Genomic DNA, 107361 nt, shown 5'->3' on the forward strand with positions numbered 1-107361 from the left:
TTCACATATGAAAACCAACATGTGTCCAAAAAACACATGTGCTTTGAATTCACATGTGGATTTTTTGAGAGGATTATTAAAGTGGTTTCATCATTATAAACATGTGTCATGAAAGGGTCAGAAATCTCCAGTAGGATTTATTGTTAATTTATTACATTTTAAATATATATCCACTTCCAATAAGCACATAGTGTGACAGCATATATTACCCAAAACAGAGGCTTTATTCCCTGTATGGAGAACTTAGCACAGTCCCTCTTCTTTTTTATATGTGGGTTCAGGAAGCAGAAAGACAATAGGCAGAGAGGCTGTTGGGTAATTGGGAGACCTCAGCTCCAGGTGCCATAAAAAATGCAGAGGACCTATTAGGGATCCCTGAGTCACTCCTTAACGTCTGCTGTTTACACTGCTCACAAGCAGCCGCCCTCTTTACCATGACACTCATTTATATAGGCTATATTTTGATAATTCCAAGCTCACAATGTAAAAAATTGATTACTGATATTTATTGGTCAATTTTCCCCAAAATCCAGGTGACTGCATCCTTAGAAATGTCACTTTTTTGGAAGAAAAAGGTAGAAGACATTAAGTTCCACACAGAAATGCCAGGTATCATTTTGAAAAACTAGAGGACAGTTTTGTTTTTTCATGTGGTGGAAATCTAGATTTTCTTTGGGACAGAAACTCTTCAAATGTCAGCTTTTAGCCTAAATTTTCTTCTTTTCTTTCACTGTAGCTTTGTCCTTCCCTTTGTCTTCCTGTTTTTTCCCCTATTCTCTATACATTATCATTTCTTTACATCTCTCTCTCTCTGCCTCTCTGCCTCTCTGTCTCTCTCTCTCTCTCTCTCTCCCTCTCTCTCTCTCCCATTCATTACAGACCCAGTAACACCAGTGACTCCACCCCCTCCTCCAAATTTCACTGTAGAAACACTCACTTAGATCTGCATTGTTTTCTTACTGGGAGCCAAGCGTCTCTCTCTCTCTGTGATCTCTGTCTCTCTCTCTCTCTCTATGCCACCCCTCTCCCCAAGTCTCTCTCTGTCTCCCCCTCTCTTTAAGTATCTACCTCTCTCTCTCTCTCTCCCCGTAATCTCTGTCTCCCTCTATGCCTCCCTCTCTCCAAATCTCTCTCTCTCTTTCTCTCTCCCCCTCTCTTTAAGTATCTCTCTCTCTCTCTCTCTCTCTCTCCCTCTCTACCTGTAATCTCTGTCTCCCTCTATGCCTCCCTCCCTCCAAGTCTCTCTCTCTCTCTCTCTCTCTCTCCCTCCCTCTCTTTTTCTAAGTCTCTCTCCCTCTCATTGTCTCCCCCTCTCTTCAAGTCCCTCTTTCTTTCTCTCTTTCTCTCTCTCTCTCTCTCTCTCTGTCATATCAGTTGATGTGTTTTTTTTCCAATAAGCAGTTTAATACATCATCTTGTCTGTAGACCCAACAGTGAAATAATTGCGCTGAATAATAAAACAACGATGTAATAGATCTCACAGCAGGTCGATAGTAGCTATCTGCAATGCCATAGGAATTCTATAAGAAATATAAATAGCATAAAGTACCATGAAGTCACTATAAACTCGTTATTGAGCAGCCTGTAAGTCTCTATAGGAATATTCTAGTGATTTATTTTTTTTTAGGGAGAAAACATTTTGCTTTACCTATGCTTTTACTTAGCGACTTATCCGACAATCCTGCTACAATTAGTGGGAATCTTTAGGTTTAGGTTAATAAGGTCCGTATCTCTCTATCCTTAGCTTACATACAGTGTAATCTGAGTTCCCATTCAATGTAAACTTGTTTGGCAGATAAGACGCACTGTTGATCCGCGCCACCAACTGCGAAAATCAACAGATCTTTGACAATGCAGGCTGACCGAGAGGCTCCTGAACGCCGCACCAAGATAATCTCAGTGCTACAATGATGCACACTAGCAAATAACCCATCATAATATAACTGAAGCAGCAGAAAGTAGACTGTTTCACTCCCATTCGCTCCCACTCTTACTTCAGACTTTGCTACAGTCGCAGTAGCCCCGTGTTTCGTATGGAGAGAAAGAGTCGCCGAACTCCGTTTCAAAAAAGAGCAGTTTCATGTTCCCTTGTTACTGACAAACAGACACATAAGATAAAACCTAACTTAAGACCTCATACGAATCATTTGTATCCACTCTTCAATTCGGCGTACATCCAATACACATTATAAGCACTTTAAATAAAATATCAACTTTTAGAATCGGCTCGCCTGTCATTCCCACAATTTTCTTCCACCTAAATATGCACCGTGGTGGGCAGGAGCGCGCAGTGTGAACCAAGTGTAAAAGTTGAGATTGTGTTTAAATAAAATGCTGCTTGGTGGATCTCTTGCATGCCGAAATAACCAGAAGACCCTACAGATTCGTGTAAAGTCTTAAGTCAGTTTCTAGGAGGTGTGTATGTTTGCCTATGAGCAAAAAACATTAAATTGACAGATTTTTAACAGAGCGTGGGTACATCTCTTTCCATTACGAGAGCGAACGGAACGGGGCTACTTGGCGACACATGCAAGTTGATATTAAGCATATGGAGTAGGCTACTGCATTAGCCTACTTTTACGGAATTAAAAGACTTACTGGCAAAAAAAGACTTTATCCTGCGTTTTATTCCTCTGCTCCGCAAAAACACAAAGTCTCCTGGAGAAGAACTGGCTGTAAGTCCCGCTTATCCCAGGGTGAGTGTGGAGAGAGAAAGAAGGAGAGAGAGTGAGGCTGTGCTGCTCTGACTGTGAGGCTGGAGTCCCGCTGCACTTGCTGTTATAGGAGGAGAGAGAAACGCCTACCGACGCAGCTCGGAAAAGTGATTTATTGTGGTTTCTGCTTTTGGACAATGGCTGCTGAAGGATGTGCGAAACGTCGGATTTCCATTCCCCCGGACAATATGCATGCAGACAATAGTCTCAATGATGTTTGACGTCCAATTCCACCGATGGATGTGCGTAAAATGGACTGGACACATAAAGAAAGCTTTGTTGCTGTTTAGTGATGCGGCATGCAGATCCAGGTCTGGGCTTTTATAAAGTTATTTATAGCCACATTTAGTTTGGAGAAGAGCAAAACAGGCCTGGAAAATTTATGTTAGGTTTTGGGGATTTTGCTTTTTGTTCTTAACCAAATATAAACATAAAGAAGCCTCTTTATTATCATCATAAAAGATACATTTTATTAGTTTTGGAGTGAAACGTGCGCACAGGCTAATAAATCGTATACTAGCCTGTAGACTCCATCACATTACATTTTACACTGATGGTTTTTGAAAATTTTAACATAAAACTGAAGACACGTTGCTACTAAGGTTTTGTTTTCTTTTTTTTTTGGGGGGGGGGGGGGTATTTTTAGCACACAATTACATCTGACTTAGGCCAAGCTTATTGGACCTAATGATAACTGTTTGCCCCCCAAAAAGCGCTTACTTTTATTATACTGTAGCCTATTTTATAAAGCTTTGGCAGCATTGTTAATTTTGACATTCATGCCAATAAAGCATAGGCAAGATTTAGGAAAAAATCCCATTCATTGACTATAAGTGCAAATAGCTGAATGCGTTAAAATAAGAGGTAGCCTACATTTAAAAGGGTGTAGCCTATAGGCTTAATAGCCAAAAGTGTCAGTTGTTTGGATCAATCTGAACTGTAACATTAGAAAGTGGGATGAGTTTCCGCCAAAATAATTTTAGCTGTGATAATCTTTGCTCGACACTGTAACAAACATGACAGCAAATGATGGTTTTAGGGGAAATAACTTCATTATCCAGTGCGCCAGTGTTCTGTCTCCATGCAGTGACAGACTGAATTTATATTAGACCTATTTGAATCATTTGATGTTCATCCGCCTCAGATGGTACAAATAAGATTATCTCAAGCCTCCAATCATCAGCTCCTCAATTTCTTCTTCTCCTTCAACAATGGAAAGTTTATTTCAGAAAGCGCCTCTGTAATTGCCTTTCACCTACGCAGGTATTCTCAATGAAGAAAAGCCCGTCAGGCGAGCATGACGGATCATATGACATTCATAATAATACAGCATTGTGTAGCAGGACCACCGGGGGAAAGGCCTGCACCGGGCCGCACCGGGCCGCAACGGGCCGCCTTTTGCGCATAATGATGCGCTTTGTGTGCACAGGTTGTTTTTTTTTCCTACCGCAAATAAAGCCGCGGGATAATGCTGCAATTTCCTCAACTATTGCATAACCTGCTGACATGAGGATGATTATTAAATTAGAGATGACAGGCCGCAGCGCCCACAGTAGTTTCACTGAAAAGCCCTGGCATAAATCCTGGCTCACAAGTCGCAGTGCGCAGGCGCGGCGTGCCGTTGCTAGACGCTCCGCTGCACACACAGCAGAGGCGAAGAAGCCAAAACACTGGAAACGACGCGAGGAGTAAAGTTTCTGTCAAGCCTTCACATGGAGCGAGCGCGTTAAGACATACCTGATGTCACCGCAGATGCTTTATTCAAATGATGAGTCATGCGCACGTGCCGCAGCGCTGCTTTTGGATTACAGCCGAAATGCAATGCTGAAGTTTTGATATTTTCTAATTTTCTTCCATCAGTGTTGTAGACTATTGTGAGCCGCGCGCGACTGATGCGCCACAGGAGGCTGCAGCAGCATCACCGGCTCGGTGTGATACTCCCTCCGGACAGAGATGTCTCACAGGTAAACATTGATTTGCACAGATCCGGTGTGTGTCCGCATGGAAATCAACACGAAGTTCCTCCTCAGCTGCTGAAATAAAAGCCTCACTGCATGTCTTCCAAAGGGTCTGAACTCTCTATATGTTTTTTCCTCTTGCAAATTATCAACATATTAACCTTTTCTTGTGAATATTTTCTGGAATATCTTGTTAGTTTAAAGGAGGAAGGGAACAAAATGTGAGCTTCTGTGTCTCAATAGTAATCCAAATCCAACAGAGAGAGAGAGAGAGAGAGAGAGGAAGTCCACATTGTGTTGCTGTTCCCATAACAACAGACAGGCATGGCTTTATAACCCGGCTTCATGGAAAAGCATTTAGATCCAGCAGAGAACACACACACACACATATATATAACAATATTCCTCATAGCTTCTCTACAGCTGCAGCTTTACTGTTGACTTTACTGCCTGAATTCACTCAGGAGTTGAATTCTGTCTGAATTTACAGAGTTTCATACAGCCAACTGTCTGTTTTTTGTTTTCTGTCTCTTTGCTCAGTGTGAGGCCCAGCTGGTCCTCAACTGTGTCAGTGTGAGGGTTGGAGTGAATTTGTGAATGAACTCATTGGAATTTGAAAAATAAAACCTACAGGAAACACATTTGGAACTGAGCTGGAATTTCAGGAAGTTTCATTTAGTTCAACGAAATGTTTTGTTTCTTCTCACCACATATCTGAGATTCCACATAGTGTTATATATGATCAATACTGAATATCATAACATGTTAAAGGTTCCTTTCAGCTGGTATTTGATGCAGAACATGTCATGGTAACCCATACATTATGACTGAATGTGTTTGATTTAGGCTATAATGTTTAGTGAGTCGAGACAAACTCTCTCAGAAGTGGAATTCCATGGGATTCAATTTAGTTTCCTGTCATTCCAATTCAATTCTCATTCTGTTTCCTTGCAGCTGGGAGACTTTCACTTTCACACTGACACTGCAGGAGCTCAACTGGAGTTTACCATGAGCTCTCAGTTCAGTACATGAATGGAGCCAACTGGTTTCAACAGGTTTTCTAAGACAAATTAAAGACAAATTACTGTACATTTATTGTACTTGGCCATTTAATTGATTGCGATTCTGATTTGGATATTCAGAATCAGAATCAGAATCAGAATCAGAATCAGAATACTTTATTGATCCCCGAGGGGAAATTGGGTTACATTGCAGCTGCTCACATTGTAGAAGTGAATATATACAAGCGTAGAGAAATTATAAGAAATTATAAGAAAAATAGAAATACGAAAGTAAGAAATATGTAAAATATGTGCATTATACTACAATATATAACAATGAGAATAAAAATAATAATAATAATATAGAAATAAGAGAAATAAGAATTCTGTACAATATGCATCATACTCCAATATATACATACACCAGTGTAAATAATTAAATAATTAATAAGTATTGCACAGTTGAATTATTGCAGTTGAATTATTGCACACAAAAAAAAAAAAAAAAAAAAAAAAAGTAAGGATCAACCACTATGGTTTTTTGAAGGCTGATACTGATATTTTGTGCTGATATTCAGTATCTTAAAAGGAAAACTCCATCCTAAAACTCTTTAACACTAAAAAAAACACCTATTTGTAATGTAGGCTACCTTACATTTCAGGGTCCCTTTTTTATTGTTTTTCTTCTTCCAGCAGCTACAATGGAGTTTGATATGAGAAAATGTTTCGGGACGTAAAACCTCAGCGGTAAACATCAGGTTTTGGTGTCAGTCCCTCAGAATCAAAGAGCGAGGGCTTCTTTCTAGAGCCGCCATTTTGCACCAAGAGACGTTCAACAATCATACAGGGAGAAATCCATCATAGAAGAGGAGAGAGACCAATTTCTCTACCCACAGGAGCAGGAGAGAGACCAGAATGCAATGCAGCAGAGAGACAGGCTGGGTTTTGGGTTAAAAAATCCTATACAATACATCACCAATAGCTGTTTTTAACAGTGTTAAGAGTTTTATGGTGGATTGTTTTCTTTAATCACTAACTAAACACCAGGGGTTTCATCTTGGTGACATTTCTGACAACATATTAACAGCTTGCAGAGTTTTTCAGCACATGCTACTGACACATATGGCTCACTGGCACCTGTTCATATTACCCAGCAGCCTTCATTTCCTGTCAGGTGCAGCCGTTGTGATTCGTCGACGTTGCGTTTCTTTTGGGTTTCGCCTCGCAGGATTCTTTGACTCGGGACTTTGTTGCCGGGCGCCAGTCGGGTATCTGGTTAAATCCCACTCACGCCCTCCTCCTTTTTTGTTGTAAATGTCGTCCCTCTCAGCCTCCTCACTGCTCCGCCCCCTTACTCCCCCCCCCATCCCCCCCAACCCCCCCTCCTTTGATTCAGCCCCCAGCCTCTGAACAAACTGCTCCAGGGAGGCGATGGAAATTCGCCTCGAGGGTTTCTGTATAAGAGACTCATCAGAATATGAAAGGAGAAGAGTTTACCGCTCCTGCATCAACTCCTGTTGAGTTTTCTGTGACTTCATGATAAGCTGAACAGGATGTTGCTGTTATCACGCAGGGGAAAACCTCCCAGCTCTAGTTTTAGTTTTGATTTTCAGTGTTTTTAATGGAATTGAAGGATTACCTGGGCCTCTAGACCAGTGATTCTTAACCTTTTTCATATCATGGACCCCTAATTTAGTCCACATTAGGGCCATGGACCCCCATTTGATTCGATTTTTTCTCTCTGACCCAAATCTGAGAATATTTTTTATTGTTAGATACAATTTTGTCCAGAATTCCATGACTATCTGTATTGTAGACAGATTGTAGTGAAGGAAAAGTATTGTTGCTCATAATGTTGACAATTTAAGAATTTAAGTTTACTCCATGTTTTTTCTCATTATTTTCTATTGGTTGTAATTATGGGCTGTCAGAGTCACATTTTCAAACGTCACCACTATTGCAAAGTTAATATACCCATCTACATCAAACTTCAGCAATATATTAAGACTTATTTTAGAGCTGCATTATATGAGTAAATTATTTTGGATTAAAATGTCAACTGGAACCTTCAGATTCCAAGGTCACAATGTGACTCCAGGATGAAATACATGTAGAGTAACATGGAAGCTCCACTTCCATTTCTGAGTTTGATCGTTTAGGAGAGAGAGAAGAGCAGGTCCTGTTTTTAACAGCATTTAAATAGAGAAAACACACAAACAATTGATAGTCTAGTTACGCATACACTACTGACTGTAGTGGAACTTACAAATCTCTACAGAAATACAACTATACAGGCAGCACATTTTTTGAGATATCATTTGTGATATCGTTTATTAAATGCAATTTGGGGGATGTACAGGGGTGGGGGGGTGGTGGTGTGGTGGGTTGGAAAAGGATGTGTGTGTATGTGTGCACAGGTGTCAATGTGCTCACACTGAAGAAGACTCCATCTTGTCCCCCTTGTTCTTCTTCTTTTTCTCCTTGCGTTTCGGAGTCAGGGCCTCAACGAGTCTACGCAGCAAGCTACGCTTCTTCTGCTTCTTCTTCTTCTTCTCCAAAAGCTCATTGATGTCCCTCTCCAGAACAGTAATCTTATCCAGCATGAAGCTTTTTCTCTTTGCCCACTCTTGCTCTTTCTCCTCCTGCGTCTGCTTGTTGTCAATTTTGGCCTTGAGGAGACCGGTTTTCTCCTCCTGCTGCTGAAGGAGGTGGCTCTCCTGGGCCTGGACTTGGGCCTGTTGCTGGGCCTGTTCCTTGGCCTGGACTTGGGCCTGTTCATGGGCATGGTCATGGACCTGGGCCTGGACCTGGACCTGTGCCTTTTCATGGGCCTGTTCCTGGGCCTGTTCATGGGCATAGACCTGGGCCTGGACCTGGACCTGTGCCTTTTCCTGTGCCTGTTCCTGGGCCTACGTCTGGGCTTGGGCCTGTTCCTGGTCCCTGGCCTTTTCATGGGCATGGACCTGGGCCTGGACCTGGACCTGTGCCTTTTCATGGGCCTGTTCCTGGGCCTGTTCATGGGCATAGACCTGGGCCTGGACCTGGACCTGTGCCTTTTCTTGGGCCTGTTCACGAGCGTGTTTCTGGGCCTGGACCTGTTCCTGGTACTGGGCCTTTTCCTGGGCCCGTTGATGGGCCTGTTCCTTGGCCTTTTCCTGGGCCTGTTCATGGGCATGGGCCTGGGCCTGGACCTGGATCTGTGCCTTTTTGTGGGCCTGTTCCTGGGCCTGTTTCTAGGCTTGGGCCTGGGCCTTTTCCTGAGCCTGTTCCTTGGCCTGGACTTGGGCCTTTATATTTATTATATAATTGATCAACACTACACTGGTTATCTATGGGAAAATAACCAGTATTCCACTCAAGTGTGCATGAATATGTTTATTATTATTATTAACTGGGTTTCAGTGGAGAGTTTTAGTGTCCCATGATGGTCTAAATGCTGTTTCAGAGGCTTTTCCACCCTGACAAGAAGAAAATTCTGGAGGAAAATACTGAATCCATGTAATTTTGGGGATTTGTTTTGCATGAAAATGGTCAAATTCAAAGAAATTTCAAATCGGTACAAAATATCAGCTGTCGGCTATCATGTCGGCCTTCAAAAACCCATATTGGGTCAAACCCTATCCATGACCCTTGACCTAATAAAACTCTTTCAATTGTATATCTGAAAGAAGGAACATGTTTGAGAGAATCAGAGCAATTTTATTCCCCATCTACTTATAGATGCACAGGAATTTCTTCATTCTTTGGCCATAGTGGGGAAAAAGTTTCAGAAGTCACCAGTCTCTGCTTCCTGAGTCATGTGACCGTCCAATCGATACCGAGCAGACTGTCTCTGCTTCGCCCTGCATGGGAAGCCAGCGTTTTTTTTTACGCCTCCCTGCTAATTGTCACCTGTAAAGCGCCGGGCGGTGCTGCCTCTGCAGGTGTGTTAGTCAGCTGGTGTGAAGACTGTTTGAAGGTTCGGAGAGTCCACCAGACCACCTGCCTGTTGCTGCATGACAAAGACACCGCTGACTGTCCTGCTTCAACCTATCAGCGTTTCTGTTTAACCTTTATTTATCCAAGCAGGGAAAGTTTGTATGTAAACAAAGGCAATAAACCGGAAAAGAGGAAATGGAGGTGCAACACAACAAGTCATGTGACATTTTAGACCAATAGCAGACGATCACACAGGGAGCTGGTGTGTGACCGTCTGCTGAACCTGCCGAAGTTCGTTTCTGCAGCAAATATATCATGGTCTCTACTCATTCACTTTCTCTATCTATGTTTTGGATTCAAACTGGCAATCTTGCGGTCACAAGCCTGCTTCTGGAAACTACAACAACAGCCCTTTAACACGCTTGTCTCTATGGCTCTGTAGGGTATGATAATATTAACAAAGTGAGATGTAAAAATGGAAGGAGTATGGAAAGTCAAGGAAAGCAATATTTACAAATATATGGTTAGGTGTGCTACATTATACCATGTTCATTGTTTGTTGTATGTTTGTCTGCATCTTTTCTCTTTGTCATGATGCTGTTTTCTTGGTCAGGTCCCTTTGGAAAGAGAGATTCTTGCTCTCATTGGTCCTACCTGGATAAATAAAGGTTGAGCAGCACAACTAAACTAAACTGAAATGGAATGAAATCTTAATCTTAATCTTAATCATCTTCACCTCTGCTAACCTCTGCTGGGTTTTTTTTCACTTGTCTGTCTGTTCAATGTCTGTTCAAAAAATCTTGAAACGTTTTGAATGGATGCAAATTTGGTGGACAGATCACTCTTGGCCCAAAGATCAGTTGATTCGATTTTGGTGATGATCTGGACCTGGGATTTCTGCCAAAACTATTATGCTGCGTTCATGTGCTGATGGGAAAGTTTGACTTCCGAGACTTCCAAGTCAGCTGCTAACAGCGTTGCTTTCACATGCTATTTTGCTAGAAAATCAAACCCTGAATACATAAACCGTTACAGAGGCTGCAGCTTTGCAAGGCGGAGAATTATTCAGCGTTGGTGAAGGTTTGCGCCCCATGATTTCTAGTCTTATCTGACCCCTCTCCTCCTCAGCTCCTATGCCAGGATGTGGGCAGCGGCTCACGGCGCTCTGCAGGACCTTCTGCTGGACGAGTTCCCCCCCGAGGCTCCCCGCCCGCAGAGGGACCGCCTGCAGGTCTTCCAGGGCCTGGCCGCCTTCTACCTCAAGTACCTGCAGATCTTCCGCAGCCTGGAGGCCGTGTACGACCAGCTGGTCCACCCGCAGAAGAGGCGCGCGGTGCGGCACGTGCTGGACGGGGTGATGGGCCGGCTGCTGGAGCTCAGGAACCAGATGGTGGAGCTGGAGTTCTCCGAGTTTCACTACTTTGACGACGTGCTGCTGGACCTCAAGATGACGCCTGTGAGTATACAGTTATAATTACACAGTGTATGATAATAACTATAAAGCACTTTCTATTAGAATGTCCAAAATACACGAAAAATATGCTTCCCAAAATTTGAAAGTGCATTTCTTAATTTCCCTATTCCCTCCCAAACCCACTCAAACTCCCAGTGGTTCTTTGGGAGGAGAAAACAATGAGACTTGCTTCACTGTGTTATAATCTCAGGGAATGATAATTAGTGAAATTGTCTTGGACGCATTGTATATGAGTATTGTCCATTTTTAAAATAGAGTTCTTATAATTAGGAATTCTATATTTTTATTTTTATTTTGTATTCATATATTGCCTATAATTTTATCTATATTGTACCTTACTACATTAATATGCTTTGGCAATAATTGATTCCTGTCAATAAAGCTTTTTCTGAATCTGAATCTAAAGTTTTTGAACACCTGAATGTTCCAAAGACAGGTGTGAAGGAGCGGACTCAAATTCGGCACTCTTGGCCTGAAATCGAGCAGAAAACACTCCAACGCCAGGGGAAACATAGTTTAGAGTTAGAAGGGAAAAACTTCCAGCACTCTGTCCACTTCACTTGCAAAACAATTAAATTAATTTTATTAGGAGCAACGTTGCGGTACAAAGACTTTCCTCAGGTTTCAATAGTGTATGATGTTGCAGTTGAGTTCTGTAAATTCCAAACAAAAAACCTTCACTTTTACTTATATTACTAGTACTAGTATTTTTGAGCATGGTAAAAGATGAGTATAGTTGCTGTGTAATCATCATATTAATGTAAATTCTGCTTCTATTCAGTTGTTAACTGTGAGCATGAATACTAATAAACTCAAACTCAAACTCAAACTCAAACTCATCTAGTTCTCTGAAGTCTGCGTCTTGTGCAGTCTTTGTGAGAGATGGATAACACTTCAATCAATCCACTCAGTTCAAAATGTAAACTGAAACTGTTTCCAGTGTTTGAAATTAGAAGAGGATCCATTGCATTTGACTGAAACTGTGCTGACTCCAACTCTGGAAAGAGGGAAGTTATGATTTTGTGTGTTTCTCATTGCAGGAGGACCTTGAGATTCCCATCCCACGGTATTTTGTGAGAGAGAAGATGCAAGTGCTGAAAGACAGAGAGAGGATGCTCGCTCACATCCTGGCTAAAGGCGGACTCATTGAGCAAGAGCCGGTTAGAGAGATTACACTTTAACATGCTCCCTTTTATTATTACCAAATAAAATAATTGTATGCTAGTTTCTCTAGTCCACAAACTCAGTAGTTTGTCCAGATTCTTGCAGGGAGATATACTGGCAATTTTATAGTACGTTTTGCTTCATAGTACATCCACAGCACACTGCACATCCACTCCACACCTCATTTTTCTGTTATTATATTATAATTACAGTCAAATGCATTTTAACTGTTCATTTAGCAGCTTTCCGCTTTTAGTTGTTTTGTCAGTAATTAGGTTTTCAGCACATTTCCAGTATCTAATATATATTCTAGTATCAGTGTTGATGAACATGCATTAGTCTGATAATTGCAGGAGGACACTGCTATGCAAGAAGCAATTTTAGTTTTTGTTTTTTTTACATCCATATACACTATCATTGTCAAATTAATTGTGTTAGTTTGGTATAATGACTGTAAACAAATGAGAGCATGGTCAAGGTGATTGGCAGCCTCTATTTAACACCTTTAAAGAGAAGATTTATTGGATATTAGTCCAAAAGTTAGATAGCTCTAGTTTGTTCTACTTGTTCACACTAATTTCTTATTCCAATTAAACATGATTAAACTCTTACATACAGTTTTAAATAGTTAATTCAAGTTCTTGCCATGAGAAAAGAATTGCCCCAAGGTTACATGTATTTCAGTATATATACTGTATGTAATGAGCATTTTCTCCGTCCTCAGGCGCTGTCCGTCCAGACGATGTGTGTGGAGGAGGCGGTGCGGGTCCTGCAGGTGTGTGAGCGGGCGCGGCAGGGACGCCTCAGGGCCCAGTTCATGAAGGAGATCCGGCAGGCGGAGCGGGACGGCCTGGGCAAGAGCCGGACCCCCAGCACCCTGAGCCCCGACCGGGCCGCCACCCGCATCCAGAAGGTACCGAGTCCGTGATGGATTATAATTGAATTTAGCTTGTGTCAGATCAGAACCAATATGGAGTGCAGTGGGAGCCTTATGGTTAAAGAGACGAGATTGTGAGTTTAAGGTTACGAGTTCAAATTCTCCACAGAGTGACACAGCGCTGAGCCACTTAATAGCAACACATTATATTGAAAAATCCCAAATCCAACAAATCCGCAAACCCAGTCACAAAAATAGGTCTGGAAAAGTATTTTGAAATGGGAAAATGTGCAGGAATGTATGAGTAAGACCTTCAAGAATTCAACATTTAAGTATTATCATCCAAGTTTAGATGATTCACCCGATTCCTAACTCCTAATGAATAGACTCATGTTGCGGTTTGACAGATATGGGTTTTTAAAGGTCGGTACAGATGCTAACATTTTCAGACTGAAGTTGCTGTTAGCTGATATTTTTTTGCCAAGTTTGATCATTTTCCTGCCAAAAATTGCAACAAGTCATTGTTTTCCCCAGAATTGCATTCTTGTCAGGGTGGAAGCATTTAGACCATCATGGGACGCTAAATCTCTCCACTGAAATCCAGAAAAAAAAATACAATTTCACTGCAGGTTTTCCAGCCTGTTTTTCTGTAGCTGTGGTCAGAAAGGAGCCTCCTTCTGATATGTGTCTCTGTTTTCTGCACTGTATTATGGAAAATCCCAATAAAACTAAAAAAAAAGAAAGGAGCCTCCATCATGTCAAAAGTGGACGATATGACTGGCTGGACAACATGGCCGATATCTGCCTGACGTATCGGTCTAGTTCATACCGTTTTACCCACACCATCAGGATCTGACCTCCTGACTGTGAACCTACAAACTGGTTCACAGGTCGCTGCCACCATGAACCAGCTTATCGCCAGCCGCCGCCGCTCGCACCCACCTTTCTCCAGCGATAACAACCCGTCATACGATCCAAAAAAACCCAATCCATAAAACCCATCGACCAATCATCTTTCCTCGCTGACAGCCGCGCGGCGTCGGCCTCTGCTCGTCCGAGGCCCGACCCGCCCGGGTAGAGGAGAAAGTGAGTCGGGATTTCAGGTGTCGGGTTTTCGTGACCTCGCTAATCTGGTAATGCGATCGCTGGCACTTTGATGCGCGTACGGGGGGGGGGGGGGGGGGGGGGGGATGAATGAGTTGTGGTTATGGACCGCATCCCTGTTGCATCTCTGTGTACCGACCTCAGGCGAGCAGAGATGGCACCGAGATAGCGCCGCCGACTCGAACATCGCGTGCTTTTTTTCTCAGGGCTTAAACTGGTGTCTGGACACGCAGCAGAGAGCAGCCTTGGATTCGGTCCAGATATACACAGCTTGAAGACAAATGTTGCTCCGTTATCTGGCTGTGTAATTCATCGATGGGCTTTTTCGGTGTTTAGGTGGACTCTCCCAGCTTCTGCATCCATGATAAAACCATGAATCCTGAACTTTTAGGGCTACTTTAATGGTTAGACAGTGATTTTGCTGGTTCAGTCTCAAATGGACCAGTTATTAGTGTCAGACAAACTGCCGTACATGCACTTTACTTCAATGCAATGCTGCCTGAAAAAGAAATCTAGCAATGAACTGTACAACTTTAATAGATTCATATGAAAATGTGTCGCTTGAGAAAAAAATACAGGGAAAAACACACAAGCATGGTACATATTTGTCCCATGTTTCTAGATTCCCTTCCAAACAATATATCTTTTTGATTTTTTCGGCAAACCAAATCATCTATTCTGTATTTTTGTTAGTCTGCCATGTTGTTTTCCATGCTAACTTTCACATATCTGTCTGTCTCTGCTCAACAGACTATAAAATAGTAAGAATTCATAACTTTCTATCACTAATTGTCCTAAATGGAGACTGCTTGCATCACTAGTGAGTTCGCTGCACCTTGCTAGTACAGTTGATTTATAAGGCCAGTGATGTAATGGCAATTAAAAAGGAGGATGACTTATGACCTCCAGTCGGTAAACATCGTAAGGCTAACAAGTACCAATAGAAACAAAAATCAATTATATGTTCAGAAAAGCACTGATTTATGCTTTTTTTTCCTTAATAAACCTTCTTTATAGAAGTTGCATCAGTTTGATACTACTTACTATGATGAATACTTATGTACTTACGTACTTGTGAAACTATGATGAATACTTTATACTTTATTTATGTCTTGAAGATTTATATCAGTCTAAAAAAAGAGGGTAAACTGGGTTTAGGTGGGTGGACAACAAAGACAGACAATAAAAGACAATGAATTAAAGACAATCAATAAAGGTCAAATGAACAATCTATATTAACGTCTCTCTTTTCCTCACACTCTCTCTCTCTCTCTCTCTCTCTCTCTCTCTCTCTGTCATACACACACACACTGTTGTGTTGTAGGTGTGGCGAGGCTACAGCCAGAGGAAGAAGACCAATAGAGAGCGTATTGAGGAAATGATATTCCTGGGCATGGTAAGGTAGTCTCATTCACTATGCTAGTGTGTGTGTGTGTGAGTGTGTGTGTGTGTGTGTGTGTGAGTGTGCAGCGTTGAAATAAAAGGTGAGTATACTGTAATCACAATGATGCGAACAACATAAAATAAAAACATAAGAATAATGTTGCATTTCTCAAATTTCCTCAAAGTGAATTCATTCTGATAGTACTTACTATAATGTATACAATGAGTTGTTTACATACATTTACATACATACATTACTTACAAAGGTAGTTACATAAAATTTTATAAATAAATAAGATAGATAAAAAGTGAGTTTAGATTGTGTAAGATAGTATTTTTTTTATTCTTCCTGACTCATAAATACATAATAGCAGGTTCATACAGCCAGAGCCAAATTCAGGTAGGAGACAATATTTGTTTCCCTGTTATCAGTGTCATGGTGACACTTCCTCAACACAGATTCATTTCCCAAGTGTGTGTATGTGTGTGTGTCTGTGTGTGTGTGTGTGTGTGTGTGTGTGTGTGTGTGTGTGTGTGTGTGTGTGATAAACACATAATACACCCTCATTTTGCCCTGCCATTGGCTGCATATGAATAATGCAATGAATGTAACCAAACCGAGAAAAAACGCCAACCTTAAAACTCATCTCTTACGAAACAAACAGTACATGCATTCCACTGGAAGTGAGTGTGAGGGGTTTGTGGTGAAGGAGGGATTTTGTTTTTTCCACTTACACCCAAACTCCCCCAGGAGCCTCATTTAGATATTCTTACATTTTTTTCTAAGAATCCAAAGCAGGGTCATGTCAAAGAATGCGATTATATAAAACAATTAAAATGAAATACAGAGCATTTATACCTTGGATTTTCTGAGAAATTGGTTCAAGCTTCATAGAAAATTGTTGTTACCAAATCTGCCGAGGGCCTGTCTAAACAGACACAACTATCATGTAATTTAACGTAGTAAGCAGCATAGTAAGAAGAACCTTTTTTTATAAAGAGAGCACAAACCTCCGCCAACGCAGAACAATTCTCTGACTTGCTGTTACACCCAAACACAACATTCCTATCACTTCAATTTTAAGTTAAATTTATGTCTTGACCGTGTAACCATGTCTCTAAGATTTGGAATCAAGTCTCTATCTCTGTTAGTTTAATAGTTTAATGGTTACAAATCAATAATCATCTAATGGTGGAAATGGTGGAAATCCCAGATCTGGATCACCACCAAAATCTAATCATTTGTTCCTTGGCCCAAAGCCGATCTGTCCACCAAACTTCTTGGAAATCCGTCCATATGTTTTTGAGAAATCCTGCTGATGGACAGACAAACAAACCAACCTAACAGCAGCAGTACAAATGCCTCTGGTTCCTCTGGTCCTCTGATTCCTCGGATTCCTCTGGTTCCTCTGGTTTCTCTGGTTTCTCTGATTCCTCTGGTTACTCTGGTTCCTCTGGTCCCTCTGGTTCCTCTGATTCCTCTGGTCCTCTGCTTCATCTGGTTCCTCTGATTCCTCTGGTCCTCTGCTTCATCTGGTTCCTCTGATTCCTCTGATCCCTCTGGTTCCTCTGGTCCTCTGGTTCCTCTGGTTCCTCTGGTTCCTCTGGTTCCTCTGATTCCTCTGGTTCCTCTGGTCCTCTGTTTCACCTGGTTCCTCTGATTCCTCTGGTCCCTCTGGTTCCTCTGGTCCTCTGGTTCCTCTGGTTTCTCTGGTCCCTCTGATTTGTGTGGTTCCTCTGGTTCCTTTGGTTCCTCTTGTTCCTCTGGTTCCTCTGGTCCTCTGGTTCCTCTGGTTCCTCTGGTCCTCTGGTTCATCTGGTCCTCTGGTTCATCTGGTCCTCTGGTTCCTCTGGTCCTCTGGTTTCTTCCTTTGATCCCACTGGTTCCTCTGATCCCTCTGGTTCCTCTGATTCCTCTGGTTCCTCTGGTTCCTCTGGTTCCTCTGGTTCATCTGGTCCTCTGGTTCCTCTGGTCCTCTGGTTCCTTTGGTTCCTTTGGTTCCTCTGGTTCCTCTGGCCCTCTGGTTTCTCTGATTTGTGTGGTTCCTCTGATTCCTCTGGTTCATCTGGTCCCCTGGTTCATCTGGCCCTCTGGTTCCTCTGGTTCATCTGGTCATCTGGTTCCTCTAGTCCTCTGGTTCCTTTGGTTCCTCTGGTCCTCTGGTTTCTTCCTCTGATCCCACTGGTTCCTCTAGTTCATCTGATTCCTCTGGTCCCTCTGATTCATTCCTCTTGTTCCTCTGATTCTTCTGGTTTCTTCCTCTGATTCTTCTGCTTCCTCTGATTCCTCTGGTTCTTCTAATTCCTCTGGTTCCTCTGGTTCCCCAGTTACCGGCGGAGCCGTCCGGCCCCAGCGCGGCCCAGCTCCGGGCCCGGCAGGTGGAAACGGGTCGGCGGCTGGTCCAGGAGCAGAACGAGGCGGAGTACCAGAGGGCGCTGCTCAACATCAAGCAGTCAGTCCGGGCGGTGGAGGGTCCGGACATGAGGGAGACGCTGCAGGAACAGATCCGACAGTGGTTCATCGAATGCAGGTGAGGCCGCAGAACCGAGGCCCCTAATTGGCTCTGGGGTCTGCACAGTGTATCTTGTCTGGATATCTCGTTGCCTCAGGAAGCGAGCTAATTGATTGGTCATGTCGTTTGGCCTGGCCTCTGTTTTCCCATGAGTATGTCAGTCCAGATAAGAGGCACTGCTGTTTGAAATTTTGGGAAATAAGCGTGATGTCTAAAAGGAGAATATTAGTGGTATTTAGAGTTTCAATGTGTTTACTATTGTCTAGGTCTAGTTTACATTTCCCCCAATCATTTTGCAATGCATGTCATATGTAAGTAGATTTTTAAATATTTACTTGTTTTTTGATGTTTTCAAACTCAGTGTTGGAGGTAAAGCGTTGTAAAGTAATGTGTTACTGTAATCACATTACTTTTTCCAGTAATGGAGTAAAGTAAGGCATTACTGTTCTAGTTTCAGTAATCACATTACATTACACATTACACATAACATTATAATCGTTTTAGGGTGTAAATCAAGTGTAGTGTAACTAATTACTTTTCTTGGGGAGTAAACTAATTTATTACTTTTAAGAAAAAACAATGTTTATTTTTTTCCAATAACAAACTTCATGTCCTTTATCAATGAATTCTCTTTTTTTTTTATTCAGCCCATTGATGGTTTCAGAACATTCATGGCCGATGTTCAATCACAAACAGGCTGGGTTTCTCTGCTTTGTTTCTTTATTTTGGTTTTTTAAATTGGTCCAATTACACGTAGCAGTAAAACAGTCTTAAATAGTCTTAAATGTGGCTTTCTGAAACCTCTAGAAACCCTGAAGAGAGAAAGTCACAGTTCTCTGTGGGAGGGCCAGTCTGTGCAGCGGTCAGTTCAGGAAACCGCTGCAGCAGAAGTGGCCTTTTAGCAGCATTCCTGACTGATTTATGGCTGGCTAGCGGAGGGTGCTGCCCAGTAGAGAATGAGGGGTGTGTGTGCGTGTGTGTGTGTGTGTGAGTGTGTGTGTGTGTGTGGTGGGGAGGGTGTCACAGCGGTCGCAGGCAGGCCAAGAAAATAACCTTTTTGTCTACAGGCTGCAGTAGGCTAGCTGGTAAATCCCCAAACTGCCCTTTCACTTTCACTGCAGCCAAATATTTCTTTTATAATAACATACAACCTCCAACTGATAGTTGGTTACTCTTCAATAGTTTTGTAATGATTAGGTTTAGATAGATATATTGGTTTGCCAGGCATCCTGACCGCAGCTACAGGAAAACAGTCTGGAAAACCTGCAGTGACATTTGATTCGTTTCATTTAATTGTTTTATGATGTATTTTGTAAATGAATTCATCATTTAAAGGCAGTAATGTCTCCCAGAGTTTCTCTACCATTGAATGTGAGTCTCCCTGCCTTAAAGAATTTCATCAGTCTTGGTTTCAGTGGAGAGTTTTATCGTCCCATGATGTCTAAATGTTATTTCAGGGCTTTCCCACCCTGACAAGAAGAAAATTCTTGCAGAAACAGTGAAAAGTTGTTTTTTTGCAAATAAAATGGTCAAATTCAAAGATATTGAATAATGGCACAAATATCAGTTATCAGCAACTTCAGTCTAAAATCAACAGTATCATTATCGCCCTTCAAAAACCCATAGTGGTCGATCCCTAGTCATGTTACTAACTTTAATATCTAAAATTCAATACCAAGAATAATCATCAGTGTGTCTCCACATTGACCTGAACAGCTTTGTAGAAACTTTGATGTCGGTTGAGTGTCTTTGTCGTCTCGCTAAGCAAAATCGTTCCATATTTTGGCTCCTGGCACCAGTCTAAGTGAACTGGGATCCAGTTCAAGACGTGTTGAACTGTTTGAAACTGTTGAATGTTTTCTGCTATTTGTCTCCGAGCCTCAATCTATTACAATCCTTCCTCTTCTTCTTCTTCTAACTATTCCAATCTGCACGTTTATGTTCTCAGGATGTATCAGAATTATAAGTTGGAGAGCACATTTCATGAAAGTATTGAATGTTTGTAAAATTGAATATTGAAATCAGGCTTTTGTAACAGCAGTAAGTGGCTGGTAGAGCAGACTGACTTACCAGCCACAGCACAAATCCAGCAGCATGTGACTGATGGCCGGCGGGTCTGTCCCTCCCGGGTCGTAAGTCATGCAGACCGGGCGCCTGGGGAGAGGCGGGTCACCCATGGGGAGACAACAATGGCCCCCGGCCCCCATGTCCAGCCCCCCTCCCAGTGTGTCGGCCCTGCCCTCCCCTCTGACCCCCCTGATGAGGCTATAAGCACCGTGACGGACAAGAGGTCGCGGCCCGGAGGGGTTTTTAATCGCTCTGACGGAGCTTCCATCGTCCCGACGAGAATCCAAGTGTTCCGGACCGGAGGGGGGGAATCCACAGATTAGGAGAGGGTTCAGACTCTTACGGGGTTTGGCCTGAAGACGATAATGAGAGAGAGTGGGGGGGGGGTTGTTTCTCAGCAGCAAGATAAACACTTGTGGGTAGCCGCTAATTAGCAGACGTATCAGAGCTGCAGCGTTTTCTTAACTAATTATGAAGTCTTTCTACACCACCAGTCCACAGTCTGGACCCACCTGACTGAATGTTCTCTGTTCTTCATTCTCTTAAAGCCATTTTGATCTAAAGGCTTCTGCTTAAACGCTTGAAATGTGTTTCTTAGACAAATATAAATAGTGAAGTTGATCCTATGTATGAATTTCTTTCCAAAGCCTTTGCCTTTCTATCAAGGCAAAGGGCAGCTACTTTAAAGAATCTAAAATATAAGATAGCTTGGACTTTTTTGGCACTGAATATTTCCATTTGTGTTATTTCAGAGTTTTGATGTCTTTACTGTTATTCTAAACTGTGCAAAAGAGTAAAAATAAAGAAAAATGTGGTGTGTCCAAACTTTTGACTGGTAGTGTATATGTGGCTTGTATTTGAATGCTCAGCTCAGAATTAAATATATAATGTAGAAGTAAATCTTGTATCTTTCACCTGAGATAACTGTGATATTTTTTCACTTACTGTTAGAATGGAGGAGACACAACAATGGGAAGAAAACCCTAACCCTAACAGCCAACTTGTTTCTCATTTAGTGAGACGCCAATTCAGTTAAAACTCAAAGGCACATACCGTAACCCAAATGTGTTCGAATTATGTTTTGCCTATTTTAGACATCCGAAAAATGGAGAAAAGGAACAAACAGTACTGCCATTTCATGAGAACCACATAGTGTGGCAGTTAGAATATATACCAAACTCTGTGCAACCATTTTGGTATAAACATTATTTTCTGAAGCTCAGCATTTGATGCCTGTGTAGAGAATCTGTCTGTAAAGGGATTTTGTCAACCAATAACTTCAGTTCCTCTCTAGCCTTTAAAAAGCACCATAACTGTTTAGAATCATTTTGTAAGAGATAGTGTTGCCTTTTTCTAATGGTGGCTATCTCATACTATTCCCATGTGTGCTGTTTTTTTGAGAATAATCTGACTGTATGAGGACAAGACACGTTTTGTCTCCAGGGACGCCACCGGGAAGTTCCCGGACTTTCCAGACGCGGAGGACGGAGGATCAGCTTCCATATTTGCTGAGAAGACACCTGAGCAGGTGCGTTATCTACCTTTATATCATATACTGTACTGTATGGCTGTCACACTGTCAGCTGTCACATTGTTAGCTGTAGACTCTGCCCCGTCTTGTTCTGTTTAAACTGTGTTTTTTGTCTTGTGTCTAGTATATAGATCCAGTTGTTTCCGGTTAATTGCCTGTCTGGGATAAATAAAGTTCTATTTAATTTAATTTAAGCAAAGTGAAATTTTTAATGCTTCAATCTTATGGCAGGTGGCAGCCGAGCTCGCCGCAAAGGAAGAGGAGAAGGAGAAGAAGAGGAAAAGCAAAGGGAAGAAGGAGAAGAAAGGCGGGAAGGACAAGAAAAAAGACAAAAAGGGGAGAAGCAAAGGAAAGAAGGGGAAGGAGGAGCCGGAGGTAAAGTCAGGAAGTCAGAATCCAGTGTGCTTTCAAAGAGAGAGACAAAGAAAGACAGAGAGAAGAGCGCCACCTACAGAAACTCAAACCCAAAAATCCAAGCTCCGCCCCCACACTGTTTGATTGACAGGTGATCTCTGGGAAGTGCAGTGCAGAAACACCACAGCAATGAGGCTGAGAGACAAAGATGGAGACTAAATAATAAAAAAAAAAACCCACAGATTTCATAGTTTACCACTTTAACTGTTGGTCATAAAAATATCTTCTTGCAACATTTAATTTTCCAGCTGATTCTCATCCATCTTGCCTTGACCTGTCACCCATGGGTGAACGCACGATGCTGGCTCACTTCAGAATGAATGTGGCTTTTCTTTGGCCTCTCTCTCTCTCTCTCTTTAAAATCACTGATTACTCTCATGGATCATTTCAAGACAAACCAAACCTGCGTTGGCCGAAACTCAAAGTCAACCTAATAAAATTAAAATGCGGGTTTTGAGCTCATAACCCGTTTCCCACCTGGTCGTGGTTCTGAAAGGAGAATTCAATTTCTCAATAATTCCCCCAAAACCCTTCCCACTGTCCAGTGTGTCACTAAGTGAAGCTCTAAGTCAATTAGCAGGCAGGTTTGGCCGTGACTTTGATTCCTTTAGGATGACGGAGAACTTTATTATTCAGCCGCAGCCTCTGAAGACACTGCTGTCCGGGAAAATGGCTCTGAGTCTTCAAATCTTTTCCTCCAGGCCAAAGACTCAGCTCCACTTTCCTCTTCACACTCCCAGTGGAGCAACATGCCTCGTTGCATTCCGCGTAAAGCCAGAAAACCCCGCTTTTTTCTTGCATAGCAATTTTATGGCACGACTCAAATTCTTTATGTCCACTACTCCATCAGGCCCTGCGTCCCTCCCTCTGCAGCCCCCGAGCATTGAAACAATAAACCCAGAGAAGGCTTCTCCAGGTCAGGGCCAGTTCAGGAGAAGATGGATCTACTGTATTCCTTAATTTGGGGTTTAGTGACAGATGATGAATAAGCAACGGGCCGACCCCGTTTGACCCCGTAATGGAAACGATGGTGAGTTCCGGTCCATTGCCGTTATATTTGGCTTACCTGCCGCTGCGGTTAGGCGTGACGACACGGGGAATAAAGTAGGTATTAGGAACATGAAAAAATGGCGGATCCTGATCCAAAAGCGTTGCAAAAATCACAGCGGATTGCTTTTGACAGGAATTTACGAGCCTTGGACAAGCGTGTTACCCCACTCCTGCTTAACGCTGCTTTTCTATGCATATCTATAGACCAGAATCACCACGGATTGCCAATGAATACATTCTATATTACGTTTAGTCACAGTGGAAACCCATTAAATGCACAAAAGCGCACATGCTGGCCGACGTGTGACGTCTCCATTAAGCCTCGGAGGTGTTTTCTCAGCCGGGTCCGAGCAGCTGAAATGTGGATTGTGCCCGGGCCGCGCCCCGCGCTGTGAGCACCGTCCGTCACCCGCCATTAAAGCGTATTAAGAAGCACTTAAGATCCCATCAGGTGGAAATGGGACGTGGGCTCCGCTGGGGACGATTAAACGGCGATGGAGGAAAGTGTTGAGAAAGAAAATGGGGGGATATGGAACAGGCCATGTCAAGGTTTATTGATGGGTTTTGAAAAGAGGCCGTGTCAGGCACATGTGAGGGGACACACACACACACACACACACACACACACACACACACACACCTTAACACTAGAAATACCAAGCAGCAGTCCATTTTAGAATTCAAATATCTCAGCTTTTTCATGCTGTGTCCGTTCATCACATTTTCCAGACCCCATTTCTGTACAAACCAATGTTGTTGGATTTTTAAAAATCACATCATAAAATAGTAGTTATAATTATTTTTACCACCTTCAATTCACTGCTTATTTGTCTGCTCTTAGACTCCCAAAATCCACTGCTGTTTGTCATGTTAACTGCTTACAAACCTAATCTAAACTGGAGGAAGTCAGAGAGCGAAAACCTCCGCCAACGCTGAACGTTTTTCCAACTTGCTGTAACACCCAAACTCATCATTCCTACCACTTAAATTTGAACTTAAATAGATTTCTTGACCCTGCAAACATTCGCTTAGGATTTGGAATCAAGTCTCTATCTCTGTTAGTTTCATAGCTATGACTAAAAACCGATTATCGTCCAATAATAGAAATCCCAGATATGGATCACCACCAGAATCTAATCAATGGTTTCTTGGCCGAAGTCGAATCTGTCCTCCAAATTTCATGGAAATCTGTTTTGGAGTTGTCCTGCTGTGTGTGCATGCACCTGTTTGTGTATTTACATATGCAACCATGCATGTTATTTGCTGTATATTGATATTACTGCGGTTACAGGCTCAATTTGTCGCAGTAAATGCAGTATGGCTCCCCTGTCGAAACACTGCCACCCAACTACTGCCTTTGTTTACGTAGTGATTTATTGGATTTTGGAGTGTTTTAATAGAGAAATTTGAAGTGATTTCTTATTTTTTCACTCTGAAATTCACAGTCTGAGCTTTTGATAAAAGGACTGACAGTATATGACGAGTAAACATAAGTATTTTATGTATTTGGACTCCAGGAAGACTAGCACTCTTTGAGACGTCAGCTAATAGGAATCTTAATAAAGTGTAAAAAATGTGAAAGAATTTGAAGCCGGAAATTCTTTTGTTCTCATGGGAGTAGGACAGGCTTGTATTTTGAGTTAGGATGGGTTAAGAAAGTTCCAAAAAGCAAAATGACAAATTAAACTCTTCAAGAACACATGTGTATGTACCCAAACATTTCGATGGTCACATAAATCCTGCATTGTTTCTTAAAGACAAACATGCGGCTCCATCTCGGTCTCAGCAGGCCGCTCCAGTCTCCTGCTGCGTTCTCACGTCACCGTAATGAGCTTCAGGATCTGAACTGATGTCAAAGCACAGCGGAGAGCAGGTTCATTACCCAGAAGGCTTTGAACTCTGTCCACGCTCAGCACTGATATATAGCCTAAATTAGCCAAAGCTGGACCTGATCCCATTGAAGTTAAATGAAACAAGAAGGTACTTAAAGGTGCTGCATGTGGCGTTTCTAAACATCAATATATCATGTTGAATTAAGTGTGATACCTCGATATAATTACCGTAAACAAATGAGTCCATGTTGGAACTGATTGGTCTCCTCTATCTCATTCCAGTAGTGTTGTTAGTTCTAGTGTTTCTCCACAGTAAGACTACATTTCCCATAAGCCCCGTTGTTTACAAACTAGACACACAGGGATGGGTTGAAAATGACACAGCCTTTTTCATTTCATTTATTTATATAGCACCTATTTAGACACGGTTACAAATGCTTCACAAAGATGTGATAAGAATAAAACGTTCCTTACAGAATGCAGATATTAAGAAAAAACAGAAGCAATAGTGGACAACAATAAACAACAATAAAATGTGTATAAAAGAAACAATAGAATAAAAAGGCAAAGAATTCAACCCATAAAATCAATAAAAGCCTAAAAAGGTGTTTTTTAAGAGGGATTTAAAAGAGGATAAAGGGCTTTTTCAGATTGTAGCTTTTTTCCAGATAAATATACTGTAGGTGAAATGCTCTGTATCTAAGCATGAAATACGCAGACAGAAACTATTTCGCAAACTATTTTCAAATAATTTATTTGTATGTGTGAGAATGCACTGTGCTATGATGTAATCTAATTTGCCTAATTTGCACCTAAGTCTGCAGACTGATTCCTGTTCTTCTACTGTACTTGGAGAATGAAGTGAGTCTGAATCTGATTTTTTCAGACTATTTAAAACTCTCTGTCTGATTGGTCTTTGTTGTGTGTGTCTGACCTGGTGCAGGAGGAGGAGACGGGCTGGACGATGCCCCCCAGCAGCTTCCTCCCTACTGTCATGGAAGGAGCCAAGATCTACAGAGGTGAGTCTGATGGAGCGTGAAGCCGCAGAGCCGAAGCTCGCTGAGCCGTTACTGACAGCAGCAATGATAACATTAAGGCTGGAGGACCGCTGTGTTTCTGCCTGTAGTGGCTCCTGTGGGTCATGGTTTTGGATCTTGACATTGGATCAGCTGACATGGGCTGTGTCACCGGTTTACAGCAGAGACATGAGGAGTGTTTGATACTTCCATTTTCTGTTTTGACCCTTAAACTTCGTACTACTAGCTGCTTGTAATGTTTGAGATTGTGGAATTTAGGCGCATTCTGCATTTTACTTGGTTGAAGTCACTCTGGATAAGAGTGTCAGCTAAATGCCTAAAATGTAAATGTAAAGTGGTGTAGGAGAGACAAATAAAATGAACTAAAGTGCCAAAAATAGTGCTCAAAAAATATCACAAACTTCATAAACTTAGTAAACTCTAGCAAATAAAAAGGGGTCTTGAAGAAAAATACTGAAATTGTCAAAATAGGAAAAGAGCCATACAAGACTTCAGGCACTCCTGCAAATTATTGGTCAGTATTAAACTTACATTACCCCTTTTGAAGTTATAATTGTCACTTAATATAATAATGACATGTAATTTATACCATTAACAGTTTTTGTTTTACACTTTTGATCCATTTAGAGGGACATTTTATTACAATTTGACGTTATTACATTATCCAGCACTTATTACTTTATCAGTTGCTGCAGTCTTTGCAAAATCAACACAGTCAAGACTCAAAGGGGTTTACATATCATCATATACCATACCACATCATACATATACATACTATTATATATACACATCATATACATCCTATACTAGGCCATATACATACTTCATATACATTCAGACCAGACAAACCACATATACTGTATAGTACACGGATCCATCCTCAGCACTGACAGTAGGGTTTGACTCTTTCTACATGTTATCTAATGCAGTGGTTCTCAACGTGTGGTCCGGGCACCACCAGGGGTCCTCGAGAGGGTTCCAGGGGGTCCCCAGCAAATTGCTGAATTATTAAACTTCATCATTATTTAATTTACAAGAAGTAACACAATTACAGAATGTAGAAGAATGGCTGTTTTGATCATAGTTTCTCTGTTATCTCTCTACCTGCAATACAGACAGTCATGGAATTCTGGACAAAATCATATCTAACAATACAAATATTCTCAGATGTCCGAGAGACCAAATCTCATCAAATGGGGGTCCGTGGCCCTAATGTGGATTAAATTAGGGGTCCTTGATATGAAAAAGGTTGAGAATCACTGATCTAATACATGCATGTATGATATGATCACTTGGGTGGACGCTTTTATCCAAAGCACCTTGCTGTACCGCAGCTAAATGTATTTTTGAGACAGTGAAGAATTGATAAACTCCTGCACTACTGAAAATGTTTTGGAGGGAAAACACTGTTGCAAAGTATTGATTCTTGCCGCAGAAAAAGTTCCTTTATTTTACATGAGATAAAAAAAGTTTAGGAGCGAACAACCTGCTTCTTCAGGTTCTCTCTTGAATGTATTTTAGGTTTCGGTTAACCCAAAGTGGGAGTCAAACCCCCCAACCCGGTCTCTACGATCTGAACCACACAGGAATCTTATCTCCGCTTCACCAGTCACCACCTCATCAGTCAGACTGCGTGACGTTATCTAACCCCCACCCACTCCACTCCCCTCCCCTCCCCTCCCCTCCCCGTCCCATGACTCCACATCCACCGCCCTGCTGGGGTAACGAGGCCTTCTGGGAACACAAATCAATCCCACCCCCCCACCCCCTACCCCCCCCCACCCCCGACTGTCCCGCCCGCTCCCGTCCCATCCTCTGCTTCCCGTCTCCCGGCGCTCTGCGGGGTCCTGCAGGAGGAAGCGAGGTGTCGTGGGGGCGCCGTGACCCGTGGCGAGGCGTGTGGAAGAGCCCGCTGTTTCGGCTCTGCTCAAGTCAACAGCCACGCCGGGTTGATGGTGTTGTTTTTGCTCCTGCCACTCAGGTTTAGTTGTTTTTGCTTGGTTTTACAGCCGCTCTCAACCTCTGGCTCCAGACGCCATTCTTCATCCGTGACAAGCATTCCTGCTGTCAGCCCGCCGTTCCTCCTGGTTAACGGATCACCTTTAGGGTTCAGCCGGAGCGTCGTCCTAACAAGATTGAAGTTGTCAGATGTCCCCGACTTCCTAAATTAAATGATATAACTGAGCGGTAGCACTGTGTGTCTCAGTGGGTAGATCACAGGAAGCGTGTTTTCAAACTCGTCCTGTGGAGCGTCAAACTGCCGTGACGCGTCGCTCTGAACTTGGTTTGATTCTGGGAGCGACAACAGAGGACCTGCAAGGCTGTTTTTCATGGTTTCAAGAGTAGAGCTGAACAAGGAATCGAAAAAAAATCAGAATCAGAATCCTTTTCTTGGCCAAGTATATTTGCACATACAAGGAATTTAGCTTAGTGGTTGCTTGTGTACTTTGTTAAAGGCAGAAAGAATAAAACACAATATAAAGCAATAAAAACAGTATATAAAAAAGAGAAACAGTATATAAACAACCCAAAAACAAATAGAAACAGTAGAAGAAAGATGAGATCAGAAACAAATACAGAATATATTATTGCACTTTAAGTAATTGCACTGTTTGAATATTGCACTATGTTGGATAAAATAAATAAATAGATAACAGTTTGTGGTAGTGGTGTGTGGAAATCGCAATATGGCCCTCTGCAATTAACTGATTACCAGACAGGGGCGTCCAAAAAGGACTAAACAAGGTATTTCAGAAGAAAAACTTGTGATGATATGAATCATAGTTGAAGTCGCAATTGCAATATTCTGTCAAATAATCGCAATTAGATTTTTTGTCAGTATCGTTCAGCCATCCTCTGGAGCCGCAGAGCAAAAGGAGGATTATTGATGAACCTTTTGATTGTCACCTGGATGGATTTTTTACCTGCTAGGTACTGATTCGTCTAATGAGGGACCCTGATGACCTTTTGGCCCTATGATTGGACCATCTTACTTCCCGTTCCCCTGTATATACAGTACAGACCCCATTGTAATGTTCATTCAGATAGCTTCAGATAACGAAGGTCGCTTGACCAAAATGTTGAGTCTTGAAATAAAACCCTTGTGAAGACAGTGTGCGGAAGTCTACAGATTTTGAAAAGGAAAAAGGGAAAGAGATCACAGTTTTTTTCAGAAGGCGGTACTGTCAGCTTCATACTTATCTAGATAGGCGTCTGTGTTATGATGCATACTTTTTGATAAATGTCTCATTTGCAGTCACATATCACAGATGTTTTCGGATTTCGTTAAGGAGCAACCATTGGCAGCTCGTCAAGTCAGCTAGTTTACAGGTTTTACAGAATAGAGAGACTTTATACCAAGTTATAGAGTTTATATGACAATAAAATATATTACTCATTGTGGTGGTGAAGTTCAAATGCCAGTGCCTTAGTGTTTACAGGCCACAGCGCAGCTTCATTTGCAATTGCACAATATAAACTATGGAGGGGTTTGGTTATTTTCTACATTTATGCCATCACCCACCATCCAATAACTAAGAATTAAGAACCTTTTAATATCCCAAAGAACTATATAATCTTTGGGATATATTAGCATCAAATGACGCTCATCCAGTATGTTTGTCTTTGAAAAAAAAGCACTGATCAAATGGCAGATGTTATGTTACTTGTCATTGATCAGTAGGAGAGTTTTGATACTGTGCCTTTATCATATCAGATGAACTGCCCTTCTCAAAGCACTCTGGGATATTTCTAAATGATGCGACTGCTGAGCTTCAGCTGCTGCAGTCTGCTGGTAGCTGCTCTTATTCCTCTTCTTACTCGACTCGATGGTTTACACGATCATGTACGTGCTGAGTGAGTTTCGTGGCACTTAAACACTTGAAACTTGTCAAAATCCTCCTCGCTAAATAATTTCAAACACGCACGGGCGTCAGAGAGGACATAAGCATTCCTTTCCTCATTCCTGACAAACGAGCCTCCAGCAGATACATGGTTTCTGTCTGACAACAGCGACGTTCAGCGATTCCCGGCACAGCTCGTCCATCTTCCTCTTGGAAGTCTTCGGGAAAACCTCGCACTGCTTTCACGCCGGACTCACCGCAGCCAGATGGGTTTGGTCCTCGGTTCTGGGTTTCATCATCACTCCCATGAGTCCAAAAAATGGCCTACATCATAGCAAACTGCTTAAACTTGTATTCAGTTCTTAAATCTTGTTTCCACGCCTGTATTCAGCCATTATATCTTATTCACAGTCCTTAAATCTCATTTTTAGCATTAGGTCCTTGCTGAACTCCACATGTTTGAAATGCCTGTGATAGCTCTGTGTAGCTGCATCGGAAGACTGATTTTTCCATTTCACTAGATACATTCACTAGATATCATTTTGCACTAGATAGCTGTACCTAATAAAGTGGCCAGTGAGTGTAGTTAGTTAGCTAGTAGAAGATTAATTTCAAGTCCCTGGTTTCCTGATGCGGTAAATAACATTTTACAAGATTGTTTGATTTAAGTTTTGCATTTTGTTTGTTGGACTTCTCTGTAATTGGACTTAATCCTTTGTTGAGGATGTAACGTTTGCAGTAATGTTAGTTGTTCAGTTGTAGCTGAGATATTATTTGTGATTGGATTTTATTTTTCATCATATCTTCATTTAAGAGATAATCACGATGTTCACAGCTACTGCTAAGTCAGTTTTCATTTGAAAAAAACTCTAGAAATAATAAAAAATATATTATTAAATATATATAATAATCTCAGTTGTTTCCAATGAATCTGGTTACATGAATTTTCTTCAATCAAGGAACATTATTTTGAAGCAGGTGGTCTTATTTCAACATAATGTCACTTTTTTCCCCCCACTTTTTTATTGGCTTAGAAAGAAACTGTCTCACTTCATTTGCAGTTTTTGTCTCTTGAAAACAAAAAGATTTATGAAGTGAAACACGTTTAAACAATGTTAACATGGACATTTTTATGCAGCGTTTCCTTCATTCCTAGATTAAGACAAGATTAACTGACTCGTTAGGCTGTGATTCCTCCATTTTTCCTCGTCTGACCCAGTCACCTGAGGTGGGGGGGGGGTTGTGGTCTGAAGGCAGATCCTCAGGAGGCAACATGTGGTTTTTGTTCCTCAGGTTCTGCTCGTCATGCACAAACACACACAAATCACAGCTGCAAGTACGCAGAGTCTGTCACCGCTGCCCGCCGTGTTTATAAGGTCCTGCAGGGTGATTCCACATCAACACACGTTATTTAGTGAGATGATGGCAAGCAGAACCATTTATTATGAGCCGTTCTGTGGAATTTGATGTACGTGTTATGAGAAAAACACATTTAATTAAACTTACACTGCAAAAAATGACAGGTTGTCAAGTGATTTTAACTTGCTTCCAGACCTATCAAGCTTATTTCATGATATTTTTAGTCAAATTATCTCACTGCACTGGCAGATAATCTTCACAAATGCTAAGATTTGCTGCTTTTCTCCGTTTTATATCATTATAAAATTTATATTTTAGTTTTTTTGGCTGCTGGTCAGACTAAGAAAGCAATTTAAGAATCAGTTTGAGCTCTGGGAACTTGTGATGGGCATTATTTTTGACATTTTATAGACTAAATGATTAATAGATTAATCAGAAAAATTTAAATAATTGTTACACTGCAAAAAATGAGAAGTTGTCAAGTGATTGTATCTTGTTTCCAGACCTATCATCTTATTTCATGATGTTTTTAGTCAAATTCTCTCCCTGCACTGGCAGATAATCTGCTGGTTTCAGTAAATTTCACTTGATTCATGCCAATATGACTTCTTCTTTCAAGAAATCATCATAAAACAATGAAGAAAATCCAGAAACAAGAAACTTTCTCCAAGACAATTTCACTTTTACCAAGTAAATGTCCTGAAACAAGTGACATTCTCCTGGAAAAAAGTCACATTTGTTGAAACCGGTGAAATTATCTGCCAGTGCAGTGAGATCATTTCACTAAAAAAAATCCTAAAATCAGCTTGATAAGTCTGGAGACAAGAGAGAATAACTGAACAAGTCTGTCTGTTTTTGCAGTGTAGGACAATTAATGTTCTATTTAAAGTGGTAATCCATGAAATTCTTGTTTTTATTCAGTCTCCATCTTTGTCCCTCAGCCTCACTGCTGCTGTGTTTCTGCTCTGCACTTCCCACAGATCACCTGTCAGTCAAACAGTGTGGGCGGAGCTTGGATTTTCTCTTGCTGCGGTTTGAGTTTCTCTTTTCTCTGTCTGTTCAGCCATGGTGGCAATCGCTGCTCTTGCTAACTACCCAGTTCTTCTTCTTCTGTTTATTACAAACCGGACACTGACACTTGATTCTACTAAATTCTTCAAACAAGTTGATTTGCATTGGAAACAAGTGAAATTATCAAACCTCACTGGCAGATTTTTTTCACTAGTTTTAAGAAAATTATGATTTTAGGACTCAATAATCGACTAAATGACTTGTTAAGATGGAGATTTTTTGCAGCGCAGTTAGTCGTTTCTACCGCACTATGTAGTAAAAACAGACTGAGGTGATGGGGCAGGTAGGGATTCATTGTGTCTTGCTCATGGACACTTCAGCAGGGCGGGGTTGGAGGTTTGAACCCGGTTCCTCCAGCTGAAGGACGATCTCTCTACTCACTTCTCCCTCCTTCATGCTTCACGTCTTCCTGGCAGGATGTATTAGAAGCAGCTTCATGGTTCCTGTCTGTCTGTGAAGTGTCTAATTAATTTCTTCCCAGTCGCTCAGACTCTTCCTATAGTCGCTTCACTGAGGATGTCGAGTTCAAATCACTTTAACATCCTGCGGCAGAACAGAGACTTCCAACTCTGATCACAAACGATGAATTAAAACACTTAGATTGTCTGATAGAAAACGTGGATCTCCAAAAAGTAAATTTGTCGAGAAATAAGTAAATAATTCTTGTTTTTTCGTATTGATGCTCATGTACTTTTGAAATCATACAGTGCGGTTTTGACAGGTTTCATGGACCTGAGAGTAATGAAACTCACTCAAGACATAAATGAACATGTAAACTTTCAATTCATGCAAGAAACAAGAACAAGAAATGTGCTAAAATATGAGTCATTAAGTTTTTAGCTGACAGCAGCAATAAAATATGTGGTGTATATACAGTACAACCATCTTCATTCAAACTGCAGAGCTTTTACAAACTGAATCCACTATAGAGATGTTGAATGATGAACTTCAGGTAATGAGTTTTTTTCTAAAATGGATAGCAGTTTGTAAATGAGCCACATTCACATTGAGAATAAATGCTGATTTATTATAAATATGCACTTTACATTGCAATTATTTTGAATTTTAGAGAATTTTAACTGAGTGAAGTGACATTGATTTGAGGCCAACACAGGTACATATGTAGAAGGTTGTGCTGTAATCTGGATGGGACATTCGACCCAATACTAAACTCAATTCTCAACAAGAATTTCAGTAATTTCCTCCGGAGCTGAGCGAACAGAACAGGGAAACTCAGCTGATGTGGATGCTCAACAAGCTGAACTTTTCATGGTCATCTGCTGTCAACAGCCAATCAGATTTCCGTATTTTCTTGTTTCCCTACTCATGTGATTTCAGAGGTGTGATGTGAGTAAAAATACTTCACTACTGTACTTAAGTAAGATTTTCAAGTGTCTGTACTTTACTCAAGTTTTTCTTTCACTGAAAACTTTTTACTTTTACTCACTACAAGAAAAATCAGTACTTTCTACTCACTACATTTTCAAAACAGACTCATTACTATTAGGAAATCATCAACTGATTTTCTAAAAAAAAAATATATATTTTTAGCATCAGACAGCATCCATCCCGGAAGCAGCTGACCAAGAGCCAAATGTGATCGGCTGCTTGTTCAGCAAAGCGACACCAAAAATTAGGGAAAGGGAGAGAGAAGCAACAAGAGAGAGAAGCAACACGAAGAAGAGAGAAGCAACAAGAGAGAAAGAATTAACGTTAGTGAATTCAGCTGCTGGGGTTCAGGTTCCTGATCTGAGCTGCAGACTCTTTCTCATCTGGGATTCAGAGGAACGCTCAACAGAAAACCAGTTTAGAACATCAGAAATTACTTTTTTAGAGAACGCTTTTACTCTTATACTTTAAGTAAATTTAAGTCCACATACTTTTATACTTTGACTTGAGTAAAGGATTTGAAATTGTACTTCAACTTCTACCAGAGTATATTTTTAAACGAGTATTTGCACTTTTACTTGAGTAGGGAATCTGTGTACTTCTACCACCTCTGTGTGATTTCGTTTAATGAACAATATTTCTGCCTGGCAAGTGCAAGATGGACGTAAAGTTGATTCCAGCCGTTCAAAGCCTCCCAGTTCTCTAAAACTTTTATTTGAAAGACAGCAGGAATAAACGATGCTTGCATCCATCGTTGGGGTCGAAGATAACCTTTGAAGTCATTTTAGCTTTTTTCTGTTTATTTTCTATTAATGCTATCTAATTAGCAATTGCCATCTAGCTATATTAACCCATTAAAACAATGCAACATAATGACAGGCAATACCAGAGCAGCAGAAATACCTGATTTGGCTGTTCAAAACTTTGTAGCTGCAGAGCGCTACATAGCTGCAATCTGAGCCTTTGGCCCCGCCCACAATCAGTCAGAATAGAGCGACACATTGACCATGTCGCTCACAGTGTGAACGGCCTGTTACCGGCTGCCCCCCCGCCCCGCATCACCTTTAATTCAGCTCAGACCGGCTGGGAGCGGGCGTGAAGAAAAACAACCAACACCACAGCAGCTGTGAGTTCGCAGGAAGTAATTACCCGGCCGGTCAAAGCTGGTTAATTCTCTCTCGGTTATAATTCGCCCCGCCAATGTCAAGCGCCGCAAACCCGGGGCTTCAGGTTACGGTCCCGAGAAGAAACAAGTCTTTGAGCGGTTAATGAAGACCAGACCGCCGCCTCACTCGCCTCAGGAATGTCCATCGCGGGCCGCATGCCGCTCGCCTCGCCTCGCCACGCTCTCAGGGTGCAGCTCGTTAGGTCTGGACTGCTCATATGAAAAGGAGTGATTGATTTGTAGTTTTTAACCTCTCCTCTCGTCTTCTCGTCTGGCATTAATGTGTTTCGTGGACGTTAATGTCGGAGCGGAATAACGCAACGCAGCTGGTCGTTCTTCTACTTTTCCTTCCCACCTTTCTTCTCTTTTCACCCACTTTTGCGTTGAGTCACAAGGTTTTTTCACTAATAGACAAGGCAGCAGGGTAGGACTGGGCGATAATTCAATATTATCGTTTATCGTATTTCAGTGGAATCATATCGTGATGATATGAAGATATTTTGATATCGTGACACATTTCTGCTGTCTGAATTGATGATGACAAGCAAATTTTACTTAAAAACTCTCATAAAATGAGGTATGGTAGGAATATTATTTGAAAATTTCAGCTTTGTTTGACATCACACCTAACATCACCATTCGGTTCAATGAGATGAACATTAATTTGATTATTTAACATGATTTTGCATACATGAACCATATCGTGATATATATTGATATCGAGAAAAATCCTTATGATTATCGTGATATTGATTTCAACCATATCGCCCAGCCCTACAGCAGGGAATCCTGGTGGGTCGACTCATCTTTGTGTCAATTAAAGATCACAGGTTCAATCCCCGCAAATGTAGAAACGTACCGACACCGCCTTCTCAACAAAGTTCTCGATTGGATTGTATTGGTCCACACCCGAGTGAGATTTCTCTGTTCTCATACTGTTTGACTAAACAAACCAAAATAAGGGGTAAACCACTCCAACATTTGAAATAACTGCTCTAGGAGCAAAACTTTTGCACACCTGTAGACCATGGGCCGACTGTAATAATAACTTTATTTATATAGTACCTTTAAAAACAGAGTTTACAAAGTGCTTTGACAGACAAAATAAAAACAGAATACTCAAATTATGAATTTGAAAGGCAATAAAACAATAATAAACAGGGATTAAGTTCATAGGAACACAGAGGTGGAAAAGAGCAAACATTCAAGTAAATAGTAGTATAATCGTAGGACGAAAACCAAAATAAATAAAATGATAGAATAAAAGTAAGATTAAATTAAGATAGAGTTAAGATAAAAGACGTAAAAAGACAATAGAAAGATGATAAAAAGATGATAAAAAGACGACATCACATAAAAGCAAGTCTATAAAAATGGATTTTAAGAAGTGATTTAAAAGAAGTCACTGATTCTGCGAGCCTTCTCTCCTCAGGCAGGTCGTTCCAAAGCCGAGGGGCCCTGATGGAAAAAGCACAGTCACCTTTAGTTTTAAGTCTAGACTTTGGAACAGCCAGAAGGGCCCAGCCTAAGGATCTAAGGCTGCGCACTGGCTCATTTAGGGTCAACATATCTGTTACGTAGCTTGGAGCCAGACCCAAACGTGCTTTAAAAGTGATCAATAAAATCTTAAAATCGATTCTAAACCAAACAGGGAGCCACAGGGACTGTAGTAGAACAAAGGACTCCTGCACACTGGCTACTTCACTTGCAATTAGAAAAGATTTATTGGGAACAACGTTTCGGTACACAGACCTTCATCAGGTTATTTTGCAAGACAAAAGGAGAGACCATCTTAAATAGGTTGGTTGACCCACGTGGACCAATCAGGTCACACTACAGACTGACATAACTGCTCTAAACAAAATAGTTGGGAAAACATGCCAAGGCTTCGTTCACACCGCACACCTTCATTCCTCCATACTCAGTTCCAGCATGAAGGCTGAATTATGTGACACATACCATTTTAAAGTTCTGACTGCATACCTATATAATACATACCGTCACATACCGCTTTTGTTCCTACGCTGCTCCTGCTTGTTTTAACATTTTTGGGATTTTTGGGAGTTTTTGGGAGAATGAATTGAGACGTCTCTCTCCCAAAACACCAGTCAAGTCGGCTAATTGTCTTTCTCTTCACTGTCGCGTCTCGCTGTCTTCCAAACCAGCGCTGGCTCAGATGACACGTCGTCTCAGGTGAATGATGTAAGATTTACTTTTGTATGTCGCGGTGACGCTGACAGATTCTGATCTGAGCTTTCAAACACGAGTCTCATGTAGGTCGCATGCCTCAGGATCTGATTTTGTATCACATATCCATGTGGTCCGGATGGGAATTGAAAAAATGCTGAACTCCATGCTGTTTTTTTCTGTTCACACTGATTAGATCTGAGTCACAAACTGCAAAAATTCTCCATCTTAACAAGTCATTTAGTCGATTATTGAGTCCTAAAGATGTAATTTTCTTCAAATAAGTGATAAAATCTGCCAGTGAGGTTGGATAATTTCACTTGTTTCCAATGCAAATCGACTTGTTTGAAGAATTTAGTAGAATCAAGAGTCATTTTCTCGACAGCAGTGCAGTGATCTGCCTTATTCTGACTGGTTTCAACAGACTGACACTCATTTCTAGAAAACTCCTGAAACAAGTGAAGCTGCATTGGAAACAAGTGGAGTTATCTCTCCTCACTGCACAATGTTTCTCTCGGTTTAAGAAGAAGAAGAAGATTTGAAGGCTGAATATGAGACTAAATGACTGGAGAGACACCAAACCGCTGCCTACTACATGGGTGATGCTCCTGCCACCCGCTGACCTCTGACCCCTCTGCTGAAGCCTGTACACGTGTGTTTTTGTCTCAGAAGGATATGCGAAGACTCCTAATTACACCGAGAGGATTGAAATGCGTGTTTAACATCCTGTCTGTCAAAGCACTGACTGAAAACAAACATCTGTCTGTCGGGCGGCTCGGTCCCACACAGCGTCACACGCTGCTTCACCAGATGTCTGTAATTGGAAGATGATTGCTCGTTTGGGTTTATTTGGACGTAATGAAGCGTGAAAGTGAAGCCCGAACTATGTGCAGAGCCCCGCTGACGGCCGGGGTCGCTCCGTGAGAGGGAGAGGTTAGTTTAGTGTCGTGTTAGAAATCGACGTGAATAGCCAAGATTGATAATCAATCAGCATTATGAAGGATAACACGGAAAGTGAAAGAGTTATTTCCACTGTGGTAAATTACCACATCCATTAATCCATTAGGAAAACAAGCAGCGGGTGAAATTCAGGTTGCTCAGACTGAAAGGAATTTCTTGGAAGATTTGAAATGTTTGTTGATATTTAGACTTCATCTCTTAAGACTTGGCCCTTAAAATCATCATATGCTGAATCATAACTTCACACAGTTATGTAATTTTGACTTAATTGCTGCATGTTGTTTGTCTGAAGCTTATGTTTGGCTTAATGCTGTTTTCTTAGCCAGGTCTCTTGAAAATGACATTTTTAACCAAGCCACAGTCAATTGACAACTGTTTTGAATTGGAATTTTCTACAAAATTGAAATATTTTGGCCTTCAAAATGTCCCTCCATAACTTCCTAAACTTTAATGTCACATAAGGAAATCGTCATTACAAGTCTATTTACTTCTTTCAATTCATGGCTTGTTTGACCTCTCTTAGACTCCCAAAATCCATTGTCCTTTCTAGTGTTCAATAAAGTTTAAATGAATCAAGCATTGCTGTTAGCACTGTTAGCATTCCTCCTTCAAAGCAATGGGTTCTCGTAGCCACAAGCTAGCCACCAGTAGCACCCTTTGGTTCAGTGTGGGCCTCTCACCATGCTAACCAGACATTTTTAGGGAAACTGAAAGTTTGACAAAGTAGAAACTTTGACCCAGGAATTTGGGTTAGGGTTGGTAATGTAAGTGTCTGGTGAAGAAAAACTAAAATACATTTTATTTAACCTTTAACCAGCTAGTCCCATCAAGATTCAACAGAAAATGGTCTGCACAAAAGAAACAAGAAAAAGCAAAAAGACTTGTGCTTATTTCACCTATTTCTATTTTGGATTTTGGATTTTTTAATGCCGATAAAACACATCAAGATACTCCCATCAGGATTAAAATATCTTGAGACCCGGCCAAAATAAAGCAGCATCATGTGAAAAAGCAGCAGACAGATGTACCCAACTGAACGTGGAAACATGCAGGTTTCCCTCTGAGCGTTTCCCACCTTGAAGTGAGGCATTGTGCTGCACGTCGTCCGGTTATTTTGGACGCGGTTAATGCTTTGTTTGCCTCTCCTGCTGTTGTTATGTGTTGTCCTCCCCCCCTCCTCCCCTCCTCCCCTCCCCCCCCCATCCCTCCCAGCTGGGCCGGGGGCATCAGACAAACCCTGGGACTTTCCTGTGCCAGCGTCACGGAGCAGCGGCTGGATGCGACCCATGGATTTAATTTTCAATTTCCTGGTCAGGGGAGCGTGCAATAGGAAGCGCTTGTTACCCAGAATCACTCTTCCTGCCGGGCCGCTTTGCTTCGCAAGGAACAAAACACGTCTTTTTTTCCCAGACTGAGCAGGCAGGGAAAGAAAAAACAAAGAGGAGGGAGTCCGGTTCAAAAAGCATGTTCCTGCATACAAATACCTCACATGCTGCTGCTGTTAGAGTAAAGAACGTATCTGCAAGAAGGAAGAGGAAAGCTGATTTTCTCAATGCAGCTCATGTGTTTTTGAAATCATACAGCAGGTTTTTAACAGGTTTCAATGGTTTCAAGCATCACAAAACTCAGAAATGAGAGTGTAAACTTTCCGTTCGAGTAAGAAACAGAAAAATCCCAGGATCACAGTTGTGTGTTTTAGTGCTGAAGCGATCAGTTGATTAAACGATTAGTCGATCGACAGAAAGTTAATCGATTATAACTTTGATAATCGTTTTAGTCATTTGTCAAGTAAAAATACCAAACAATTTCTGGTTGCAGCATCACAAATGCTAAGATTTGCTGCTTTTCTCCGTTTTATATCATTATAAAATTTATATTTTAGTTTTTTTGGCGGCTGGTCAGACTAAGTAAGCAATTTAAGAATCAGTTTGGGCTCTGGGAACTTGTGATGGGCATTATTTTTGACATTTTATAGATTAAATGATTAATAGATTAATCAGAAAAATGAAAATAATTGTTACACGGCAAAAAATGAGAAGTGGTCCAGTGATTTTATCTTGTTTCCAGACCTATCAGCTTATTTCATGATATTCTGAGTCAAATTCTCTCACTGCACTGGCAGATAATCTGCTGTTTTCAGTAAATTTCACTTGATTCATGCCAATATGACTTCTTCTTTCAAGAAATCATCATAAAACAATGAAGAACATCTGGAAACAAGAAACTTTCTCCAAGACAAATTTCACTTTTACCAAGAAAATGTCCTGAAACAAGTTACATTCTCCTGGGGAAAAAAAACAGTCACATTTGTTGAAACCAGTAGTGAAATATTAGAGGCAGAGCTTCCATGCAGCAGAACCAAAGCATGACCGTGGCAGATGAAGAGCTGCTGACTGAAGCGCTCGTCTCTTCACAGTCCAGGTGCTTCAGTACAGTATGAGGCAGGGAAGGTTTCTACCTGTGTGTGTGTGGTCTCTGTTTTTAACACTGTAGACATTCAGCCGACCCCTAACCCTCTGATCCAGAGCGACGTACAATGAGAGCGACAGCAGAATGAGCTTCAGTTCCTAGATCTCCCTCATTTCAAGCAAGTTAATAGTGAGGAGGTCAAAGGTCAGAGTCACAGCGGCTTGACGACATTCCTGTGACGGAGGCGCTAAAAAAAAGAAATAAGTGCGAAGCAGAGCGGTGGGAGGGAAGTTTTCTTTCCCGACACAAGTGAAAATTGATGTTTCACTTTTCGTTTGTCACCATTTCTTAGAAATTAAGCGTTTATGGCGTATATCTGCTTCTACTTTTCTCGCCTTACCAATCTTGTGTTGGAAAACGAAAGCAGGACAGAGTTTAATGGTCCGATTCTGCTGAGAGCTTTTTCCATCCGGAGAAACGGTCTTGTAAAACACAGGCTCTACAGTGAATTTTCCTGAAGTATTCCCAGAAACATTTGCTAGATACAGAGATTTAACACGATGCTGCTGTGATAGTGGAGTCTCTGAGAGGAATTAATCACCCTAAAGTCCTTTTTGTGTTAGAATCTGTTGGAAAATGGTTAAAACTGTGATCTTTCAGTCACTAATGATCCAACAAAAAAAGGAAAAGTCTGTCAGGCAAATCATCATCGGGAGTGAAACTCAGTGGAATATCTTAGTTATAGCTGGTTCATATTCAGTATTGATCTGTTCATGTTCAGCTGATCACCTGATCCTGCTGGTCTGCTGCCTTGTGAGCGCTCATATGGTGAATTTATACTGTGGAAAGCAATTAGTTTGATAAGTAAATGTAAAATACAATGTAATACAGTTGGTAAAGACATCAAAGTGACTATGAGAAGGTCTGGGGTTCAGATCCAAAGCACAATAACCATGAAATTGGAGTCATGTAGAAACATTAGTTTTGGGGGGTCCATGTGTTCGGGGGCCCTTCTGGGATCAGGAGGGATTAAAGGCAACAAATACTTTTACTTTTAAAGAGTTTCATTCCAAAATGAGAGAATAAAGCGATGCATACTCTCTCAAAAGTATTGCTTGCATGAAATTAGAACATGGTTTTTTTTTTTTTTTTAAAGTCTATTGGTCTCCCAGAGGACAAATGTTCTTTTCTCTTCCCGCTCCTCAGGGAGGTCAGAGGTCAGGGTCTGGAGCTGGTAGTGGTTCAGTGTTTTGCTCAGAGACACTTCAGCAGGGCGGATGCCTGCTGACACAAGCTGTTTCCATCCAACTGTCAAGCAAAATTTGGGAAGCTTTGAAATGCCATAAAAATACAATTAGTCAAAAAAGAAAAAACATGTCCAGAGAAAAAATGAAATAGTTTTTCAAGAATTGATTAGTTTGGGGGAAAGTTGTTATTGCTCTTTAGTGCCAGCTAATGTTTTTCGTATTTCATGCTTTCATCCCAAAACAAAGAAATACACTTGATAATATTCTTATGTACCAACTAAGTAAGTATTATCATTATTGTATCATATAAGTATTGTATTATCTGCTGCCCATTGCTATTATACCACACTATTATACATATAATATACTGACTATTACACTCATAGTCACCTTAAGATGTTTGCTGTCAAAATACTATATTCTTTGAGAATAGAATCAGTTGTTCTGTTCTGTTATTGAAATATTAACTGCCAAATATTAACATGTTTGCTAATGCTATATTTCTAAATGCTATATATGCATAAATGCATATAGCATTTAGACATATAGCATTTTGGAAAGAAATCCCTCGCTTGTTTTTGCTCAGATGTTCTTATTCTACATTTCTACTTGTATTTCTACTATTTTGGAGAGAACGGTTCTACATTCAAAAGCATTTTACATTGTACCTATAAGGATCGTCCCATAAAAACAAGCCTAAAAACCCCACATAGCTGCTAAGTTTACCTTTTTCTAGTGTGTGTGTCTTTCTGTTTGAGCTAGAGTTCATTTAGTGCATTTAAAAGCCAGTGAACAGGACCTGATAAGCCCGACCTCTGCTTCGGATCACCAGCTCCAATACTCTCTCACTGCTTTGCCTTCACTAGCCTAGAATAGACGCCTTATTTAAACAAACAGGCCGAGTTTGGGGGGAAAACAGTGGAGACAGAGGAGAGAAAAGGTAATTATAGCTCTCGGATTGCCTGCGGGACGTTTTGAAAAGGGGGGGATTTCGACAAAAGCGGGGTGGGGGGAGGGAGGAGGGGGGGGGGCTTGTGGAGGAGAGGTTGACCCCGCGACCTAAGGAGCAGATCCCATTTCAAAGACAGACGCTGGTGTTTTTTGGAGGTGCCGGCCGGTTAAACCCTCGACCTTTGACTCCTGGCTGAACTTGAAGGCAGGAGGAATCAGAACAAGCAGAGGATTTATGGGACTCAAAAGTGAAAAATGAAAATCAGCTGGGAAATAATAATAAGCTAACCTCGTTTTCATTTAACTCTGTGATAAACAATACTGTTTGAGGAATGGCATTACCTGTCTTGGAAGCTGCACTGCAATAAATATTCATCCTACAAGTCGTTTAAAGTAGAATTGAGTATTAGAATCTTTTTTTTTTTTTTTTTAAACAAGTGAAAACATTTGGGATGAGACAATACAACTTGTTTATAAGTTGTTTCAAGATTATTCCACTATATTGACACTGTATTGGAAAGAAAAGTGGAATTATCTCAACCTGATGGCAGAATTTTTCACTTGTTTTCAGAATAGTAAGAAATATGATGGATATCTTTTGCAGTGTGTATTTGAAGAGAGAGGTCATCTGAAAATAGAAAAAGGCCACAGTTAATCTTATCATTTCAATGTGATTTTCGTTATCTGATCACACCAGAATGCATTTAGTGACAGCCTGGATGCCCAAACAACAATCTTTTCTCACATTGCTATCGGTTCTTCAAAACCAGATTTGAAAGTGGTCGAGCTCACATGTTGTTGTGACAACAATAGGCTATGTGAAAGGAGATCTGTAATTTTGGAGACTGATCTCTTATCCATTAGGAAGGGGGGGGGACATTAAAATGATGTTCGGACTTCAACCAAACAACCACAGAAGTATTATATTATCAGTTATATCATCAGAGATGGTGTAGCAGCCATTGTCGCTCAGCAGTAAACACTTCCCACCTCAATAAAAATGTCTTCCCCCGGACCTGGTCATTTGACTTTCATGACTGTAACTTTTGTAATGAAATGAGGCAGGAACAGACTTGTGATGGTGTAGCTGTGACTTGACAGTAACAGCAGCCTACAGTGTGCTGCTCACATATCAGTCAGGTTGGACAAAGATGACTTTAACTGTAGGCTAAGCTCTTTGGGTCAGCTAATATGCTAGATAGCTAGTATGCTAACTGGTAGTAAGCGGCACTGAAGATGTGTTGGCTAACATTAGCTGGATAGTTAGCAGACTTTCAGGCTAGTATGCTAACTAGCTAATCTGCTAACTGGTGCTAACTAGTAAGCGGCTCTGAAGCTGTGTTGGCTAACGTTAGCTGGATAGTTAGCAGACTTTCGGGCTAGTATGCTAACTAGCTAGCTAAATAGCTAGTATGCTAACCGGTGCTACTAGTAAGCGGCACTTACTAGCTGTGTTGGCTAACGTTAGCTGGATAGTTAGCAGACTTTGTTTCTACCTTGTCAAAAATCTAAATAGCGGTCTGTGGAGAGCATCTGTAATACGTCAGTTGGTCTTGTGTAACCTCTATGGTCCAGATGGATAAAATAACTATTTATTGCTGGAAAAAGTCCTGGATTCCAGCTCTTAAATGTGGATGCACAGCAATGACGACATCAAATCAAATCTTTATAATGAGATTATAAAAATGAAATAATCCCATTGAGTTGAAGGCAGACTGGGGTCAGATGGGGACACTTCAGGCTCTCAGCTGGCCTGAGCTGCTGTTTTGTCCTCCAGTCTGTTTTGTCACGGGAGATCTGATCTGATCTCACCACCTGCTGCATCTACCTGCTGTACGCCGGCTTCCAGGCAGGAAGTGAAGCTTTCCAGGGAGGAAGTGGAGCTTTCCAGACAGGAAGTGGAGGTTTCCAGGCAGGAAGTGGCTCCTGAGAGCCACTCAGACAACACAATGTACCTCTGTGTTACTCACCTACCACCTGATGTAAATATCAGATCAAGAGTAGAATCAGGAAGGACAGGGGATAAGAAAATTAAAGAAAAACACATGGGTTCACTCACAATGTGCATCTAAAAGTGGGAGTACTTGTGTTCTTTTATCTTTCTGTTTCACTTGATTTGAACTGCACTAGTTTACTTTTAAAGTCTTTTATCTTTTGTATCTCTTGTCTGTACTTTTGCACTTTTTAATTGTAAATCTTTTACCTTTACTGTATTTTTATCACTCTGTAAAGCACTTTGAATTGCCCCAGTGTATGAAATGTGCTATACAAATAAAACTGCCTTGCCTTGCCTTGCCTCCTCCATCTGCTCTCTCGCTCTTTCTCTTTCCCTCTCTCGCTTTCTCGTTATTTCTCTTCTTCCTCCCTCCCTCGTTCCCTTTTCTCTCTCTCTAGCTGTTGCTTTCTCTCTCTCCCTCTCTCTTTCCTCATCTCATCATTATTCCTCTCTCTTCTTCCTCTTGCATCCTTCTCTCTCCGTCTCATTCTCTATCGTTCACTACTTCCCTCTCTTTCTCTCCGCTTCCCTCTGCCTTCCTCTCTCTCTCCCCATTTCTCGTAATTTCTCTCCCTTTCTCTCTACTTCTCGTCTTTTCCTCTCATTCTTTCTCCTCCTCTTCCCCTCTCTCTTCCTCTCTCTCTTTCTCCATCTCTCATTATCCCTCTTCCTCTTATCCTCTTTCCTTTCTGTCTCTATCTTTCTCTACTTCCGTCTGCCTTCCTCTCTTTCTTTCTCCCTATTACTCATAACTTCTCTCCCTTTCTCTCTACTCTCTCTCTTCCTCTCATTCTTTCCTCCTCTTCCTCTCTCCCACCGCTCTTCTTTCTCTCCCTTTCTCTCTTCTGTCCTGTTTTCCTTTCTCTCTCTCTCTCTCTCTTTCTCTTTCTCTCCTCTTATTTTTATCTCTTCCTCTCTGTCTTCTCTTCTGTTTCTTTCTCTCTATACTTCACCCTCTTCTACCTCTCTATCCGACTTATGTCCCCCCTTTCTCTCTCTCTCTCTCTGCCCCTCTCTCTCTCTCTCATTCTCTTTCTCTCTCTTCTTCCCACTCTTTCACTTCCTCTCTCATCCTGGGAAAGCAGCGTTCCACACACAGCAGCTGCTTCGCCACTTCCCAATTCACTTCCTCATCCTTGTTGTCATTCATGAAAGACATTTTTGTGTGTACATGTGTGTGTGTGTGTGTGTGTGTGTGTGTGTGTGTGTGTGTGTGTGTGTGTGTGTAGACGTGTGGCAGAGCCGTGACGAGAGCCAGAACTTCCTGCAGCGCTTCGACGCTCAGCTGGTTCGAGAGGAGAAGAGGCTGGAGGTGGAGGAGGAGGTCAGGGTTCAGGTGAGGGCACACACACACACACACACACACACACACACACACACACACACACACACACACACACACACAGATGACTGATGACTGTATGATGACATTGCAACCACACTTCTTTGTGTTTGAGAGCCAGTCTTGGCTAAATTATGCTGTTTCTTTAATTTCACATTGTCTGTTAAAGGTGCTATATGTTGCATTTTTACTCATCAATATATAATTTCCAAATTAATTGACACTTTGATATAATTACTGTAAAGACATGAAACGATTGGTAGCCTCCATCTCACACCAGTTGTATAGTTTATCCTGAAAATACTCGATAAATCTGGATACAAGCTGAAATTTCTTGCCAAGCTTGTCATTTTACTGTCATTTTTTACAGTGTGAGCCCTCTGGTGAAATCTGTTCTTGTATCTGTGTATCAGAGGAACACGCAAAGAAATACATTGCTTATCGCACTAATAAGTCGAGTCTAATAAGCTTAAATTGGAAACAGTTCTCTTGAGACGAATCAGATGAACCTCGATTTACACTGCAAAAAATAACAAGCCTGGCAAGTGATTTTAACTTGTGTCCAGACTTTTTACAATATTGTTGGTAAGAGTGTCTTTCTGCATTGGAAGATAACTTCTGCTTAATACGTGTAGACTAAATATGACTATTCTCAAAAAATCATAAAACAATTCATAAAATCAGCAAACTTCTAAGACAGTTCTAATACAGTTTCACCCGTACCAAGTAAATTACTTAAAAAGAATTTGCGTTATCGTGGAACAAAATGTCATTTATTTAAATCTGCTAAATTATCTGGGAGTAGATAATTTGACTGAAAATATCCAGAAATAAGCTTGAAAAGTTTGGATACAACAAGATAAAAAAAGACGTTAAACATTTCGTCCCCCACAAATGATGCAGTCGGCCAATCAGTAGCAAATACCTTGTACTTGTAGCGCCCCCCTTTGGCCAATCAGTGTAATTTTTTAAATGCCAAAACGCAATGGTGAGATGCATAATTTCCCCACGTTTCGTCAAAATCCGATCTGAACGAATGCCAAAATACTTGCTAAACTTGCCATTTTTTTACAGTGTAACCCTCAGGCTTCCACCATGCAGGCTGGTGTTCAGATATGTTCGGGCCGTCCGCTGCGTGCCAAACCCCTCGTCTCCCATCTGTGAGTGATTTGTGCTGATGAGCTGAAGGCTAAAAGCTGAGCGTGTTTGATCTCTTCCTCCGAGGTGGACGAGCTGATGAGACAGGAGCTGAGGAGCCTCAAGCTGGTCGTCGACCGCGACAAAGGGAAGAAGAAGAAGAAGGCCAAGAAAGGCAGCAAGAAGGTAGATGATCTGCCAGTGGTCAATGTGGAAATAAGTGAAAAGTTTCAACCATTTGAAAACAATAACACTCTCATAAAGTGATTGCTGGTAGGAAAGTGAAGCATATTAAAGTTATGAGTCATTTTAAGACCTTAACTTGCAAAATATTTATGTGTTTGAGGATAAAATCATCTGTTTTTGACACAATGACAAGTGGTAGCCTATTTTTTTTTTTTCCAAGATGGATATATAACGTCAATTGTTAGCGTTTGTTTTAACTTGCTTGGAGTGCCAGATGGCAGGAGTTTACCACATAAAACAATCTGTGCTGCAAAGTTTAGACAATCACAGTAAAGTATTTCACAGTTAATTCAATACAATCGTTCAATCCACAACTTTTTTCTCTAAATGTGTAGTTTTTTCTCTATTTTTCTTTCTCTAAACTGTGATTGACAACTCGACACTATTTGTACTGACCAGATGCGGTAAACCCCGCCCATCTGGCGCTTCATGCAGGGTAAAACAAACGCTAAGAATGACCCACAAGTACTGTTTGACACAGGTCTGGTTTTCAAGCTCCTATGAATTCATCAAAAGCAGTCTGGATAAATCAGATGGAGGGGAAAGAAGTTAATGTGACTCAGATGTTCACCTGCTCCTCGGTAGGGATGAAGGCTTCACAGGGAACATTAAAAGCTTCCATATGCACCGGACCAGAGCTTATTAAACAGAATATTGATTCCATGGAGGATTATGTGTTGGAAATGACCTCGGTGATCTAAACTGGGCAGTCCCAAAAATCATCTCATCACCTCATCCAATCATTTTTGTGTTTAAAAATAGCACTTTTCCAAGTAGAAGTAGGGGTAGAAGTGTTCTTCTAAAAAAGGATTCTAGTACAGTAACTAGAGAAGACATAAGTATAGTTTATTACCCAGCAGATTGGAGTTTTAGTCCTACAAACATTTCTCTGAGGCAGAAATAATCTCATTGGTTGAGTTAAACCTCAGTGGGCGGAGCCAAAGAATACAGCTTTTCAGAGCACTACTCAAGTTAGCTAACTTGCTAAACTTAGCAAAAACGGAACTCTAGTCAAAATATAAATTTTGTTTCATTCGTTCATGACCATGGCATCATGATGTTGGAAGCTCAGCAGCTAACTAACTACCTTACCTAGATAGCTATAGTCTAGTATGGCTAGTTTGAACTTGAAGATCAGCTAGCTAACTAGCTAACCTAGATAACTTAGTACTGCTAGATTGTATTTTTTCAGTTAGCAGCAGAGCGCTAGGCTTCATAATATTAACTTCCTCCTCTCTTACCTCTTGTCTTTTTTACTGAGCTTCAGTCTGAAGTTACTTAGCCAGGAAAACTGTGGTTCTTTGGCTCCGCCCACTGAGGTTTAACTCAACCAATGAGATTATTTCTGCCTCCAGAGCAGCTCATATATATATATTTTATATAACTAAAACCCCAAATCCGCTATTATCCACCTTTGGCTGGATGGATAATCCCTTCTATCTGTTTTAGACACTTGCCAGGCTCTGTGTCTCCATCACATCATACATATAGATGAAGTGTTTTCTGTCTTCATGTCTTCACATGTAGAGAAGCCTGGTGTGTTTCCCTGTGTCTCAGCCAAAATATCTCAACTCAACTGCTTGACAGTCTCAGCCTGTGACTTGCCTGTCCTCATATAGGATGTCAGTGCAATGTTACATATTTACATTTTCACGTTTTAGTCATTTAGCTCATGTGACTTCCCAGAGCGACTCACAGTGCGTCCAACAGGAGAACAAGCTGCTTTCTGCTGATTTATTTTGATTAGATGATGATGAACGACCAGAGATAAGTTTCAGAAAAGGTGGATTCTATAGGACAAACTTAATCTAGAGTGCATAACACTCAAATCAAATCAAATCAACATTTGATTTGATTTTATATATTTCATTTACATATTTTCATTCATTTTTTTTGTATGAGTATGTTCTGCTGGGATTTTACACACCCTCATAATGCTGCAGTTCATATTATTTCATACTTTCACTTTCTTATGGAAAGGAATTGTCAGCTGTGTTCTCTATCTCTCTGCTCTATCCTGTTACTATTTTCCAACCCAACCCAATTTCCCCACAGGAATCATTCAAGTTTCGTTTTATCTTACGCTCTCTTAAATGCAAGATCAACCCTCAATCATAAAAATGATTTATTATGGAGCTGTTCACTTTAACCAAACAGGACATTACCGAATTCCTGCAGAGAGGCGGGACTTTGGAAATATTTTCCTCATTGGAACATAAGTTTCCTCCAGAGTCTCTTCTTCGCCTGTTTAATCATCGCAGCGAGGCAACACGCCCAGCTGCAGGGTGTATTGGAGGTCGGGTGGTGAAATGCGTTACTCTGTAAGTGTGAAAACAGCCAAAGGAGCACGGAGTTCCCTCCAGAAGCAGTGACTCAGCTCTGCTGGCTCCATCTGATCACAATGTTCTGTTTGGATCACTGTGGTTTGCTGCTGTGAATCTGGGGTTTCCCAAGTCTGCACATGCGATAATATTACGAAGAAGAAGAAGAGGAATAACAGGAAGAAAGCTTAATACTTGAAATGCATTGCGATGCATTGTAATCAGATTTTAAACCCATTAGAACCATAGATACACTTTTCATCCAATGTAATTATCAGGCAAAAAACAGAAAATTACAAATACAACAAATACAGTTGCCTCATAAAGTATTCAATACTTAATTTTTACAGTCTATGATTGAACCCCCCTAATTTTTTTTGCAATTCCAATGTGATATCTCAGACATCACCGGTACGATTTTGATGAAATTTAGAGGGAAGATGCACTTTGGCTCTGTGTTGTGGAGTTTAAAAACATTGCACTGATTGGCCTATAATTAAAGGTCAAGATTTCAAACTTTGACAGGCTCTAACTAGACTCCTGAATCGCGTCCCGGCCACTTTTCAGATTTTGTCGAGTGATTCAGAGAGTCTGGTGTTTCCCTCGGTCACTCAGAGAAACAATTGAGCCAATCGGCGCTTTCGTGGGTGGGACAAAAGTTTGTACCATTCGTGCGACTGTTTTTCATTGACGTTTCGGCAGAATAGATTTGTTGAAATCACCCCCCCGCCTTTGCAAAGATGATATTTTTGTCAAAACCATCCAACTTTCTTGGGTCAGTTGGTAAATGTCTGCTAATCATGGACGTAGAGGCTGACTGGCTGCAGCATCAGTGTGACTGAAGTGGCGTCAGAGCGGCCGGATACGTCAGTCACTGATTGGTTCAGATACGTCAGTCACTAGTGATCCGTTCAGATACGTCAGTCACTAGTGATCCGTTCAGATACGTCAGTCACTAGTGATCCGTTCAGATACGTCAGATACGTCAGTCACTAGTGATCGGTTCAGATACGTCAGATACGTCAGTCACTAGTGATCGGTCAGTTACGTCAGTCACTAGTGATCGGTTCAGATACGTCAGATACGTCAGTCGCTAGTGATTGGTTCAGATACGTCAGATACGTCAGTCACTAGTGATCGGTCAGTTACGTCAGTCACTAGTGATCGGTTCAGATACGTCAGTCGCTAGTGATTGGTTCAGATACGTCAGTCACTAGTGATCGGTCAGTTACGTCAGTCACTAGTGATCGGTTCAGATACGTCAGTCGCTAGTGATCGGTTCAGATACGTCAGTCACTAGTGATCGGTTCAGATACGTTAGATACGTCAGTCGCTAGTGATCGGTTCAGATACGTCAGTCACTAGTGATCGGTTCAGATACGTTAGATACGTCAGTCACTAGTGATCGGTTCAGATACGTCAGTCACTAGTGATCGGTTCAGATACGTCAGTCACTAGTGATCGGTTCAGATACGTCAGATACGTCAGTCGCTAGTGATCGGTTCAGATACGTCAGTCACTAGTGATCGGTTCAGATACGTCAGATACGTCAGTCGCTAGTGATCGGTTCAGATACGTCAGTCACTAGTGATCGGTTCAGATACGTTAGATACGTCAGTCACTAGTGATCGGTTCAGATACGTCAGTCACTAGTGATCGGTTCAGATACGTTAGATACGTCAGTCGCTAGTGATCGGTTCAGATACGTCAGTCACTAGTGATCGGTTCAGATACGTCAGATACGTCAGTCACTAGTGATCGGTTCAGATGCGTCAGTCACTAGTGATCGGTTCAGATACGTCAGTCACTAGTGATCGGTTCAGATACGTCAGATACGTCAGTCACTAGTGATCAGTCAGTTACGTCAGTCACTAGTGATCGGTTCAGATACGTCAGTCACTAGTGATTGGTTCAGATACGTCAGTCACTAGTGATCGGTTCAGATGCGTCAGTCACTAGTGATTGGTTCAGATACGTCAGTCACTAGTGATTGGTTCAGATACGTCAGATACGTCAGTCACTAGTGATCGGTTCAGATACGTCAGTAACTAGTGATCGGTTCAGATACGTCAGTCACTAGTGATCGGTTCAGATACGTCAGTCACTAGTGATCGGTTCAGATACGTCAGTCACTAGTGATCGGTTCAGATACGTCAGTTACTAATGATCGGTTCAGATACATCAGATATGTCAGTCACTAGTGATCGGTTTAGATACGTCAGTTACTAGTGATCGGTACAGATACGTCAGTCACTAGTGATCGGTTCAGATACGTCCGTCACTAGTGATTGGTTTGGGGAAAATCAACCCCCCGACACAGAAAACAGCCGAGGAGGAAATCTCAGGCTGAATAATGGAGTGGAAACCAGCAGGACATTCAGTCTGAATATCAGGCAAGGCCCTGATGCTACACCTCTGGTCCAGTTTTGATGAAACTTAGAATGATGATACATCTTGTTGCTGATTGGCTCAAGGGCTTCCTGCATCATTGTTGACTTGTTTCACTTGTTTTAAGTAAAATGAGACTTTAAAGACCCAATTCTGGCTTACATGCCTTGTTAAAATTGAGATTTTTAACAGTGTATCTATTTATTAATTTCCGTTTGTACTCCTAGCCATTTGGAATTGGACCTACCAGTTTCTCTCCTGGATCTCCCGGTTTAAGATTCAGGCTTCATCCCCCTTTCACTGAAAACGCAGGATTGAACCTATTTCAGTTACGTGATATTACATAATACATTTCAGTTGGGTGATATTGTCCTATTGCAGCTGTCAGGAGTCATCTGTGGTGTTTTGCAGTGCGGCGACATGTTGCCTCTTCCCTCCATGTTCCTGTCATCTTGGGTGGGTGTGAGCGGCGGCTGGCCGATACGCCGTGTTTGTTTTGAAACAGAAGTTTGGCTGCAATAGAGGACATTCCTCAGAAGATATCGAATATGAAAAACACTTTCTGACAGACAGACAGATAAGCGGCAACTGTGTGTGTGTGTGTGTGTGTGTGTGTGTGTGTGTGTGCATGTTTCAAGCAAAGGGAGTAATTCATTCTATCCACATAATTTGACTTATTCTTTATTTTGTCATCACTTCTCTGCTTCTGTGTATGTGTGTGTGAGTGTGTGTGTGTGTGTGTGTCAGGTTGGATGAAATCTATTCTCTATCTAGCATTCAACTAATTCTACATGTACTGTTTTTTACTTGTAGAAGAAGAAGAAAAGCAAGAAGAGCAGTAAGAAGAAGAAGAAGAAAGAGAGGGACCTGACAGCGGACAGGTGTGTGTATGTGTGTGTGTGTGTGTGTGTGTGTGTGTGTCTGTCCGTCTTATGTCAATATGTCTCTCAACCCTCTCTCTCTCATCTCTCTCTCTATCTCCCTCTCTCTCATCTCTCTCTCTATCTCCCTCTCTCTCTCTCATCTCTCTCTCTATCTCCCTCTCTCTCTCTCTCTCTCTCTCTCTCTCTCTCTCTCTCTCTCTCTCTCTCTCCCTCAGGTCCATTGAGTCTCTGTATGAAGAACTGATACTGGAGGGATTCCTGATACGACCAATGAATGTCAAGATCTCTGACTACACTGGTACCACACACACACACACACACACACATTTGGATTATTTAATTATTCCAGAAGTTCAACATGAATTACTACTACAACTACTACTACTACTACTACTACTACTACTACCACTGTTACTGCTAGTACTATTATTTCTGCTGCTACCACCACTGCTGCTTCCAACACACTAGATTTCCATTTTGGAAAAAAGATTGCTCAATATTTCTTAAACACAGCTGATTACATCATCTAAAATGACACCATTTTGTAAGCAAAGGTCTTAACTTTCATGATGATCCACAGTGAGTTTTTGTTTTGATTCCAGCAATCATTTCGTAAGAGCAGGTGTCATGTTTTTAAAATAGTGTTTATCTCATTTTTCGAATGAAGCCCTTCATGTGATGACTAAAGCCATCAGCCATGTGTCTGTAAGTGTGTGTGTGTGTGTGTGTATGTGTGTGTGTGTGTGTGTGTGTGTGTGTGTGTGTGTGTGTGTGTGTGTGTGTGTGTGTTCCCCCTGTCAGCCAGGCCAGCTGAGGCAAAGATCCCTAACATCACAGCTTGGGATTTATGAGTCAATCCTCCTCCCTGCTCCGCTCGCAGGCACAGTAACGCGGGGAAACCACCCGTCACCATGACACCCCGCTAAATCACGCTGAACAACACACACACGTGTATCGCTGCATGTATCCCACAAGCCCCTGCTCCTTGTCTCTCTATCTATCTATTCGTCTTTTTCAGCTGTCTGTCTCTCTCATCGTCTCTGGTGTGTCTTGTCTGGTTTTATTTTTTACCATAGAATGGAGTAGAATAGCAAGCAAGCGAGCAAGTTTATTTATATAGCACATTTCGTACACAGGGGCAATTCAGTGTGCTTTACATACATAAAAGCAAAAGGAACATCCATATATAATTAAAAGAAAGTACAAAGTACATAAAATAGTAGTTAAAAAGAGAGTAATATAATTAAAAGATAAGTAATACAAAAGAAAATTCAAAGTACATACTATCCCTCAATCATAGGCACATGAAAACAGAAATGTTTTTAACCTGGATTTAAAAATTGCTACATTTGGGGCACATCTAAGGACTTTAACGGTGCTATGAGTAGAATTTTAAAAAAATCAATACCATCATCAATGCAATCATTGTCAAATTAGTTGTGATATCTTGGTATAATGACTGTAAACAAATGACATCATGTTGGAGATGATTGGTCGCCTCTATCTCATCCCAGTGGTATTGTTAGTTCTAATGTTTCTCCACATTAAGACTACATTTCCCATAAGCCCTGTTGCAATTGTTTCCTTGTATCATAGCAACTAGTGACTAGTTTCTACTCATGCTGTTTGCCTGTTGATCTGTTTATTTCTTTTTCAGCTGTGTCTTCTTCATCTCTCTCTCTCTCTCCATCTTTCCCTCACTTTTTTCTGTATTTGCGCCAACATTTGTCTTCTCCATCTCTCCCCTCTCCTCTCTCTTCTTCTTTCCCTTACGTTTGAAGATGTCTGATACCTCTTAATTTTCTTTCTCCCATCTGTTTCTCTCTCTTCCATCTCTCCTCACCGCTGCCCACCTCTCTCCGTTTATCTCCGTTCGTCTCGCTACGTTCCCTTCTTCCCAAGTCCTTTTGATCAGTTGTTTTCATTGCTTTTCTTCTCTTTTTTAAAGGAAAACGTGTAGTTCATTCCCCTTGTCGTTTCAGATAAGAGAGTATTAACTTTATTGATCCTTCAGGGCGTATATTAGGTCAATGCCGGAGCAAAGAACTAGATGTACAAACCCGTTAACACAGAGTTGCTGTTGGCTGGAAACAGTTCCAGCCATGTTGACCGTTGGCAGATTGACAGATGTTTGCAGTTTACTCAAGTACGACTTTTGGGAATGTGCTGATGACAGGCCAGCGGGGGACATGTATTTTTCACAGACCGGGGTTTTCATCACTACAGCATCTCTGGACACTGTCCTAATTTGCTGTCTCAAATTTTTCATCATCTCCCCGTGATTTTCCAATTTTCTCCTTGTGCATTTCCCGCTATTCCTACCTCCTCTTCCTCTTCTCCACTCTGATCGTACAGCTGCTCCTCCATGTATGCAATTCTTACTGTTTGGGAAAGCTTTCATGCTAACCAACAGCTGTGCCGCATTTGTCACGACAGTGGAAATTGATTTAGACCATAATTCAAGGCTGTTTCAATGGGTTCAGTCAGTGTGCAGTTTGTCCACACACACACACACACACACACAGAGAGAGAAGTAGTTTTGCCCGCCGATGACTTCCCGGCTTTGATTTACTGTGTTGTACCTGGACGCCGGGAGCAAGCCGCTAATTAGACACAATCGATCTCTCAGGTTCATTAGAGGAAATCTATGCTGGTGTGATTTATACTCGTGGCTTTATGGGGCTCTGCTTAGTCTCCATACAGCTGAGTCTAATGATCCCTCTGATCCAAAGGCTTTTGTTTTTAGCCGTTATTTACTACACTTTTCTGCTTTGCATCTCATTATCTTTCCTGATTTGTCCTGAGGTTTATTTTTCATTGAAAGTGCATTACAAATAAAATACATTATTGTTGTTACTATTATTAGTAGTAGCAGTAGTAGTAGTAGTAGTAGTAGCAGCAGTAGTATTTATAGCAGTAGTAGTAGTAGTAGTTGTAGCAGTAGTAGTAGTAGTGGTAGTAGTAGTAGAGGTAGTAGTAGCAGTAGTAGTAGTAGTGATAGTAGTAGTAGAGGTAGTAGTAGCAGTAGTAATAGCAGCTGTAGTAGTAGTAGCAGTATAGTAGTAGTAGTAGAAGCAGTAGTAGTAGTAGTAGTAGTAGTAGCAGTACTAGTAATAGTAGTAGCAGCAGCAGCAGTAGTAGTAATTATACTAGCGGTACTAGTAGTAGTAGTAGTAGCAGCAGTAGTAGTAGCAATAGTAGTAGTAGCAGCAGTAGTAGTAGTATTAGTAGTAGTAGTAGCAGTAGTAGTAGTAGTAGTAGTAGTAGTAGTAGTAGTAGTAGTAGTAGCAGCAGTAGTAGCAGTAGCAGTTGTAGTAGTAGCAGTAGTAGTAGTAGCAGCAGTAGTAGTAGTAGTAATCACAGTACTAACTGTGTTCCATGAAACCAAGAACAACTTCATTTCCTGCCAAACTATTGTTGTTAGAGAAGTGGACTGTATATCATTAGTAGCATTTATTGTTTTGCTATAATTTCCTTTGGTACAGAATCTAAACCCTGGTCATTTTGACCTGTAAAACAGAGAAATGCCTCTGAGCAGCTCCACTGGAGGAGCTGGGGGCTCAGTGCCTTGCTGAAGGGAACCTCAGCAGCAGGAGTTGAAGGAGGGAAAGTGTGTGTCATTCTCCTCCCTGCCCAGATTCTCTTATCCGTGATTCAAACCTCCGACCCTCCAGTCACAATCTCTCTCCTCTAACCATTAGGCAGCAGCCGCACCCTGATTATTTTCATGATGATGAGTTTCCAGCCCCTTTGGCTGTGAGAAAATGAATAAGACTTTAACAGGCTGCACAGTGTGGAGACTTGTCCTTCATTGGTTTAACATCATCAGGATGATGATGATTGGAGTATGACTACCCAGATGAAGGGAATAAGAAAATACCTTATAAGGCTGGTAGAGGATTGAAATGAAGTCATAGGTTCTCCTTGAAGTGCGTGTGCATTTTAATGCAGCTGTCTTTTTGTCTGCCTATCTGTGTCTACGTCAGTATGACATACTGAGCTGTACATATGTGTGTGTGTGTGTGTGTGTGTGTGTGTGTCAGTCCTTCAGTCTATCTGTGCAAATAAAATAAGATGAAACTTTAAATGATCCCTATGAGGAAATCGGGTCATCACAGCAGCAAATAGTGCAAATGATGGTCATACAAAAACATACACAAAAATACATTTTAACACAGAACATAGAATGTGAATGAAAGGTAAAAGGTTTGGATTACAGTATTAGGAGAGTGTGCAAAATAGCAGAGTAGTAGCAGAAAAACTTACTGAAACAAAAGAAAAAAGAATGAAAGATGGTATTATATAAAAACAATTTCTGACTTCCTACTAGGAAAGATGCAATCGAACGGCTCTTCAAGTCAGAATCACAAGTAGGAAACACTACACAGCATTTAGGCCAGTTTAACATGTTTATAATCCTCTTTAGTTAATTTTCAAAGCTGTAACAAGGGGAACAGGATTTTACACTGGGCTAAGAAACGCTTGCAGGCGTCCATGTTTCTCCCCTGTTTTTTTAAACTGGACCACTGGAACGCACGGAGGTTGTAATTACGACCAACCAGATGGGAATTTCCAGCTTCGGGTTTTGAATGCAACACAGCATTAGTTCACTCTCTTCAGTGTTGTAATATTTTAGAAAATGTCAATGTTGATCCCTTGTCCCCTCTCCGTCCTGCAGGTGAGTACAGCTACCTGGGCTCCACCCTGCGGCAGGCGGACGTCGAGCCCATGCCCTCTCTGTCCGACGTGCGGCAGCTCATCGCCCTCTGGGGCATCCTGCCTCTGGGTGAGGGACAGCTGGTCTGTCTGTCTGTCTGTCTGTCTGTCTGGATGTCTGTCTGTATGTTTACCATGACTGAATTCATTCTCATCTCTAAAGATAGGCTATAGAGGCTTTGTGGTTGTGTCACAAATCTTCTATCAGTCTAGCTGGTGCCAGTGGAGAACTGGCTGTACGCAAATAATGTCTATAAATCTATAACCAGGCTAGAAACAGAGAGCCAGCTGAAACAGCTTGTTCAGTCAGAGACACTTGACACGTCAAAGGAGACTGGACCATTACAGCACTAATGGTTATACAGTTATATTTGGTGGAAAAGGCTCTGCTCTTGAGGATGCTCCCCAATGAATCCAAGCAGCATGCAAGAGATTCTGCGGGGAGCACAATAAACCCCCCAAGTCATAGAAGACGTATCATAATAATATGAACCAACATAAAAGATAGAGATAGCTTGCACCAGCATCCTGAGAGCAGATAATACAGGAGGAGGTCGGGGTGGTGGAGGGAATTTGCATTGACTCAACACAGCAGCGGCATGAATGAACGGCAGTGTGAGCTGGCAGATTATAAAGACCGCCTCATGTTGTTTGAATGTGATTGGTGATGAGAGTCAGCTTGGATTGGACAACTGGTAGCCAATCAGCTGATAGCGTGCACGACTTCAGTGTTCTGCCTGAACTAACACGATGCTTCATTTGTAGTGTGGCTGTAGATCCATTCAGTAACGTTCTGAGTAAAAGTGAATAGTGTGATAAGGTGGATTTGTTTCCAAATGTAGGTTACTGTGACACAGTAAACTGTCTCGTCTTTAGCCCTAGTCTCTACTCCAAAACATGAAGAGTTGTAGCTTGAGAAGAGTCAGCTCAGTTAACCTGAACACACTGTTAGCTAGTCCTATTTAAACACTAAATCAATCAGATGGATCAGTGATGAAATGATCAGTTCAGTCAGAAACAGACAGAAATTAACCGTCTGTTCAATTCTGTTGAGACGGACAAGTTTTATGTTTATGTTTAAAGTAGTAAGCTGTTCTCAGAGCTGAGGACCTCCAATATGGCTGCCAAACACTATGCATGCGAACACACACACAGACCTCCACCTACACAAGCTACACACACATTGACTTTCCACTGGCATAAATGCCATTTATAGCTCTATTACTCTCATCTCCTTGTCTTATAAATAACTATTTCTGATATAGTTAGCTATATGTTCTAGGTTGGCAGTTTACTTCAAAATGAAACTGCAATGCACCTAACAACCATATAGAGCCTTCATTATCAAAAAACTCATTACAGATTGGATATAGGAGGCTGTATTTCTGGCAAAAGATGTTCAGCTTTTGAATTTGGAGGTAAATCCACTTCCTGAACTGAGTGAATTAACTGTGAACTGAGCCTGACTCTGGTGTAGATGGCAGCCAAACTAACAGAAGCATCCTGCACCAACACACTGCGCCGCCCTCCTGCTGACCTGCCGGTCGCACCGAGAGCCGCTGACACACAGCAGAAACCTTAGAGTCACACATCAATATTTCATCCACAGTGTGTTGTGTGTGTGTGTGTGTGTGTGTGTGTGTGTGTGTGTGTGTGTGAGGTGTGTGTAGCCTTTTAAACTGTATGTGACCCTGGCAGTGCTTAACACTCTCATTTTCGCTGAATGAACTGGAGTAGTGTTGGGTATCGCTGCTACTGCAGGCTGCAACAGTGCTGAAATACAGTGTTTCACTCCAAAAAGTGGAAAGTTTCATTCTAAACTTCTATATACTGTGTCTATTTTGGAAAAATGTTGCTGCCTGAAATTCATCAGTCAGTATTTTTCAAAAACGCAGATGTTTCTACTATCAAAAACAGAATTATTTGTAAGCAAAGATGTCTAAAGATGACTCATAACTTCAACAAGAACCCCATAATGTGCTTTACTTTCATGCCAGCAATAATTTTGAAAGCGTATGTTTCTACTTTTTCAAATGGTGGATCTAATTTTTTACACAAAACTCTTCAAGTATGGATACCAAAGGTTAGAGGACTTTTCTGGAAACGTACTCTTCAGTAACGGTTACTCCCAGGCAAAAGTCATTAAGATTTTACACTCGTTTCATCTTTCTTCAGCCCAAAAAATAATAGATGACTCATTTTGGTGTGGCTCTTGCAAAATAACTGATGGACCATTATTCATCCAAGGCATGGGGAAGGTTCCTCCTAAGCTCCTATCAACTAACCCTGACCCTAAAATAACAGAATAGTCAAGTATGAGGAGGGGTGAATACTCAAATACCCGAAATTACTCAAGTACAGGAAAAAGTAGGATTCGGATTGTGTGTGTGTGTGTGTGTGTGTGTGTGTGTGTGTGTGTGTGTGTGTGTGTGTGTGTCAGTTAGGGCTGGGCGATATGGTTGAAATCCATGTCATGATCATCATAATCATAAAAATCGTTTTCACTATTGATATATATCACGATACGGCTAATGTACTGGTACGCAAAATCACGTTAAATAAATTCATGTTCATCCCATTGAACCGAATGGTAATGTTAGTTTAGACTGCAGAATCGTGTGTCATGATATCCCAAAACTCAACATATCATCACAAATTAGTGAGACCAAAAACTATTTTCCTGCCTTGGTGGGACAATTCTGTTTATTCTATTCTGTTCCATTCTATTCTATTCTATGACAGTGATTCTCAACCTTTTTCACATCAAGGACCCCTAGTTTAGTCCACATTAGGGCCACGGACCCCCATTTGATGAGATTTTGTGTCTCGGACCCAAATCTGAGAATATTTTTATTGTTACATATGATTTTGTCCAGATTTACATGTTAGATTTACATATCTGTATTGTAGGTAGAGAGATAGTCATTCTTCTCTAATTGTGTTAACTTCTTGTAAATAAAATAATGGTGAAATCTAACAATTCATCAATTTGCTGGGGACCCCCTGGAACCCCCTCAAGGTGGTCCCCAGACCCCACATTGAGAACCACTGTTCTGTGATACTACTGAAAGATGATAAATGAGGCTTAGTGTCAGTATGTCTGAGTGTATACAGTGAGCGATATTCGTGTGTGTGTGTGTGTGTGTGTGTGTGTGTGTGTGGCAGCATGCAGAGGAAAACTCTCAAAAGTTAAAAACCAACACTAGGCCTTTCTCTGTCAGTCCGCACCCATCAGAGAGAATTAAACACTCTGAGCCGCCACCCAGGAGTGACATCAGCTCTGTGGGTGGACACACCGCTCTCCAATCAACACCTGTCCACTCCAAGTACCTGTCACCGCATCATCAACACTTATTAATACTGGAGAAATGTGCTGTGTGCAGGACTTCAGACCGCCACAACTGACAGATTTTCAAGATTCAGGCCGAATCAGCAGCTGAATCTCCTGCCTGTGTGTGGGCAACCAGGTGGATTTAATGGGGAGAGATATAAGATATAAAGGAGTAAAACTGAGGATTTTTGGTTTGTTTTAACCTCTTGAGGTTAACCTCAGACGGGTGGAGTTTGCCACATAGGAATGTATTATGAACGGTCTGTTTATGGTAACACTTAACTTGAAACGGTGTTCATAAGGCTTTATAAGCACATTGGATGTGTATGATAATTATTATAATCAGAGTGTGATTTAATACGCAAAACCCAAAATACCGAAAGATTTATGGAGTCTGTCTCCTTATATTCTTATTGGTAACACTTTACAATAAGGGTCACTAAGTTAAGTTAAGCATTAACTAACTAAGTGTTACCTTCTTATTTTATTTTATTTTATCTTTACTTCACGTCTGGTTTCATTTTTAATCTATTCTTGTCTTCTGTTCTATGTATTCACTATTTATTTATTTATTTATTTATTTATTTATTTATCTTAACTGTTTTGGAAAGCACTTTGTAACAGTTAAAAAAGTGCCATATTAATAAAGTTTAATATTATTATCTGATCTGATTATATTGCAACAAAAGTTTATCTCTGCTTCTAATTGTCTTATAATCTGTTTGTGACGCATCACTCTGCACTTCCAGTAAAGTTTTACTCAATTTAATCCGAAATGCCCTGGTGCAGTAAACCCCACCCATCTGGTCCTCCAAGCGGTTTAAAACAAACACTAAGGATTTGCAGATTGAGAGAGCATTCCTGAGTGCATCCAAAACATTAAAGCTCACTGGAGTCAAAGATGAAAGAAAAAAAAAGAAACCAAGGCCTTTTTCTTTTATGTGCAAAAGTTCAAAGGTCTTTTAGCTTTTACACACAAAAGAAGAGCTTGGCTTCCTTTTTTCCAAATGCCAAGGATTATTTTGAACCAGAATTCGACCCAGGTTTGGTATACAGGTGGAAATAAATGGACATGTGGCTTCTACACCTGCTGCTGTGTATTCATATCAGCACTTTTCTCAGATAATTCACAATAGGACATTGTTTTTGTTTTTCCCGGACGTTCTCGCTGTTTCTCACCAGGCTCTGGCACCAGTTCAGACACTCGCACTGCGGTCTTTGTCTTGTTATTGCTCCCATGAGGCTTTACACTCTCAATATTGTCCTATAGAGGATATTATCAAGTATTTATACACTAACAGGAGATACGTAGTGGAAGTGATCAAAATGAAAGGAAACGTCAGAGTAAAGACTTCCTTCGGTGTATGTGTTTACCTGCAGTTTGACATTCCCACATTATTCATGAGATTCAGAGTCGCTGTGTGAATAATAATATAAGATAAGATGAACTTTATGGGTCTGTAAAGGGGGGATTAGGTCTCATGGCAGCAGTGAAGGATGAGATCTAGATGAAAATGCAATAAATTAAGTGATTATTGACAGATTCAAAGCTTTACAGATGTTTCCAGAAGTCTTGCTGCTCCCTTTAGTTTTACAAAACTCTCTTATCACCGCTCTTATTCCAAGTGGCTGCTGTCACTTTGCCGTTGACAGCATTGCCCCCTACAGACTTCCTTTGACAGAGAAAAACTGAATAAAAATAGAAGAAAAACTGAAGAGAGGAGGGATTTGTCTGAAGTTTCATCAATTGAGCTTTTGGATGCAAGGATAAGAAAGACTGGAAGACTCTTGATCAGTATATTTTCCACAATGCTTATCTTTGTTTGCATCAAAATAACCCTAATGTCATGCTGCAGGTAGCTGGTAGACCACAAACTCCAGGTTGTCCACCACTGATGTAGGATCATATACATTCAGTCTCCTTATTAACTGTATAAGAACCAGAAGTGTAGTATATTTTCCAGTCTTCAGTATTCAGTCTTAAAATCTTATTTTTCTCAAAACAAGTAGAGAAATCTGCCAATGGGCCGAGATGATTTCTCTCTTTTCCAAAAGCAAGATACATTATCTTCAAATATGTCAGATCACTTCATTAGTAACAGTGTCACTTGATTCAAGAACATTTTTGAAACAAGTTGGTTTGTCTTTTAGGCTAATACTGAATCTTAGCGAGTCCAAATATTGTTAATTTTCTTAAAGCAAGGGCAAAATTTTAGCCGTTGGGGTGACAGTCTTTCACTTGTCTCCAAATCCCTTTCACCTATTTTGTGAATTTTCCTGAAACAAGTTTAATAATAAGTGGTCTTTCTCCTCTAGCATCATATTATTATTTACTTTCAATTTACTTACTGTAATTCAGGAAGTGGAAGTTTCTGCAATCACAATCACTTCATTCCCCAAGCACAATAATTGTACAGGAGCTCATCAGTGTTTTAAGAACGATCTGACTTTCCCCCACTGGCAGATTTTCCACTTCTTTAAAGAAAAATGAGATTTCAAGACTCAGCGGTAGATTAAATTACATTCTGCTACAGACTGTATCATACTGAGACTTAAAGAGACTCTGGTTTTTCAGTGTAAGTCTGGTAGCAGAGATGCAATCAGCTCCTCCAACATCCTCCCTCAACTCTCACACAGTCTGTCATCAACTTTAATGTGACCGCAGCCTCTGCCAGCTATTGTGTCTCTTAATGACCTCCACACCGGGGCTGCATGGAAGAGGGGGGCGGGGGGGGGGGGGGGGGTGTTTGGCTTCGCTTCCCCAGGGAGCAGAGGGGGTTCCTGGGGAGAGGGGCTGCACCTGCTCTGGGTTCCCCGGGTGTGGAGGTGGGCGGGCGGACGGGCTTCGCTCTCACGCTCTGCTCCCTGGCGGCCTTCCAGCCCCTCCGCTTAATCACAGCTAAGATCACAGAGCGCACAATGACGCTCGGCCCGGCCAGAAGTTACGGAGCTATTGTGTCGCTGTGGTGGGATCTAGAGATGCTTGTTCTAACACTGTGTAGGTGAAGCAAAGGCTGAGAAGGTCTGGAAGTGGTTGTCGGGGTCCAGAGAGATTCACTGGTTAAGATCCATGTATCTACAACCACATATATCTCTACTGAATCCCACCAGCTCATTTTCTACTATTTCTACATTCCTATACTGCAGAAAATGACAAGTTGTCCAGTGATTTTCTCTTGTCTCCAGACCTATCAAGCTTATTTCATTATATTTTTAGTCAAATTCTCTCACTGCACTGGCAGATAATCTTGCTGGTTTACATAAATTCCACTTGATTCATGCCAATATGACTTCTTCTTTCAAGAAATCATCATGAAACAATGAAGAAAATCTGGAAACAAGAAACTTTCTCCAAGACAATTTCACTTTTACCAAGAAAATGTCCTGAAACAAGTTACATTCTCCTGGAAAAGGTCACATTTGTTGAAACCTTTGTTGAAACCTTTGTTGAAATTTGTTGAAAAAGAGGCTGATAGAGGCTGACAGGCTTCTCACTGATGGTCTCATTTGTTTACAGTAATTATACTAATGTCTCAAAATGAATGTGGTGATGATTTATTGATGTTGAGCGCACCTTTAAACAAAGAGGAGAGCTGATTGTTGTCTCTACATCTGCCTCCAGGATCCCAGTCGGTCCATGAGAAAGCCCCTGTGGTGAAGGCGATGCTGCTGGCCGGTCCGGCCGGTGTGGGGAAGAAGATGCTGGTCCACGCCGTCTGCACCGAGACCGGAGCCAACCTCTTCAACCTTTCCCCCGGCAACCTGACGGGCAAATACCCCGGTCGCACCGGGCTGCAGTACCTGCTGCACATGGTGTTCAAGGTGGGTGAGAAACTGGAACTGTGCATTCTTGACAAACGAAAGAAAATGCAAGAGGGATGAATTAATTGATCTCTGAGGGGAAAGTGGGTCATTACAGAAGATTGAAGATGTTATCATCTTGTCAAACAAAGAAGATTTATAGGTCCCATATGGTGTAAAACAGGACTCCCCTTGCCTCTGTGATGATAAAGGAGTTGGATGGTCTATCTAAACATGGTGAAAGTATCAAAGCGCACGGTCGCCAACTAAATCCACACAATCCATATTAGAAAAGCGAGCCTCTAAACGAGCCGTTTGGACTTCTGTAACTTTGTGGCGTCACAAAGGTTCGCTCATTATCATTTTTGTAAGAAATAATAGACTAACAAAGTGTTTTTTTCAAAGCTGTTGAGCGGTTGTCATTGTTTATTACCGGAGAGTTTTCCCTACCTGTAGCTGCCGGGCCGCGGCGTCTCAGGTTTCACTCTTGAAACGGTTAGCCGATCGGAACAGAGGGGTCGTTAATATTAATGAGCCTTAAAGACACGGCGACAGAGACAGCCTGTTCTTGGTAAGGCTCAGAGAGATGCTGGAAAATGAACGTGTAAAAATGGATAGAGAGTGTTTTTGGTACATGACACCACACACACAGCTTTGAATGGACCTCAAGACACAAAATAAAAACTGGAAAGTGGAGAATATGGAGCTTTAAGTTACTTCTCTTTAAAAGAAAATACCCTGTTTTGCTTTTATTTTGAGCTGAAAACAGTTTTGTAAAATTAGGTGCAACATTTCAAATGGTGAATTTTTCAATTTAGAATGAGACTTAGATTTGGGGTCAAGTCATTTCTAATTCAATCAAATCTAGATAAAAATAGATAAAATTGCAGTCGATTTTCTAATGATGGGGCATCCATTTTTTATTCATTTTTACAATGGATATGCCAATCCTCTTCATACAAAAAGCCTCTGGAGGCTGAAGGCCCTCCTGCCACACCAAGGTCTGGTCAAAAATCTGGCAATATGTTTTCGCCTTGCTTATCTGCAAAAAAACTCATCGGAAAATATAAGTTGAGACTTTACTACAAATCTGTAGGATGTTCTGGTAAATTCGGCATGTATATAATCCTCCAAACAGCTCGAATTTTAACGGAAAACTGGTAGTGATGTTGGAACAAAACTCCTCATATGTTGGTACAAGCACCAACAACACTTGGTCCCTCCATCCATGACGTGACTGTACAGTTCACATGTTTACAGCAGCCTGGCGTCGAACGCTCAGGGAAAACAGCAGCTTTCCGTGTTAATCTCCTGGAACCGGCCTGACTTTGAATAAGACCCAAAGATTGTCTTATAAACTTGTAGAAAAGCTTCACAATGTTATCAGAAGAGGCCCAGCAGAGAGCGGAGCTGTGAGGAGCAGGCGGGGCAGAGCAGTGCTGCACGACAAGGACCAGGATGTACTGGATGTTTATCAGATGCTATCTGGTCAACACAGTCGCTGCTGCCGGCTCCACTGTGCCATTCTTCACCCACTGACTCACCGGGAAGCTGTGTGTGTGTGTGTGTGAGTGTGTGTGTGTGTGTGTGTGCGAGAGAGGGAGAGAGAGAGAGAGAGAGAAACAGAGAGAGTGTGTGTTGTGTGTGCAGGTGTGCATGTTTGTGTGTGAGAGAGAGCAAGAGAAAGAGAGAGAGATAGCTAGTATGGTGTGTGTGTGTGTGTGTGTGTGTGTGTATGTCAACTGTGTGTGTGTGTGTGTGTGTGAGAGAGAGAGACACATGGTGTGTGTTGTGAGTGTGTGTGTGTGTGTTTGTGTGTGAAAGAAAGCGAGAGAAAGAAAAAAAAATAGCTAGTATGGTGTGTGTGTGTGTGTGTGTGTGTGTGTGTGCGTGTGTTTGTGTGTGTGTGTGTGAGAGAGAGAGACTATCTGTGTGTATGAAAGTATGAAAATGTGTGTGTGTGTCTGTGTGTGTGCATTCATGTGTGTTTGTGAGTGTGTGTGCATTGGTGCACCAACACGCTTGTGTGTGTGTCTGTGTGTTTTAGGGTTTGAAGGTGATGTTGTGTGTGTGTGCAGGTGACTGGGGGGTTGTGTGTGTGTGTGTGTGTGTGTGTGTCTGTGTGTGTGTGTGTGTGTGTGTGTGTGCAGATCAGTCATGCTCGCTCACCTCTCCATGCAGCTGGTTGGTTTTAAAGGTAAACAAGGCCGGACTCTGTCGTGTTTTGGCCACATTGTCCCGTGCCGAGCCTGTCAGCACCTCTCTAAGTGCATTGTGGGATTAAGAAACGTGTCCGGACGGGACAGGACGGGACGGGACAGGACGTCCTGCCGGCTGCTGGGACAAACCTCCAGACTCCACTGTCCTGCTAAGGGCTCTGCTACAAACACTGCAGGCAACACTTTCTGTCTGAAACACAATAGAGAGAATCTAACGTTCACTTTCTAACTAAAAGCACTTAACAGTCGTGCAGCTGCCCATTCATGTTGTTTATTTATTGTTGTTTGTGTTGACTATAGTGAGATGTGTCTTTCTTCCTCTCTATATCTCTCCCTAGTTCTTCCCTCTCCTTTTTAAAGTAATAATCCACAACATTTTCATTTTCAATTTCCATTTTCCTCCTCTCTATTGCCGATTAACACAGTGATTCAACCTATATCCAGCTGATGAAAGCTTTTCCATTGTCTGTTATGAACAGCGTTTCATATTTCCGGTTTGTTTGGAATAAACAGAAGAAGAAGAACTGGGTAGTTAGCATGAGCCGAACAGACAAAGAAAAGAGAAACTCAAACTGCATCAACTGAAAATACAAGCCCCGCCCACACTGTTTGATTGACAGGTGATCTCTGGGAAACACCACAGTGATGAGGCTGAGAGACAAAGATGGAGACTAACTTCATTACTACTATTCATTACTATTCATTACTCAGTAATTACCAGTCATTATTACAACTATTTTACTTGAATATTACTTATTAATTACTTACTTGTAATTAATGGACTGTAATTCAAAGGGTTGTTCATTTTTCACTTCATTTCAGAACAAGACAAAGAAGAGCCTAGCTTATTGATTTGTAGTTTTTCTTGTTAATAATCGAAATATTTTGTTTTGGTCACTGAGGGTTTGGATTTGGTGACAAATCGTGAGTTGTAGTGTTTGAAGCTTTTAGTTTCTCCAGGCAGGTTAATGAGTTGTTAAGCTGCTTTATTCAAATGTAAATGTGTCATTTGACCTGTGTGTGTGTGTGTGTGTGTGTGTGGGTGTGTGTGGGTGTTGGTTTCTATCTGTCTGCACATTGCTGCTACAGAGATACTTGGATGCCGGATACTTTTGTCCCATTTGAGAAACTAATGGTTTGGTGTTGAGAGCAGAAGATCATCGTCTTTGAAGCAGCTTGTTTCCCCAGTCAGGTTAATAAGCACTTAAAGGGCTTTATTATAATGTAAATGTCCTAGTTGACTCTGTGTGTGTGTGTGTGTGTGTGTGTGTGTGTATGTTTGTGGGTTTGCTTGTGACTGCAAATGTTCAGTACAAATAATCAGTTGCTTCATACTTTTGTCGCTCTTATACAGTGTTGGTGGTCACTTTAGAGTACTCAGATTACTTTTTTGTTGTAACTAGTAACTTAATGTGTTAATGTGTGTTTTTAAATTATTGTAATACACTATTGGTTACTTTTTAAAATTAGAATGGCATTACTTTTGTTTTTCTATCATACTGTTTCATTTTTGTTCACGTAAATTAAAAAAAAAGGGAGAAAAAAGTTAGAATACTGCAGCATTTTGTCCAGAAAACACGGCAATTAACAAAACACAATCTCACAATCTCTGCTTCATATAAATGAGATTGGATTCCTTAGTCTTTTGCTGCATCATGTTTTTGAAATAACGCAAAAGAACTCCAACAAGTTACTTTTAATAAAGAGTAACTTTGTAACATAAGTAGTTACTTTTTAAGTGACAAAGTAAGGTAACGAGTGCTGAAACGATTAGTCGATGAACCGATTAGTCGATCGACAGAAAATTAAAGTAACTTTCCCCAACACTGCTCTTAAGTAAGTGATTTTTTAAGCTTTGTCAATTTGAATAGAGAGTTTTAGTCTGTGAGGCATTTTACTTCTCTAGTCAGGTGAAGTGAAGCCAAAAGTTTCAGGATAAAATGAAAATAAGAAGAGACAGAACAACTACATCACAAGCTGCAGGAGTTAATAAGTTGTTGAGGAGCTTTATTGAAATGTAATGTATGTCCCAGTTGACCCAGCGTGTCTGTGTGTGTGTGTGTGTGTGTGTGTGTGTGTGTGTGTGGGTAGATGTGTGGGTGTCAGTTTGCTTGCGTCTGCACATAGCTGTCACCCCCTTCCTTGCTTCCCCCTTGAAGTTTCCTCTCTGGACTGTGTGTGTGGGATGCTTTGCCCCGGGCCTGTCTGCAGGTTTCTGGGTGTTATGTGTACATTTGTCTCCCTGTGTGTGTGTGTGGGAGTCTCCATGTGACACGTGTGTGTGTGTGTGTGTGTGTGTGTGTGTGGGTATGTTTTCCTGCGGCAGGTGGCTCGCCAGCTGCAGCCGTCGGTGATCTGGATCGGAGACGCAGAGAAAACCTTCTACAAGAAAGTCCCAAAGACTGAGAAAGAGGTGAGGATGGACCACATGGAACATGTAGGAAAATAAGTATGAACTCTGAAATGCAGATTACATGATTTGTGGACATGAATTATGTGACAATAGCATGAATTGGACTCTCAATTTTCTCCTATTTGTCATATGAAAAGGTTAGTTATCGGTTCAGTTTAGGCAAATAAAACTGATTTTCAGAAGGGGTGACAACAAGTCATGACTTAAGGTAATTGATAACAAATATTATTACTGAAATTGAAAATAGTAGTTTGTTACACTACTCATTACTGGGAAAAACAATAAAATTACTTTTGATACAAGCAACATCAACACTTTTTGGTCTGTCTGCTTTGCCTTAAATCATTAAAATCCCATTTCTGATTCAATTCAATCCAATTTTCTGTTTCCATCTGCTGTCAAACAGCACTCTTATCTTTTGGTGGAGGATCTTCTGCAAATAAAGATTTAATTGGGGTGATATTTTCACACAAATGTTCAGTATTCACAATCAAGAATCACTTTAATCACTAAGCAAATGAAGGGCTTGAAATGAAGGGAAAATAGTGTTAGCTGATGTTTATTGCTTAATATTAGAAAAACAAGGATGGATACATCCACTAAACTGATATTATTTTGCTAATCAAGGGCTGAAGATCACTGATAATGATAATATTCAATAGTGAGTTTTACTTTGATCGCAGTAATCATTTTTGTCAGAGTTGATGTCGCATTTTTCAACTGGCGGAGATCAAATTTTTCAGTGAAACTCTTCAGTACAGGATTGTTTTTTCAGTTTCAGTCTGTAGACAGAAGACTGCATCACTTTACATACAGGCATTCACCATTTACAGTGTGTTCAAATTAAGAAAACAGAATGCTGCTTTGGTTCCTCATAGAGTTTGTTCTAAAGAGGTTTGTTTTGCGAAGTTCCTAGCAGGTTTTATATGGTATTTATTCAGTTTTCCGTTCTTCTGTCCAATCTCTAAAGAAACCAGTAAGAATGAAAGCTCTATTGTTGTTATTTTCATTCATATTTTGAAATGAATGAACGGAAAGTGAATTGACACAAGTCCCTGTGGTGTCCAGTCACATCCCTGGAGCAGCTGATGATGTCAGATCACAGCTTACGACTGAGCCTGTGCTTCCCTCTTGTGGCGACTTCACTCAATCAGGTTTTCTCCACAGTGGGGATTTCAGTTGCAGAAAATGAAGCAAGGAAATGGTAAAAAAAAAAAAAAATACAAACATAGGAAGTAGTTAAAAATTGTCTTCAGCTCTGTCAAAGCTCCTTAATCACTGATAACAGAAAACTTTGGATCCTTCACTTGCTGGTAAAAAGTTGAAATGTAAAAAAAAGCAGTGATACAAAATAAAACCAAGGCAGAGTTTGAGCCTGATGTCATTTTTAATTGTCTTGCAGCCCATAATGTAATAAAGGCTTTTATCTTTTTTCACTTGAGACTTGAGACTTCAGAGTGCCTTGGGGTTTTTTGGGGGTTTTTTTTTTGGCTTCTACTTTTTACATTTCAACTTTTTACCAGCAAGTTGAGGATCTAAAGTTTTGTGTTACTAGTTTGTTCCTCTAAACAGCACCTGAATGAATTATCTGATGATTAAAGAACACATATAACACTGCATTGCAGTCATTACATACATTAAAAATCACCGAGGATGCAAGCACAATAAAACCCAAAGGCTTATTTCCATTGCGGTCCTCCAGTAGAACACTTAACACAACACAAGATAAAAGCGAAACAACAAGACAGCAAGCGAAGACAATACAATCAACATATAAATAACTAGCAGGCGGTGGGGTAGCTATGTCAACATGCTCATGTTACATGGTATTTTGTAACCATTTCTTTAAGGCCACTTTAAACATGCTCTGTGAAACACTCAATTTCAGATTTGTGGGCAGATTATTCCACTGTACTGCTGCACTGTAGAGAAATGTGTTTTTGCCCATTAGGCTATTGAATCAAAAAGGTATGAAGTCTGTCGAGCTACCTCTTGTAAAGTAGCTATGATTGTCTCTTAGTAGTGAGAAATAATTTATTAAATACTTTGGTACCATATTTTTTACATTTTTACCAACGCCTGCATAAAATAATTAGTTTTTTTACATTTGGACAGACATGTTCACTGTTTGTTGCCTATTTTGGTCGTGATCTTGAATAGGATTTGCTCTGGTCTCAGTCTTGACTCTCATCTCGACCCCCTTTGGACCCGGTCTTAAGTCAAACTTGGACGTGGACGTGGTCTTGAAAATGACTTGGACTCGACTAAGGTGGAACACATTGGCCCAAGTCAAGCATTGCGTGAACTGTTGCACCCTGAGGCAGACTTTTGTGCCGAAAGCAATGAATTACCCAATAAAATGTAATGGCTTTTGAATTTTTCAAGAGTTACCTCTGATTCATGGAAGACTTGCGCTTTTCACATGTAGAGTTCACCAGAAATGTTGTTTTTTTGACCTGTCTTCACTCTGTAGTTCAAGAAAAGCCTATAGCAAGGACCGCAGTAAATTATTCACCATTTCAATCTCTTTTACTCTCCCTCTCTCTCTCTCTCCTGGTCTCTCCGTCCGTCCCTCTTCTTCCAGATGGAGCCCAAGAGGCTGAAGAAGGACCTGCCCAAGGCTCTGAAGACCCTGAAGCCGGAGGATCGCGTTCTGGTCTTGGGAACGAGCCGCAGGCCGTTTGACGCCGAGCTCAAACCCTTCTGTAAAGTCTACAGGAAGATCGTCCTCATCCCCAGACCGGACTACGCCTCCAGGCTGGGTAGGAGAGACAGCTGCTTTGTACTAGCAGACCAGGAAATTAAATGCATGTTGTATTAATGCGAGTGTATTGTGAAAAGTTGACACATCCTCAGCATTTTGTAACCGTCACTTGGTGAAAAATATGGTTAACTCTCCACCTCTGTCTATTACAAACAAGGAAAGGTGGTAAATGAAAATTTTGCAATTTGACAGCATGATAGAATGTCATTTGTGTCTCCAATGACGACACAGCATCCAAAATTTGTTTCTAAATATGCTGGTGACATATTGACTTTTGCTGAATATTTACTAAAAATGGTAAATAATGGCAGTACAGTAAGTGCCACAAGGTTTATAGAATCATTGGTGAACAATCTCTGGTTGTGCTAATCAGTGAAGTTAAGTAAAGATTATTTGGGTAACACTTTACAATAAGGGTACATTAGTTAAGCACTTAATTAACAGTTAACTAATGTGTCTGGTAATCATTTACTAATGGTGTTCATGTTAACACCATTAATAAATTAGTAAATTTAATAGTCATCTTTATAAACTATTAAATAATGTATAAATTAATACCTTAGTTAACATGAACACCATTAGTAAATTACACATTAGTTAACTGTTAATTAATAATAATAATAATAATAATAAACTTTATTTGTATAGCACCTTTCGTACAAGAAATGCAGCTCAAACTGCTTTACAACAAAGAAATTACATGCATGAAAATAGACATAGAATGAGCATAACATGAGCTAACCCTAACCCTAAAACCCACTGAACAATAATAAAAATAGAGTTAAGAAATAGAGTACATAATAGTACATAATTAAGGGTTAGTTAATGCTTAATAAGCATTAACTAACCCTTAATAAACAGTTAACAACCCTTATTAAGCATTAACTAACCCTTAACTTAGTGACCCTTATTGTAAAGTGTTACCTTTATTTGTAAAGCCCTTAATCACAGGCTTCACATCGCCCACATTGTGAAAACAATAAATGAAAATTACACCCTCCACCTTAGACCCTTAAAGAAAACAGGGAAAAACTCCCACGAAAACCTCATTAGGGGGAAAAAAAAGGGTTTCACAGAGAGAGATCCCACTATCAGGACAGTGAAGTCAGCTGCTGCAGTGTGTGGAAGGTATATAAAGCTATAATCAGCTATATTATAATGCAGGCTGTTTGTTGTTTGTCTCCTGCAGTCCTGTGGAGGGAGCTGCTGCGTGGCGGGGGGGCGGAGCCGGGTCCCGGTCTGGACCTCAGCTCCCTGGCTAAGATCACAGACGGATACACGCAGGGTCACATCCTGCAGGCCGTGCGCTCGGTGCTCCGCCCCCGCAGGCTGACCCAGCTCGCCGCCAAGCCCCTCTCCGCCTCCGAGTTCGTCCCCCCGCTGGCCCGCCTGGACCCCGTGTTCAGGGAGGAGGAGGAGGCCTTCAAGGTCTGAGAGCACGCTTCGTATCACAGCTGACGGGTCTGAAGGGTCAAAGTTAAAAATCAGTGTGTCAGGGTGAAGCCTAGATCACACTAGACCAGTGATTCTCAACCTTTTTCATATCAAGGACCACTAATTAGACCCCCATTTGATGAGATTTTGTCTCTTTGACACAAATCTGAGAATATTTTTATTGTCAGATATGATTTTGTCCAGAATCCCATGACTGTCTGTATTGCAGGTACAGAGATAACAGAGACACTATGATCAAAACAGTCTTTCTTCTACATTCTCTAACTGTATTAACTTCTTGTAAACTAAATAATGCTGAAGTTTAACAATTCATCAATTTGCTGGGGACCCAGTGAAACCCCCTCAAAGACCCCTGGCGGTCCCTGGACCCCACGTTGAGAACCACTGGCCTAGATCACACTAGACGATTTTAAAGACCCCATGAAGTGGCATGGAGAGCCTGATCTGCTTCCGTGTGTTGACGTGTTTCCAAATGAAACAGAAAGTTAGGGCGGGAAGCATCAGTGGGAGGAGCTTATTTGAATATTAACGAGATATGGAGGAAGTCAAATGTCAAACCCGCTCAGATCAATAATGGACAGCAGTCTGCACTTGTAGTTGTGGATACTCTCTGCTTCTGTCGCCCGTCTGGGAAAAGAGTTTTAGGTGAAGCAACTAGAAACACTCCTTCGTTCATGTTGCAGCTGACCTGAGCTGCATGCTGGGAAAAAATAGTCGGGGTTGGGGGGGAATAATTTCATTGGATGAAATTTTTGTCTCCGCCCCCGAGTGCAGGATGAGTCATCAAAAGAAATGTGCTGTTTATCAGAAAGAGAAAAAGTTCATTTTGATAAAAAAAAAAAAAAATCTAGAAATCAATATTTTTTGGGGGTTTTTTTGGCCTGTATTGGTGAACACTAAATCCAGCAACATTGGCAAAAAGGTAAAAAAAAAAAAAAAAGAGAGAGAATGAACCAGGAGAGAAATCACGTTTAACAACACACTGCACTTTTATTTGGAGGAATAAATCTCATATAAACTGGCAGCGTGCCCGGATCAATCCACATAAGCATCCAATTAACAAATTAATGGAAAGAAGTCTCATCCAAAATTCTTAATCAATAATGTAATAATGAGATTACAACATACATTTGTAATCTACACCTGTGGACAGATATTTTGTAATTTGCATTTATGGTGAATTGCTCTGAATGAATGGGAAAATGTTTCTGAATGACAGAATTGGGTATTTGGGGATTTTTCATGAGTTTTTTATTTTTATGTAGCCTAGTTTTCAAAAGCATCGGCACATGCAAATGATTACAGACTAGACTTCACAAGACAAACCACAGTAGAATCGAATGGAACAGATTAGGGTTGAATAGAGAAAAAAAGGAAAACATCCAATAAGGGCTTTTAAACCCTCTTCCAGTTAAATACAGTATCATCTGCACAGTCCTGGATACTCATTCATCATTCTGTCCTGCAGAACTAAAGACCTGAGAGAAAAATGTCTTCAAATTTATCTCCTGCCCCAATAAGAGCATCTTTGCTATAGAAGTAGACTGTATATTATTTAATAGCGTATAATTAATGGGTGTAATTTCCAGTGATGTTAAATCGATCTTTTGACTTTGAAAACACACAGAAAGTAGTTCCTCTCTCTCTCTGTAGGGCAGCATCGCCTCTGAACAGCCACCAGAGGGCGCTCTTCCTCTGCAGATTCAAACTCCACACTCCCTTCATGCAGTGTGTGTGTGTGTGTGTGTGTGTGTGTGTGTGTGTGTGTGTGTGTCTGCAGATGTGGTACAGCAAGACGCCGCTGGGCAAGAGGAAGGCGCGGGCCGCTAAAACCATGGAAGAAGAAGAAGCGGAGAGGGGGAAGAGGAAGGGCAAGGACAACACGGGCAGAGGTCCGAAGAAGAGCAAGGACGACAAAGGCAAGACGAAGAAGAAGAAGACGACGACGAAGAAAAAGAAGTGATTGAACGGAAACCGGTGGATTTTTAAAGTCGAATTTTGTAAAAGTAAAAGGAACTATGGACTGTTAGTGTTTGAATTTGGAGGAAATTATGTCATAGATTTTTATTTTGTTAGTATTCTATTGATTGCAAAATTGTCTTTTTCAAGCTGTAGCCCTGATTATCAGAACTGAACTTTTGGACTGTAACGTTTTTAGTTATTAGTGCTGCTTTTCCACTCCAATTTTGGTGATTTTCATGTTTACACGCTCCTCTGTGGGTTGAGAAAATCCCACAACTGAAGTCTGAGATAAAGTGAAAAAATACACAGCGGTCAAGCTGAAAACAAGGCTGTTGTTGTTAGTTTGTGAAAAGTTTTGGAGATACGAAGTTTTCACCCAGCAACAGCGTTCTGCTTAATGAGCAAGCAGCATGATAGTAGATCATGGTGACAATTCATTCAATCATTTCTCCAGAAGAGAGAGTGTGTATGTGTGTGTGTGTGCGTGTGTGTGTGTGTGTGTGTGTGTGTAGCCTTCGGGCTTCCCCAGTATCCTCAGACAAATCATCATTAAACATCTCTGGAACCACGAGAGCGTGCAAACAGAGACAGAGAGACTTCCAGTACCTTTAACCACGAAAAAACACAGACGAATAAATGAATTAATGCTGCTACACACACACACACACACACACACACACACACACACACACACACACCTTACCTTTCTCCCTGGCAGCCTTGGCACAGCCACAGTTGCGTGGCAGAGGCTTTCTGTGCCAAGGAGCTGCTAATTAGCCTGTGTAATTTTCATTGTTGCCAATTACAGCCAGAGGGGCTGCAGCACGGCACCTTGTCCCAGGTCGCTGTGTGTGTGTGTGTGTGTGTGTGTGAGTGTGTGTGTGTGTGTGTGTGTGTGAGTGTGTGTGTGTGTGTGTGTGTGTGTGTGAGTGTGTGTGTGTGTGTGTGTTTACAGTCGATGCTAACGAGCCGGCCTGCCCTGCCAAGCGGTTGACCCACTTCCCAGAGGAAGTCCCCAAGGACCCGCCCCCCCTCCAACCCTATCTCTCTCTCTCCCCCCTCCCCTCTTCCCCCCTCTTCCCAGTCAGCCAATGAGGAAGTCACTGTCCACCATAGCGGAATAGTGGGCGTGTCCTATTTCCCAGTCACACCCATTGATCCTCTGTCTGGGTTTGAACTCTCTTCTTCTTCATCTCCTTTCACTTCACATTCCCTGTCATCTTTTCCCTCTCTCTCTCTTACCCTCTCTCTCTCTCTCTCTCTCTCTCTCTCTCTCTCATCCCTCACCAGGTGGGCCCACGGAGCGTAACAAACACGGTCACCTTTTCTGGCTCCTTGTAGCTTCAACCGACGTCTAATTGAATTATTCATAAGTATCCGGGCCGCCGCCTTCCTCGCCCAAGAAAAAGCCCCCCGGAGCAGCAGAGGTTTTGTTTTTTTTTATGTGAAGATGCGGCGCGCTTTATTTACTCCGGTCGCGGTCCCCGGTGGGGCCCGCCTCGCCGCCCGGGCCCCGGCGAGGTGAACGGCCCCGGCGCACTTAACCAGAATAATAGTAAACGCACAGATAATTAGCGGACGCAGACACACAGCGGTGTCACTAATCTGCTCAGCGACATGTGAGTCGTGGCGTCAGCTGAGCGCTTCTCTCTCCTTCTTCTTCTTCTTCTTCTTCACCCTGTTTTTTCTGCTTCTCAGCCCCCCCCCCCCCTTCCTCTGTATGTAATATTCATAGTAATGTAAAGCATTATTGATCCCTGAAGGGAAATTCTCTTTTTGGTTGCCCGCCCTCCATTAAGGAGGTCAGCGCACACAATTAGAGCCCCGTTGGCTGGTAGGGACTCAGTGTCTTGCTCAAGGACACTTTGAAGAGCGAATCAGTGCTAGATCATGTGGGTTAAGCTGTAAACACTGTTATGTAGCTTCTATATAGTGAACAGCAGTAATCCTGTGCTTAAGTTCCACATTTTTCGAACTACAGGGTCAGAAAGTTGTCGTTGCTCTGTGCTCTCTATGGGCTGAAACTTCTGGCCACGCCTCCATCAGTGATGTCACAGCAGGTATTTCAGCTTCGGCAGCATCAAATGCTTTGTGATCAAGAAACCGTCCCCAAGTAGGTCCGTTAACACACACACACACACACACACACACACACACACACACACACACATTTGAATCCGGTCCAGGACCTTTATCATATCATATAAAGCAGTGATTCTCAACCTTTTTCATATCAAGGACCCCTAATTTAGTTCACATTAGGAACACGGACCCCCATTTGATCAGATTTTGTCTCTCAAACCCAAATCTGAGAATATTTTTACTGTTAGATATGATTTTGTCCACAATTCCATGACTATCTGTATTGTAGCTTGAGAGATAACAGAGAAATTATGATCCAAATAGTAATTCTTCTTCATTCTCTAATTGTGTTAACTTCTGGTAAATGAAATAATGCTGAAGTTTAACAATTCATCAGTTTGCTGGGGACCCCCTGGAACCCCCTCAAGGACCCCTGGTGGTCCCCGGACCCCACGTTGAGAACCACTGATATAAAGGTCTGGCCGGTCCTGGACTCGATTCATCCACTGTGACCCATGTATTCACATCCAACCTCATCATCAACATTTATTTAAGTGACGGATCGGTTTATTTATCCTCTATTTTGTTTACTGACATGGTGATAAATGAATAGAATAAGCAAAATCCTGGCATTTATATACATTTATACGGCTCAAATACGCGATAAAAATCAGAAACCATGCGTGTCTCCAAAGTTGTGATCGCCCCCTACTCACTCCTCCACTCTGCTGATGGTAATATTTCACTCATCTACGTTTGTGGCAATGATAATACTTTGATTATACATTCACACTGTCTTTCTCGGTGACTACAATTACAGATGATTAGCCTTGGGGTCGAGGCCTGTCGGTGGAAAACCTCCCTCTTCTCCAGGAGCCTCTGAACCGTCGTTTTGCAATTAGTATTTATGGCCCCGGCTCCTGGCCTGCGGGTTTCGTGCCTCTTGAGCTGCAGCCTCCTACTGTCCTGAGGTTTGTTGTATCTGTTTATGCTGATTTTAGCCAGAAGAAGAAGAAGAGAGGAAAAGTTATTCTCCCCGCCCCAGGAGGGAGGAGGAAGGCGGCTCTTGACAGCCTCATTTACGAAGCGAGGGCCCCGGTCCGCCGGGGGCCGTTCCCGAGCCGGAGTGACAGGACTTCCCCGGGACCCGGGCCCAGGGGAAACTCCCTCTCCCCGACTGTCACATCCCAACACAACCCGACTCTCTGAAGACATCCATTTTAAAACAGGGGCCTGTTAAATATTCCCTCCTCATCAGACCCGGGTCAAATTGGATTCTCTGTGTTTGTTTTTATCTCCGCAGAGTGTCAGATGGGTGGAGTTTATCACATCAGGACAGTTCAGATAGTGTCAGGTCAGTTTTTAGTCACAGAGAAGTAGAGTAAATTGACTTTCCTGCAACTGTCTCCACCTTCTGTTGTCTAATGTTGTAGGAACCAAAAGAAACACGACAAAAGAAACGGACCTGTTAGCAAATGTTTCATGGGATATTGGAGGAGTGACTACAAAAAGAAACGTTCCTTTTCCTCCCTGAAAAAACAATGAGAACACCTTGTTTCTGTTATAATTACACTGTAAGAGGGAAAAGATCAGCTAGATATTTTCCTCTGTGTTGTTTCGGTCCTGTGCTTGTAGCCGGGATTTCACCCTAACTGTAAATTCATCACAAATCAAATGTGTGGAGGAGGAGGAAGATTGATTGATTGGGTGTGGAGGAACAGTCACCTGTTGTGGCCTTCAGTCCAAGGACTTCACCCTCCCACTGCACTGTAAAGAGCCTGAAGTAAACCTGACTGGATCTGCAGCAACATGGAGAGTGCATGTAGCTCGCTCAATAAGATCAACTGATGTGTGAGATGCAGGGGGTTGTGGGTTCAAACCTTTAAGGTATCTTATATTTTTGATACATTAAATAAGGATTAGAAATGTAATTTATGAAGTGCCTGGTGACAGAATCATGTGTTTGATGCCTCTTTCCTGAAATAATCTGTTGCCAGTAATGTGAACATTCATGTAAACAAGATGACAAATGCTGTGTTAGAGGAGCTAGGATATAGCTCAGTGGGCTAAAGAGGTGCTTGCTGTCTGGTAGATTGTTGGTTCAAATCCCATCAGCAGCCTTATGTAGTCAATATTGTTTCTGTCAGCAGTGTGAACTTTGTTCTAAAGGAGCCAATGAAAGCTTGAGCTGAGTCTCTGCACTCAAATAAAATCTTGACTTCTCTTTAACGGGATTGGTAAAGACACTGACTGATGTTACAGAGTCAAACAAACTGCAGCCTATGGGCTACACCTAAGTAATGAGCCACATACAGCGGGTCTGTCGGTGCTCCAGTTACCGGGGTCAGAGAGGGAGTCGAACCAGCCACGTCACGTCCGAGGACGTATCTGAGGTCTGTGTTGATGATGCCGTTGAGCCACCAGGTCCTCTTCGCTCTGGGAGCTTCTCTCTGACGGCTGTTCAACCTTTCCTCTGGATGTTGCTGTGAAAAGATGAAGAGTGGAACCAGGAGTTGAAGCCAAGAACTTCCACACTTCATGTAGGAGGAAAACTCACTACACCACTGAGACTTTTGATCACTGCAATCCACTGATCTTTCCAGTGTTTCCTCTGGTGGTTCGCTTTGAAAACATTTGAGAAGATCAGGAGAGGAACCGGGCCTCAAACCCAAAAACTTCTGTTCTTCATGCAGGTGAATTCCTCATTGAGCCACTGAGTCTTTCAAATGCTCCTCTCAATATTTCTTCTGGATATCAGCTTTGAAAACTAAGGACTCAAACCAAGGTCCTTCTGAACATCAGGCAGCAGCAAACCTCATTTAGCCACTGAGTCTTCCTAGTATTGCACCTTTCCATATTAGTAGTTTCTCATGCACTTCTGTCCCCTGGATGCTGGCCTTCCATTGGTTAAAACAAAGTCAGGTGTCAACCCCTTCATCACAGTGAGTTAATGCCTTGTTCACCAGCTGGGAATTGGGACTGAGCTGCTGATCTGCATGACAGCCGAGATACTCTGACATCATCATGCATGTTGAAATGACACATTTTCACACACACATTGCATACAGAAAGACACTAAAATACACAGGCAGTTTTATTTAATTTTTACATGCACAGAATTCCCAGAATTGTATTCTTGTCAGGGTTGAAAAGCCTCTGGTGCGCACACACACACACACACACACACACACACACACGCATAAATTCATGTCTCTGCTTGTGTATACATGTCTACACTCCAACAAATGGTCTCTCTCTCTCTCTCTCTCTCTCTCTCTCTCACACACACACACACACACACACACACTACAAACACACTCGGCATAGAAACACCTCCATTCCGGATCAATTACTGTGCTGGGGAAAGAGAACAATTAGCCAGCTGGCTATTATGAAACAAAGCAATTAATGTTATGCTAATAAGTCAGATTTTGAGCAATTCCAGATCATTTGCTAATCATTCGCTAATTACTTTGACGACTCTTTAGCGCATCAAATTATGAGTGATTAATCGGACAGATTTGGGCATTTAACAAACTCCTCAGAGCTCAACAGCAGCTCCGGCAGTTGGAGTCGGAGTGTCGGCTGCTGCTGCCGTGTCACGATGACAGACCGACTGTGGATCCACGTCAGGACGGGACTCAGTCCACTTCCAACACCATGACCTGGATCTTCAGAATCAGACTCGCTTTGGGATTATGCTGCGTTCACATCACGTCGGATTTACTGTAAATTTGAGGTGCCAACTGGGAAAAAAAACGTTTGTGTCTGCCTCCTAGTGGTGATTACAAGTAGGACGTGGGATTTTTCGTAGCTCTGATTTCTCCCACTGAACCAATTTGTGTCACAAATTGTAGAAGTGTGTCAACATAAACAACAAAAACTGCAGCAAATCCAGCGATGTCGGCAGTCCAAGGTCATCAAAAATCTAAATTATCAGTTATATTGACAGGAATATAATCAACTCTTCTTCAGAAAAGCAAGTAATATCTGCTGCAGTTATTATTATTATTATTATTATTTTGGATGTGGGCGTTCCAACAATTAAAACACATGCTTTGAAGACGCAGTGATGAGATTTCACCCCGTTCTTTCTCTTCTTCCGGTGTAACGTGAATGCAGCATCAAAAAATGACTTTCATAAGTAACATTGAGACACTGGCTGCTAAATCTTGAGTTTAAATAGGCATGTCAATCAACTCAGGCCACGCCCACAGCCCCTTCAAAGTGTATCACAGTAGAAAACAAGCTCCATTTTATTGCAGTTCTTGAACTTTAAGCCCACTTCCATCTCGGTGGAGGATAAAGACGACACACACCAGTGCTACAAAATAAAAAGGGCACATTTTTAAACTGGCTTGTCAATCCCTTTAATATGAAACGTTTGCGACACATCCTTATTATTTCCAACCGGGCTCCTTGTCCCAGTAAATGTGCTAATGCTGCTTCCCCCTGGGGTTCAGCCGGGGCCGCGGCCGACATTGAAATTCAGATGAGCACCAGAGACCCCCCCCCCTCCCTCTACCCCCCCTCCCTCGCCACACCGCCTGATATGACAGGTGAAGCTCCTGTGGGGAGTCTGATGCTACACGCTGGGTTAATGTAATCTCTTTCTTACTCTCGTCCCCTGGGAGAGATTAGCTTCATTTTACAAGGAGAGAGAGAGAGACGTCGGCGAGCCCGTTAGCCCCGGAGCTAGCCGGCCGGGGCGAGCCGCCGGCAGAGCGCCGCGCTGAAGAACACTAGAGTCACATTAATTCAGCGAAGAAGAAGAGACGACAACGAGGTCGTTTTGGTGCAGCTTCTGTTTGGGAGAAGGCCTTTGGTCTGCGTAGGCTGAGTTTAGTCAAGTCAAATTCATTTATAAAATACATTCACCACCAGTGATGGAAAAAGTCGTGGTGGTAACCATGATGGTAACGACATAAAGGTCATGGGTCAGAGGTTTGCACATGTCCAGTAGGGTAGATTTCACTGTTTACCTATATTTTTTGTGTATTAGTGATTCGTTTTATTAGTGCTAATAAAGGTTGGGGACTGCAGGGGCCAGTTGCATAAAGATAGACCTGGTCTTAGACTTCAATGTGACCTTATGTCAAACTTGCTATAGACATTTATATTGACCTGTTCCTACTACTTCTTGATTGTTGTAGATCTCTAATCGCTTGTTTCTCTCTCCAAAGACTCGCTCTCTTCTTCAGGCTCTTTCCAAAAACCAGAGATTTGCCGTCTTTTATGAAACAGCTTCAGTATTTAAACTTCCCAGTCTGACAGTTAGGCCAACTCGTTGCCATAACAACAAAATTCTTGACTCAAGATTAGCCGGGGGGGAAGGTGGCTAACCTTCCTACCTCAAAATAAGTCAGTTGTAATGTTTAAGTAACAGACAGTCTTAATTAGACTAGTCCAACCTGAGAATCTAAGACCAGTCTGAGGCTTAGACTAGTCTTAAACTAGCTTTATGCAACTGGGCCCTGGTCTAACTGGAGCGAAAGGCTGAAATGGAAGTTCAGTCCCAGCGCTCCTTCCCTCTGTTGGGAGGAGGAGTGTCCATGGGAGGAGAGAAGAGCAGTTAGAGCCTTTAAACACCTCTTAAGCCCGAGCTAATGTCTGCTGTTGAAGGTGTAACTTGTCCATCGCTCCCCGCCGGGCCGCAGACGGAGCAGAGCGAGGCCGAAAACAGGTGAAGGTGCCATTAAAAGGCAGCTGTTGTCCTCCTCAATTACAGCGTGCCGGGCCCCGGCTAATTGGCGTCCCGGCCAGCGAAGGTCACGGCTCCAGCGGGGCAGTTTGGGTAATCACAGGGCCGGGCCGGACCTCGTGGGCAGGGGCGGGACGCCGCTTAACTTGACGGTTGTGTTTTTATGGCTCCTCCGAAAACAGAAGCCGGGATCATTATTCACATAGCTGCCGTCCCTCCTCCCAAATCCCTCCCACCCCCCTCCACCTCGCCCCCCCGTCCCGCCGTCAGAGGGACAAACCCAGGTTGTTAAGACAGCCGGCCCCTCGAATCTCCTCATTCACAATTTCATCTAGTTCGTTGGAAATGTCATTAATAACCATTTAAAAAAAGGGGAAATGTGGTTTGAAAGAGGTTTGACCCCTTAGCACTTCAAAGACTTCAGGATAAACAAACATTGTATCTTTACTATTTTGTCAATCTAGTATCTATCATGTAAAAATCTTTTTCCCCTTCTACTCTTTATAATAATAATAATTAAAAAAAACTCTGATTCTACAAATGCAACTTATTCCTATTAAAGGCTTAGGCGATGAAGACTGTGATGTACATGGATTGACTACTGTCAACAAAATGTACCAACTGTAAGTCGCTTTGGACAAAAGCATCTACTAAATGACATAATGTAAATATATTTCTCACACAACACATAAACCGACCCAGCAGCTAGTCCAAAGACCCAGACAGTGTAACATGGATAATTCTGTGTTTTAATACCTTGGGAATAAGCTCATTCCTGCATTAAAGCTGCACATTTTTGGTGGTAAAGGTTGAAAAATCCTATACAAATGTTTTGAATTTGATCATAAATACATTTCAAACATTACAAACAGCCACGTGTGCAAATCCTTTGTCTCTATTCAATGTGAATCCTTTTTTTTTTACTTCCAAAACTGGCCAGTGAAGCTTTTTAATGAGTTTCCAAAGGCTTATACATCACATAATATCTAATTTACCCTCAGCAGGTGTAATCTGTGTGTGAGGACGGCTTGCTGCTGTATGTTTACATGTTTTCTCCACTTTTCCAAGGATTGAGACGGTGTTCTATGTGAAGCACGGCTCTGTTTTTTAAAAACGGCTCGAAACCCAGTAATTAAATGTAGGTTTTAGTGCAGAGCGTTACAGACACATCGCCCAGTCGAGGCAAAGCTGCAGACTGTGGCGAGTTCATTCATCTGACTCTAGATCGTGTAAAACAGCTTCCTACAGTCACAGAGAACATGAGAAGGTTGATCAGATTAAAACTTACATGATAAACATCCAAAAAAGCTTTTGGAAATATAACATTTGCTCAAAATCGATCTATGTAATATCAAGCCTGGCTCCTAGTAGATTTGGTTACCTTTGAAGGAATAATATAACCTGTTAACATTTTTTTTTTAATTAGTAAAGTACCAAGTGTTAGTGGCAATGTAATGTAATCTACAATGCAATGTAATATAACCTGAGAACAAATTTCCTAATTCGTACAAATCAAAGTCAAAAGAAAGACACACACATCCAAAATATAGGTGCTGGATCAAAGAAAATAAAGTGAAATACAACAGAGGATCTGCACACAAAAATGCAAAGAGCTCTTCCTCAGACTTACTACAACAACAGAGAATCGCCATCTTAAATACCCAGAAACCCTAGCAGAAAGTCATGTGACGAGTGGCAAGTACAAGTGGACAAACAAAACCTGGGACATTCAAACTAGCAATTAACGAAAAAACAAATATACATATAACATTCAAAGCTTCCTGGAAAAACCCTGGAATAAAATGAAAGCAGATCCAATCCAAAGCTTTCCATTCATACACAAACATAAAATGAATATAATGTACATTCATGAGCCACTGTAAAGCTGTGTGTTATTGTAGTGTGTGTGTGTGTGTGTGTGTGTGTGTGTGTGTGTGTGTGTGTGTGTGTGTGTGTGTGTGTGTGTCCGCCTCCTCGTGTCAACACGGCGCTCATCAGCGGCGGCCTTGACACCCGCAGTGTGATCATGCGAGGCAACATGGGACCAATCGCCTCGCCGACCTCGCCGACCGCAGCCATTACGCGTCTCCGCCCCCTGTCACCCATCACACACAGGTGACACCCATTAGCACCCACACACACGAGCACTCAAACACACACACACACACACACACACACTCATGCTATCACGCTTTTGCATGGAGCAGCGTCGTACAATCGCGCCTCTTATTGCCTTTCCTGCACTTCTCCGGCATACAGGAATATTTCTAACATGTACTGTCGAGGCGCTGTGGCTTTGACCTTTGACCTCTTGACTGTTGCTTGCTTGTAATGTCAGAATTGAACCCGCTTCTACTGTTGCTCTCGTTTTTCAAGTCGCTCTGGATAACAACGCATAATATTATCTTCTTCAAAAAGAGAAAATCCAGTGTTGTCGTTTTACTTTTTTTTGTTGAACCCGCTTTCCCTAAACCTGCCTCGTCTGCTTCTGCTGCAGTTAGTGATTTACTACATTTCCCAGAATGCCTTGCTTTCACCAACCCCCAGAAAACGGGCTTGAACTTGTTGCATTCAGCTGTGGGCTAAACATGTAGGTAGGGATGGAGAGTCGACTCCTGTTGCAATCTCAACTCCAAACTCTGGAATCAAAGAAACTGTTTAAACAAAATTGTAATTAATTAATTCTGATTTAGGCCTATATCTATACTGATCTGTGTTCGATTGCCTTGGTCTGATCCATTTCACAACAAGTGGGAAGGGAGAAAATCAAGGCTCAAAACGTAAAACTTTGATTTTTGTGTTTATTTTCATTTGGAATCGGAATCAATTTGGAATTACTTACTCATTTTCACAGTTTGATATTTTGGTACGGGAAAAAATCATATTAAAAACAGCTTTGGAAACTGTTTTGAACTCATATCAGAAAGATATTTAGATCTTGGTTTCACAAAACGATGCAGGCAGCAGCTCTCGACTTTCATATATTTAATTTTTATTTTTCAACATTAGTGCAGGTCACATCAACACCTATTCAAAGTCTAAATGTTTCCTATCATGTTGCATCAGCATCGACTGTGCAGCTCTGGAAGTTTCCTAAATGTCTCTACACACCGAGTCAAAATATACCTGGAGATTAAAGCAGAGCTCTGACTTGGAAGATTTGAAGTCGCCGAGAGAGAGAGAGAGAGAGAGAGAAGAGAGAGAGAGAGACCAGACCGGGAGCTCTCCCCCCGTTCATCCCGCTCCGACTGGAGATGGAAGCCGACGCGGGGATCCGGAGGAAGAAAAGAAGCCGGAGCGCTGAATGATGAAGACGATTACAGTTTTAAGGGTTTCACATTGCGACTCGGAATTCATGTCCGGCCTTAATAGTGCTCGTTTTCTGCCTTGTTCACTCCATTAACGGCGAGCGGGGGGCCCAGAGTGCCGGGCCACCGCCGCTAATTACGGCGTGAGGGATGATCGGCGAGGGCTCATTACCGGCGGTGCGGGCCGAAACATACTGTCTCTCTCCCGGCTAATGATGTTGGATCCGCGGCGAGGGGAGGCCGGCGCTCACCGCTTCATCAAACGTCTGAATGTCCAGGGGTTAACGTGGCTGTTGACTTCCCATCTCTCTCTCTCTCTGTCTCTCTCTCTCTCTCTCTCTCTCTGTCTGTCTCTCCACTGTTTTCTCTCTGAATCAAAAAAATCGGAGCGGCCTTATTAGCATGACAAGTCTACCAGCGCTGCCGAATCACTCATGGCTGTCAAGTAAAGTGAAAGCAAGTTTATACGTGCAGCAGTGATTCATACAAGTCTGAATCTTCTCTATTCATCTCTATCAGTTCAATTCAAATCTGTTTTACTGGTACAGGACAGGATAGAAACCTGTGTTGCCAAAGAATTCAGGTCATATTATAAGCATTAGCAGATGACTAGTAATTCATAAACAAAAATCAATACATATCAGTGTTATCAGCAATAGTGAGCTGTCTCATGAACATTGGAAGCATCCATAAGGTCGATTTTGAAGGAAGCATACAGGTGGAGTAGGAAATCCCACAATACCTTGCAACATCAGCAAAGAAGAACGAAACTCCCCCAACATCCGCTAAAATGAAATGGCAAACAGAAGTCCCCGCTTCAACAAAAAGCTTTCCAAAACTAACCTATATGACCGTAAAAGATAATATTTTTAGTTAATTTTATATGAAAATTGTCCCTCTGGAATCATATTACTGCATTTTAACACAGTCAGTTGTTTCCGGAAAGCCGCTGAAAGACGGAGCGTCCTGGCGTAGTTTAGCTAGCTAGCGATAGCATTATGTTAGCAGAGTCTGTAAGGCAGTTTGATGGAGGATAGTCTAAATGAACTGGCTGCAGTTTCCTCTGGAGATATAAAAACCACATGGCTTAGTTTTCATAGCCAACATAAGCTAGCAGCATATTTTTATCATTTCTTTAATGTGTTTTGAAGAAGCAGTTTGATCAGACTGGCTGTTGGTGGAGTGTAACGTTAGCTGCAGTCACATGACTGTCTGTCTCAAAGCAGTTATTTCAAACAAGGAACCTTAATAGGAAGCTTCCTAGTTAGGTAGCAAGAAAGAAGGAAGCTAATGTACTTTCCCAATGAGACAGCACTAACGTGTCTTTTTTTTTTTTTAGATAGATTTTTGTTATATTTGGTGTGTGTGTGTGTGTGTGTGTGTGTGTGAAGTCTGAGTGTGTGTGTGTGTGTGTGTGTGTGTGGCGGGGGGGTGTGGGTGTTTTTTATATCATTTAGGCTCATTGTGAATCAAGTGTTTCTTCTTTGTTCTATGGCTTTTTAAGCATGACGTTTAATTAAAGAACATCAAAATTCTCTCTCCGTTCAACACCTTTCTCTCTCTCTCTCTCTCCCACCCCTTTTGCACTCTCTCTCTCAACATCATTTTCTCCCCCTCTCTCTCTCTCTCCCTCTCTCCCTCTCTCCTTCTCGCTCTCATTACAGGCTCTTACCTGACACAATGAAGCAGAACTAAATGCTGCCTGTGGTTCGGCCAGCTATCTGTCACAGCTCTTTCTCCCACCGCTGGAAAAAAAAAACGAGTGAGAGACACAAAGACAGAAGAAAGAGAGAGAGGGAGAGAGATGAGAGAAAGATGGAGGATGACAGGATGTATCATTTAATTTAAGCCTGTTGGTTTGTACAGTGCTGATGTGTAGAAGACTGTCGATTTTGATATTCTCGTTGCGGTTCGTGTGAAAATTATGATGAATGTAACCCGAAATTATCTGGTTTATCTAATTTTGGAGCAAAAAGACTGATGCTGCTTACAAAACAAACAGAAAATATGCTTTTTAACACTTCCTGGCATTCTTCTAAGCTTCAAACCTGTTTAAAACAAATAGAAACCAAACAGAAATCTGAGTTTTCCTTCTCAGAAAACTACAAGAAAATGAGATCCATGCCACGAAAGATTTTACATTTAACTCACATTTTAGTCATTTAGCTGCTGCTGAAATCCAGAGCGACTGACAATGAGTGCAACAGTCGATTAAGCTTCAATAGACCTCACTCCCACGGCGGCCATTTTGAATTTTACGTCACACACTGGGCGGGAAACCGTACAGAGCAAATACAGCCCAGGTATTTTTTACCAAGATTCACAGCATACAAACATTAGGATTGGAAAAAACATTGATAATACCACTGAAAAACATATTAGAAATGAATCCAACAGCAATTTTTACGTCAACGTTTAAATGGTTTTAGACTTCCAGGGGAAAATTCGGCTACATAGGGTGAAAGTTTAGTAACGTCTACGTCTTACACTGCGTCTTCTGGGATAAATGACAAAAAAAGCTTTATCTTGTACTTCGCTGGTGCATATTTTTTGATATTTACAGCTGTTTATGTATTGTTTAAATATACTGTTTGGTCTAAAACTGGGCCAAAAAGATCCTGGGCTGTATGAGAGCTAAAGCGGAGACGTAAGAGACAAAATGACATCTAGTGCTCAGTGGGATGGATCTGAAGAGTCCAGAGGGATATAGGTTCCCACAAGGTAATATAGAAAGAAAGAAAGAAAGAAAGAAAGAAATGCCACCTAGATGATCCCAATGCAGACAGATCACAAAAAGGCAAACCTAAATAAAGGTGCGAACTGGAACCGAAGATGGTTCTGTGGAGTGAGATTCCATAGAAGAACTATTTCTGGTTCCACAAAGAACCTTTCAAGAACCTTTTAATAATGAGTCTATACAAGGGGCAGATAAACAAAAACACAATGCAGGAGTCTAAGCAAAGGAGAGCAGAAATGGTTCTTTATAGCAATGATTCTCAACCTTTTTCATATTAGGGACCCCTGATTTAGTCCACATTAGAGCCATGAACCCCATTTGATGAGATTTTATCTCTCAAACCCAAATGTGAGAATATTTTTATTGTTAGATATGATTTTCTCCAGAAGTCCATGACTCTCTGTATTGTTGGTGGAGTGATAACAGAGAAACTATGATCAGAACAGTCATTCTTCTACATTCTATAATTGTGTTAACTTTTTGTAAATGAAATAATGCTGAAGCTTAACACTTCATTAATTTGCTGGGGACCCCCTGGAACCCCCTCAAGGACCCCTGGTGGTCCCCGGACCCCACGTTGAGAACCACTGCTTTATAGAACCTCGGTCTGTTGGTTCTTCTTGGTTCTTCTATGGCGTCATTTTTGGCGCCTTCATTTCTCTGGGCCTCGGCTAATTAGTGGTGCAGTTCGCGTTTCTTTACCTTCCACGCCATAAAGACGTTACACCTTCATCTTCTTCATCGTTTCATCTTTCCAGTGATGTCATCTCGCCGCTCAGCAGACGCTCGATGTCTTAACGTATTTTAATCCCCAACAAGGCTGAACAGAAGAACATCTTGGATCTCCAATCGGCTGCGTTTACGTTCCAAAGGAAAAATGACAAAAGGAATATATATAAAAAAAAATAAAAAAAAAACAATTCATGAGAGATTAAAGGAGGAATAACATGAGAGGCTCGCTTTAGGGAGGGAGCGAGGGAGAGAAGGAGAAGAGTGAGGCATTTCTTCTTCTTCTTCTTTTTTTTTTTTTTCTTTTCGTTCACGTGAAGCTCTTCAAGACGGCCGGGTTTTTGGGGATGAAAGGATCGGCGGGGCCCTCGCTGTGTGTTTTTTTCCCAGCCGAGGAGACAAGCAGATTTGCGCGGTGCCTTCATGCTCGCTAATGGGATCCGACACAGTTAACCCAGAGGAAACCGGCAGCACGGAGCGGCGCTAACCCAATTTTAGCCGCCGTCTCCTCGCCGTCTATTTCGGTGCCGTCGATTGTACCAGCAGTAATTAAGGCTGTAATAATTAAATAACTCTCTTTTAGCCCTGTGTGGGAGTGGGTGACTGGAGGTGAACATCTCGCCAGATCTAATTAGCTCGTCTGAAGAGCGCCGTCGGATTTTTTTTCCTCCTCCTCCTTTTCCCGTGGCGTTGGAGAGAGGCTTCTCTTTCCCTTCGCCGTGACAGCGAGCTGACCGTCTGGACCGCTGAACCCGTGTGTCTGTCTCGGGCCGCGGATGTCTCTAATTCCCCGGGTTTTCTCGTGTTTTTAACGGGGCGAGGGGTGAAAGGTCGAGTGTTCGGGAGGGGGGGGGAGGGAGAGAGAGGGGGAAGGCTGGTTTTGGAGCGTAATGACAGTCATTACAAACTGCAGGAACACCTGGACTGATGCTTTTAGGCGGGTTGGAAAGTTGAGGCAGGAGGTGATGGATGGCGGCGAGCGCTGATCCACAGATTCATCTAAATGTGTAAAGACTTCGGAGCGAAATATCCACGAGAAAAACCAATCAACATTTGTTTTTTGGAAGGAGAACGTATTAAAAACCAAACACACGTATTTAAGATCAAGGCACTGTGAAAGCAAAAGTTAAAGGCCTTTATTTTACACTGGTAATAAAAAAATCACCCCTAAAAGAACCTAAAGCCTGTCTTTTTAAACATATGAATCTATATATGTAATTTTCAGTTTATCCATGACAACTTTCACTATTTATTTTGCACTATTTTACACAGCAGCTGTCAAAGAGTAAGCCTGAAAGCTAAAATAATGGCCAAAGTAGCATCAAAACTGTACAAGACAGGTCTGACTTTAGATAATTTTCATGTATATCTTTTTTCCAACATGTCATTAGAGAGTGAATATCAAAGTGTTGAAAAAGACAGGCTTTGGGTAATTTTAGAGTTGATTTTTTTGGAGTGTTTATTGGCTGTTAGGACCAGATTAGAGAGCAGAACCCAGGAAAACAAGAAGTAAGAGGCTCTAGAGTGAAGAAATGTATGAGATTTTGGTCAGAATCGATCAGTATGATGGAAATAAACAGTAAATTAGGGTCCAGGTTGAAAATAGACGGCGTTATCCTTTAACTCCCTGACTCCCAGAACTGTATTTAACCCTCTACAACCCTCCTGTTAGACCTTTTAGACGCTCTTCACCGCATCATTTGCCTCGGGGCCTTCGTCTATTTAATCTGTCTGAAATTTGGGGCCCGGTTCGCAGCAGAGTTGGCACACTTAAGGCTCTGTAAAACTGTCCCAGACCCTCCAGAGACCGAGGGGACGTCCCCCGAAATCCCACAGCAATTACCAGCCTCAAATGTCCCCAAACCATGAGGGTCTCTGCATGTCTGCTGAACATATTTGTTTTGATACTGCAGCTTTCGAGCCGTTTCAGTGTCCTGCAGTGCTTTTATTAAACTACAGAGGGCGCTGTGGGTTAATTAGATTGCACTGGGGTCATAAACTGAACACATGCTCTTTACTTTGGGAAAATGAGGATGTTTTCCTCTTTTCTTTTTGTCCTATGAATCAAATAATTTGCATTTTGAAAAGGAAAGACTTGGGAGATTCTGGAGAAATGTGACATTTTCACCTTTAAATTCACAGCCGACTTTTAAATCACTCCTAATCAAAAAGAGCCAAACCCCGACCCGTAGAATTTGAAATTAATATTTTCCCCATGTTGCCTGTGTTTTATCATGTCAGCGACAAAGGCGGTTTACAGTTTTGTCAAGGTTTTAATGCCTTTAACGAGTCGATAATTCTCCACAGAGACGCAGGAGTTAAGTCCTGATTTTCACCTTTAATGACCCAGGGAAGCTTTGCTGGCATGCTCATGTCTCCCAGTGCGACCAGTCCGGTGCTGTCGCTCACTGGGAGCGGCCCAGTGTGACCAGACCTACAGTGGGACCAGGCAGATGGCTGAAGCTTCACTCACTGCAGCTTTAATAGAAAAATATCTTCAAATCTGACTCACCGTCTCTTTCTCCGCTGCCTGTTCTGAGGTCAGTTTCTCAGAGTTGTGTACTTTGTTCTTGTGAATTTTCCAGGATTCAATAAAGTATTTATATTTCTGTCTACCTGCCTATCTGTCTATATATTTATCTGTCTGTCTGTCTGTCTGTCTGTCTGTGTAAAAATGTCAGTTAATTTAATCCATTGGAATACTCAAACTCAGTAATGTAATCTCATTACTTTCAATTGGATTACTCTGCCTGCCTTCTGTCAATATTCTGTCAATTAATTAAAGTACTGTAGTGATTTTCCCCACTTATTATTATTCCTTCTTGTTTTTTTTGTGTTTTTTATCCACTTTTTCCTTGTGTTTCCCAATTATCTCCTTTTATAGGTGTTTTACTATTCTTGATTTCACACCTTTTTAATAATATTAGCCTATTAGTAGAAGACTATTATTATTAGCAGTAGTAGTAGTAGCAGCAGTAATAGTAGTGGTAGCAGTGGCAGTAGACTAATAATAGTAATAGTAGCAGTAGTAGTAGTAGCAGTAGCAGTAGCAGTAGTATTTTCTTAAACGTATCTGTAATCAGATTACTGTGCGCACATTACATGTTGCACTCCAACACTGTATACATATTAGTAATATATATACATATATGAAAGTTTAAGGAAGAGTTAAGAGAGGGGAGAGAGAAAGTGAGAGAGAGAGAGACAGTGAGATGGAAAGAAAAGGGTGTAGAATGATACATACAATACATTTATATATATAGAGAGAGAGAGAGAGATGGAGAGAGAGCAGTGTCTCAGTCCTGAAACAATCAGCTGGATCAATACCTCAGCTGATCGGCTCTCCTCACCTGCTCATCTCTCTCCTCAGTGGCTCTTACAGGTGAACTGACTGTTTCTCCTGCTGCTGCTCCATCCATGTTTATCTGCTTAAAGAGCCAGGGGAGGAAGAGGTCACACACACAAAACACACAAAACATCTATTTTCAATTATTTCATCTCTTATTTAATCTACCAGTGAATGATACCAGTGAGGTCATTTCAATTGATTCAATACAAACAAGCTGAATTGCACAGAAATAAGAGAAATTATCTGAGTCCACTGGAAGATTTTTTCACTTGTGTTCAGAAAAATAAGATTCAGGACTCAATACAGACATTAAATTACTAGTTAAGATGGAGATTTTCTGCAGTGTGACAATCAATACTCAGCCTGGTACTGCCGGAGATACTTGAGAGACTCAATCCCCATCAGGCCTCCCTCCTCATTGGATCAGCCATCGTCAGGGGCAACCCCCAGCGGCCGATCGATCGCATCCCTTTCGGCTTTGATAATCAAAAATCCAATCGGCGCTCTAAATGTTAATTGATCTGAGCTTTGGGACAAAAGAGGAACATGTTAGTCTCGCTTTTTAGCGCGTGAATCTTGAACTACGGCTGCATTTGTGCCTCATTTACAAGAGGAATTGTTGTTTAAAATTCAAGCTTTGCTGTCTTTTAGACCGATATATCAGTTTGCCAATATTGTCTTTTTGATAGATATCGGATATCGGCAAGTCAGTGTCGTTCACCTCCGATACCGAGGTTCCTCCCTGACCACAGCTACAGAAAAACTGTAAAACGTGCCAAGAGAATTTATCTTTTGCACATTTTCTTCAATAAAGGCAGTTAATGTGTCCCAGAGTTTCTCCAGGTGTGATGAGTGTCAGTGGTTTCAGTGGAGAGTTTTAGTGTCCCATGGTGGTCCACATGCTGCTTCAGAGGCTTTTCCACCCTGATAAGAAGAAAACTCTGTGGGGAAACACTGAATACTTTTACATACATTTTGTGGCATGAAAATGATCAAATTTAAAGGCATATTGTTACAAAATATTGTCTATCGGCAGCTTCAGTACAATAAGATCCGTATCGGTGTCGGCCTTAAAGACGTCGCATCAGCTGAACCCTAATGTACGGTGGCCCAGAGAGCTCAACGCGCTGCAACTTAAGAAAACACATGCAAATAGACAAAACACAAGCAAATTAAGAAAACATCTTCATCAATTTGACAACACATGCGCTGCAAATACACACAACACAACCAAATACACAACAACACAACCAAATACACACAACACAACCAAATACACACAACACAACCAAATACACACAACACAACCAAATACACACAACACAACCAAATACACACAACACAACCAAATACACACAACACAGCCAAATAGACAAACGCGCTGCAAGTAGCACAGACAACGGATCTGTTTCCAGGGGGAAGATGTTTTCTTAATTTGCTTGTGTTTTGTCTATTTGCATGTGTTTTCTTAAGTTGCAGTGCGTTGAGCTCTCTGGGCCACCGTACTAATGTGTTTTCAGCTGTGAAAATGGACGAGGAATAGTAGTTTGGCAGCTTGAGAGGGAAGTTTGTGTCACACTTTAAAGACTTGGTTCTGCTGATTAACATTCAAGAAAGAATTATCTGCAGGAAACACAAACTTTAGGGAAATGAGTGAAACTCTGAAATGCAGATTTCTTGTTGTGGACACAAACTATATGAAGATTACTTTCCTCCACCTGTAAAGGATGATGTGACAACAGCAGGAACTGGACTGGACATTTTTACCTGTTTGTCACATAAAAAGGTTCGCTAACACTTCAGTTTAGCCGCTAAAATAACTTTGGTTAGCGTTAGGTCTTGGTTAAAAAAGAAAAACATTTGCTGAAAATGAAAACTTCACTCACAGAAGGAAACTTCTTTGCAACTTCTGAGTTGGGATTTGAATCCTTTCAACCCTGTTGGAGTTGGAAGGACTGGTCCAGGACTGGCTGAACAAACAGCTGGACTTTACGATTTCCACTGGGTTTTTTCTTGTCGGAGGACGTTGGAGAGCCGAATTTTCCTGCAGCGCCACTACAGTTACCGCCATTTTCAGGCAGGCGGCCGTTATGAGGAGCACAAGAAGCGTGAATGTTAAGATCATGGATGGATACTTTCACACATCTCCTTCATGTCGTTCTTTTGTGACGGGGAAACGCATTTCGTGGATGTTTTCGTGGACATTATTTGCATTTAAAGACTCATTTCCAGGACAGAAGCACGAAGAGCGTGTGAGAAAAGGTGTTTTTTTTGTTTCCCCCCCACAATTTGACTCGCTCCGGCCTCGCCATTTCCTTCTATCAGAGTCAAACAACGGCTTGTGTTTTCATAAAAGGAATGAGGAGGGGGGTGGGGGGGGGGTGGAGGGATGGAGGGGGTGGAGGGGTTTGGGTTTGGTAGCGAACAGAGTAAATGTGGCCTGGCATTTAGAGGCTGATGAAAAGGTTGATACCGCCACGCCGACTTGAGTAATGTTGAACGGCGTTCCGCTCGGGGCGACGTTCCGTTCCTCAATCCGTCTCCCCCCCCTCCCCATCCCCCCATCCCCCCCCCCCTCCCGTCTCGGCTGCTGGCCGGCAGCCGGAGCGTCCGCTGCTGTAATTGCTTCCCGCCACATCCCCTCTACTTACAACACGCCGTAATAACATCAGTAAACTCACACTGAATGTTCCATTTACCCCATAGATTTAAATGCTAGGGGTTGGGGTGGATGGAGGGGGGGGGGGGATGTTGGGGATGTGTGTGTGTGTGTGTCATTCTTCTTCTTCCTGTTTTATTTTGCGTTGTATCCTCCTCCGTAAACGCTCCAACAGCCATTTTGAGGCCTATTATCGCCCGCTTGTTGCAGTAATCTGATGGTCTGATCAAGTAAGCAGGAACCCGCTTCATTTAGTGCGGTGTTACACTACACCCCCCCCCTCCCCCCCCTCCTCCTCCTCCACCCCCCCTCCCCCCTACCCACCCCCACCCCCCCTCCCTCCTCGCCCCGGCCGTAATGAATGATCGCGCTCGGCTTGCATGCAGGAAAGGTTTAATTAAATCATAGTCCAATCATAATCCATGTTGTTAATTAAACTGGATAATTTATAAGTACAAAAGAGGGTATTTATTAGCCGCTGCTGCTGCAGTGGTGGCAGCGGCGCGGTGTGTGGGACGGGGGGTGGGGGGAGGGGGGGGGGGGTAGTGTGCGCGGACACACACTCACACACACACACACACACCCCACACACACACAACCCCCCCCCCCCCCTTCCCTTACAACCTTTTACTATTGATGCCCCCACATGATTGATAATGAGACAGAGACTGCTGTACTATTTGTCTAATGGCCGTGCAATTAAATTCCCTTGTAAATGACCCATGCCTCATTTCATCCTAATCTATGGAATTTTGATTGAATTTGTCAGCCCTAATTGAAAAATACTGCTATTTAATGTCTGCATTGCAGTTGCGGATCGGGCCGCCTTTAATGAGATCGTGTCCCAGTGACCCTGGAGGGAGGGAGGGGGGTAGATGGGGGGGGGGGGGGGGGGGGCGTCCATGCATGCCCTTGACTTGGCCCAGGGGGGGAGCAGATCTGAGGACCCTGGGGTCAGAGGTCACCTCCCGCTTCCCCCCGCTACATATTATTATTATTATTATTATTATTATTATTATTATTCTGTGTTCTGATGCTGCGATGCTGGAACGCCGGTGGCACTGAATAGACTCAGATTAATTAATTAATGAGAAAGCTATTACTGGATTCATTAAGCCACCAACAAATATTGTTATTTAAAGCACTGTGATGTAGTTTTGGGGGGGAACTGGATTGTAGAATAATCACTTGGAAATGCTTAAGACTCATTTTCATCCATCACATATCAAAGGAATAAGCTTGGGAGACAAACAGAGTGGCAGGTGGGTGAAACTGGATTTTTTTCTAGCTGCAAACAGCTTCCATAGAATCAAATTTACTCATAAAATTTATTAATTATTCAGCACTAAAGAAAAAGCAAAGGATTTTGGACATTTGCTACTATTGATGTTTTTTGAAAAGCTTTTCTTGCCTCAAACCTTAAGGTGCAAACTGTAATCCAGAATTATTCAAAAAACCCTGGAAGAGCAGTACAAGGTCAGCGAAAAGCCATTCAGACAAATAGAAGACAAGGAAAAGAAAAAGGAAACAAAATGTAATTCATTACATATTCATGTCTGGTTTGTTACTTTCCAACACAACAAATGATAAAAAAAAACATCTTAAGGATTTCATTCCAAAATGCTAAATATCGATTCTGGAAAAAATGTCACCTGATGTTCACTGCTCAGTATTTTAGTAAAACGTGGACGATGACATCATCTAAAACAGTGGTTCTCAACGTGGGGTCCGGGGACCACCAGGGGTCCTTGAGGGGGTTCCAGGGGGTCCCCAGCAAAGTGATGAATTGTTAAACTTCAGCATTATTTCATTTACAAGAAGTTAACACAATTAGAGAATGTAGAAGAATGACTGTTCTGATCATAGTTTCTCTGTTATCTCTCTACCTACAATACAGATAGTCATGGGATTCTGGACAAAATCATATCTAACAATAAAAATATTCTCAGATTTGGGTTCGAGAGACAAAATCTCATCAAATGGGGGTCCGTGGCCTTAATGTGGACTAAACTAGGGGTCCATGATATGAAAAAGGTTGAGAATCACTGATCTAAAAGATGTCAGTGATATTCACTAGAGAGTTTTTCTTTCATGACAGAAATCATTTTGTCAGAGTAGAAGTCACATTTTTCAAAAGGTGAATCTCTCAATTTGGAATGAAACTCTTCATCTGCTGTCAGTATGTGCTGTTATTAAAATGTGTTGAAAATGAAACACAAATTCAGTAAATCTGTTGTCATTTTGGATTATATGATGGCCTAACATTGATCTGCTATTAAATTATGGACGTAATCATCAATAATCAACAAAGATAATTTGATATGTGCTGAAAGTACAAAATAAGACTCTCAGTCAGGAGGTTGATTCAGTGAAACAGAGACCAAGTGAATCCAGATACAAGCTGTGATCCCTGTTGATTTCACCTGTTAAATCCACTGTAGTCATGAATGAAAGATTAAAGCAATAATCTGTGACATTTTCATATAAATAAATGTCTGTTCTGTTCTTCTCTACCTGACTGATATAACACAGTAGTGATCCAACCTATATCCAGTTCATAAATCTTCTCCACTGTCTGTTCTGAACAGCCAGTGTCTGCTGGCTCTTTCCTGGGAAAAATCCTGATGCGTTTTACACTTCCGGTTTGTTTGGAATCAACAGTAGAAGAAGAACTGGGTAGTTAGCATGAGCAGCGATAGCCACCATGACTGAACAGACAAAAGAAAAGAGAAACTCAAACTGTATCAACAACATGACATCACAGAACTACATGAGTCAGAGAAAAGTCCCAAGTCTCCAACTGAGAATTACGAGTCAGAGGTCGTCCAAATGGATTTTTCCTATTCAGAAGTAGGAAGTTTCCCAGCTGTCTTGAACGCACCATAACAACCAGAAGCCCGGTAGAGCCTGGCTGTACTCCCAGGTGTGAAAGTGTAGAACTGTCTGGAAGTGAAGTGTGGAGACCCTGACTCAACCTGGGGGTCGGGGGCCCCATATTGGGTCTCCTGGTATGAAAATGGGGTCTGTTGGAAAAAGTGCTGTTCAAACCAAAGTGTCAGTTAAGTCATTTTGTTGATTTGGGATGAAAAACAGACTGTGATGTTGGCGATGGAAGTAGAAGTTAGAGCTTTTTCTCATGTTTGAAATGTAAATGCAGGGTAATGTAATATTTACAGTTATTACATCCACCAAAGAGGGTGGAAAACTTCAGAGCGGATTTCCAGGAAGTTCGGTGGACAGATCGTCTTTGGGTCAATTTGGAACAATTGATTAGATTTTGGTGTTGATGCAGATCTGGGATTTCTGCCCTTAGACAATTATCATTTTTAGCCATAACTATGAAACTAATTGAGATAGAGACTTGATTCCAAATCCTAAGGGGAAGTTTGCAGGGTCAAGAAATCAATTTAACTTAAAGTTAAGTGGTAGGAATGATGTGATTGGGTGTAATAGCAGGTTGGAGAATTGTTCAGAATTGTTGTTAAATTAGTATTTGGTTGAGATTAAAGATGTGACTTCACCAAATTAAAAAGAGGTGTATAGACAGAAAAGCAGAAAATATTTTAGATAATGTAGCTGTAGACAGACAGAGGAAATAGTACAGACAGATAGAATGAGACACACACACACACACACACACACACACACACACACACACACACACACACACACACACACACTGACTGAGGAAGAGGGAGGAGGGTTCATAGACCTATTATTTACAGAATATATATAGCTTATTATTTACAATGATGTGTTTTCACATTTCTAAATGGCCTGTGGTCCCAATTTGTGTAATTGGCATTCATCCACGAGACCAAAGGCGAGCTGTCACGTCATCTCGGCGACCAATGAGCGGCCAGTGCGCGGCGAGGGGGGCGGTGCTCGCGCGGAGAAGGCAACGCAATTAAACGGAGAGGAGCGCAATTTAAATCCATTGCCAAACATCTCGGACGCGCGCTGAGCGGCCAGGAAGCATTTGCTCTCTCTCCGCGGGTGAGAGAAGAAGAGTCTCCGCTGCTCCGGTATCGGTGTCGGGTCGAGTCGAAGCGAGCTGCCGCTGTCTGGAGGCTTGAGCCGGTGACCGCGCCGGGACACCTCGGCTCTCCAAAGTGCGCACGGCGCGTCACCGGAGCCCCGCCGACGCGTAAAACCCAAGAAGGAGCGGCGGCTTTGGGTTGAATTTGACAAAAACAGGAGGAGGAAAAGTGGTGATTTTTCTTTTTCTTCTTTTCTTGACTTTCACTACCTCGAAGTGTCGCTGATGGAATGCTTTTATTTAATCGGATTATCGCTTCTCTAAGCTCCGGTTGCCGATTCCTCAGCCACGCTGCGACGCCCCGGGCCGGTCTCGTTCACGGGGGGGTCGCCCGTCCCTCCCTCGCAGCCCGCTGAACTGCTTCTCCTCCCGGCGTGTCCAGCGAGCTCCGGCGGGTTGTTCATATGAGTGCAGCGTTCAGCCCGTCCTTCATGGTGATGCAGCGGCCACTCGGAAGCACCACCGCCTTCAGCATCGACTCTCTGATCGGGGGGCCACCGCAGCCCAGCCCGGGACACTTCGTCTACACCGGCTACCCCATGTTCATGCCGTACCGGTCAGTGGTGCTCCAGCCGCCGCCGCCGCCGCCCCCGGCGCTGCAGCAGGCTCTGCCGACCGGCCACCACCCGCATCACCAGATCCCCAGCCTGCAGAGCGGCTTCTGCTCCAGCCTGGCGCAGGGTTTGACGCAGGGTTTGACGCAGGGAATGGCGCTCACCTCCACGCTCATGGCGTCGCTGCCCGGCGGCTTCTCTCCGTCCCAGCAGCACCAGGAGGCGGCCAGGAAGTTCGGCTCGCAGGCTCTGCACGCCGTCTTCGACAAAACTCAGGATATCCGCCTGGACGCGGAGGACGGGAAGAGTTTCCTGCAGAAAGAGTCCGCGCTGCAGGCTTTCCACGAGTCCGACACGTCGGTGCAGTCCGCCACAGGTAGGATGAGACTTTCTGTATCCTCCAGAGCCAGAGACAGGGCTGAAGTGTCATTTGGATTTGGGTCATTTGAATGTAAACCTTTTGCATGACGTTAGCTTTTCAAAAAAAAATATCCATGCCTTATACTGCAAAAATAATCTTCTTTACAAGCCATTTAGTCTGAAATCCAGTCTGAAAATCTTAGTTTTCTTAAAATAAGTGAAACATTCTGCCAGTGATTTGATTTGATTTGATTTGATTCCACTTGTTTCCAATACAGTTTCATTTCAGGAAGACTTGATAATGATTTGTTCAGATGGATTTGTGTCTGTCAGGTTAAAGTGTCATTTGTATGTGAAGTCGTTAAGCCTTTTGTGTGTCATTAACAAAACAAACAGACATGTTGGACACTTAGCTCGGCTGCAAAATATCTCCATCTCGACAAGTCGTTCAGTCTCATGTTCTGCATTAAACTCTTTTTTTCTTAAAACAAGTGGGAAAATCTGCCAATCAGGTGGGACAATTCCACTTTGTTTTTTTATATTTGTATACTCATTTTCTGTATAAATAAGTGTAAATATCTTGAAATAAGGAAGATCAGAAGAAAATGACACTTGATTTAAGAAAATTACTGTTGATTTGAATTGGAAACAAGTGAAATTCTCTCTCTCTCTCCACTGGCAGATTGTGTTCACTTGTTTTAAAATTAAACAAAATTATATTTAAAGACTTAATATCAAATTAAATGACTTGCTAAGAAGGATATTTCTGCTCATGTCAGGGTTAAAGTGCCACTTGTATGTGATATCATTAAGCCTTTTGCATGACAATCCATACATTTTATTCCACTGCTGTTAAATACAGACTTTCTTTGCAAGGAAAAAAGACAGAAGCAATAAAATATGTTTCAGTTTGTTCTCTCTATTTCACCTTTATCTAAACTCAGTTAAATGTTTTTTCTTTCCTCTGGCTGCAAATGTCCGATTCTGAAACGCAGGTGGCAATTTTGTGGTGAAAAAATCATTGAAATTATGCTCATAAATAGCTTCATAAAAAGCTCACATCAAGATTTTTTTTTTCTGGAGGAGCGCCTGAGGCGGAGAGTAATCGATGGCTCCGCTCATTTTAATAATCGGTAAATCAGCTGTTTGAGCGGATAAAACCGGGATCAGAATCCTCCGTGTCGTGTCGGACATGTTTGGATGATTAAGATGTTGAGACTCCTTCATCACTGCAGTTTAGTGAAATGTCAGATCATCACTTAGGCGAATTTGATCTTGTAGTTTTTATCATTATGATAAAGAGGAAAGATGAAACAGATGAAGCAAAAATTGTCAGAAATCTATTTGGATGTAAAATAAAATAAAAAAATCCCATCAGGACCAAAATTCCCTCTGAACTGATAGATTGTTGATCTGTCTAATAATTGATCACACTGACCGAATATGAATATCTCATCAGTCATCAATCATTCCTCCACTTGTCATCAGAAATTCAGTCTCTTTGTGAAACTCTTGGTGGTTTTTCGCTCCTGCAGACTCGCTGTTTGGCCTTAAATCTGTTAACTGTATCTCCAGTTATTTTGACCGCAGCTCAGTTTCACACTCTGATCCTCTGAGGAACAGAAGCGTCCCACATGTTCGCTGCAGGCCAAACTGAAAGAAAGAAAGAAAGAAAGAAAGAAAGAAAGAAAGACAGAAAGACAGAAAGAAAGACGGGACGGTCCGTGCGTAATTACGCGTAAAAAGAAAAGAAACTTTGCCTTTTGCGCTGCTTTCCGCGATGATCTGTTCAGTGTCTGGATCAAAATACAAACCTGATGAATATTGACATGACCCCCCCCCCCCCCCCTCCTTCTCTCTCTCTCTCTCTCTCACTGTCACATTCCGCCCTTTTCTCCGTTTTAGGTAAATAAGGACTAATAGGCCAAATAAATCAGTTCCGTTCTGTATTGTTTTTTTAAATCACTTCTTCAACCCTATTTTTAGTTTTTACTTGCATATGTGACGTATTTTATCCTATTATTTCTAATACTATATTGATTTTCTTACTTGATTTAATTTGAGTATTTCATGCGCGTGGTATTTCCTTTTATTTGGTTGTTATTGCACTTTGTAAACTGTATTTTCTGATATAAATAAAGCCGTTTATTAGTGTTTATCAGTATTATTCTGACCTCTCCCTGTCCCCCTCCAGGCAGAGCGCACAGTAAAGAAGACTCCAAGGAGGACGAGTGCGCCAGGAAAGACGAGAGTTACTCCATGGACAGTGACTTGGACTACAGCTCGGACGACAACCTGACCTCCATGTGTCCCAAGGAGGACGGGGAGGGCGGCGGCGGGATGGACGACGGCCCGCACGGCTCCGGGGCGGGCGGCGGCGGGGCGGGCGGCACCGGGACGGGCGGCAAGAACCGGCGGCGGCGGACGGCCTTCACCAGCGAGCAGCTGCTGGAGCTGGAGAAGGAGTTTCACTGTAAGAAATACCTCTCGCTAACCGAACGCTCCCAGATCGCGCATGCGCTGAAGCTGAGCGAGGTCCAGGTGAAGATCTGGTTCCAGAACCGGCGGGCCAAGTGGAAACGGGTCAAGGCCGGCAACGTCAACAACAAAACCGGGGAACCGTCCCGGAACCCCAAAATCGTGGTTCCCATCCCGGTGCACGTGAGCCGCTTCGCAATAAGGAGTCAGCACCAGCAGCTGGAGCAGGCCAGACCGTAGAAGAAGAAGAGAGCAAAAAGACTCCACGCTGCGAAATAATGATCCGTTTAACAAGTCATTTAATCCAACGATGTTTTTTATTATTTACTATTGATCTGACTGGGAAAATCTCTGCTGTGCCGGCAGATGGTTCCACTTGTTTTAGGAATAAAGAAATGACTTGGTAAGATGGAGTAAAAAAAAATCATCTTAACAAGTCATTTAATCCTGTTTTCTTTTTCTGTTTGTATTTAGTAGCCTATTGATTTACATTGGAGACAAATGTGATTGTTTCATCTGAACTGTCAGATTTGTTCACTTCAGTCAAATTCCAAGACTGAATCTGAGATGAAATGACTTGAAAAGATGGATGTTTCTGCTCTGCACTTAAACAACAAAGCCACATTAACGACTTGTTTCATCCAGAATTGAGTCATCAAATCTTATTGTTCTTAAAACAAAAGGCAAATCAGTGATTTCACTTTTTCCTCATTTGTCTTAAGAAATATCCGATTTTAAGACTCACTTTTAAACTTTAAATTACTTGGTAAAATTGGTATTTTGCAGTGAACATCCACCTTAACAAATGATTTAATCTAGTTTTGTTTAGATACCATTTTAGTTTTCTGGTAACAAAGTGAAACAAATCTGCCACTGAAGTGAGATAATTGATCTTGTTCCCAATGCATTTTCACTTGTTTCAGGAATTTTGTAGAAACAAGTGTCAACATGTTGGAACGAGACAAAAAAGGCAGAAACTTGGCACTTAAATCAAGAAAATTGTTGAAACAAAATGCATTTGGATAGAAAAAGTGGAATCATCTCGCTCATACTGACAGATTTCCCCATTTGTTTGAAGAAAAAACAGATTTTTAAGACTCGACGGGAGACTGGATGACTTGTTCACACGGACATTTCCTCGCAGCGCACCAGACCGCAGTATTATTAATCCTTTTTGGAGAGACACCAAAAGCTGTGCGTAAAGGCGCGCGGCAGAAGTGACGCGTCACGTTTCCCGCCGCCGGGAGGAGGAGAGAGGAAGTGATGCCGCCATTCATCACTCTGTAAATATCCAACACGGGACCAAACCGACTGTACAGCTCACTATAACGGCGTCATCACACTTATTTTACAATCATTTGATATTTTATTAAATATCTGTAAGCTTCTGTGCGACTGAACAACTTGATTCTGTTTGATTTCTCTGGAGGAAACTGAACTGAGCAGCTTTTCTTCCTCTGCGGTCTTTAGGTAAAACTGTTGCTTGAATTTAAGTTGTTTTTATTTTTCTTCTTCTTCTTCTTTTACACAAAATGACGCTGCTAATTTATTTATAAAAAAAAAATGTGCAAAAGTAACTAACATTCCCTGACGTATCGAGTAAAATGATATAGTGTGAATTAAAAGCTGAAACGTGACCAGATGTTACGGCCTGGATTGTCTCCATTTATCTTTCAATTTTGCCGAATGTCATTTGTCTTTTGCGGCAGGATTAGTGCCGGTAAACTGATAGAATTATGGTATGAATTCAACCCATGAACACAGTCTAAATATGCTTGGTGGAATGGTGCATACTGTTTATATCAGGGTTTGAAATGAGTTTTAAAATATTTGATTTGTATTGATTTTCCTGCTGCAGGCCTGCAGGCCGAGTGGAACCCAAACCACACATAAACTCTTCAATTATCAATAATAACAAATTCTCTGCAGATCTATTATTCGCCGAATGTAGTATATACATACAATATATGTGTATATAAATTAGTCAACAAAATGTATTTCTTATATGAATTGATTCTGAAGGCCAGATGCAGCAAGGCCATAAATATTGTATGAGGATTTGTTTGGAGAAGGAAGTCTAAACAGGGATGTAATGGAGGATAAACCCACTTAAACTTAATTTATCCCCCTTTTTAGGCTGATATGAAGCTTTATGATATAAAATATATAATGTACATGATAGACAGTAATATCAGACTGATGGAACTGATATGAGAATATGGAGTTTTAAAGGGAGCAAAGCAGAAATGAATGCTTTCCTGAAAATAGAATGAGATTTTTTGTTCTTTTTAGTGGTCGTTTGCCTCGTGATGATGACAGCCTGGAGGTCAGAGTTCAGCCTGCTTTTCATTCACAATACGTCACTGACTGTAACTGATACCCACTCTCTTCACAGCCTGACCGCCTCTTTATTCGGTGCTCTGGTTTGTTTTGTCTCGCTGAGTCCGGATGATCCAGTAAAACACATTTTCTGTCCAAACATCAAACCAAACTATCAGTCTGGGGATGAAGCGCGGGACGCAGCAGCGGGACGGAGATGCGCGCTCCCTGCTCCCTGCCAGGCGGGTGAGTGATGCGCGTCCTGGCGGCTCCTCAGGGAGAACAGAGATTAACTGAGCTGGAAATTAATGCGCTTTTTGTTGGGACGCTGTCGGCCACCGGTGGGCAAATATCAGGTGTCATAACCAAGAGAATATTATTATTTTTGATACTTTTGGCTCACATGTGAAAATTTGTTTAGTGAAATTAGTCACTGTGTTAAAGGAGCAAAACTCAATGCCATGATTTGTCATAAAGTAAATATAAAAGAATTGACAAAAGACCAAACTTACTAGCAATCAGTAGCCTAAATAAAAGTAAATAAGAAAAAAATAATAATATAAAATAAAATAGAATAAATGGGAAATGCCTTCATGTTTTTGGTATTCTATATTTATTCAGATGGACATGAACGCGGAGCAGCAACATGGCCGCTCAGCAGACTAATTACCGGAAAACGGCGTGTGCGCGTCACGCGTGAGGGAGGATCAGATCTGATCCGGTAGATTATCTGCCATTATTATCATTAGAATGAAGAGCAAAGATCAAGTAGAAATGACAGAAAGCTATTTTGGATCCATAACCAAAAGGTCCAAAGTTCCCTAATAATTCAGCACATCCACCACAGAAGAAGAACTTCTCAGTCAGTCATTGCTGCACTTGTTCGCTGAAATTAAATGTATTGATATGAGCGGGTTTGGCATGTGACGTGTGATTCTGGAACTTCTTCCTACCTGATGAAGCCGCAGTGAAAACACACCGCCGCGTTCAGGACAAACTTCCTTCAGGATGGAGATTTGATGACCGCCGTCAGTGATTTACCGCGTCAACCGAATAAAAACATGTCGTCAGTCAGCAGCTGTCTCTCTCTCTCTCTCTCACTCACTCACTTTATTTACCGGAGCAGGTTTGCTTTTAAACGCTCTCCGCACCTTGACCGGGTTCAGCAGCTGGACGCGCCTGTGCGTAATGACGCGCGTCTCCGGGTCGGAGATCAAGGCCGCCACCGGGCCGCGACCCCTGCAAACACCCCCCACCCCCTCCCCTCTCCATCCCACACATCCTACACCCAGGCGCGTGACCTTGCACCCCCCCCCCTCCTGTCATAACAGCAGATTAGCGGAGCTCCTGAAACATCTGACGGCGCGGGTTGATTCGCTCAGACAGACGCGCCCGTAAATCTGTCAGCGGCACCACAGAAGAAGAGTTAACCTGCAGCACGGCGGGTTCAGATG

The 107361-nt window shown here is 41.9% G+C and overlaps 2 protein-coding genes across 2 annotated transcripts; both read left to right on the forward strand.

Annotated features, from left to right (window-relative positions):
- Positions 1-4667: 4667 nt before the first annotated feature.
- Positions 4668-75593, forward strand: iqca1 (IQ motif containing with AAA domain 1). The gene is made up of 20 exons (XM_071530934.1): positions 4668-4678; positions 10720-11047; positions 12106-12225; positions 12954-13142; positions 15535-15606; positions 17922-18124; positions 21617-21701; positions 21936-22079; positions 24824-24826; positions 25944-26019; positions 45843-45949; positions 47180-47278; positions 52861-52928; positions 53147-53229; positions 57610-57717; positions 64601-64800; positions 69325-69411; positions 71996-72173; positions 73365-73603; positions 75411-75593. The coding sequence occupies exons 1-20, from the start codon at positions 4668-4670 to the stop codon at positions 75591-75593; spliced, it is 2583 nt and encodes an 860-aa protein (XP_071387035.1).
- Positions 75594-100600: 25007 nt separating this feature from the next.
- Positions 100601-103828, forward strand: gbx2 (gastrulation brain homeobox 2). The gene is made up of 2 exons (XM_071530935.1): positions 100601-101126; positions 103305-103828. Exons 1-2 carry the CDS (start codon positions 100601-100603, stop codon positions 103826-103828), a joined length of 1050 nt encoding a protein of 349 aa, XP_071387036.1.
- Positions 103829-107361: the final 3533 nt, after the last annotated feature.

Source organism: Centroberyx affinis, unplaced genomic scaffold (assembly GCF_046629955.1).
Source record: "Centroberyx affinis isolate AG114_WGS23_722 - 3 ecotype Tasmania unplaced genomic scaffold, CSIRO-AGI_Caff_v1 ptg002000l_1, whole genome shotgun sequence".
NCBI lineage: Eukaryota > Metazoa > Chordata > Actinopteri > Beryciformes > Berycidae > Centroberyx > Centroberyx affinis.

Excerpts from the sequence above, each read along its gene's own strand:
- gbx2 (XM_071530935.1), top strand. The coding sequence starts at position 100,601 with ATGAGTGCAGCGTTCAGCCCGTCCTTCATGGTGATGCAGCGGCCACTC. Across the intron at positions 101,127-103,304 it reads GTCGGTGCAGTCCGCCACAG|GCAGAGCGCACAGTAAAGAA; the intron begins GTAGGATGAGAC and ends GTCCCCCTCCAG.
- iqca1 (XM_071530934.1), top strand. Across the intron at positions 12,226-12,953 it reads GACTCATTGAGCAAGAGCCG|GCGCTGTCCGTCCAGACGAT; the intron begins GTTAGAGAGATT and ends CTCCGTCCTCAG. Across the intron at positions 47,279-52,860 it reads CCAAGAAAGGCAGCAAGAAG|AAGAAGAAGAAAAGCAAGAA; the intron begins GTAGATGATCTG and ends TTTTACTTGTAG.